General features: G+C 37.5%; 1 protein-coding gene across 1 annotated transcript; it reads right to left on the reverse strand.

Moving 5' to 3' along the window:
- Window positions 1-34061: 34061 nt before the first annotated feature.
- On the reverse strand, window positions 34062-121513 carry GNAI1 (G protein subunit alpha i1). The gene is made up of 8 exons (XM_055283420.2): window positions 121061-121513; window positions 65739-65781; window positions 65496-65637; window positions 55371-55528; window positions 50893-51021; window positions 43339-43468; window positions 40877-41030; window positions 34062-36171 (listed from the first exon to the last, which is right to left on the reverse strand). Exons 1-8 carry the CDS (start codon window positions 121176-121178, stop codon window positions 35981-35983), a joined length of 1065 nt encoding a protein of 354 aa, XP_055139395.1. The 5' UTR covers window positions 121179-121513; the 3' UTR covers window positions 34062-35980.
- Between the last annotated feature and the right edge of the window lie 12906 nt (window positions 121514-134419).

Raw genomic sequence — 134419 nt, forward strand, 5'->3', positions numbered from 1 at the left:
AACACTGCTTTGGCGGCATCCCAGAGAGATTAAGTTCTATCCATATTTTCATTAATTTCAAAGTCTTTTTTATTTCCGCCTTAATGCTAATATTCACCCAAGAGTTATTCAGGTGTAAGTTGTTTCATTTTCATGTATCGTGTTGACATTGTTTAGTGCATTATTTGTCAAATAGGATATTCTAAATATGTTACATGTGCTGTCTTGTATCATTCTCACTACAAATCTGTGAGAAAGAAACTCAGGCTCAAAGAGATTTAGTAGGTTGTCAAAGGGCTTACAGCTAATATGCAGTGGAGCCTTTGACCTAAAGGATTCTAATTTCAGAACACATTCTATTAACCAACGTACTATACTATTTTAGCTATGCTTAATAGCATTTCTTCAAAGGTGAGCAACAAATAAGATCTCAGAGTTAAAAATAGATTGCCCAATCAAAGGTCAGAGATAAATAGAAACAGTAGAAATTGAGAAGTGGTGAGAAATATGCTGTAGGGAATAAGGAGTGGCAAGAAAATAAAGAGACTGAAAATTCCGCAAGAAGTTTGAATTTCAGAATAATAGCAATGGGCGCCAATTAGAAGGCTGTTGACGTAGTCTGATCAAAGATGGGGCAAATGAAGTAAAGGAAGGTAAATAGACTTGAGGCAAAATCAGCTGTACTTGATGAAATAGAATACTGAATGTGAGAATGAGAGTGAGCAAAGAAGTCTCCCAGGTTTCTAGTTAAAGTCATTGTTGGAAGGTGATGACTTTCACCAAGATAGAAAACCTGAGAAGATGAGCCCATCTTTAATAAAGAAGATAGTTTCCATTGTCAACGTGTTGAGCCTAAATGTGGCTTTTCCAAATATCAAGAAAGCAAGATGCCTATTTAAGATACAGTCAGTATAAAGGTATAATCTACATTCAGGAGTCATCATTACATGGAGTGAAATTGATTCTACACAACTGGCTGCGATACTGGCTGGGAATGAAGAGGGCTTTGTACAGAATCCTGAGAAAAACAACATCTAAGAAATATGCAGAGAAAGAGAACTAACAGCAGAGACAAAGCAGTGACTAGACAGAAAAACCAAGAGGTTATTGAGGCAAGGAAATGGTCTCAAGGAAGCCAGAAAAAGAGTGTTTCAAGACGAGAGTAATGACCACAAAATCTAATGTTGGGATAAAGACAAGTAAGATAAAAATCTAAAAAGTGTTCATTGTGCAACAAGACAGGCATAGATTCAGTGGATCAGTGAAGTAGTGGAGGAGAGTGGCATGCTCCATCCAGATCTCCATAGGGCCCAAACATCCATCTGCAGCTGCACTGAGTATCTGTTAGTCCTCAGCTGTGTCCCTTAGTGAGAACTGCCTTCAGCCAACAGAGGACTTCCTTGCCCAGAGTTATGCCCTCCCCTGAGGACGGCCTGTGACCAAATACTTGCTGACGTGAGAATACAAAGAACCTCTTCTCTCAATTTGAGATAACTCTGAAAAGCATCTCAGTTTCGTAGCTCTTATAGCTTTAGCTGAGTTTGCAATTGTACTTGCAGTATGAGTCAGTTTCTCCCTTTGCCCAATTCTACCTTCATCACTTTCTTACAAGTGAATATTCCAAGGATAATTTCCAATAAACTTTCTGCTCACAATTTCTCATATCAGAGTCAATTTCAGGAAATTTAATCTAAACTAGCTGGTACAGGAAGTAGTCCTACAAAGTAGACTCTAAATTGGGTTTTGGAGGTGGATCTCTCACTGGCAAGCTGGCAATGAGGACCCCATTACTGGTAGTAGTTGTAGTAAGGATAGCTCCTGCCATGCTATGATAGTACAATTGTTAAAACTTTCACTGATGGTGAGCTCGGATAGGATACCAGTAGAAAAGGATATGCTGACTAATGGAATATCTCTGACACTTGACAGGAATGAGTTAAAATACATTCTGAAATTGGGTGGCTATGGCTGATTATCATTGAAGAAAGATAAAGATGGGCTTGAGGTGAGAAATCACCAATTAAAGACAAAATATGAGAGTCAGAGGGACTCCTTGGCAAGTTTTATGAAAATCCTAATCTCCTAAAGCCAGAGAGAGGAGACGATCAGGCTCATGATTTATTTATAAGAGTAAAGGAACTTCAAAGAGGTTAAATTTTCAGCTCTGAATTTTTTTCTGTGTACTGATAGAGCCCTAATAGGAAAAGCAGAGACCCTGGAAGAGATAAATGGTATTGAATATCTTGAACTCCCAGAGTTCCATGAAACCATTGTGCCTGAAGATGTGGCCCATTCCCTCTTATTAAAAGATAGTGGCTGTCCCGCTTGCTTGACGATCATGCAGAGGCCTCAAATGCATCAGCAGCTCAAAAAGCAATGTTTGCCCTCTTTAAACTCTATTCCTACTTCCCTGGCAGCCGATCGCATTAAGGGTTAAATCCAAGCAATGAACAAAGGAGAAGCCAGGTCCTGATGGGGAAGGAACCTAGAAAACTGCAGTTCAATTCAGTATCACTTACAACTTCCCTAGGGGATCATAGCCATTTGCTCAGGTAACTGTATTGTGGAAAGATTTTCCAGATTTTCTGAAGTGTTGTCGGGGTAAGAACGATTTTTGAAACTGGAGACACAAAGCACCAGGATTCTCTTGCTCTCCCCGTTAGTATGGGTGCCTATAGGAGGAAAGGTAATAAATAAAGTCTTGGCCAGGTCTGGCTCACAGTTGGTCCACTGGGTCCACAGACTCACCTGATGGTTATTTCTCTGCTCCCTGTATTTGTATTTGAAATGGACATACTTGAAGATGGGCTCAACCCCTTATTTTGTTTGCTTGACCTGTGAGGTGAAAGTTATCTTGATGGACTAGTGTGAATTGCCTTCAGCCCCTACATCAGCCCTGATAATAACTTTATTTAATTAAAAACAATTGTCTCAGGAGGAATACCACCCCCAGAGATTTAAACAAGGCAGAGGTGATTATCCATATAATATACCCATTTAATTTGCAAAAATCAGATAAATCATTGTGGTTGCTAGTGGGTTGTCATAAACTTAATCAAATAGTAGTCTCAATTGCAGCTGTCAGCAAGGTATTTGCTATGGCAGATTAACACAGCCTCTGGCACATACTATGTAGCCATTAACCTGGAAAATGCCTTCTTTCCCACTCATAGGAGAAGTAGGATGAGGAGCAGTTTGAATTCGTGTGTAATGGACAACACACAATGGTCTTGCCTCAGGACACTGTTAGCTCTCCTGCTTGTCTATCAGAGTCTGAAGGAACTTTAATTATCTGGACATGTCAGAGAGGCATTATTTTAATCTCATGGGATGAGCGAGCAGTAAACAGTATGTCGGAAACTTTAAATAGACTCATGCACACCATAGGGTGGTAGATACACACTACAATGTATTAGCAAACTGTCAAATCAGTAAAGTTTTTTAGGGACCCAGTAATCTTGGATGTGTGAGGACAAATAAAGGGCAATAGATTGCATCTTCCATCTCCCACAACTAAAAACAAAACAAAATCACCACACTGAGTAGGTATTTTAGAGCTCTACTACTGGAAATACTGATTAACCTATTTACCACAGATAGTGACATGAAAAATTGCCATATTTGAGTGGAGACAAGAACAGGAAAGAGCTTTGCAGGAAAGAACAAGTTTAGGCTACAGTGCAAACAACCCTGTCACTCAGGCCATACAACCTGGGGCTCTAGTGCTAGAGTTATCTGCAGTGGGATCAAACACTGTATGGATTTTACGGCAAGCCTAATAGATGAGGGCGTCTGATGCTGGACCATCAAGTAACCACATGGCTAGAGTTTTCCTCATGAGCATTATTCTGTCTAAATCACCAAGTCATAAAGAGCTCAAAAAAGCCCAGCAGCAATCCATTGCCAGATGGAATTGGTACATCTGGAGTTGAGCATGACAGATCCAGAAAGCTGGAATGTACAAGTAAACTGCATGACATGGGGCCGAGCTCCCCAGTCATCTGCCAGGGTTGTACAGCTTGTTTCCCTCTGCTCATGCCTGCTGCCTCACAGGAAACCCCTATGGCAACTACTGAGAAGGTAAAAGGACAAACAGGATTAACAGATGGGTAAATTATTATGGTGGGTTCAAGCTAGAAGTGGAGGCTTCTACACTATAATCTATCTCAAGCCTGGCCCTGCAAGTCATCGGTGCTGTAAACCAAAAATATAAAATTCTAAACCCCAAAACCATGTGAATGGACCCCTCCTCTCTGCAAGGGCATTCCAAAGTTAACCTGAAAAACTAGTTTGGTCCATGATGGGAAGGAGGAGCCAGACATGCCTCATACCCACTTCCCTTTTGGAATTACTGATAGAAGAGACTCTTTAGGTCTGATAAGAAACATTTACAATCTATTGTCTCTGAAACCTGCTGCCTGGAGGCTTCATCTGCATGATAAAGCCTTGGTCTCCACAAGCCCTTATCATAACCCAGACATTCCTTTCTATTGATAATAACTCTTTTAACCAATTCCCAGTCAGGAAATCTTTGACTCCACCTATGACCTGGAAGCCTCCACTTCCAGTTTTCCTACCCTTTGGGACTAAACCAATGTACATCTCACATGTATTGATTGATGCATTATGCCTCCCTAAGATGGATAAAACCAAGCAGTGGCCCAGCCACCTTTGGCACATGTTCTTAACCTCCTGAGGGCTGTGTCACAGGCCAGTGGTCATTCATATTTGACTCAGAATAAATCTCTTCAACTATTTAGAGAGTTTGACCTTTTTCATCAACAGTGAGAGGAAAACTTCTGGATGGGCAGAGCTCCCAGTAATGGACTTGGTCAGCCATTTTGTATGGAACAAGAAACAGCCTGAGGTAAGTGGCACAATCCTGAGATTGAGTGGCTCCTTAAATGTTGCATTCTAGGGGCCCCTCTTGCCTCACACTACTCCTGGTCCTGTCTGAGATGAAGGGATCCATTGTTCCTGTGATATCCTGCCCAACTTAGAAGCAATCAGCTTGGTAGAGATAAATTGGCCTCTTTGAAAAAAAAAAAAAAAAAGAGAGAGAGACAGAAAGGGGTCTTTCTGTGTTGCCCAGGCTGTAGTGCACTGACTGTTCACACATGTGATCTCACCACTGGTCAGCACAGGAGTTTTGACCTGCTCCATTTCCAACATGAGCTGGTTCACCCCTTCTTAGGCAACCTGGTGGTCACCTGTTCCTGGGAGGTCTCCATACTGACAATGAACTTAATGTGGACACCCAATTGGCATATCACACTACAGCCCAGAACTCAGGAGCTCAAGTTATGCTCCTGGCCTCAGCCTCCCAAGCAGCTGGGACTCCAGGTGTGGACTACCACACCTGGCAGATTGGCTTCTTAAAAGCATAGCTGAGGTGCCAGCTTAGAAAGGATACCCTATGAGAATGAGCATCACCCTCCAGGGTGTCACATACAGCCTAAATCAACAATCATCATATGGAGCTTTGTTCCCCAAAGGTAGAATTCAAGGGCTTGGGAACTGAAAGATTAAAGTTGGAGTGGCCCTGATAACCACTACTCCCAATGATCCACTTGGAGGGAATTGGTGTTTTCCCCTATATGTTTTAGATTCTACATGTCTAGAAATTTTGGTTCCTATAACAGTACCATTGAATTTTAGACTACTACTGCTACTCAGTCTTCCAGAATCCTTGTGCCAAGAAACCAGCAGGAAAGGAAAGGAGGCACCACCCTGGAAGAGGTAATTGATATGGTCTTCAGGAGGAGGAAGGGCAGCTGCTACCCAATGAGGGCAGGATGGTATATGTTTGGGCCTCTTTGGTGCTGCCATGCCCAGTTTTAATTGTATATAGGAAAATATATCTGCCATGGCCTGAGAATAGCAACCAGGAGCTCAAACTGCTCAAGAATGATGGTGTGCATCACCTAATGAGGCAAACTTCCTAGATCAATGGAAGTGTGAGCTGAGGGAGAGGAGAACCTCGAATGGATAGTACAGGAATATGGTATCAGTTATCGTTTTGAAATCAGTTGCAGAATGGATGGTACAGGAAGATGGTATCAGTTATAGTTTTGAAATCGGCTGCAGCAACAGGGGCTGTAGTTCATCCAACTGACACTTCTTTTCATAATTTCCCAGGAAACAAGACTAATCAGGATCCCAGACAGCTTTGCCCTGGTAGGAAGATAGAATTTAGGAAGGAAGTAGCTGTGAACCTCTCAAAGTTTAGGTGTAGTGCACACTATGTTGCTCACACAGACCCTCTCTGTAGAGCCAATTACCTCATTCCTTCTCTGGGAATTGCCATCCATCAGAGGCAGGTGCCCCCATTTGCAGAACTGCCATGCAAGAGGCAGCCCAGGTCAACGACTGTATGGTGAGGAGATTTGTCTTAATTGGAAGAATTCCAGTCCTTCCCCACAGGATCAACTGAGGCCTCAGGAGGAAACACGCTGGGCTCCTTCCCCCGGTTTAATCCTGCCTGCCTCGTGTCCTTACTAGAGCATCTCCTGAGAGCATGTACAACAAACCCTTTGGCCCAAATTCTCTGTCTCAGAATCTGTCTCTAGGTACTGAGTCTAAGACATGGGGCCAAACAACAAACTGCTATAAGCAGAAGTGACTGCAGGAGAAGCAGCCAAGACAGTAACAATAGGAAGCTGTTTCAGTCAAGAAGAGGAAAGAAATATGGTGGAAGCTCCAAGAGCTAGAGGGGTTGAGAGAGGTTTTATTTCCTTATTGTTGGTTCTTTGTTTAAGACAGAAAAGGCTTAAGGATGCTTACATGTTGACAGAATGGAGGGGGAGCAACAGGAGATACAGAAAAATATATGAGAAAAATAAATGGTATGAGGTTACAGAGGGGACAGGAAGAGTGGGAATCAAAGGCTCAAGTGGAAAGTTAAGGCTTAACCTTATTTAGACGGGATGACTTAAAAATCTGACAATGTTTTGCAAATGGTTAGTCACTCATTTCAACACTATTCTTGACCAGTTTCTTCTTTCCCCACTTATATAAATTGCTACTTTTATTGCAAACTAAATTATATATGCCTGAGTTTATTTTTAGGCTCATCTACTTCATAACCTCTTTATTCCTCATCCAATAATACATTGATAAAATTACCATAGGTTTATATGACATTTTGATCAATGGTAGGGTAAGACATTCCTCCTCATTATCCTCTTCTTTTAAAATTTTAAATTTATTTTCTATATATCACATACTATTCTTTTTAAGTTTATTATCATGATGTTTTACTTTTACTTGCTATTCAAAATTATTCTATTACATTTTCAAGGTTCTGATTGTTGAGATAGGGGGATTAAAGGTTTTATTATTAATTGACCTTTTATTGATCCCCTTACGGAATTCAATGAGTTTTTACATTTGTTCATTTTCTGCATTTTTTTAAAAAAATAGTACTTTTTTACTTTTCAATAATTTGTATTGAATTCATTTCTCATTAATCTTATTATAAGAGTCAGAACCTAACATAATATTTTTTGGGATGGAGATTTGAGTGCAGGAAGATTTGGGGGAATTTCTCTTGAAATCAACACCTGTGAGAAGGAATAGGGGAAAACAGGACTGGGCAGCAGAAAAAAATGGGTTGTTATGCAATCTCAATAGAGTCCTTAGCAACTCACAAGGAGCTCTGAAGCTTAGACAATCAATCCTTCAGCGTTTTGGCGAGGGGACCCAGATGACCAGTCACTGCATACTGCCTTGTCCCTAGAAGGGGCTGTGACCTTGGGCCAGGTGTCACTTCAAATGAGGCATTGCCTGAAGACAGCTGAAGACAGAGAGTTGTTGACCAGGCAGCACACCCGGCAACTTTCCAGGCAGCTGAGGAAATGTGTGTCACTCCTGAAGAGGGATCCAGGTAGCACATCACAGAACTCACTGCACGTCACGCATTAAAAAACAGGACACTTTTGCAATTATGCTGCTTCCGTCTCAATTTTGCCACTTTAGGGAGACACTGCATAATTTTTGTTTTGGTCTTTTATAGAGAAATTATTATTTTTGTTATGTAGATTTATTTCACGAATTGTAATTTCTATGTTATTTTCTGTAATGACAGTCCATATTATTTTAGCGTTATTTCCATGTTCTAATGATTGCATTCACCACTGGTCTTCAGCACAGTGATTTCTAATTAGTGAATTAGATATATGTATGTATGCATGGATGGAGGTCTTATTTAGTACATGCTTAATATGTTTCTTGAGTCCTTGCTCATTGGAAAATGTCTTTCTGATGTCTTAAATTATTGCGACATTTCTGAGAAATAATTTTTTTCTCATCATTCAGCAGATATCACTCCATTGCTTTTTGTTACAAAATGCTACTGAGAAGATCCTAAATCCAGGGGAGTCAAGAAAATATACAAATAACCAACATTCCACAATCCAATATTTTAATATTGAATTCTTAAGTGATCAATCATTTATATAAACAAAAGGCTCATTATAAAATATTTGAATGGAACTAAACTGTATAAAGTAAAATGTTTAAGCCCCCTTCCTCCCTTTCCTGCCTCACTCCCAGATATACCCACTTCACAGTTTAAGGTCTGTCTCTCTATATTCATTTTTTAATCTTACAAGATGTGAGAAAACCATACATATTATGCTGCAATTTGCTTTGTTCACACAATGTAGCTATCCTAGGCACCCTTCCCTTCTAATACATATTATTTTTTGTTTTTTGTTTTAGCATTAAAATGTTTTAATTTTTAATGTGGTCACATCTATGTTTATTATTTTGTGATTTCTTCTACCTAAGCAATTCTAAATGCTTAAATGAAAGCTAAAATGTGTTTAGATATTGCAGCAATGTAGGGTATTTATTTAATTTACTGAGAGCAAAGAATATTGCTTTTTTATCTCCCTAAACTATAACTAAGATAGGGATTCAAGAGAAAATTGAAAAGAACCTAGTGATTGAAAATCTTGTTCTGTGCTAATGTGATCATCTGGTTACCTTGGGCTACCCAAATCAATGACAGCTTCAATATCCCTGTTTAGTTTCATTCGTAAAACTGAATCTTTTATCTCAGGACTATTCTCTGTTTTGACATCTGATTTTAAAAATGGTGTCTGTACAAATGAAGGCCTGGCAGAAGTCAGTCAAGCTAAGCAGAATCTTAATAATTTACTTCTTTCCACTCACTGGACGCTAATTGTGAACACTATGCTTCTTGCCTTAGCTGCTGTTTTCCTCTATAGTTATACCTTTAACATTCATTTCTTTCTGTGTCCTAAAATATTTTTTCCTATTTTCATTTTTGTCATTGCATATGAATGCATTCATTTACCTGGTGAATGTGAGACCTCTGTATATTCAGATCAGATTTCAGTTTTCTTTTCTCTCTTGTATTCTCACTTGAAGTATGCCTTATTCTGTGCATACTTTTTCCCTAACATAGATTTTCGGCCCTTCTTGCAATCTATTTTTGCTTCCAATTCCTGTTCTGTCTACTGATCACTTACACATATAATAATAGTTTTCAGATGTCCAGGTCTTTTGCAGGATTCTACATTTGGGTGCATTGTCAAAAGTGTAATGCCTTTCTTCATTGGTCAGATTTCTTTTTGGCCTTAATAAATCTCTTGACTGAGTCTATATTACTAGTCATATTGGCCAGTCAGGTCTCATCCTGATCACCTAACTCTAAAATTGTTTTCTTTCTTTTAAGTGTCTTATATTTTTTTCCATTTTCCAGACCCTCAGATCCTACTGGCCCTTTCACATTTGGAGTACGGTCAGGAATTAACTGACTTCCTTAGCTTGGGACCAGCTACTACGAAAACCTACCTGCACGTTTGTGCTACGTTATGTATTGGTGACTGGGCACCATTTTCCCTCTTCTAGCCTCCAGTCTAGCTCTAGCTGCACCCAAACATTGTAACAGCTAGAAGCCTGGGAACTACAGGTACCAGAATCTCTACCAGGAGGTTCCAGTTCGGGTTCCACTAATCAGAAACACCTGCTTGAGATTTGGAAGAAAGGAAAGAAGTAGAGGGCATAATATTGTTCTTAGGCAACAGGAGGCAGATTGTGGGTTTTGGCAGAGGTATTGCAGCAACTTTTGGGCACTTTCCTGTTAATTATCTGCTTCAGCACAGCATCATCTAGTCCAATTGTTCTCAAAGTGTCATCCCTGAAACAGCAGCAGCATTGCCTGGGAACTTGGGAGAGATGAAAATTCTTGACCCCAGACCTACACATTCAGAAGCTCTGGAGTTGGAGTCTAACACTCTAGGTTTCACAGAGCCCCTTAGTTAATCCCATATGCCAAAGTAGAGAACCACTGAAACATATTCCAATATAACAGATCATGGCTGGGCTTTCAAATTGGGTGAGTTAACAAAATCACCAGGAGTGATTCTGAAAACTGGAGATTTGTGTATCCTACCATGTATCTTCCCATAAATAAGACTCTCCAAGAAAAGAGCCTATGAATGTGTAATTTTACAAGTGATTCTGATTCTTAGTCAAGTGCGGGAAGTGAGTCAAATGTACCGCTCTAGGGTCTTCCAGGCTTCTTGTTTAAACAACATTCCCTTTTCCTTAGAGTTGACAAAGGAAAAGATAAAGCAACATATTTGAATAAGAAAAAAAACTGTGAGTTGTTTGGAAAAGTGTGCTTACTCAACATAAAAATCCCTTTTTAGAACTTTAAGATCTATAGTTCTGTATTTCATTAGTACTAACCAAAGATGACTTGCATCACAATCACTATGAGTGTCCATTAAAATTGCAGATACCTGGGTTCCATTCAGACTTATTGTATGGGATCTCTGGGCATTAACAAACACAGCAGCACACAAAAGCTTGAAAGCCAAGAATAAACTCTTTCCAAGTTTACGCTATACTGTATGAGAATGTGTTATCAGATGTGCTATCTGTACTTCAAGTGTAAATACAACAAAAGTAGACCTACAAGCATTACTGGTATTAGCTCTGCGCTTCATGGGTAAAATAAGGGTGTGGAAGTAGATTATCTCTAATTTCTCTTCCTGTTCTAAAGTGCTATGATTAATTACTTATTTATCAACCTAGAGCCACTTCCAAAAACCATAAATAATATTATACAGCCTTTCTTGGGACTCCAGCTTCACCATGCATTTATTGCATTGGCTAGAGACAAATATTTCAAGTTTATCACCATTGTTGGCATAAATACCTAAAACATCAAAAAGTAATATACAATAACATCCTATTTTGTCTCAATGTCTAATTCGAGTCATAGATTTTCTTTATTTTTTATTGTAAAAATGCAATCTTTACATTCTATTAATGGTTAATTTGGAATATATGTTTAACCATTGAGGCTTTCTATTATTGTTGTGAGTTAAAATTTATCTTCTTAAGCTATGAATAAGTAATGATAGATAATATATGTACTCAGAATGAAATTAAATCTATGTTGAAAAGTATCTAGTGCAATGTCTTGTACTGATACTGGTAGTAAATGTTTCTTTACTTGGCTGGCAATTAAATACTCCACAAATTCTGACACAAATGATAATTTAAATAATCAACAGTAAAGTTTTCGAGGAGCTTACAGAGGCTACAGGGTTTTTGTCTGCAATTTTAACATATTTTCAAATAATTTCCCATTACCCTGACATTTTGAAATTGCTCTGGATAAATTATGAGTTCTTAAGTGCATGTTTTCGCAATAGCGAGATTGTGGAAACAGTATTGTTTCTTTCATAATGGAATTTTGGAGGTTACAGGGACCATCTTATTAAAGAAGCGACTATTAAGAAAAATTGGGGTAAAGATGAAATTCAGCAAGCATCCAAAATTGATGAAAACTTCTCATGTTGTTTGGTGACAATCTGGAATGTTTAGTAATAAAAAGTATTGGTTTGTTGGTTTTCCTGCCAGTTTTTATGATGCTCCCAAAAACTAATATAACAGTTACCTTATTTTTAGAATATTCCAGTTTGGTAAAGTAATATGAGTTAATGACAAGAAAAGGGCAAAGCTATGGCTAATGGTCATGGTCCAATAAAGCCAAGTCTGTTGGCCTTGGGGCTCTCAGTACAGGATCCATCTGCTTAGCCAGATTTTTTTTCTAATTGAGAAGAAGTCAGTTGACTCTTTAACTTCAAAACTGCAACATTTCATTTTATTTTGAGAGTTTTGCTTTTATATCCATACTTCCTGTGATATTTCATATTGGTATATTTTTAGAAGTAAAATCTATAGTGATCATTATGTTTTGGGGGCATTGAGTAGATTTCATTTTGTTACTGCTAAAAATGATACTGGTAGAAAAAAATGTATGGTATGTAAAAAACATGCCAAACTTATTCTGAAAAAATGTATTTTTGGTAAATTATTCAGTATGAAAATTTCTTCTTATCCATAAGGCTTCATTCACCAATAGTCAAAAGAAATGTTACATGCTAAGCAGAAAGGGTAATGCTAAGACCTTTGACAATGTGGCTCTTATATTCCTTAAGAATTAATTTCATGAAAAATTTTAAATTTCTAATAATTCATATTATAATTTAATATAGTCGTGTGCCAGATAATGACATTTTGGTCAATGAGGGACCACATCCACAACAGTGGTCCCATAAAATTATAATGGAGTTGAAAAATTCTGTCTAGTGACGCCTTGATGATCCTGACCCTGTGTGTAGGCCTAGGATAATGTGTATGTTTATGTCTTAGTTTTTAACAAAAAAGTTTAAAAAGCAAAAAAAAAAACCAATAAATTTAAAAATGGGAAAAGCCTTTCAAAAATATAAAGAAAGAAGACATTGTTTCTACAGCTGTAAAATGTTTGTGTTTTAAGATGTGTTATTACAAAAGAGTAAAAAAGTTTAAAATCAAAATGTTTACAAAGTTAAAAGTTACTTTATAAGCTAAGGTTAAATTATTGTAGAAATAAAAATATTTTTATAAATTTAGTGTAGTCTAAGTATAAAGTTTATAAAATATACAGTAATGTATAATAATGTCCTAGGCCTTCACATTTACTCACCACTCACTCATTAACTTTGTTTTTAGATGGAATTTCACTCTTGTCGCCCAGGCTGTAGTGCAATGGTGCAATCTCTGCTCACTGCAACCTCTGCTGCCCGGGTTCAAGTGATTCTGCTGCCTCAGCCTCCCAAGTAGCTGGGATTACAGGTGCCAGCCACCGGTGACCGGCTAATTTTTGTATATTTAGTATAAGAGACAGGGTTTCACCATGTTGGCCTGGCTGGTCTTAAACTTCTGACCTCAGGTCATCCTCCTGCCTTGGCCTCCCAAAGTGCTGGGATTACTGGTGTGAGTCACTGTGCCAGGCCTCACTCGTTAATGTACCCAGAGCAATTTCCAGTCCTGTAGGCTCTATTTATGATGAGTATCTTATATAGATTGTAATGGTTTGGCTCTGTGACCCACCCAAATTTCATGTTGGATTGTAATTCCCAGTGTTAGGGGAGGAATCTGGTGAGAGGTGATTGGACCATAGGGTGATAGATTTCCCCTTTGCTGTCCTTGTGATAGTGAGTGAATTCGTACGAGATCCGGTTATTTAAAAGTATGTAGCCCTTCCCCCTTCATGCTCTTTCTCCTGCTCCAGCATGGTAAGACATACTTTCTTCCCCTTTGCCTTCTTCCATGATTCTAAGTTTCCTGAGGCCTCTCAGCCATCCTTCCTGTACAGCCTGCAGAACTGTGAGTCAATTAAACCTCTTTTTTTCATAAATTACCCAGTCTCAGGTAGTTCTTTATAGCAGTGTGAGAACAGATCAATACACAATAACATTCTTTATCTTTTATAATATATTTATACTATACCTTTTCTATGTTTAGACACAAAAATAGTTGCCATTGTGTTAACATTGCAGTATTCACTACAATATTCACTATAGTATTCACTGCAGTAACATGCTGTACAGGTTTGTAGTCTAGAAGCAATAGGCTGTACCATATAACCTAAGTGTGTAGTAGGCTATCTAGGTTTATGGAAGTACAGTGTATAATATTTGTACAACAAAACTGCTTAACAGTATATCTCTCAGAACTTTTCCCAATTTAGCAACACATGTCTGTATATAATTTCTAAATTATAATTGATGTGATTAATCCATGTGCAGTTTTTTTAACATAGATTTTACTTTTAATTAAAACTTTGAAATGATTTGTGTGCATTTGAGAAACATGTCAGACTTGACTATGAAATCAAGTTTTTCTTGATAATATTTTGCTGTTAAAAAACAGTCTTTTATAAACTAACCAAGGTTCCTAAAAAATCAGAACAACAATAATGTCACATAAAAATAACTCATTAGCACAGACTACGAGGTAGTTGATTCTGACTGTGAGTTGTGAGCCAGCCAGCCAGCCCCAGGTACTGGGTGTTGGTATAAGCTGTAGACTCACTTCAGAGAGAAATGTAAGGCAGACATGCCACTCTAGTAAGTATGGTGGGCAAGCTTTTGCTAAATCATGAACAGTATTGAATCATCAGATTATTTTATATTTTCTCCCACTGCATATGCATCATGTTTAAAATGTGGGTTTCCTTCCTTATTTGAATCAGAATAAATTTTTTAAAAGACATTTCAGCATAGAAAATATTTTGAGGAAATTCTTGTAAGCCCTGTATTTACTTCTCATGTCTATAATAAAATAAAAGCATATCATAGTTTCTCAATTTTGTTTCCATTTTGGTGTGCAGTGCACAGGTGTGAAACTGAAACAATTCCAAATATCTAAATAAATAAAAGAATAAAATAAGAAAATATTGTTCCACTAGCAAAAAAGAAATTATGAAGTTCTTATTTCCAAAATGACTAGTGGTTCTTAGACTTGTGGTTCTGAAATCTTGGTTTCTGGAACAATAGCAGCACCACCTGAGTACTTGTTATAAATGTATATTCTCAGGTCCCACCCAGGCCTACTGAATCATAAACTCTCAGAGTAGGGCCCATCGATCTGAGTTTCACAAGCCTCCCGTGTAATTCTAATGCCTGCTAAAGTTTGAGGAAAACTACCTTCGACTATGGAATGTAAATTAAAAAGCTAAAATAGATAGTTCTGAATTTATCTGTAGACTCATTGGTTCTCATTGTATCTCACTCACACCCTCTAATCCTACCTAGGGATGTTTGTAAGACCCCAAACCAGATAATCAGAATTGAATTGAATCAGAATCTCTGCCCTAGTATCAGAATTTTCAAAAGCTCTCTGGCTGTTAAGCAGGCAGGATAGAGAGACACTGGTATAGGCTACGCATATTTGTTCCATAGATCAGCTACTTACCATGTCTTAAGCATATACTAATCTGTGGTGTTAACTGTTGGCCCTTTTTGTTGACCCTGCTTTCTTGCTGTTCCTCACTAATTCAATAGCTGAAGCTACAAGAGCCAGAAAGAGGATGAACATTAAGAAGATATTTTCTTTTTTTTTTTTTTTTGAGACGGAGTCTTGCTCTTTCGCCCAGGCTGGAGTGCAGTGGCGCAATCTCGGCTCACTGCAATTTCCGCGTCCCGGGTTCACGCCATTCTCCTGCCTCAGCCTCTCCGAGTAGCTGGGACTACAGGCGCCCGCCACCACGCCCGGCTAATTTTTTTTTTGTATTTTTTAGTAGAGACGGGGTTTCACCGTGGTCTCGATCTCCTGACCTTGTGATCCGCCTGCCTCGGCCTCCCAAAGTGCTGGGATTACAAGCGTGAGCCACCGCGCCCGGCCAAGAAGATATTTTCATATATCAGTTGTTACTTTTTCATTCCCACACCTAGCTACTAGAGTGGCATTCATCTGAGTTGCTCCATTTTAGAAACTTGGATATTCGATTTAAAAATCAGCCTACTATTCCTTGGATTATTAAACACACCCCTACTACCGATCTGCTTGCTCTGTTTTATCCCTTTTCAACCCATTCTTCACATTGTAGTCAATGTTATCTTTCTAAAATGCAAATTTCATCATGTCCAAACTTTTTAAAATGACTTGCAAAGCACTGCATAAGCTCTGTGTAATAGCCCTGCTTCATTTATCTTTTATCAACTATTCCCCTCCCTGAATCCCTTCAATGATGTAGCCGTACTAAATGTTAGGTTTCTTGAACCCAGCATGTTTTTTCTCTCTTCTTATCAGCAGAACACATGTTGTTCTCTTTACTTGGAATGTGGCCTCTGACAGATGGTCACCTCATCATCACTCATTCATCCTTCAAGTCTTTGATATGATTTCTTCCAAGAAAACTTACCTGATTATTTGGACTTGAGATAGCACTCTCTGGAAAGTCCTAGAATTTTTATAGCTTGCAGTAATTACTTACTGAAATCTCCAGTGGGCTGGAAAATTAGGGAAAGTATTTTCACGTATCTATTGTTAATTTTTCATTACCACAGCTAGCAGAGAGGTTACATATTTTCAAAAAACTTTTATGGAGTAAATGAGAGGACGAATTTAAAACAACCTAAACACAGGTAATACAACCAAATAACAAATTAAAAATCATCAAGAAGTGAACCAAAGAATAAAATCAATAAGGTAATATAGGGTCAGGAGTGAAATTGCACATTAAATGTGCTATGATAGACACAGGGCCCAGACAAACTGATCTCCCAGGTAAATGTCCTTTTTCTTACACCATCCTAACACTTTAATCCCTTTCTTTCCATCTTATATGAAGTAACTGTTTACTGGCAAAACATTTGAGATGCAATTGACGTATTAAAAAAAGTCTACATCTCTTAATTTATTAGCACTTCTCATACTGTGTTCCTCAAGCACTAAATGTACAAGAGGTTAATACAAGTTTCATATAAATTCATTTCTCTGGTGGAATAAGTTTGTGAGGTGCTGTGTTAAATTAAGTAGCTTTCTCTAATGCAGTCATACTCAGAATCTTTATTGTGGTAATGTGCTTTGTAAATCTCCCAAAGGGAGAAATAGTAAACATTTCTTTGGAAATATTTTGAGAGACATCTTGCAGAATTAATAGTCAGTGAAACAGTTTGAAAAGCATTAGTTTAAATGCATCAGTACATATCTCACTCCAAGAAAGTTGAGGAAAATCATGGGGAGTGTTGCTGGGAGCTTTCCTCTATCTCTCAGGAAATTGATTGGTCAGAATTATTTTCTGAACTATGTGAACTTTGTGAGCTTAAAAAATGTATATATAAAATGAGTGACTGATGTGTACATCTTCAAGACTATTTAAAAGTATGTATTAAACACATACAATATGCAATATTGTATGTATAAGGTATGGCTCTTTCGATAACTACACATTCTTGTTGAACATACAATGACTGTGCTGGATGGGTGTTCTGAATTGTAAGGACTACAAATGCCTAACAGTTCAGGGAGACTGTAGAGCAATGTTAGCTGACATAAACAATGGAAAAGTTAAAGATACAGGAGGGATCTAAATGGGCCCTGGGAAAATAATATGGGACCTTATTGGAGTTTTAAAACATGGGGCTCAGATTGTGTTGAACAGTGCAGTGAGGCACCATCTATTTCCAAAGCTAGAACGTGGGTGCTAGTGGGTGGATTTATGAGCAACTCTACCCAACGTATTCATTTATATTTAGGAGCCTCCAGGGGGAAAAGGCACCGACACCTTGATCACTGAGATTTAAATGCATAAAAGCCTAATTGACCAAGTGGAGCCTATTAAATGAAGCTTGTTTCCTCAAGCTTCTCTTCCTCAAAAAGAAATTTACCTCAGAAAGGGAAGCTGGGCCAGTGAACCATACTTAGTGCCAAGGTCTAAGTTATTTGAAGAAAGCGACTTTTCAGGCACATTACACACTTAATTCCAGAACTTTCTAAGCAGTCCTTCTAGCATTGAGGGAAAACTTAGAGACTGACAGTTTGACAAGTTCTACTGTAAGAAAGAAAGAGCTTAAACCATTAGAAAGCTCTTATACATAGGGCCATGGAAGTGTGTAGAACTCCTAACTGGGCTTAGTCAAGAAGACTCCAGGGGATATTGTGTGTATATGTGTCTGCATGCACACACACGCATGCATGCCTCATTCATCATATTTCCTTGGGAAATGTTCCTCTTCCATCTGGTGTGTTTCTGAGGATGCCTGTCAATTACATAGTTCCACCAGCTCTAGCCACAGGGCTCTGCTCCAGACCTGGCCTAGCTTATCACAGTAACTTACCTTCCTGATTAGCAAGGGGGATAATCCAAGGGCTAGACATACGACCCCAGAAATACGTGTCTTAGTCCCCCATGAGATTAGCTAGACACTGGGAAAGAGAGAGACTCTCTTTCTTTTGGTTAGTAAGTTATAGAGAATAATGACTTGAGGCTGACAGGAACCATTTTTCTTACCGTGTGGAAAAAAAGCTTGCATAAGAATGAAACCATCGCACAGAGGAAAGCAGAGCCCAGAGTCACAGAAAAGCTGAGTATGAATGACAGCTTTGTTAGAAACCCTAGATCACAATGTGCTCGAAGACTACCCCATGCTCAGACTTGCCAGTTACAGGAGTTAATACTTACTTATTAAACTGTCTTGAATTTATGTTTGGTTTCTTTTACAAAGAGGGTGTTGACTAAATGGATAATCACCCCATTTTCACAAAAAGTAGCCAGGAAATGGATGGAGCCATTGACAGAAGTTTTCTTCAGGATCCTGGAGAGCATGTGGGACAGCAGTAGTACTAGAAATTCAGAGAGAGATGATTGGTGTTCAGGTGAGTCATAGGCTTGCAGAATTATTAGGACTTATAGCAAAGTTATCAGTGATAGTGTATGTCCAGTTGCACCACTGAGAAGAACGGCAATAAATCATTGGCAATGCCACATGGATCATGGTCAACTGTTGGACAAAAGGGATTTGGAAATGAAGTTTGACCTCTAGGAGCTTTGAGGTACTGTTTCCTTGGAATAATGAAATGTAAGACCAGTGGGAAACATTTCATAATTCACCACAAGAAGATAGTGGGAATATCTAGAAAACGGAGGTCCTTAGATCTATTAGAATTTCTATAAGCAAGGTTGGTGAAGGCTTGCAGCTATTGTGATTTAAGGAGGAGTTGTTAAGTATAACCTCAGACTACTTACATCAGAGAAGGAAGTGAGAAGGTCATGCCAGAAAAAGGAAAATATTGACAATGAACCTTGGCATATTCACAAGGCTTTGAGACCAAACTGATGAGACAAGATGAAATTTTGGAGGGAGTTGTGAGAAATAAAGCTGGCTGGTTATGAGAGGGTTGGGTTAGGGTACAGTTTATCAGAGAATTTTAAATTGGATTTAGTATGAATGAAATAGGAAGCAAAAGGAGGGTTTCCTACATCACCTGTTGTGGACTTGGCAACAACTGTTTAACTTGTTTGCAGCATAAATACAATTACACTTCTTATTTTTCAGATAGTCGCTTAAGCTTTCAAGTTTTCTTCCTTATACCTCGTGAGATTCTCTGTTTCCCTTTTTGAGATAGACCCCTATACTCACACCCCACACTGAAATGTCCAAAAACCAAGGCACTAACTCAATATATATATAAACGGAGATTAGTTCTGTTTCCAAATACCAAACAGGAAAAGGGAACTGTAAAGTTAGATGAGTCCCCATATACCATTGATTTGATCATGTGCATCTCACACAGTCAGAGGTTTCTCCCCCTCTTGCAGAGACGCCCTTGCTAGTCCAGATACCTGCACAGGATGGAGTGGTGGCCATCTTTCAGTTTCAAAGAAAGATCTTAAGCAAATCTTTCTGTTCTCAAACATTGTTTCCTAAGACAGGACACCATACAGACTGGCTGGGGCTGAACTCATGCTGACTCACAGAGACAGAGTGCAGATGTGTTTTTAGAGAGTACGCTTAAAATTTCACAAGCTGTCTCCCTAGCAGCTGATCATGGTGCAAATTTTGCTGCCTTGCTGCATATTGGATATGACTTTAACAATACCAAGTGCTCTTGAGTATAACAATAAACAGCAAGTTTTATAAAATGTGCATAGGAGTATAAATTGCTATGTTCACCTTGAAAAGTAATTTCACATCTAGCCAAGTTCAAGATATAAGTATGTTTGTATCAAATAATTCCATTCCCCAAGTATCAGCTCCAGATGAGTGGATTCACAGCAGTATTGACCAAAGAAGGGGAAATGATCAAAATGTCCAACAATAGAGAATTACCAAATAAATTATGACATGCTCATACAATCAATTAAAATTTACCAGTGAAAGTATATGAAAAGCAAGACATGCCAACATGGATAAATCTCACAAACAATGTTGAACAACAAAAGCAAGTTGTAGAAGGACACCTACAGTTGGAGGTCATATATCTAAAGTTCAAAAATGAAAAATAGGGCTGGGCACAGTGGCCCACAGCTGTAATCCCAGCACTTTGGGAGGCCATGGCCGGTGGATCACCTGGGATCGGGAGTTCAAGACCAGCCTGGCCAACATGGTGAAACCTTGTCTCTACAAAAATACAAAAATTAGCCAGGCATGGCGGTGCATGCCAGTAGTCTCAGAGGCACTCAGCTACTCAGGAGGCTGAGGCAAGAGAATCACTTGAACTCAGGAGGCAGAGTTTGCCGTGAGCTGAGATCACACCACTGCACTCCAGCCTGGGTGACAGAGCAAGACTCCATCTCAAAGAAGCAAAAAAAAAGAAAAAAAAAAGAAAAATAGATAAAGAGTATGTACATATGTGATAAATTTAAAGAAACCACAAGGGAACAATGAACACAAACTTCAGGATCCTGTTTAGCTTTGTATGGAATAGAGAGAGCTGTGATCAGGAACTGATCAGGGACAGACACATGGTAGGCTCCAGATATTGTAACTTCATATATCATAGAGAACACAAGTGTTTGCTTTATTCTTCTGTAAGACATACATGCATATATTACATATATTCCATATGCACACACGCATGCGTATCTTATATATTATGTGTTGTGCATACCCATTCACAAACACATATACAATTTCATAAACAATTTTTATAAAGACTCACTTAGGTGGGGTTAGTTACATAAGTGAAAGTCCGTAAATCTCCATGGCTATCCCTTAACTCTCTGGCTCACAAAACTCCAGGCGGGTGACGACTCATTTGGATAAGAATCCAAGAGGCTTTCTGAGAGGAAGGACCAAAATACCAACTCTTTCTTAGCTGTTCTCTGCAAACAGCCACAGACATTTATTACCATATCCTTAAACACTGGATAGCTTCCTCCTGAAAAAGCCTTCCTGTGGATGAAAACCACCCACCTCTTCCAGCAGTTTTACTAAGTCTCTCCTCTCCCTGAAACCCTGGCTCCAGAGTACAGCCTCTTGTTCACCCATCTGTATTTATTGAACATTTCCACTCTTCTATCTGTTTTTCTCTCTTCTTTTCTTCACCTACTTTTCTATTTTTTCCCTCCATTCTCTACTTGCCAAGTTCTTAAAGCTCAAAATAATAGAGATGGTGTGGGAAGAGGAGAAAAATTCAGGAAGTACTTAAAAACTATTCTAAGTATACTCATTGTGTCCTTGTTGGTATTTGGGGGGCAGGGGCAGTTGACTTCTCCTTATCAAATAAACATGGCCAATGAAACATTTTTCTTTTTTTGCAGCAAGACTTAGAGAACTTTAAGAGGAGAGTATGGTATGTTGTCTATTTACAAATTTGTTTGATGAAACAATTTCCCTTTTCTCCAAATACCTATCTTGGATAATACTATGTTCAGTGGAAAAATACAGGAAATGTTGAGTTTGAATTACCACCAAGAATGTTCTTCAAAGTATAGGGAGAAGAAATTATACTTCTTTCTACATTAAGTCTTAGTGACAAAATATTTTTATTGAATTCTCCCACTTTCTACAATGAATTCTAGGTTCACATGGATATAACAAGTTCTCTATATAAATATTATAGCTATAAGTGAGTACTTCTTACCATCTTTTAGAACATTTTACATCTTGCTTCCTGCTTGAAAATTGAACGATTGCCTACTCTGTAACGGTATCTTAGTGTTTGGGACAAAATAGTGAACATTATAGACATAATTACTGCCCTCATGGAGCTTATAGGTAAGGAAAAAGTTGTCAGAAATTGATCACCACACTATTGAATATAATTATTATAATAGTAACATAAAAAACATAATTTTGACAAATTAAATGGAGTTTTTAGTCCCAACTTTTTTCCCCCAAATTATTACATCTCTATTCAAGTAAAAGGCTAGATTGATTACCTGGGTATTTATTATTTGATTTACCCATTATAAAAAAAGATCACGTGGGGAGGAAAAAGGCATCATATAATGAAAACTTCATTCGGAACTTCTGATTTAGTCCCTGCTCAAGCACTCCTCTTCTATTAATAGGAGTACACAGCGGTACCAATGACAGTAACATCTTTGCCCATCCAAGTTTTATTATTCTATTTGCATTGTGTGGTTTGATGTTCAGTGCAAATATGATTCAAATAAACTGTTAGTGAAATTGGAAATATTGTGAATATATTAATGTAATTGATGAAAGTAATACTGGAGAAATTCTTTAATCGAAGCCCATAAAAAATGAAGACACAGAATGAGAATTGTTTAAAAATAAAGAATATAAGAATGATAACAAAATTATTCAGAAGTGAATTATTAAGAGAGGTCTTTGAAAAACCTGGAAAGTCCTCAAATGTATTTTCAGAAATAACTCTTTATGATCATTCTATGAAAGCCAAATAGGAAGGCAGTTGTGCTCTGCCATTTTTGGAAAATACCATACTAAAAGAATCAACTTACTTTACTCTTTGTTCAACAGATCAGAGCACAACTGAAATTGTAATTTAAATTTTCACAGAAAGCATATTTTTAGAATGTTACACTTCATTTGTCAAAAAATGAACCAGTCAATCTTGTTTATGATTATTTATTGTGAATTTCTCTTCCTATTTTAAAAGGTCTAACTTTAAAATCCTTTCCATTACCAATTGCTCTCAGATAATGAGGGTTTCTTGCACTTGATACTCTCCTAAACATATAGCTAAAACGTCACATTACAGTTTGGAGCCCTGTTTTCTCAGAGAATTCCTGATTCTGGTTTTGGAAACTGCAGTTAGCTGACAGCTCTGTGCCTGAGATTGTTAAAACATTGAACCTTTCATCTTTAATAGGATGATATTTGACTTTAAATACTGTACTGTTGATACCAGAAAAATGAGTCTCGGTTGTAGGCTGAATAACACACTGCCCCCACCAAAAGATGTCCATGTTCTAATTCCTGAAAGCTGTGGACATGTTACTTTATAGGGTGAAAGGGATTTTACAGATGTGATTAAATTAAGGCTCTTAAATTGCAGAGGTTATTCTGGATTACCCAGATGAGCTCAGTGTAATCAAAAGGGTCCTTATAGGAAAGAGGCAGGAGTCAGAACATATATAGAAAAAATGTAAGGACAGATGCAGAGATTGGAGGGAAGAGGATAGGCTTTGGGTTTTGAAGACAGTGGAAGGGCTTATGAGCCAGGGAATGTGAACAGCCTCTAAAAAGAGGAAAAGGCAAAGAAACAGATTCTCCCCTAGAGCTTCTAGATGATGTGCTGTCCCATGGACCCATTTTAGACTTTTGACTTCCAGAATTTAAGTGTATAAATTTACATTGCTTTATACCAGTAATTTTGTGGTAAATTGTTACAGTGGCAATAGAATGCTAATATAGTCTTGTTTGGAATTCTTTTCTGCTCTGCTGAAAACTAAAGGAAAATGTAGCTTCTTCTAGCTCACCTTCAAGAAGAGCTGGGCAATGGACAGAGAAATGACTTTCCCTCTCTGCCCCTGTTCCTTTTATGGGTCAGTTCAAAAGTCTTTTCCTTCTTAAGGCCTTAAGTCTGTCCTGTGACCTCTCATATCAGGTTGCTCTTATGTACAGGACTATAGATCCATTCTGAGACTGCACTGGGATGAAGTTAATAATCATGCTGTGACAATTGGAGGTTAAACTGGAACTGTGCTGGAACAGACGGTCACCAAACCCATTTTGTTTTGCCTTGAATTACAATTAGTTACTTAAATGTCTATCTCCCTTTTCTTTTCCTCTCTAGTCTTCATAATATATTCATCATCATCACCAACATCACTATGATGAAAATTAATTTAAAAGTTCCATCACACTTACCACGTGTCTGGCACACATCATGCACCTTACATTAATAACTCATGAATCCCTGCAACAACTACAGGAGGACAGCACTAATGTTATCCTCATTTTATATGGAAATCACTGAGGCATAGAAAGGCCAGGTAACTTAGTCAAAGTCATACAGTTGGAGGCAGCAGGGCCAGGATTCAGTTTCAAACAGTCTGGCCTCTTCATTACTATTCCTGTTTTGTGTCCTTAAATGGGACTTTTCACAGCAAAGGTGCTAAGTTGTCATTTGAAAAGTAAATGACACCCGAGTTCACACACTTACACTCCTATTCCTAAATACTAGTGGAAAAACAGGGTTTGGAATAAAAATAATAATGTCAATATAATAGTTTTTGTTCTGTCTAAATCTCTGTGGCAAAATTTTTAAAAACCTATCCACACCAAATGTTGTCCTTAGTCTTTTCAGACCTAAATTAAAAGTATTAAATTGATTTGGTGAAATGAGTTATTAGAAGAAACATATACATTTTTAAAGTTGCTTTTTCATTAGAGCTTTCCCACAATGTCTATAAGTGGAGCTAGCAGCTGTATTTTCCTTAACAGGTCAAATGCTTCCAAACTGTCCTTGACAGTAGCTAAACACAAAGGCATTTTTGCCAAGGATTCATGGAAAAAAGAGATAACACTTAATTAGAAAAGATGAAGAATTTATATGACTTAAGTGAACTCTTTTGCTAAATTTGAGATAAGTTGTGTTTAAAACAGCCCTGGCCTGAGATTGCCAGTCAAATATGTGTTGGTAAACAGAATAATCATTGATTTTGATTATCCACATACTTATGCCAAGAAAAATCACAGTCCTAAAAAATAAACTTGGATTCCAAGAAATTAGGTAGGACTGATGCTGCTTTTCTTCCATGTAAAGCTCTGCTTTCCATGTGAACCATAATGTATTTAAATAAATATAAGTGCATTCGACCAACTTAATACAAGAGGTAAAAACAGAATTACCTTAATGATGTGTATAAATATGAACATGATGTGATTAAAAAATGTTTTTTGTTTTTTTTTTTTTGAGATGGAGTCTTGTTCTGTCGTCCAGGCTGGAGTGCAGTGATGCAATCTTGGCTTACTGCAAGCTCAGCCTCCTGGGTTCATGCCATTCTCCTGCCTCAGCCTCCCGAGTAGCTGGGACTACAGGCACCCATCACCACGCCCAGCTAATTTTTTTTGTATTTTTAGTAGAGATGGGGTTTCACTGTGTTAGCCAGGATGGTCTCAATCTCCTGACCTTGTGATCCGCCCGCCTCGGCCTCCCAAAGTGCTGGGATTACAGGCTTGAGCCACTGTGCCCGGCCAACGATTTTTTTCAAAGGTTGGATTATTAAAAATAATATGGACATAAATTTACTTTTTAAATGTCTTTACTGGATACATAATTTTTAACCAAAGGACAATTAAGTTGATATAAAATCTAGTCTTTTTCTTCTTCATAATTGTCAGGGGGCCTTAAATCAGGTTTAATCATTCAGGTTGTTCCAAACTTAAAACAAAAATAACATAGTTTTCTAAGTCTGTGTCTGGACAATTTCAACTAATTATAAATGAATTTATTCCCATATTCCAATATAGTAAACTTTGATGCACACTGTACCAAGTAGAAAATAATCATTCTCACAGATGTGTGTGTGTGTGTGTGTGCATACACATTCCAAAGACAAGGATAGCTAAAATCTGCACATAAATCTAATTTTCCTCAGATTGATCCCATTAAACTAATGAACTCAAATCTTGTGGAAAGTTTGAGAATCTAGTAAACTTCAAATATATAGATTAGTAGATATGATTTTATTGACTGTAAAAGAGCAAACCATTTGCAATCTTGTCTTTATCAAAAAACAAAATATGCATGTAAGGCCTTGGAATATTTGATACTCTATCCTGATTTAAGTCCTGCAGATAGCAAATTCTTATCCTCCTCCACACTCCAGGGAGCTACTCTTTCCAAAATAAGTTCAGAAGCTTTTTTAATGCATGACTGTGCTCAGCCCAGTCCTGTGGGAGGTGTGGAGAAAGAAAGGAATTTGGCTGGGGGAATTGAAACATATTAAAAAAACAAAACACAACACAATAACAACATTAAAAAACAAAAACACTAATCTTTTGATGTGGCTGCAGAACACCAAAGAGATGAGTCTGTAAACCGGGATTTAATAATTTTCCAGTATCTTGAAGGGTCGACTCCCCCTCCATGTATTGAAACTAAAAATAAAGAGAGCTGCTAATTTCAAAACCCTGTTTTGGAGTATATATCTTAAAATGTGTATGTCTCTCTTTTATTATAGCTGACATATTTAAAGTGAAAATGAGATGGGTTTTCCCCCCACAGGAAAGGCTATATTACACCAAACCAAACCATAGCATTTAAAACTGGAATAGTCCAAGTCTTTACTAAGGCCCACCATTTCCCAAGAAAGTCACTGAAGGTGTGATTTATTCAAGACACCAAGACCCAGATCTTCCACATTCAAATTTTAGCATTCTATCCTTTTTATTTTTTTTATTTTTTGTATGTGCTTCTCTAAAACTTGGGAACATTTCCATGCAATGCAAATAGAGTTGCTGTGGAAGGAAAAAAAAAGCATTTCACTTCCCAAATACAAATATAATGCAAAGACACCTGAGTACCTATCTTCCAAAACCACATTAAAAATGTAAAAAAAGGTAGAATTTTAAAATTATATAACCCAATATATCAAAAATCAGTTCAACATGTAATTTTTTTATTCTGTATATCTGAACTCTTGTATTTTACACTAATATGGCAACTCACTTTGGATTAGCTATGTTTCAAGTGCTCTACATTCACACGTGGGTAGTGGCTGCTGTGTCTGTGCAGTTCCTATGTTTGTGAAATGGAGGGTTAACATATAGAGAGCTCTTTACTTCTTTACTGCACTGGCTTTTCATAGCCATTGACATGCTAAGGTGCATCATGCATACTTATTAACATCTGTTCAGGCAATGCTGGTGGACATGCTGCACTACACCATGTGGCACCCTTGGGAAACACTTCTTTATGCCATTGGATTTTGAAGATATGGCTAACAAATGACACTGGATTTTGAAGATATGGCTAACAAAGGTCTTAACTCTAGATTTTACACCCAGCTCTGCCACTTCCTAGGTAGCCAACATTGCACCAAATACTAACCTCTCTTAAATGTGTTTCCTTATATAGAAGATGGAAATTTTACCAATATTGCAGGACTGCTCTGACGACTAAATGAGAGCATTAGTAAAGTACCCAGAAAAGTACCTAGCACACAGTAGGCACTCAATAAATTATGTATGCATTTTCTCTATATATTTATGTATCTCTAACATATTTTAAATAATGGAGGAGTTCGTGGTTTTGAGTAAATCTTACTACATGAGTACATTTTTCAAGGTCTTGATTTAGCACTATTGTATAAATCTGCATCTAGAAGCCTTAAGTGTAGGAGGATCAGAGGTGGGGCTCTCAGAAGAAAGGGCACTTTTTACTGGCTTTCCTTATGCCAGCTTCATACTGACGCTTTCCATTGCAGCTTCAGCCAAAAAAATGCTTTATTAGATTTAGACAAGATTCCTTTTGAAGAAAAAGATTCATAGTTAAAATTTGTAACTTACTATGTTAAGAAATTCGAGAATGGTGTAAATGGTTTAAATGTATGCTCAAGTCTGCAGAAAAGTTATATTTATTACAGGTAAATTGCCTTGTGAAGTAGATTGCTAGGACAATTGGTCACTTAAAATAGAAAGGTAATTACTTATATTTGTAAACAGGAAAACATGTTATACTAAAATGGAATGCTGCAAAGTAAGTCCTATACATACAAATCATATTAATGAATTTGCTGCTGGGATAGTCCACATTCCACAAGCTACAAAATTGATACCTCAGTACTATTTAATAGAAATTAAAGATAGAGCTGTTTAGAAGTAGCTTTGACTTACTTCACTCTTGATTTTCAAAAGTGAAGGATCAAAGCTAAAACTCTGTGAAGTTTCCACAGAACATAATTAAAATTCAAGAGTGCATAACAGAAAATCCAAGGTAATATCCAATCTTCACAGTGGTTTATTTTGAAGACTAGCTTTACACTGAAATTGTACAAACATTTGTCAATTTAGTAAAAAATAACTGCAAAATTGTATGTCTAATTTAGCAAAAACAAAAAATCCTGGTAAAATAGAGAATACACAGATAGTGTTTGCACAGGAATAAAATTAATTATAAGAATCCCTCCATAGACACTGCAGTTGGAAAAGGAATTTCTGTGGTCCTTAGGTTCTCAAGAGTCCTACTCTATGTACAGGTGGTCCCCAACGTATGATGGTCCAACTTAACAATTTTTCAACTTTACTTTGGTGCGAAACTGGTATGCATTCAGTTAGAAACCATACTTTAAATACCCATGCAATCAATCTGTTTTTCACCTTCAGTACAGTATCCAAGAAAATTACACAAGACATCCTTTATAGTAAAATAGGCTTCATGCTATTTTGTCCAACTGTATGCTAATCTAAGTGTTCTGAGCACCTTTAAGGTAGGCTAGGCTAAGCTACATTTGGTAGGTTAGGTGTATTAAATGCATTTTCACAGTAAGGTATTATCAACTTACAGTGGGTTTTTCAGGACTTAACCCACGGTAAGTCAAGGAGCACCTGTACTTTCTTCTAGGTAACACCTTCCTTTACTAAAAGTGGCACTCTTATCTGCTAAAATAGTTTCTGCCTAGTATTCTATGCATGTTTCCTCAAATTATCTCATTTTTAATCAATTAAAAATATTTTGGCCAGGTGCAGTGGCTCACACCTGTAATCCCAGCACTTTGGGCAGCCGAGGCAGGCAGATTACCTGAGGTCAGGAGTTCGAGGCCAGCCCAACATGGAGAAACGCCACCTCTACTAAAAATACAAAATTAGTTGGGTGTGGTGTCGCATGCCTGTAATCCCAGCTACTCGGGAGCCTGAGGCAGGAGAATTGCTTGAACCCGGGAGGCGGAGGTTGCGGTGAGCTGAGATCGCACCATTGCACTCCAGCCTGGGAAACAAGAACGAAACTCTGTCTCAAAAAAAAAAAAAAAAAAAAAAAATTGAATTTGAAGAACTAGCTCCTTCAATGACAGTGTTTCCATCCACTTTATGGATGGAGACCTAGGAAGATGGGCAGTAAAATCAAAGAAGCTGGAAATATTTGACCTTACACACAGTACTCAGGAAGATTTATTACATGGTGGGACTATTCCAGTTGAGGCCTAATCAGCTCTGGCTTGGACGATTGCAGCTGATTCCTGTTTGTGCATATTTGGGTGTCTCTGTCCTCTGGACTTGATGAAATGTGAAATTTCATAACTTTTAAAGTAACTACAAAATCCAACTAAATAAGAGAAATCACAACAAGACACCAAAGCAAACAGTTATTGGTTAAAAAAAAAAAAAATGCCTGGGAAACAGGCCAGTGGGATTGTGAAACGTAAACTTCTTTATATAAATGCATTTCAACTGTTAAGAAAGGGTTTTGAAAAGAACTAAAAAAGAAAACTGGCTGGGCGTAGTGGCTCACGTCTGTAATCCCAGCACTTTGGGAGGCCGAGGCAGGTGGATCACAAGGTCAGGAGATCGAGACCATCCTGGCCAACATGGTGAAACTCCATCTTTACTAAAAATACAAAAATTAGCTGGGCGTAGTGGCGCATGCCTGTAATCCCAGCTACTCAGGAGGCTGAGGCAGGAGAATTGCTTGAACCACGGAGTCGGAGGTTGCAGAGAGTGGAGATTACACGACTGCACTCCAGCCTGGTGAAAGAGCAAGACTCTGTCTCAAAAAAAAAAAAAAAAAAAAGAAAAGAAAAATTTCCAACCTAACATTAAAATATCAACTCTGTCATATTATTGGTTACATTAAAATGACGAAGTGTCCTCAAGCTGATTAGAGATTGCATTTTCTCATTTTCCAGTATCAATATGTGAGACATTTAGTTTTCATCATGAAAATGAATTATGACAGTTTTGTTTTTGAGGCATTTCATTCAAAGCTCATATCAACAACCATTGGTTAAGCACTGATTATGATTTTAAAGGCACCTTAAAACTATTATTTATAATCAAATAACAGCAAATTTTATTGACAGCTTATACATTCCACACTCTCTTCTAGGTACTTAACATGTACTGTGAACTTATTTAATGCTGACAACAACCATTAAAATTAATGGATTATTTAATCCTTATTTTTTTCAGATGATATAAATGGAGGCAGAGCAAAACTAAATTATTTGCCCAGATTTTCCCAGTTAATAAGAAATTGAGCCAGGATTTGAAGCCAGACGGGGTGCCAGAGCCTAGGATTTTCACCATCACTTTCTACTTCCAACATAACACACTAAGCAATGATGATGCTACCATCTGTAATAATGATTACAGTATCAACTAAATTCATTTATATAAGGTGGTTCTGCAAACAACAAATGATGTAAAAAATGGTAACTGTGCTCTTAAGTAGCTTCAAATCTAAGGAGTAAAAAATAGCTCTGATGAAAGACATTAATAAGTATCTCTTTTTTTAAATCTGAAAAACTATTATGGCTCAGAGGAACTCAGAAGGGCAGAGTGGGGATAGGCGAAACACTACTTACACATTTTCTGGAAATAAGGTAGCATCTTTGGGGTCCTCTGACAGACATGGAGTCAGAAGCCCTGGGTTTAAAACCTTGATCTGGTCTTGCTCAAGTTAATTAACCTCTTTGAGCCTTTTTTGATCTCTAGTTTACTGTCAGTATTCAATGAGAACATACGGATTTTAATCAGTACTTTTTGAGTAACAAACTGAATTCGATTAAACTAGATTAGGCATTAAAAAAGTAGACTTCTAGAAGGATACTGAAATGAACGAAGGGAATTTTAGAAACCACAAGCACCTTAGGGACTTTAAGAATGGCAACTGGGACGATGATTGGCTCACTTGTCCAATGCTGGAGGACTCGGATTGGTCAGGTCTAAGCCTATAGACTGAGAAGTAAGAAATGCAATTGGCAGCTCTATCAGAATCATGTAGTCCCCAGAAGGGCACCCTGAAGAACAGATGCCAGAGGAGTCTAAAAGAGGTATCACAAACTTAAAAGTGCCAAATTTAAAAGTGCCAATAAATTTTACACACCATTTTAAAAGTGCTAATAGAAATAACATTGACAGACACAAATGAACACTTCCCACACTGTAGGCACTGCTCTAAGCATATCACATGTAGTAACAAACACAGTACTTGGAGGAAAGCCCAGGTTATGCACAGGACACTATTTGGATACAGTGCAGAAAGGAATGACGAAGCAGTGAAGAGGCCTCAGGTGATGAAGAGCATTAAATGGGAGGCTAACTTATACTTAATTTTATTGACAAATCAGAGCCAACGCAGATCAAGGCAAAGAAGGTGACAGGGCCACAGTTCTATATTAGGATAACTAACCTGGATTTTTCGAGAAGAGAGAAATGGGAGGTGGGGAATTTAACTAATAAGCCATTTCAAGAGGAAGTTTAGCAAAGATTTGAATAGGTAGTAGTAGCAGGAATAGAAAGGAAAACAAACAAAAAACATATGTAAGGCTTTGTAGAACTGTCAGTAAACTGAAATGGAGATGAGGAATCAGAAGAGTTCCACCTAATGCATGCAGGGCTTAAAACTTAGACGACGGGTTGATATGTGCAGCAAACCACCATGGCACATGTATACCTATGTAACAAACCTGCATGTTCTGCACACGTATACCAGAACTAAAAAGTTCCCCATTGAAGGTATAAATGATGATGGTATTTATAAGGAAAAATGGCAAAGTCAGGGTGAGAACTGGTTTAAGGAGAGAAAGATGATGAATTTAGTTTTGAATATAATGAGTTAAAGCAGGCAATAGATTCTTGTACACCAATCACAAACAGAGAGCCAAATCATGAGTGAACTCCCATTCACAATTGCTTCAAAGAGAATAAAATACCTAGGAATCCAACTTACAAGGGATGTGAAGGACCTCTTCAAGGAGAACTACAAACCACTGCTCAATGAAATAAAAGAGGATACAAACAAATGGAAGAACATTCCATGCTCATGGGTTGGAAGAACCAATATTGTGAAAATGGCCATACTGCCCAAGGTAATTTATAGATTCAATGTCATCCCCATCAAGCTACCAATGACTTTCTTCACAGAATTGGAAAAAACTACTTTAAAGTTCATATGGAACCAAAAAAGAGCCCGCATCGCCAAGTCAATCCTAAGCCAAAAGAACAAAGCTGGAGGCATCAGGCTACCTGACTTCAAACTATACTACAAGGCTACAGTAACCAAAACAGCATGGTACTGGTACCACAACAGAGACATAGATCAATGGAACAGAACAGAGCCCTCAGAAATGATGCCACATATCTACAACTATCTGATCTTTGACAAACCTGACAAAAACAAGAAATGGGGAAAGGATTCCCTATTTAATAAATGGTGCTGGGAAAACTGGCTAGCCATATGTAGAAAGCTGAAACTGGATCCCTTCCTTATACCTTATACAAAAATTAATTCAAGATGGATTAAAGACTTAAATGTTAGACCTAAAACCATTAAAATCCTACAAGAAAACCTAGGCAATACCATTCAGGACATAGGCGTGGGCAAGGACTTCATGTCTAAAACACCAAAAGCAATGGCAACAAAAGCCAAAATTGACAAATGGGATCTAATTAAACTAAAGAGCTTCTGCACAGCAAAAGAAACTACCATCAGAGTGAACAGGCAACCTACAGAATGGGAGAAAATTTTTGCAACCTACTCATCTGCCAAAGGGCTAATATCCAGAATCTACAATGAACTCAAACAAATTTACAAGAAAAAAACAAACAGCCCCATCAAAAAGTGGGCAAAGGACATGAACAGACACTTCTCAAAAGAAGACATTTATGCAGACAAAAAACACATGAAAAAATGCTCATCATCACTGGCCATCAGAGAAATGCAAATCAAAACCACAGTGAGATACCATCTCACACCAGTTAGAATGGCCATCATTAAAAAATCAGGAAACAACAGGTGCTGGAAAGGATGTGGAGAAATAGGAACACTTTTACACTGTTGGTGGGACTGTAAACTAGTTCAACCATTGTGGAAGTCAGTGTGGCGATTCCTCAGGGATCTCGAACTAGAAATACCATTTGACCCAGCCATCCCATTACTGGGTATATACCCAAAGGACTATAAATCATGCTGCTATAAAGACACATGCACACGTATGTTTATTGCGGCACTATTCACAATAGCAAAGAGTTGGAACCAACCCAAATGTCCAACAACGATAGACTGGATTAAGAAAATGTGGCACATATACACCATGGAATACTATGCAGCCATAAAAACTGATGAGTTCATGTCCTTTGTAGGGACATGGATGAAACTGGAAAACATCATTCTCAGTAAACTATTGCAAGGACAAAAAACCAAACACCGCATGTTCTCACTCATAGGTGGGAATTGAACAATGAGAACTCATGGACACAGGAAGGGGAACATCACACTCCGGGGACTGTTGTGGGGTTGGGGGAGGGGCGAGGGACAGCATTAGGAGATATACCTAATGCTAAATGACGAGTTAATGGGTGCAGGAAATCAACATGGCACATGGATACATATGTAACAAACCTGCACATTGTGCACATGTACCCTAAAACCTAAAGTATAATAAAAAAAAATCAATTTATTCCAAAAAAAAAAAAAATAAAGCAGGAAATAGATTCTCAAAAGGGGTATCAAGAAGGCAATTCCAAATGTGGCATCACATCTCATAGCTTGGAGCAGGGAAAATTTGAGCTTCTGCAGTAGCTGCAATTGTAAAAAGAGCATAGAAAAAGAAGAAATGAAGATACAACAGACTGATACTTAAATTCTAATCCAAAATGTACTTAGCCAATAGGTTTGTAAAATTTTAAAAATTTAAATTTATTAGGATTAACACAATTACACAGAATAAAGTTCAGGATTTCATTAATGATGGTCACCAATATGTGCTTCTTTGTGGCTTTTTAACCCATAATTCTCATGATTCAAATTTATTCATATTATAGTTGAATTTCATACATAGCTTCACAACGTGGATATTACAGGTCCACCAGTAAAATTAATAAAACGTATCTTTCATGAAAGGCACATAAAGAATCTAAGCTAACACATTTAAGGAACTTTGATAACTTTGAATTTCTTTACATTACAAAGACGAAAATCCTCCAAATGAAACAGATATGAATATAGTTTATGGTTACACTTACACACACACACACACACACACACACACACGCTTCAACAAATATACTTCAAGCCAGTGACAACACATAACTTGGAAACTACTTACCAGCAACGTGTACTGAAAGACTAACTTTTTCCAAGATGAGTAAAAAAAGGAGGGTGGGGTGGGGAGTGCTGTTTACTTTGCTGAAACAAGGTCAGAGATGACACATCATGAATAATCAAAAGAAAATTATTCTATCAAAGCTCAGTATCTAGCTGACACATAACACTTATTTGAGCATACATATAATCACTGACTTATTAAATACTATTACTCATTTTCTAAGTGTAATTGTCCATTTCATTCTCAGAAATAATAGTATAATTGAAAAAGAAATGATATAAACTCAAGCAAGTGGAGAAATTTGAATTATCTAAGGGAAAAAAGTAATTTTAACATAGTGTGATAATTACATTTGAAACTAGTTACATGTATAAATTTAAATCTTGCATTGTATCATCTATAGAGTATTCAAAGATCCTTCTTGTTATCTTCCCAACAAGGAGCCATCATGTATGCTAGGTACGAGACTCCTCAAGAGAAGTAAAAGCCTCACCAATGAATGTCTCAAAATTCATTATGCCCACAGGTTTTTTTTTACCCACAGAAATGCTCTTAGGATCCCTCCAAACTTAGTTATAAACAAAATGTAGTTATTTAAAGTGTATAAAAATTAATATGACATCACCTTTGAGGCAATGCATTAATATCAGCCAAATATTAAAATTCAGAGTGACAACAAGTGAATAAAAACTAAGTGTTTATATTAAGTCTAAGGCAGTATATCCTCAAAAATCTGAAATTTTAGTTTTTCAAACCAAATCTAATGTGGAATCTAATGTAAAATTAAATTATTTTATTTTCTTAAAGTAGGAAAAATCAAAATGCATACAATGTTTAAATAGTTGATCCAAAGGCAGGTGTATTCATCTTAAGAACATTTCAATAAAACACATAAAATTTAAAGAACAAATCATGTTATTAAAATAGTCTGTGCAATGTTTGTACAAATAACATTTTTATTAATACAAGTATACATATAATCAAGATAAGGGCTGTAATGTTTCCTAATATTAATCACTGTACTTAAAAATTTACAGGACATGAACATAAATAAAGCTGTTTAAAACTGGCAAACGTAGTAATAGTCTGTCATTCAGTACAAGGTATATTTATGTTCATAATTTCCAAAGCCATCACCCTAAAATCCTAAGTTGCCACTCTTAAAACCTAAAAATGTCGAAAACCAAAGTCATAAATACATGTATACATACATTTGCGTATTTACACTTATGCAGAAATCATCAATATACTAGAGCCCAGCTTTAACACTGTCCTTCAGTTTCACACTGCAGGACCATCTGTCACATTTAAGAAAGGTCCTTCTGTTACTTTCAGTTAAAAAAACAAAACAGAACAACTTTGGTCAGGTCCCAGATGCATTTGCCTTATATTACATTCTGTGTTGCTGCAAGACTCTAGTCTACAGAGATCCATATATAAGTACTCATTTGGTTTGAAAATGCATTTTACCATTAACTGCAAAACTTAAAAGAGACCACAATCTTTTAGATTATTTTTTATGATGACATCTGTTACAGCATCAAAAACAAACTGCACATTCTTAGTATCTGTGGCACATGTGAAGTGGGTGTATATTTCCTTTGTGTCCTTTCTTTTATTGAGGTCTTCAAACTGACATTGAATATATGCAGCTGCCTCTTCATATGTGTTTGATCCTGAGATGGAAAAAGGAAAGAAACATAATGCAAAAAGTTAAAATAACTGCTTAAAATACTGAATTCAGTTTCATACATACAAAACTGAGGTCAGTTTCATACAGTTTCATTCATGGACTCCTTAACTGTGCCTTCCCTTCTAGAATGGAAGACACTATTTCTTCTAAATGAAAAACACTCCATGTTAATTACCTTTAATGACTGTAAGTTATCCCTTAAACAAAAAATTTCCTTTACATGGCATTCCGCGTTCATCATGATCTTTGTTCCTGCCTTAACCCCCAAATGCCAGATCTTTTATCCTCTTATCCTCTGTCCTCTACACCCCAACTCAGATGCTTGATGATGGCATGCTATTTTAGTTCTGGCCCAATGGTGGATCAAAAAATGTTGGCTGAATGCTGATCAGTATTTTTTCCTCCCTTTTCTATATATACATTAATTAGCATTCTTCACTCATTTTTCTTTATTCAAAAATTGTACCAAGGTCGACAATGATGTTTAAGAGTATGAAGTCACAAAAAAAGTGAATGACACACTCCAGCTTTCAGGTTATTGACTATAAAAGACTTCCTCTGAGTACAAACACTCCAGAAATTGTTTGGCAGTATCTAATCACACACATACTCTGACCCCGCAATTCAGTTTCTAGATATACACTTGACAGAAATGTGTATCACTGAAGACATAGAAGAAGTGAGAATGAAAGTACTCAATAACATGAATTAATCTCCTAAGTGTACTGTTGAGCAAAAGAAGCTAGATGCAAAAAGATCACATACTGTATGATCCAACAATGTTTGAAAAATGAACTGGTGAGGATAAAAACCTCACCAATTAATAGTGTCTGTGGAACACGTGAAGTGGGTGTATATTTCCTTTGTGTTCTTTCTTCTATTAAGGTCTTCAGTGATTATCAGTGAGTAATCAGTGATTACTCTGTGTATGGGGTGTGAGCGTGTATGTGTGTGTTGGGGGGAGGGTTTGATTGGTTAAGACTGAGAGGAAGCATGATGGGGCTTTCTGGGGTCCTGAAGCCGTTTGGTTTCTTGACCTGAGTGGTGGATACTGGTATGTTCACCTTTAAAAACGCACTTATGCTGAGGGTGTGTGTGTACGTATGTATGTATGTACATAATATTATAATATACATTAATGTATATAATGTAATGCTCTATGTAATGCTTCAATAAAAAAACTGAAAAACATTCAAATTCATTTGGAAAAAAACTGTTTAAACACCTCTTTTGTAGTAATAATCAACAATTATCTGCTAGGCTTTCAAGGTCCTCTACTACCCAGCCTGCTCTGCAGTGCCATCATTCTGAGATCCTCTCCTCCACAATGGCGCTCACCCCAGGTCCATGTCGTGAGGACCCAGCATGCAAACTGCCACCTGTGGTACTGCAGTACTTCCTCTTCATTCTACTTCACTGGCTGAGATCTCTGCCTGCCTTCACATTTGCTCAAAATTGGCACTCCATCTAAGTTTTCCTAATTAATCAAATCTAGCTGGGTTCTCTATCACTTAAAAACTTTTTCCTCCTTCTAGAAATAACTATTTCAGTTTTTGTTATACTGCTTTATAGAGTCTTAAATTCTTTTTCAGTGCTGAGTCTCCTAAACTAGAATGTGAACTCTTCAAGAGTGAACATCATACCCCACCAGCCTCAAACTCCTTTTATATCTTACAGAATCCAGTGTAATACAATGTGACAACTACCTATACGAATGTTGTGTAATGTGCTATGACAGCATAGATTATGAGATTTTTATTAGGGATAAAAAGGTACTAAAGCTATCGTCTTTAAGTTTACATTTTAACTCTTTTATATCACTAGAAATCACATACTTTTAAAAATCAAATTTTATTAAATCGTAAGTTTCATTCTCCAAAATTTTAAAGCAATCAACAGCATCTTGTTGGCCCACAGAAGTAATGCAACTGTTAAATTAAACTATGTTTCAGCCAAACAGCTTACATTGAGTGCCTAGCTCAATTTGCTCTATATATCCTAGGCAGCTAGCTAGATTACCCTAAAAGCTACAACACATATGAATGAACATTCTTCATTCTGATTTTAAGTCTTAAGAAACGAATGGCAAAGCAGGGACAGGACAGCAAATATGATAGACTGTTTTTTTTTTTTTTTTTTTGAGACAGAGTCTTGCTCTGTCACCCAGGCTGGAGTGCAGTGGCGCGATCTCGGCTCACTGCAAGCTCCGCCTCCCGGGTTCACGCCATTCTCCTGCCTCAGCCTCCCAAGTAGCTGGGACTACAGGCACCCGCCAACACGCCCGGCTAATTTTTTGTATTTTTAGTAGAGACGGGGTTTCACCGTGTTAGCCAGGATGGTCTCGATCTCCTGACCTCGTGATCCGCCCGCCTCGGCCTCCCAAAGTGCTGGGATTACAGGCTTGAGCCACCGTGCCCGGCCTTGATAGACTGTTTTTTAATGTGTGATAGAATTGTCCTGAACAAAGGTAAGTAGAGGTGATAACCAGGTTCAAAAATCAAGAACTGGGAGGCTGATGACACAATCAAAAGGGAAAGAGAAGAGATCTGAGTGTAAACAAGAGAAAGAGTTCTGTTTGAGCTTCAGGTGCCAACCAACCAACCAACCAACAACAAAACATGTATGTTCAAGCAGTTGCTAATGTAAATCTAAGGCTCCAGAGAGAAATTAGGGCTGACCACAAAATTTAACCTATTGAGAATAGATATGACTATGAAAGGATAGAGAGCTAAGACGACATGACTGCAGATGAAATTGGTGAAGTGGCAACATACAGTAAAAAGAAGAGGAGGAGAAGTTAGATAACACAGGAGCAGACAGACAGGAGATAAATCAAGTGAGTTGTTTACGGGCTACACAGGGTTCTTCCACAGCCATAGGAAATTGAGAGTTGCGGCTGAAGCAAGAAGCAACTGAATCAATACTTAGGGCATGCCATGGAGATCTTAAACAATAATCTTAACTCTGGGGATGTGAAAGAATTATGTAATATTCTTTTTGTGCAAAGATTCTGAAGTCAGGTATTCTTATTAACTTAAGCGAAACACAAGCAAAAATTCCTAAACACACTGTCTACTTGGCAAGGAAAGAGCTAACAAGCATATCCTTAGCTGCTCTAAAATCCCCGTAGGTATACAATATTTATGGATTCACTTGGGGAATCTGGTACTATGAATTAGTACAAAATGGCTACATCATAGAATATGATAAAAATAAACTGAAAAATACATTCAAATAAGGGAAAAATTAAGCCATCTTGACTCTGGATAACTTATTTCTAATAAGCACAAAAAAATGTTTCTGAATACAGTAATTTAGGACTATGACTTTCAAAAAGAAAGCGAAGTTTTAAAGCAACCGTGTGAAATCAGTTTGAACGGAAGTTCACAGTATACAAAAAGAGCTGTAAGTAACATGATTATATTTACCAAAGAACCCTCCCCTTTTGGTTCCACTGAATGTTTAATTAAATGTAGCCTAGTCGTTAATGGTCTAGGAGCAGGACAATGGACTTGGGTCTGGAACTGGACTCTGGCTTCATGAAGCCCCGGTATTCTCATTTGTATGGGTAGGGATACCTGAGCACTGACATCACAGGGTTGTCTTAACATTTCCTGTAAAATGGCAGTGAATACTCATCGTACAATTTACTCAACACAAGACTGAGGAAAATTCTGTTTATAAAAAGCAAGTTCTTGAGACTTAAAAAAAAAAAAAACAGGAAGAGTGGGGTGAGGGTAAATAACTAAACTCTTCAAACTATCTAGATTTGGAGATTACATAAACCAGTGGTAATCAAACTCCCTGTTTTTTTAAGGCATATTGAATGCTCTTCACTAAAATAAAACTTTACTCAATACGTAAACCAGATGAAAGCTGAGTTACTCTGCTTTAATGAAAAAGTTATAAGGTGGTGGGTGCAGGGGGCAGTAATTAGCTCTGTTCCCTCTCCCATCTCCACCTTCAACAGCAACCCAGGAGGTGCCCCAAGGAACTAAACTGAACTAAAACTAATGTTTTAGCCCAACTCCTGACTTCGCAGATGGAATACTGAGACCTAGGTGAACTAACTGCCTTGTTCAAGATCAAAGAGCTAATTATGGAAAAGTCAGGACTGTACTTCAGGTCTACTTTCCTCACTCCAGGGAATTTTCCATCAGAGTAAAATTAAAGCACTATTAACAGTCTCATTACCAAAGTTTAGGCTTCTTGTGAAACCTTCCCTGCCCTTCTGGAAGAGTTAGCTGCCTCAACGATCCTGTCTTCATTTCCCCTTACTATAATGTTCATGTTCCTTTTTAGCAGTAGGTTGCACTGCTATTGCTTGTTGTTTAAGTATGTCTGTCTTTGAGATTAGATGGTGGGCAGAGACATGTCTTATTTATTGTACATCACACAGTACCTGATATGAAATCTGTTAACTGGATTTAAAAAATAGTATTTTAACTTGGAGTCATCACTAAAAATTATCTAACAGCTTTTCCATAAAATGAATACATTATTTTCAGTAATTTCATCCACATCTTAAGAAATGTTTGTGCTCAACCGCAGTTTGATAAATAATACCCCTTAAAGGTCTAAGAATCACTAAGCCAAGAGATTTAAATTAACAACTGAATTCTTGCCTTAGGGGAAGTTTCACTTAGAAATATGTAACTTGACAAGTTATTCCCAGAAAAGTAAAATACCTGCATATTCTGGATAGCATATAGTGAGAGGGCTCTTTTTGATTTTTTCTTCAAAGAGATCCTTCTTGTTTAGAAAAAGTATAATGGATGTATCTGTAAACCACTTGTTGTTACATATGCTGTCAAACAATTTCATGCTTTCATGCATTCGATTCTGTAATAGAAAAAAACAAAACCAATTGTCACTAACAGCAAGAATCTTTGAGGACTATTTTAAAAAATAATAGGTGTTGTAATAAAAGAGTTTAGTCACTGAAAAATACATAACATATCACAAAAATACATTTCTGCCATTTCAGAACACACTTTCACTTTAAGTGAGAGAAGTGTCTAATCATCTTTCATCACTTTTTGCATTCAACTTTTACTTGCTAAGTGCCCACTATATGTCATGCTCTGTGCCAGGGAACATCCTGCTACAGGACATTATAATCTAGGGATGTGAAGTGTGAACATGTGAAAAGAAATGACATTGTCATAGAGTTCATTTCATCTAAGTTTCCATTAAAAGATAGAGGTTTTTAAAGATTAATAAATTAAATTGAACAAGCTAAGACCCAATTAGCCCAATACTCTAAATATTATAATAAATATAAATACTGGAAGGACAATTTCAATTCCTGTTTCTTGACCTTCCAGGATCTGTGCTCATCAGAGAGGGCACTGATACATTTTATAGTGATGAAATGAGAGAAATGAACATGTGGTGTTGCATTGCACCTACTGCACTATAATTTCATATACTTGATTTTAAAAATACAATCGTCTCTCGGTATACTCAGGGGGATTAGTACAAAGACCCCCAAGGGTACCAAAATCTGCATACACTCAAGTCCAGCAGGTGGTTCTGTGGAACCCACATAGAGGAAAAGCTGGCTTTCTGTATACTAAGGTTTTGCATCCCACGAATGTGCTTGGTTGAAAAAAATTTTCATATGTGTGGACCCATGCAGCTTAAACCCCTGTTGTTTAAGGGTCAACTGAACAAAACCGACTTTTCTACTCTTTTTTTCCCCCACTTTGTAATAAAGTTAACTTAAAATGACAAAGTTTTACATTTCTATTTAAAAACATTTCCCCCATATTAATGGTACATTGAAACCTATCTGAAAATTACAGGGCAGCAACAAAGCATAACATATATTAAAGATTTACTGGCTGGGTGCAGTGGCTCAGGCCTGTAATCCCAGCACTTTAGGAAGCCGAGGTGGGTGGCTCACCTGAGGTCAGGAGTTTGCAAACTGCCTGGCCAACATGGTGAAACCCCATTTCTACTAAAAATACAAAAAAACAGCCTGGACAACACGGTGAAACCCCATTTCTACTAAAAATTCAAAAATCAGCTGGGTGTGGTGGCACGTGCCTGTAATCCCAGCTACTTGGGAGGCTGAGGCAGGAGAACTGGCTTGAACCTGGGAGGTGGAGGTTGCAGTGAGCAGAGATGGTGTCACTGCACTCCAGCCTGGCAACAGGGCAAGACTCTGTCTCAAAAAAAAAAAAAAAAAAAAAAAAGATTTACTAAACTAACAGAAGTAACAAAGTAAGAAAAGGGAATCTTGGACTACTATGTAACTATATTTCCATGTGCTATGTTGATATTAGATATAGAAATGCATAGTTAAGCTTACAGGCTTGAGGTGAGATTGACTCTCCATGTTTTCCTTTTCCTCAAGATCCACCTGTGCTTCTCTAGTATATCTCTCTTTTATTAGACAAATTGAAAAGTTAGAGGAAAGACCCTGTACTTTCAAATTGTTATAGACATTAGAAAGAATTTCTTTTTTTATTATTATACTTTAGGTTTTAGGGTACATGTGCACAATGTGCAGGTTTGTTACATATGTATCCATGTGCCATGCTGTTTTGCTGCACTCATTAACTCGTCATTTAGCATTAGGTATATCTCCTAATGCTGTCCCTCCCCCCTCCCCCAACCCCACAACAGTCCCCGGAGTCTGATGTTCCCCTTCCTGTGTCCACGAGTTCTCGTTGTTCAATTCCCACCTATGAGTGAGAACATGCAGTGTTTGGTTTTTTGTCCTTGCGATAGTTTACTGAGAATGATGTTTTCCAGTTTCATCCATGTCCCTACAAAGGACATGAACTCATCATTTTTTATGGCTGCATAGTATTCCATGGTGTATATGTGCCACATTTTCTTAATCCAGTCTATCGTTGTTGGACATTTGGGTTGGTTCCAACTCTTTGCTATTGTGAATAGTGCCGCAATAAACATACGTGTGCATGTGTCTTTATAGCAGCATGATTTGTAGTCCTTTGGGTATATACCCAGTAATGGGATGGCTGGGTCAAATGGTATTTCTAGTTCTAGATCCCTGAGGAATCACCATACTGACTTCCACATTAGAAAGAATTTCTCAAGAATTTTTCTGAGAAAAACTCTTGGCAACACCTTCAGCTCTTCAAATTTCAAGCTCAACTCTTAAAGTAGTTCTACTTGCCATTTCTTCATCTTCAGCTAGAACCAGGTCGTAGTCACTCAGTGCTACACAGAAGATGATCGCCGTCACTCCTTCGAAGCAATGAATCCACTTCTTCCGCTCAGATCTCTGACCTCCCACATCAAACATTCTGTTAAGAGGAGAAATGAGTTAACATCACATTAAATGTTCAAAATGCTCTGAGAAGTTCTTTAATGCTAACAAAAAAAGCTCCGAATAATTGTGGAAATGTCTGATGAAAAGGAAGGAAAGAAAGACTTTATGGGAGAAAAAAATGTCACAAACTGGACTTCTCAAAAGCGGAAAAAAATCTGCTAGTTTTTAAAATTTTTGATTGAAGGGAGGGTATCTCTAAAAAAAAAAAAAGCAAAAGCAAAAATACCCTCAAAAAACGAGATATTAACACACATGAGAACACTTAGAACATTAAAGCAAATACAAATGAATGGACTGCACTATGTAAACACTGAGAAGTCACATGAAGCAACTGGGGAACGCAGAGATCAAAGAGTAAATACTCCATTTGCCACAGTCACGGAACATTGAAGGCAGAGAACAGAGATCCCTCCTCCTACTAAAACATGTCGTTTTAACTCAGAAGTAATAAGCAAGGCTTTGATGTAAAGAAGAAACCATTTCAGGTAAGAAAATGTAGGGCAAGCAAATAAAATTCAGATAGGGTAGGTTTGCATAAAAAGTAAAATCATGATACATTACAAAATGAGAGAACTGAAATATGAAATAAATGAGGGATCCTACTGAATGGCCTTAAAATTTAGAATGAAAAAAATTCAACTTTTATACAATATACAATAGTGAATCACTATAGGTTAGTGAACAAAGTAGTAGCAAAACCAAACAATATAAAGACAATAGTCTATTCCTTTTCTCTTATAAGACTTTATAAAGTTAAGCAAAAGTTAAAATTTGCATAGACTACATTATGCAACCTAGAAATAACCACTTATATAATGAAAACACTATGCTAACTGGTACATTTTTAAAGGCTCCATTTATCTAGATGGTGCACTAATTAAAATAGTCCCTATTTAATTCCCAGGCAAAAAGAATTTTCCCTACAGAGCAGTACTGGCCTATAAACCAAATCTGAGGACATCAACTAGTATTGTTACTTTTATGATCACTTAAGTGAAGCCGGCTTCTTCATTCTTTTGGCTTAGCTGGTACCGTTGTTCATTAAATTCAGGTAAGCTATATAACAAAATGTTTCTACCACAAAATAAATCACAGACTTAAGATGTGAAAAGCATAGCTGGTAATAAATATCAAACAAGAACAAAATAAATGACAGTAAATTAAAATGATTTAAATTGGGTTACCATTTGCTAAAATGCCCAGGAACACAATTTGAAAATAACTTTACTGAAAAGATAGCATATCTCAGATAACTCCTCTGATTAGACGTCACACATCCCCTGTCCATCCAATAATAGATGTCAATAACAACCCAAATGACCCTAGCCCACATTTCCTCTCTGTGATGGTATAGTTTTGTGTGTTAACTTGGCTACGCCATCATACATTTATCTAGGTGTTATTTAATGAAACACTTATTTAGATGTTGCTGTAAAGGTATTTTATAGATATGATTAACATCTGTAATCATAAGTTAACTTTAAGTAATGAATACTGTCCTTAATAATATAACAGCCCTCAATCACTCTACAGGCTAAAACCGGCAAAAACTGAGGTTTCCCACAAGAAAATGTAATTCTTCCTCGACAATGTTATGACAATTCACGTCCAAGCTTGCCAGCCTACCCTACAAACTTCGGACTTCTTAGCCTTCATAATCCCATAAACCAAGTCCTTGAAATAAACATAACCTACTGGATCTGCTTTTCTGTTGAATACTGATGACACAACTTAAGTGCAGAGAGCGAGGTGCTACTCTAACAAATACCTAAAAACATGGAAGTGACTTTGGAATTGGGTAATTTGTTGGAGGTAGAAGAATATTTAAGCATTTGACAGAAAAGAAAACTACACTATCTTGAAGAGATTGCTGGTAGAAATAGGGAGATTAAAGACAATTCTGGTAAGAGCTGAGATGGAAATAAAGCTGGAAAAAACCTTCTGTTGTCTTAGAGAACACATGTATCATTATGGACAGAATGTTGGTGGATATACAAATGTTAAAGGAGCTTTTAACGAGGCCTCAGAAGGAAATGAAAACGTTATACACTACAGGAAAGACAGTTCTTGTTATAAAGTGGCAAACAGCTGGCTGAACTGTGTGTTCTAGCGCTGGGTGGAAGGTGCAACTTCTAAGCAATGAACTTGGATATTTAGTTGAGGAAAACTGCAGGCAAAGTGTAGAAGGCTGCAGTTTCCTGCTTGCTCCTTCTAGTAAAATGAGCGTGGAAGAGAGAAACTGAGGAATGAACTATTAAGCCAAACGGAACCAGACACACAGGGAAGGAGGACATGTGATGACAGGTGGAGAATGGTCATGGTCATAAACAAAGAACTCAAGAGTCTAAGCTAGTGGTTCTCAAACTTTGATGTGATTCAGAATGTTAGGAGTCAGATGTTACTAGTTTGGGGGACCATCCTTTTGAGGATCAATTAATCCCCAAGCCAATTAATTAATCCAGAAGCAACAATGACAGAGAAATGATATTACAAATGATCAAACTGCTGAAGTTTGTTGGAAATCAGAGAGAGCTAGATGAAGATAACAACTAGAAGAAACGAGAATTTTTTTTTTTTTTTTTTTTTTTTTTTTTTTTTTTTTTTTTTTTTTTTTTTTTGAGGCAGAGTCTTGCTCTGTCGCCCAGGCTGGAGTACAGTGGCCCAATCTCGGCTCACTGCAAGCTCCGCCTCCCAGGTTCACGCCATTCTCCTGCCTCAGCCTCTCCGAGTAGCTGGGACTACAGGCGCCCGCCACCACGCCCGGCTAATTTTTTTTGTATTTTTAGTAGAGACGGGGTTTCACCGTGGTCTCGATCTCCTGACCTCGTGATCCACCCGCCTCGGCCTCCCAAAGTGCTGGGATTACAAGCGTGAGCCACCGCGCCCAGCCAAGAATTTTTATCACTGCTTTCATTTTCCATATAATGGTAGCTAAAAATGTACAAGCATTATTCATTGCTCTACACTTATATTAAAAGTATCTTCATTATTTTATATATTGTTAAGTTCTGAACTTCTATTTAAAAAGAGCAAAAATATAGTATGTTCTCCTTCATAGGAAAAGATGAGTTTAAACCAATATCACATAGGAAATGAATGTGAGTTTTCTTAGGGATTCTGAAGGGTGGGGTGGAAGGAGATGTTGGACATGCTGAGAAGTGATGATTTATGCCTTAGACTAGCATCTAATACCACTGTCACCAAAACTAACTGGTACAAAGCTAGCTAACCATATATGGACATCAAACTCATAAACTGGATGTTGCATTCCCAAATGCATAACACATTTATACTACTACAGAAATGAAATAGAAATTTATCTCATATTATGATAATTTTAGGAAAGAATGCTTTATATCTGGCAAAAAAAAGTAAAATAAAATTGCTGATTCTGTAATTAAAGCAAAATGATCCACATAGACACTGGCCATAAATGCCTAATCACAGGGATAATATGAATTCTTAAATTATGATGCCCTATTGCCTCATTTTGAATTTGTTAATACCAATTTTTTTAATGTGAAACTGAAATTTTACTCAGCAGTTAAAATTAAACAAAGAATTACAACATGAAGAGCACAAAAAAACCATAAAATGATGACCACACTCAAGAGTTCCCAGTAGAATTATTCTAAACGCATTTCTGCTCTCATTCATCTGAGGCTCACTTAACCCATAAAAAGCAAAGTTGAAACTATATGCTAGTAATGATAGTAATTTAACAGAATTCAAAATCCAAAATAAGACAAAGTTTATCTGAGGTTCCTGACAAACCTGTGTTTATCTTTAAGTCACCGAATAAAAACAGCAACTAAATACATCAACCTCAACCAAGAAGCCTAAATAGAGTATGATAAATGAACCTCCTGCAAGGATAATGTTGAAAGTCAACTTTACTGAATCCCAGTATTTGCTGGATGTTGAAATGACAAGTTTGAAAAACCTAGGCTGGAAGTGAAAACTATGGTCCTGAAATAAATGTTTAAGAGTGCACCTGACCAAGATGAAAAGTGAATTTTATATAGTCAGACTGAACATTTTTCATAGGCAATAACTCATTTTATTTTTAAGCCTCTAACACAGAGCAAAACTGTAATAGCCCGTTAAGAAACTTAACCAAGTTTACCCAACTACTTATTAGGGGAACCTAGGTCTAGAATCTTTACTTGTTAACTCCAACTCCACACATTTTCTCCTCAGACAATATTGGTTAGAAATACAGTAGTTCTCCCTTATTCCTGGTTTCACTCTCTGCAGTTTCAGTTACCTGTGGTCAACCAAGGTCCAAAAATATTACAGTATTTTGAGAAAGTGAGACCACATTCACATACCTTTTAATTATAGTATGTTGCTATGATTGTTCTATGTTATTATTAGTTGTTAGTCTCTTACTGTGCTGAATTTATAAACTTTATCATACATACGCATGCCTACGAAGAAACATGGTGTATATAGGGTTCGGTACTATCAGCAGTTTCAAGCATATATGGGGGTCTTGGAACGTATCCCCCTTGAATAAGGGAGGCCTACTGTAAGGCATTACCTGAACATAATTTAAGTTTGCTTTAGAACATAATTTTTAAAACAAGGTGAACAAAACCAAAATCAGAATCTAAGGTATACTAGGTTAAAAAAAAAATTCTAACTCCCAATCTAATAGTGAACTTCCTTGTCATTAAAATCACTTCTTAGTTTTAAGATAAAATGACAATATTCTCCAGGTCAGATATATCTGATTATTTGAAATCAGAGTATTGAGTTTGTTTGTTTAATATTATGGAAATAGTAATGAGCAGATTAAAAGAAGTTAAATGATTTCAGTAAGAGATAACCACAGCAGCATAAAATGTCCACTGAGGGCTTTTTTTTTTTTAGAAAAGAATGAAAATGAAAAAAAAAAAGCATATGCAAAACCATAGCATATTAAAGCACAAAGCTAATGTTGCCAGATAAATTAATTATTACCTATATCTTTGTTTAAGAAAGTAGGTCAATGTTTGTTTTTTGGGGAGAAGTAGCCATGAAAAATTGAAATAAAGCTTTAGTTTTCTGGAAATTTAAATTACATGAACCACATGCAAATCAGTGACAAGTGATAGTAACAAATGTATTAAATTTAAAATACTTATGGAAGCAATCAGAAGTATCGTTGCATATAATTTAACAGTGTTCACTACTTGTAACAATGAGATTTCTTTATGAGATGAACTGATAATTATTTTTTCTCTCACTAGGAACCTTTTTTCCAAGATGATTTTAGAAATTCTGCTTTATCATCACGACCATTTCAGAGCAATAGAGATAGCTGAAGCAAAGCCTAATCCATAATTCACAGTAAAGATTTATTTAGAATGATTATGTTGAATCATATAATTTTTAATGAAAATAAAAAAGACAAAATAATTTCAATAAAGATATGGGACACTCCATTTGCAAACCAAATGCAGATAAATTACTTTTTTGCAAACAGAATTAATATAACAGTTTATTCTTCTTTTTGCTTTTGTAATCTTCTAAAAATTCTTTTTGGTATTGTGGGGATGGAGTTGGGTAAAAGGGAGATATATACACAGTCTTGTAAAGTTTGAATTTCTACAAAGAAACCAAAAACCTCCACTAAACATAATCTTAAAAAAAAATCACAAACTGGTAACAAATGATTTATCTAATCCTTCATTGTATTTAAAAGTTGAAATTTAGAAAAACATGAAATATTAAAATTTTCCTTAAAAAACAGATCATGAACACCTTTTCTAATCCAATTTCCTGCAGTGACAACTGGAGTGTGCTCAATTTGGGTCAACGTATCTATAAAGCTCTGCAGCTGTGAGATGATACCTAATTGATGCCCATGACTGCAGTGGCAATCTTCCTTAAAATCAATCTTAACCTTGTTGGGTTAAAAACAAAGATATCCCTATCTGTTAAACTTAAAAGAACAACAACAAAATCTCTGTAAGTCTATAACTCATTTAATTCTAGCATTTTTATTATTTTCATTTCCAGGAATACTTACTAGTGAATATGTGGTGTAGGACATGCATAGGTTTTAATACTGTGTGAATAATGTGACCCTATTATATTCATATAAATTAGTCATTGACTTCAGACAGGCCTCCCAAAGCTGTTCAAGGGCTTTGTGTTTGGTGTTCCTTCAGCTGAACACTCAACTGGCACTTGGGACATGTGACATTTTAAATGAACGTGAATTACAAGAAACCAGTAGATTTAAAAAAAAGAACTTCTACCTCTTTATTTAGCTTCAATGTACTGAAGTAACACTAAGAAGCAAAAAAGGAACATCTGTATTTTTTAACATCAAGTAACACTACAGGGGTCTTAGATGTCTATGAAAATACGGAAGTTTTGTTTCAGTAGAATATCCTGTGATGTTACCTTATTAATGTTCATATCTTTACATAGGCTACATAATTTTTTTCATGATTTTACTATTACTTTAATAGAAATGATGAATAACAGTACAGACTTAAAGGCAATTTTGTTTGAGCGAACAATGAAATGAGTAAGTGGAGCATTTTAGAAGAAGAAAGTCATGGTAATGACTAGCGGATGACCTGGAAGGGAAACAGATTAAAGTAACTGAACAGGAAGGCTGTATAAGATAAAACAAGACTCTGCAAATGAAAACATTGTATTTCTTTTTGTTTAGTCCAACGGTTTTCCTCATACCTTGGAAAATGTTATTTACTGGAGAAAGAGAAAAGTAGTTTTGTAAATTTGAATATGATGTTTTACTAAACTTTCCTGAACCTCGTTCATCATAAAATGAGGGAACTGGAAAAACATGCACTCCAAGACCCCTTGCATTTCTAAAGACTACAATTTGGTGCTTTTCTGCTCTGACCTCAGTAAATGGATATTCAGCACACCTTAAATGAATACTTCTTATCATGAAATAGTGCATAAGGACTACCTTCATAGGGAAGGTAAGTTCCCTATGAAGAAAACTGCTCACAAAAAAATTGTTAAAGGTGCTCTTCTTAATATTTCCATAAATAAGCACTTATACTATCAGTAAAACTTGCTCTCTTTTTACCTAAAAATAGATGGCAACACTTTCTGAAAACACAGTATATTACAGCAGAATTTTCTGTTTAGAAATAAAAGCCAAAAACTATTTTGTTTGAATCACTGTAAAAACTACAGGCAAAACAGAATTTGTCTGGATAGATTTTCTTAAATAAAAATATTCCTCTTAGGAATGTTTTTTTTGACATCTTTCACCCAAAAATTCTTTTGTCCAATTATCTGAAGAAAGTTTTTTTCCAACTGTAATTTCCAACTGTAAAAATGTTATAAACTTTTATTATACCTTTTATTTCTAAAGCAATGTGTTTTTATCTAAATTTAGAAATCATATATTTCAAAGCTACTCACTTAAAATGAAGATCTTTGAAAGTAAAATGGGTTTCAACAATTCCTGTAGTTTTCACTCTAGTTCTGAGAACATCTTGTTGAGTCGGGATGTAATTTGGTTGAGCTATTCTGTCCAAGTCATTCAAATAGCTGAAAAAAATTAAACAAAACAACATGTTAATGGTAAATACAGCCAATAAAGATCATCCAAAACAAAAATTAAAACACATTTCAATACAAGCGATAATCTGAAATCACTAAAAGTTTTTAAATTTGTGTGTAAAGATATAAACCAGTTTAAGCTTGTATCTTATATTCTTATATAACTCCCACGGAAATAAAAATGTTTACACCTCTGCAACCACAAAGCTCTTTTGGTGTTTTTTAAATGTGTACTTTATTTCTTAGGGACAGTTTATCAGTGATTCAAAGGAAAAAGAATAACTTAAAAAAAAAAAGCTAATACACACCACGTGTTTGTTTCTTAGAATTCTTTATCACACCTTTTGGATACAGCACTGTGTTTATGATCCAGACATCACTCTTTTTTATTGAAGATTTTTAAAGTCTTAATTTTGGAGCAAGTCGTGATGAAAGCTCTGCCCAAAGGCTGAATGAGATGTTTCTTTTCAAAAAGTCTTATGTCACATACAGGAAAACAGCACATATTCCTTTACGCTGCACTTTACTGCTCTCTAAATCAATACGTTTTAGTCACTCATGTAATACTCTCTGCCACTGGTGCTACATATGTTGTGATATAAAAATGTAGTGGTATCATACCATGCAATGTAAGAGAGTAAGTTATCTTGTATCAAATTATATGATATAGTCAGCAATTCACAGAAAGTACAGGTATGGAGAGATTAATGTGGACCTAGGTGATTAAAGAAGGATTCATGGATAGTGAGGGGTCTAAACAGAAACATGAATAACGGGGATGGAAGAAAAGGAAGGACACTGCCCCAGGAGAAGCTGTAAATCAGTATGGAGATGGGAATAGTTGCATGTTCTTTCTTGGAGAGTAAAGCCACTAGTAAGCTATATAAAGCCTTAAATGAGGAGTTTGGAATGAGTCCTAAGGTCAGCTGAATGTAGAGACCATCACCGCAGTGTTTTTATTACGAGAACTATAAGGTGACTGATAACTTAGAAATAAAAAAATGTTTTAGACAGTCAAGTGTATGTATGTGGTAATTATACTAGAATACATACAGAGATGACAGCCTGAGTTACCTGTATTGTATTTACGGAATTTAAGAGAATCTTATTATCACATTGGTGATAATCCTCCAGTACTTTCTCTGTGCTTTTAATTCCAAATGTTCTACTTTACTGTAAGCAAATCTGACTTAACAAATCAAACAAGCCATGGCAAGATTTTACTGCCTCTTTAAAATAACGAGCTACTCTTATTTAAAATGTTCTTTGATTACTCACAGATTTCTTTGCTTAAAACTGTTATAGTTCGCCAGGCGCAGTAGCTCGCGCCTGTAATCCCAGCACTTTGTGAGGCTGAGGTGGGCGGATCACGAGGTCAGGAGATCAAGACCATCCTGGCTAACATGGTGAAACCCCGTCTCTATTAAAAATGCAAAAATCAGCTGGGCGTGGTGAGGCGTGCCTGTAATCCCAACTATTTGGGAGGCTGAGGCAGGAGAATCACTTGCACTTGGGAGGCCGAGGTTGCAGTGAGCCAAGATCACGTCACTGCACTCCAACCTGGCAACAGAGCCAGACTCCATCTCAAAAAACAAAAAAACAAAAACAAAAAAACCAGAAACAAAACAAAACAAAAAAACTGCTATAGTTCAAAAAAATCTCCAAAAATAATATTTCAATAAGACAAAGAAGAAAAGGAGGCACTGTGAAAAATTCTGATTGTTTTAAATGATTACAAATTTAAAGTGTGAATTGGTGGCTAGTGAATGGGCAACTTGACAGCATCTTAGCATCCCCAGTCAAGAATTCATAGATCAAGATGCCCTCTAATCACTACGGAGAAAAATGTTTCTAAGACTTTCTTCATTCCCAAAAAGCAGCCGCATTAGTGCCATCTTAAGGTCACAACTACTAGAAATAAAATAATGTAAAACTAAAGCAACATATTTTTCATTTTATAATTTTAATTCTTTTTTCTTTGAGACATGGTCTTGCTCTGTCACCCAGGCTGGAGTACAGCTGCACAGTCATAGCTCACTATAGCCTCAACCTTCTGGGCTTGGGTGATTCTCCTGACTCAGCCTCTCAAGTAGCTAGGACTACAGGGATGGGCCACCATGCTGGCTAACTTTTTTATTTTTACTTTTTGTACAGACAAGGTCTCAGTATGTTGCCCAGGCTGGTCTGGAATTCCTGGGCTCAATCCTCTCACCTCAGCCTCCCAAAATGCTGGGATTACAAAGCATGAGCCACCAATGCCTGGCCTATGTTTCTGTTAACTCACGTCCAAGTAGAGTGCACAGGAGAGAGGGTCTTGGACAAGAGACTGAGGGGGTGTGGAAGTTCCCCCATATAGTGAGAAAGAGAACTTCAATCTGTCATTCCCAAGTAGTACCCCTTAATTATTGAAGTAGCTCCTTTTGCTGGGCTTAACTCAAAGCAATCTTCTCATAATAGTGACTCGCACTTAAATCTCTACAGATGCTGGTGGTGTCAAAGCAAATATGGTTTAAGAGTTGTGTTCTTCCTGTAAGTATTTTTTCTAATTTGTCTTCTAGCCTCTGTGATGTCTGGTTTATGAATTCATTCATTATTAAACAAGATCATATTGAGTGATGACTGTGTCAGGCTATGGGAATATAATATTAGGTAAAAACACATTACTGAATTTACAATGTAATGGCAGAGACAGAAAATAATCAAATATTCACAAAGTAAATAGAAACAAAATAACCTCAAAATAAATGTAAAGCTGAAGAAAAAGTACATTAGGAGTACCTAAAACTGGAGAGCAAGCACCAACTCAGTGGGTCAAGGAATATTTCTTTGTATAGGATATGATACCAGTTGGAGAGATGGGCTACATATTCAATATGTTTATGTTATATATTCAGGTATAAACCATGTAATAATACATATGGTTAATACAAGTGTAAAATGTTAAAAATATGGATTAAGAAATACAGGGTTATAAAGATTGATGTGGGTGATACAATATTCATTATTTCTTAAACACACTAAATCACACAACATATAGTACCTAGTCTGATGCTGAACAAATAATATCATTCGCTCTTCAGGAGCCACATCTCATTTATTTATTCATTGTGGCAAAGTGCATGCATTCACCTAGACCTTTCAAAATTTGTCATCTATCTAATCCTTACTTGTGTCCCTAACAGCCAACAGCTGTGTCAAGAAAATGGAACAATCCTGGAAAGTAAAACAAATGCAGAACATAGGTTTTAAGAGCAATTAATGCCTAATACATATCATATAGGAATTTTGAGTGTGGCAAATTATAAATTTATTTTTTTGTTTTTGGTGTTGTTCTATGGAGATCACCAAACAGAAAGCTCCCTGATTAGGTTTTTTTTTTTGTTTCTTTTTTTTGAGACAGGGCCTCACTCCATCTCCAGGCTGGAGTGCAGTGGTACAATCATGGCTCACTGCAAACTCAAACTCCTGGGTTCAAGCAATCATCCTCTCTCAGCCCTGCTGAGTAACTGGGTCCACAGGTGTGCACCATCACGACTGGCTAATTTTTGTATTTTTTGTAGAGATGGTGGGGGGAGGTCTCGCTAAGTTACCCAGACTGGTCTCAAACACCTGGGCTCAAGTGATCTGCCCACCTTAGCCTCCCAAAGTGCTGGGATTATAAGCAATGAGCCACCTCACCCAGCCTCCCTGATTAGGTTTCATCACAACTTGCTTTGCAAACTTTCTGGGGCCACCACCTGAAAATTCAGGGCAGATTTTTCTTCCAAAAAACTGTACTTAAATATCTGGAAACAGTGTCAAATACAGCAGGGCACACACACAACTGACAATTTTCAAATACAGAGCTATTTTACTTAGTCAAAAAATACCTTGCAGTCATCTTGCACTCCTTCAAAAAATCCCTACTTATATTACCTGTCATTGGACAAGTAACTCTTCTCAGGCACTGCTAATATAATGAAAAGAACTCAAATCGGTTACACTCTCATTAAGATAGCTCCAAGTAAACTAGAAATACACCCCAATTCAGAGTGGATTTTGGAAAGTTCCAGTTACTTTCTTGAAAAGAGAATGGAAAAGGTACCATTCTCCATGTTTCAATTAGAGTTACATAGCATGAGTCTCTTGAGACACTATTGAACATATAGGAAATAACGTTGCTATCTACACACACACAACACACATAAGACAGATAAAGTTTAAAATATTGTCATCCTGAATATCCTAAGCTGTACAAGAATGTGTCAGCCAATTCTGCAATAAAATTGACTTGGAAGTATATTTGACTTGCAAGTAATTATTCATGATAGTTTAGTTCTGAAGTTATGATTACTTACTATGCTGCAGAATCATTAAGCTGGTACTCTCGGGATCTGTTGAAACAGGCTTGTACACCACTATCTTTCCACAATCTCTTTATAACTCCAGCAAGTTCTGCAGTCATAAAGCCTTCTTCGGCAGCTCCAGCTAGCACAAAGAGTTGGCGTGCATCATCCTGAACATTCAAAGGACATTTTTTAAGTAAAAAGGGATACGTTACAGATAAAAAGTACAAAGGAGACAATTTTAGAGTTAAAAAAAAAGGCAATAGTGAATTTCCTTTGTTTTTATTAACGTGTCATTACTTTTCTCTAAGGCACCACTTAAAAATTGGCTTGACCAAAAGACAATAATCATACATCATATGTCTATGTTTTGTGGTGTTAGTAGTATCTGTCAAGGCACTAGGAAGCTGGAAGAATAATTAAGGTTCCGGCTAATAAAGGGGACATTAGCCAATTATCCACTAACAGTTTGTTGTGGATTGAAGATGATCATTTTTGAGAAAACAGAAGAAGAATCTATGTCTTCTTCCTCTCTCCTCAAAATGTTTTCTAAACTAAGAAACACAACTTTCTATCTTAAAGATTAGAGATAGAATTAAGTGTTAGCTTTCTGATATACCTTACAGTTGCAAAGTAAGTTCAGAGAAGGGAGAAATCAGTGTGGAGTGGGCAAGACCAGAAGACTAATTTCATATAATGGTCTGAGATTTTCAGGAGATTTTAAGTATGGACACATTAAAATCAATGGGGCAGCAGTTGGGAGCAGGTGTTTTGCTAATCCAGGCATAGAAAACAAAATAAGCACAGCTTTGGAGTAGAAATACTCATGATATATATAGAGGACTGTATGTAAAAATTTCTAAATGAAAAGATACTTTATATAAAGTTAATTAAACTTTGCTTAAAATTTGAGGCTACTCATATTTGGCTATTCTGATCCACAAGTAATCAACCACTCTAAATCACTGTGTGGTCCAAGAGAAATATAATGTGCACCACTAATACCATCTAAATATTTTAATAGCTACATTTTTAAAAGCTTTTTTTAAAGCTAGGTGAAATGATTTTTAACAGTATACTTAACCTATGTATAAAAATATCAATTCATTTATATGTAATAAATATACAATTATATTTCATATTTTTTCATACATATTACAAAATCTGGTGTGTATTTTATGCATACAGCCCATTTCAATTCAAAGTAGACATATTTTAAGGATTCAGTAGCCACATGTGGATAGTAGCTACCATACTGGATAACACAACTCTAGTTTCCAAATAATAACACAATTAAAAAAAAACAAAACAATAAACAAACAAAAAACCCAGATGTGAAGTTTCTTTCTTCACAGCGATTCTTCTTGAGATACGTAGCTTTAAGTTAATTGGGTGGGCAATTCCTAATTTCTTTCAAGAGGCATTCTTCCAAAGTATTGTAGCAGATGCTTATAAAGTGATGGCACACATTATTATAAGGGGTATAGAAGAGAAGCAGCATTTGGTGACACATGCTAGCAGAGTGTACTAGCTGACAATATAAATTCATGCTGTTGCCAATTTGTGAAACATTTTATTTTCAGCTGGAACCCATCATGAAAAATAATTAAGTCTCTCAGCATGAGAACATATTATTCAAGCATATGCTTCCCTTTTTAGCAAATCACAAGAGAAATGCAAGCAACCAAGTGACACGTGCATGATATCCTTAATAAACCTCACATAACATGGTTTCAAGTCATTCTTAGCACCACTAGTCTTAATTCCAGTAAACAATTATTCAATTATCCAAATTATTACCTATACATGAGAAATTTCTGAATCTGACCATTTATTAAATTACATCAAATACAACATTTCTATTTTAGAAAAGTACTTTTCGCTTAAGTAGGTTTTTAAATGAGCTTTCATTATGACGTCTTCATTCAATTTCAATAGCGTTTTTTGACAAAAAAAGACTAATGCCCTCCAGTATGGGTCACAAGATCACATTCTTCTCAAACTTTCCAGGAACAGGCCTGAAGTAAAGACTTAAGAAACACTGGAAGCTGTATTTATAAATTGCATTCTCTCTGTGGCATTAAAAAAATGTTTCTTTTTCATAATTCTACATATAAGTGAGATGATGTAATATTTTTCTCTCTATGTCTGGCTTATTTCACTAAGCATAATGTCCTCCAGGTCTCCAAAAACAAAACAAAAAATCCACAGAAACAAAAATAGGTCAAGGTCAAATATACAAAGCTAGAGAACAAACCAGTAGTTATGGTTATGGGGTGGGGGAGGAGAGGAGGGAGAGCAAAGAGAAAATAGAGAGACATATTGAAAGAATACAAAGTAGCAGATACACGGGATGACCAAGTCTAGAGAAGTAGAGACTGAAGTACAATATGAGCACTGTAGCTAATTAAAATGTACTGTATTTGAGATTTTTGCTAAATAGGTTTCAACTGCTCTTATAGCCAAAAAAATTAACTATGTGAGATAATGGATATGTTAACTTGCTCCATTGTAGTAACCATTTTACTATCTATATGTATCTCATAACATCAAGTTGTAAAGCTCAGATAATTTTTTCAAGCCTCTTTTCTTTAACGAAAACTTACTGGGATTATTCACTTCCACATCATTACCAGGACATTCAGGTGTGTCTGTAGATGAGCTTTCAGGCAATAATCTGAGCAGGAAAACACTGCTGAAATTATTCTACCTAATCTTCTGTATAAAACGAACCCAAGGCACAAAGAGGTTAAGCAACTTACTTAAAGTTCCATGGCTAGTCACCCAATCATACAAATTAGGGAGTCAACGGTTCATTATCTAAAACAGGATAAATTTTAAAAACACAGAATGATGACAATGATTTTATCTTTCCATGGAATGAGGTCTTTGCAAAATCTGTGAGAAAGAAAATTACTTAACATTTATAAATATAAATGTGAGTGTACCAAAATAGTGTGATACAGAGTAGAAAAAGAAGAGAAGACTGGAGTTTGGTAAGGATACAGGTTAATAAAGCAGTTTACAAGAAGTCTTTGTGGTGGTGAAAAGAAAGAAACATTATTCGCCAGGCAATTATTTGACAGAAAAATTCCTTGGATGTAGCAAAGCTAAAATATTTTCAAATTACTAAAAGCAAATAAAAATAAGATGATTTAGAGAAAGTAAATTCCAGTTCATATAACCATGTGCTCTGAGAACTCAGAAAGGAGCTATGAAGCATTATTTTGTCAAGAGACAAATAATAAGTCCTCATTCCAAGCGGTGGTCAGGGGATATCTGGCATGCTGTACTTATTTAGTGATTATATGTTTTATTTAAAGCTGTCACCCACTTGATGAAAATTCAGAAGGGTCTGCCTAGGATGGGAGGAGAAGACTTTAAGGGAGCATGATGGCTGTCATCTGACATAATTAAAAGGTAAGAAAGAACAGAGTTCATGTTTAGGCACAGAGCAGAAAAAGGAGCATTCTTAAGAGCAAAAGATATCAGAACTCATCTCAACTAGAGGAATTTTTTTTTAAATAATCAAATCCACCTGAAAAACAAACAAAGGGAAGGGGAATGAGAGACAGAGGTTTTAAAGCAAAGGTCGGATGACTATTTATTGTAATACAGCAGATAGAATTTATGTATGAGATTAAGAGTTTAAATTTAAAAAGATCTGCAAGCCTTTCTAAAATAGAAGCTAAATAATATGGTAATTGAGTGTTATTGAGAGTTTTTAGCATGAAGGGCTGTTTAATTTTATTGAAAGCCTTTCTTTCATCTATTGAGATAATCATGTGTTTTTTGTCATTGGTTCTGTTTATGTGATGGATTACATTTATTGATTTGCATATGTTGAACCAGCCTTGCATCCCAGGGATGAAGCCGACTTGATCAGATGTTAAAGAGTTGCTTTAAGGAATACATACATGTAAAATACATTTTTTTTTTCTAAAAGCACAAATATAATCAAAGTAAAAATGTCTTGAGGAAGTGAAATAGGAAGTCATTTTTCTTTTTTCCCATAAGAATACTTAAAAGGGGGAAAAAGCCTAAAATAAAAAGTTAATTTTAACTAAATTGCAGAGATAAATTTTCAACTAAATTGCAGTGAATTTCGCATGAAGTACGAGTTTCATTAAGTCAAGAAGGGAAATTATCAATAAACATATTATATAAATATACAAATTTATAAATCTTATACATGTATAGATATACTTTTTCAAATTGGTAAAATGGAGAAATACTGACATTTAAGTGTTCTTTGTATTGACAAGAGAACTTGTCAATACAGAAACATGAGATAAGTGAAATGAGGATAGAAATATACTGTATTAGAAGCACACATTCATTTCAAATGGTGGCTAGTATCATTTTGCCACATATATATCAATATTTTTCAGAATCAAAACAAAAACCATAAGTTTCTTCATCTTAGTTCTCAAACATAAACCAGAATACTACTATACATGATTCAAACATTCATGTGGAAAAAGCAAGTAAAAGTAACAAGGAGCATTTTGAAAAAGACTGGGAGCACAGGGATGTTATTATCAGATATTAAAAGCCTACAACATGTAGAAACAGTCTACTATGAAGGCAGATCCATAGGGGAAAAAAATCCCAAATCTGAACTTAGTACATGATAAATGTGGCAAGATAAATCAGTCAGAAAAGATACAATTAATCCAGTAACACTGGTGATAATTAGATAGCCACCTGAAAAGAAATAAAATGTGCATCCTTACTCCATGCATGTAACAAAACATGCTTCACACAGATTAAAAAATAAACACAGAAACAAATGTTAAAATCCACTCCCTAGAAATTCCCCTTGCTTTAAAAAAAGCATCAATATTTGGTAAATCTTTTGTTGAGAGAGGATGTTCTACATTTAAACACAATGGAAGAAATAACGGGAAGATTTAAACATTTTTTAAAATACAGTATTACCATAACATTAATGGCAGTTAAGTAAAATGTGACTTACTAAACATTTGTATTAATGGACAAAGGGTTAATACATATGTACATATAGACAAGCAAACAGATCATCAAAACACCAAGATTTCAAGTGATAAATGAATAAAGTGCACAAGCCACATAGAAAAATAAAAATATAATCAATAGACACAGAAAACTGTTCAGCTACATTAAAAATGGAAAATTCAAATTAAACTGATACATGATTTACGAACAACAAATTAGCAAAGATTTTTTAAATACAAGACTCCTAAATTTTGGCTGCCCAGAGCGCTAAGAAAAGGCATTCCAAAAACTGCTGCAAGGAAGGTAAACTGATAGAACCTTTCTAAAAAAAAATCTAGCAAATCTACAGACAGACGCAGACAAACTAACTAATGAAAAGTAAATAACAAAGTTATTGGAACAGAAAAATGGCCATTATGCAGGAGCATGTATGAGGCTTGGGGAGAAACCTTATTTAAGTCAATTCAAGGTGAGGTTGCCTACTCCTCACAGCCTATAAAGTATTCTAAATAAGTGCTTCTCAAGCTCTCTGTGATGAAGAACCGGTGTGGTGTTGTATTTCATTTGCATTTGTTTCCAGTCTATTCCAGAATAATAGTAGAAAAAATTAAATGACACACAAAACATAAATTAATATTTAAAAAACTCTCAGACCGAACAATAAATTACTTTGTCAATTGCTGTAAACCCAATTGCTTACATTTAATTTCTATATCCATTTTGTGCACACTCTTGTGGACAGGCACTAGTCCATGAATCACATTTTGAACAGCTCTCCTCAAAGTGCTCAGTGCCTGAACAGGTGAATAGTCCCCTTTGTAAAGCTTCTGAAATTTTACTTCATTAGAAACATAATCACCTAAATTATCAATATATTATCACTCACAGATGGACTATCCTCATTCTACAAAAGTTGTGAAATGATATTACGCATAAAATGTGATTGCTCTATGCAAGCCTTGAAAACAATTTTGTTTCTTCTCATTTTAAATAACCAGTGTGTAATCTGTTTTGGAAATCTGGTAACTGCCAAATATGAAGCAAACCACAGAAAATTAGTCACCACTTATTAAGATTTTACATCTTCTTACTCAATTCTTACTAAATCAACCTATCTACTAAGTAAGATGTAATCCCAACCAAATCAACAAGCTGTTTTGGTTTGTTGTGTTTCAACAGGGTTGTGGGGGAATTAAGCCGGCTCTCAAGTTCATCTGGCAGAGAAAATCATGATGGCCTTGATATCCGGCAAAAGAACAACGGAATGAAATGGGGTGCGTTTACTCTACTAGGTGCCAACTAATCCATAAAACCACAGAAATTAAAATGATGTGACTCTCAGTAGAGTAACAGTAATGTAATAATAATTATTTAAAAAAACAAAAACAAAAACAAACAAAAAAAAAACAAGGCCGGGTGCGGTGGCTCATGCCTGTAATCCCAGCACTTTGGGAGGCTGAGGCAGGTGGATCACTTGAGGTCAGGAGATCAAGACCAGCCTGGCCAACATGGTGAAACCCCATCTCTACTAAAAACACAAAAAATCAGCCAGGTGTGGTGGCGGACACCTGCAATCCTAGCTACTCTGGAGGCTGAGGCAGGAGAATCGCTGAACCAGGAAGGCGGAGGTTGCAGTGAGCTGAGATCGTGCCCCTGCACTCAAGCCTGGCAACAAGAGTGAAACTCCATTTCAAAAAAACAAACAGAAAAAAAAGCAAAAGATAAGAATAGCAGCAACAGACATTTATTGAGCACGTATTACGACCAAGGCATGTGGGGAGTGCGTAATATTCAAAATGTCATTATTCCTCACAACCCTACAACACAGATGTTATTATTTCCCTTGTATTATAAGGAAACAAGCTTAGGGAGGTTGAATAGCTTAGTAAGTGACAGATGTGGGGAAAAAGAATACATCAATAGAAAGAAAACGTGGAGTCCAGAAACACACCCAATTTAATGCTAAGGGCAGCAATTTCAAGTCACTGAGGAATAGACGGAATAGGCTGATTATTTAATATTTAATAAATGACTGTTAGGCAAAAGATATTATAAAATATACTTAGATCCTAACTAGCAACAAACACAACATTTAAAGGTGTGTGAAGAGGTACAGATAAATATAAAAAATAAAACTACAAACATTCTAAAAAAATAAGAGAATTAAAAAAATTATAAAGTGAAGAATGCCATTCTAATAAGAAACAAAACACAGAAGTGAGAATCGACTGCAAAAATCTTAACAGTTCTGTAACGTACTATTTCAAAAACTAAAAGAAATATGCTAGGCAAAAGTGTTTGCAATATGCAAGGAAGGGTTAATATGCTTAATACTTAAACAGAATCAATGTGAAAAGATAAGTAATTGAACAGAAATGAGTGAAAACTAAGAGGAGTTCACAGAAGAAATACAAATGAACAAAATGTTTTAAAATAATTCTCAAATTCATTAAAAATCAGGAAAAAACTAGAAAAAGACAACACTTCTGATTTATCAGATGTTAAAAATTGAAACGTTGATAACACCTAAGTTGTTGAGACTATGGTAAAACAGACACTGATGAACAGTTACTACAACAGATTATTCATGTTGCTTTTCTTCAGAAAGCAAACCTGTGGTACCTATCAAAATTCAGTATCTGGTTATCCTTCAACTCAGGGTTAATACTTACAGAAACAGAAATATATTCAGACTTCTTCTGAATACATTGTTTGTGGCTGGGCATGGTGGCTCATACTTGTAATCCTAGTACCTTGGGAGGCCGAGGTGGGCGGATTACTTGAGGCCAGGAGCTCGAGACCAGCCTAGCTAACACAGTGAAACCCCATCTTTACTAAAAATACAAAAATTAGCCAGGTGTGCTGGCACACATCCGTGGTCCTAGCTACTTGGGAGGCTGAGGTATGAGAATTGCTTGAACCTGGGAAGCAGAGGTTGCAGTGAGCTGAGATTGTATCACTGTACTCCAGCCTGGGCTACAGGGCGAGACTCTGTCTCAAAATAATAATAACAATAAATATAATAATAATAATAATAATACACTGTTTCTTATTCATAGAATGCTTTTTCCATTTTTGTCCAGAAAACTCTTATTCATGTTTCAACAGTTTCAATGCCCCTTCCTCGTGTCCAGGCCACGTTTAATTCATCTTTGTATTCCTTAGCACAACTGCAAAAGCCCAGTGGTTTTGAAAGCTTACGTAAAGATAGGCAACACAAAACATGGGGTAGACCAATGAGAAGCAATGGGAGGACATGAGGCATTTGTGTGAATGAGTTAATGATGATGGAGAAAGCAAACAGAAGTAATAGTCTAAAGGCAGGAAGAAGACAGTTACTGAAGTATCGCTAAAGAGAGTTTAAAAAGAATGGGTCAAACCAGCAATAGTGAAACAAAGATGAGCAAAGCAGGCCCACATGAGATTCCAAAGCATCAGAAAACTGGTTTAAAAAAAAAATAGAGCTTGAGAGTAGTTATTTCCAGTCTTGAAACTACGCCCAAGTTATGTTTAAAAAAAGAAAGAGAAAACGACAACATTCCTTGAGAGAAAAACTTGAAAATAAAAAGAACTCATGAAAAGCTGTTTGTATTGACCCTTCATGATCTCCTAAAATGGAGGCTACAACGATTTTTCTTTCATAAGCACATAAAAGATTCAAATGCAGAATGTCATATATGTGAATTTGGTACAAGGTTTAAATTAAAAGTTTATAACTGGAATTGGTGTAAGGTACAATTTTTATTAATTCTTTTTTCTTAATCTAAGCATGGTTCCCTACTGTACAGTCTTTTAAACAAAGATTAAAAAGGCTTAGTTTAATTAGCATTTCCAAGTAGATTTCAACATTATTTTCAATAATAATTTATAATGTTCTTTTAAAATGTCTTTTCTGAAATAAGATTTGATCATCTCAAGAATATTTATTGGTTGGAAATCACTCTAATTTATGCATTTATCATTTATTCATTCAACAAATGCTTTTTGAGCTCAAAAAGTTTGCTGAATAAATGATAAATGTATAAATTATTTAAAATGATATTGAAATCTACTTGAAAATTTTAATTAATGACACTAAGCTTTTTAAAAAAGTTTAAAAAACAGTAGTAACTTGTAAGAGAATTCTTAAAGTAACATTTTAAAAACTAGATTTTACAGATTTTTCCAATGTCTATTCCCTAATGTTGCTTTCATTCATTTTTCTTCCCTAGTAAGCATGAATTGAGCCTACCTTTAAAAAATAAAATCTAGCCGATACTAAGACAAAAAGAAAAATTTATAGTCTCTATACACAGAATCTTCATAGTATTAGTAGGGAGACAGTATGTATACTGAATACACAGAATTATAAAGGAATCATAAAAATAAATACTAGTAAAAATAATACAATAATATATTTGCTAGAAATAAATACATTAAGCAACCAAACAGAAGATGAGAGAAAAAAAAGAAAACAAAGGTGCCTTATGGATTGGATTGGGCTGCTTCCAATCCAACTGAAACAAGTTATTGGGCCAAATGAGGAGGCACAGGCATAGTGCCTTGGTTACCACGAGCTGTATGGCAGTCTCTGTACCATGTAATTTCCTGGGTGCTAGTTTCTTTCTTGGCAAAATAAAGAACTGGAACTAGCTTGTCTCCAAAAATCTCTTTTAGCTCTCAAATTTTGATACATGGTTTTTAATAGCCGATATTTTCCTATTCCAAAGATAAGCAAACTTTTATACTGTTTTCATTATTCGAGATTAGATTGCTTTTCAGTCTAGGCAGGAATACAAATAACTAGATCACTTCAGTATTCCAAATTGCAGAAACAGATTGTGAAGAGCGCCAGGGTAAGCAGTTTACTCAGTACTAAAAATTATTATGGGAATACAGGGGTACCCAACACAGCATGCTATACAGAAAGCACTGTGGTGATTATTCAGTTGTCCAAATCATCTAACGGATAAGGAAAACATAAAGGAGAGATTACGCAATCCTACATATTCTAACATTTCACTCACTTCTAACGCTCCTCATTTCACTCACTTCTATGCTTTTGATTCCTTTTATGAAATGGTCCTGATAGTTGACAAGCCTATGTTACATGGTACGGGATTAGCATACAGGTTATTCTTTTTACTCATCAGGTCAGCGCCAACAAATTTAATAACTTACCGCCCGGGCTGAGTCACCAAAGTCTATCTTCAACCTCCCCATAGCCCTAATGATAGCAATAATTGACTGGATGGTGTTACTGTAGACCACTGCTTTGTATTGTTTACACTCCTCTTCTGAATAACCAGCTTCATGGATAATTCTAATGAGACAAAAGGGAAAAAAAAGAATATTTACTTCCTTTGGTAGAACGGTACACTAACTTAAACATAAACAGCAAATTTAGTGTTTAAATCTACTTACTTCATCTGCTTCACAATTGTACTTTTACCAGATTCACCAGCACCTAAAAATATAAAACATAAAAGGTTTCTAACTTCATCATAATCACTTAAGTATATTCAACTCCCAACACACACACAGACACCCCAGTCTCTCTCTGGGTGTCTACCTCTTAGAGCTGAATTTTGTTTTATACTAAAATGAGATACAAGGCAGCAAATATGTAGGATGAATAAATATAAAGATCTAACATACAACATGAGAACTGTAGTTGTACAGTAATAATACTGTATGGAGTCAGGATTTTGCTAAATGAGTAGATGACAGTTGTTCTAGCCACAGGGGACAAACAGGTAATTACATGAAATGATGTATATGTTCATTTGTCCCAATATAGCAACCATTTTGATGCATATATTTTGTAACATCATGTTGTATGCATTTAAAATTTTAAAACAAATAAATAAAATGAGCTTCATCGGTTTCCAAACACACAGAAAAGTTCTGGGAAATAAATCTGCTCTATTATTTCATATAAAGTCAATAAACTCAAATAAAAAAAACATGCTTCTACTGTTGTTTGTGTGTATTCTCCAAAGCATTAAAAAATTCAGTCTTCTCTAAGTTAAATTAAATCTGTATAAATTAGTTTTATTTAAGACTCTGCTCCCCACTGGAAGATGTTTTAACTGCTTGACCAATTATCTTAATTTTAACCTGTGGCTCTTGTGAAATAGGCAGCAGTGGCACCAAGAAGCCATATGAAAAACTATTTTAAAATATCAGATGTTCAAACAGCTACGTCTCATGCAATATGTGTTCAATCACCATTATTAAAAACCTAATACAGAACTAACATGATTTGCTAGCACTGAGGATTCAGTATTGTGCTGGACAAAAAAATAAAATAGAAAGTGTTTTTTCATCTTCATTGTCATGCAAGCCAAAAGGCCAGGAGCCATTCTCAAAGCTCTCCTTCACTCTGTATACATGCAGGGTCTCCTCAAGATTTGAGTTCCTAGTGCTATGCTACCCTAAAATGAAAATACTACTAAGGAAATGACGGTTTACAAAATCAGGCCCTTCTTAAATACCCTTTCCACTTAACAATAGCTGCTATCTTTATACCAAATTAGAGCAATTATTTGTCAGGCTCCCCTCCCTTGATTGCTGGGTATTGAGAACATTTGAGCAAAGGACACAAGACATGGAAGATATGACAAGTCTATCATTCGGCTTCACATACTCTTTGGCCAATACTACAATATCCTGGAGGAATTTATGACTGTTCGAGAGACCGGGCCCAGGATTTTCACTATATTTTCATTTCATTTTAGGCTCCGTATTCCCATTTTCCCTGGGCCATTCCTACAGAGTTTTATGTTCAGCATTACTGAACAACTTACAGTTCCAGGAACACCCACTGCTGCTCATGCCACACATCTTCAAACACTGTTTCCCCTGCCAAAATGCAATTTGCTCTGGTCTTGCCATCCTGGTGATTTTTTATTAACCATCAAACTTACCTCCTTTGTCAACCTCTCCTTACCCACACTGCATGTGACTCCTGCTGCCTCTCACTTTGCACATGTTTGTATTTGAATTCTCAGAAGCTAGCTTGTGCTATACACAAAATCAACCAACCAGAAATGTAATTGAATTTATTTAAGCTATTTCTGACTGATACAACTGATGCTCAACTTCTGGGCCTCATCTCTCCCTTTACCTCTTTCCAGACACACAAAGACACACACACACACACACACACACACACACACACACACACATCCAAATCATCACAGGCATCTGAAAAGAGGTCATAGTTGAATGGCCTATTTGAAAATCTGAGGATAAAACTCCCTAAATTTTACTTGTGGTTTGATATTTAAGAAATTTTCCCAAAATACCCTCACACTGAATAGAAAAGCAGGCACTGAATAAACAATAAAGGCATTCTCCATTTACAGACAGCCTTTGAATCTTTCAGGGCATCTGCCAATAAAAACAATTCCAAGATAAACAACCCATTATTTATTAATCAACAACAGTGTGCTTGGCTCCATGAAAAGCACAATGGCAGGCATTCTGGCTCACACATTTCTCTAATCCAGGGGGTCCACCCAAGCAGTGCAACCTAGGCAGTTTCCAGTGGGGCTGTCTTTAATAAACCACTCTGGGTTTCTAGAGTACTGTGAGTTGAGGCAGTGGCTGCCATGCTGTGATGATGGGACACTCGAGATCCCAGGATTTGTACACAGGGATGGTGATTCCACCGATATAGTGAACTTTGATGAATAGCCACTATGGTCCATTTTGTTAGTGAAACAACTCAAAAGCCCAGAGAAAGGTTCAAGTGATGTAAACTCGTGAGTTTAGAGATCCACGAAAGGAAAGAAAATCAGAAATAGTAAAGAATAAGATTGTTTCCAGTTGAACTATGTATGTACAAATGAGAATGTTTAAACCTTAAGAAAAAAGAAAAACAAATTTTCCTGCTATTAGACATTATCTCTACATTCTAATTAACTTTTTATCTCTTCAAATAAATGGGAACATGGGATACTGAGCTTACTTTGCATTGCACATCCAGTCAATGGCTTGTGGTTCAAAAAGCCCTGAAATCTGTTTAACATTAAAGAGTGGGGGGCCGGTCGCGGTGGCTCATGCCTGTAATCCCAGCACTTTGGGAGGCTGAGGCGGGCAGATCACAAGGACAGGAGTTCTAGACTTGCCTGGCCAATATGGTGAAACCCTGTCTCTACTAAAAATACAAAAATTAACTGGGCGTGGTGGTAGGCGCCTATAGACCCAGCTACTCAGGAGGCTGAGGCAGAAGAGTTGCTTGAACCCGGGAGGCAGAGGTTGCAGTGAACAGAGATCGTGCCACTGCACTCCAGCCTGGGCAACAGAGTGAGACTCTGTCTCAAAAAAAAAAAAAAAAAAAAAAAAAAAAGAGTGGGGATGGCAGTCTTATTAACTGGATTTGTACTTTCTTTACTAGTCACAAAATACTCTGTGGAATAGATATCTACAGGCAGAAATTTTGCAAAAACGTTTCAAAGCTTAGCAATTTACATAATTAGTTTTCAACTCTCACTTCCATACAGAGTCTCCTAACAGGAAAATTACAAATGCCACGTGGTTAGGGTTTCAACATTCTGAACACTGGTATTTTCTCCATATAGTATACAAGAAAGAGTAAATAGTTGTTCTCTACAAATCCCAGGCAGCATATTCACTTCTGGGAGGCTGGGAGTGTAACGCTGCACATCGTTGCCTGATGTGCATGCCAAGTCAATATGCTGAGACCCTGGGCTGCAGCAGAGAAAGAGGTTTAATCGTAGTAGGGCCACCGAACAGAGGTAGAGGAAACCGCAAATCCACCTGCCTGAGGAGTTTGGGGATAGCGTTTTTAAGGGTTTTGGAGTGGGCTGAAGTGTACAGATTGAATGGTCGACAAATGCAGGGTAAAGCCATGCAGGGAGATGAAGAAACTATTCTTAGGCTGATTCGGTTCTTCTGTGAGGGTCTTTAAACTGGATGGCCTCCGCTGTTAAACTGGAATTCAGGATCTACTTAAATAATTCTTAAACGAAAGCCTCATGATTCTAACACCAGAGATCCAATCTAAGGCCAGAAATACTATCTATAGGAACAACGGGGATGCAAATGGTCAGTATCCAGTGTTATGTGACTTTCAGTTACAAGGAAGTAGGTCGAAGCACAGACTGATTAATGCTTAATTAAAACTATATTTCTGTCCAGAAATCTTGTTAACCCTGTGAACATGGCTTCAGCAGGAAGCAATATTGAAAAGAAAAAAATGGGGTTGGGGGGTAAATTTTTTCCAGTAGTACTCAGCCAAGTTGCTGTTACTTTTCACTTAAATCCAGGATGGGATGAAAAGTGCTCCCATCTACCAAGAGCAACTTCAAGAAGAGAAATATGTAACATGTGTCAGTCAAGAAAGATCAAAGTGCACGACCATTTGCAGTCACGAAACCTGGCTGGTCAAGGTGACTAAGTGGCCCGCCCGCACAGGAACTATCAATAAGCTAATCACTGTGGAGTGAATGCGAGTTTAGAAGGGAGAATGTGACTCCTAGAGGGCTGAGAATGTGTGTGCTATGATTATGGTTGGCCAGTGGTGACAAAGCCAAAGTTGTGATGTTACAGTAGGTAGCTAGTCAGGCATGAGCAGGGCAGGAGAGGGCTCCACTTGACCAGGAATGTCAGGTGACCATCAGGTGATGGACAGAAGGTTGTTAAATGTTTCTCTAAAATAGTAATTGATCACAGTCAGTGAAAGGGAAAGGCAGTCTCCATATAGATAGAAAAAAACCTGCAACTGGTGATCAGCAGCTTCCCAATAAGATCTGAAGACATGGGTGAGTGAGCTCAAGCATGCACATTAAGAGGCAAAATGGTGGAGTTTAACTGGTATATGACCTTCCTCTAGGAATGCTAGACTGGTAAGGGAAGAACGCCTCAAGTGAGTATGGGCACAACTCCAGTAAACACACTGCACAGGCTCTTCTCCCCAGCGCTAGCAGGCCACTGTGCATGTGAACAGTCCACCCCAAGGGAAGAATCAGGGGACAAGGGACACAAGACCCCGGACGTACCAATGTATAAAACCGCAAGTCAAAAGGCCAAACTGCACACCAACCATTCGAGTCACCAGCTTGGCCCTCGTCCAGGTGCACATTCCTTCCTTTTGTTCCTGCTCTAAAACTTTTTAATAAATTTTCACTCCTCTAAAACTTGTCTCCGTCTCCCTACCTTATGCCCCTTGGCCGAATTCTTTCTTCTGAGGAGGCAAGAATTGAGGTTGCTGCAGATGCATTGGATTCGCTACTGGTAACAGGCACACAGAAGAGTCCTCCCCCTCCGCCCACTGGTCTCCTTTAAGGAGGAAGTGGCTAACGAAAAACTGCATCTCTGAGAGCAAATATGGAGCCCAGCAAATAAGACTGTGCTGAGGACAAAGGAGCACCATCACATTAACACCAGGGAGAGAACTCACGGGCACTCTGGGGTCTCAAACATACAGCAGCCTACAGGTAGGATCCAGGAAAGGGAAATGCATCAAGTCAAGATGGTGGCAGGAAGGGAGAAAAAATAAAAACAAATCAAGATATAAGGTAACCCTTTGCTAGATTCTAATTCCTTTAAGAGAGTTATGTAATTTATTGCTATCCATATGATAGTCAAACAGTGTCTGCCTCTGATTTGGTTGGGGGTAGCATAGGAAATTTTAGTCTTATCTGCTGGTAAAGTTTAAAACAAAACGAACAAAAAAACACTTCTGACCTCAGAAAACAAGTATCTTTTTTTTTCTTTCAAAGAAAAAATCTTTTGGTCAACTTTCTGCTTAGGGTCACATTTATATCATTTATTTCCTGGCTTCAAGGATGGAGGGTGTCCAACGTCACAGGCTGTTCAGCTACAACATGGGGATTTAGCCAAGTTATCTTATGCTGAAGTCCTCATACCACTACTCTCCTATTAAGAAATCTTAATTTTTATGTTGAACTTACCGATTTAAAATGTTAACACTGAATAAAACTAAACTACAGTTTAGTTGACAATGAACTAAAACTAAATTATAAATGCATTTAAAATCCTTTCTCTTTATTATAATGCTACTGTAAGATTAATAAGATCAAGGTCCTTATATTTAAGACAGAAGCAGATAAAGTAGGGTGCAAGGGCAAATATAAATTAAAAATAAAACATTCAATTCTCCCTGTTGAAAGGAAAAACATTTCCCCTCCCTTTTTTCTTAGAGCATTTACTTTAGAAAAATTATAATTGGAAATACTTTTCTCTCTCTTTGAAATGTATATAATATATTCTTTTGAAAACAAAATAGGCCTTCTGCCAGCTTTATGACTCAGGAATGTCCTTCTCAAGGACCTGGGAGCCATCTCTTTGAAATGTAAATATCAAGGGAGATAGCATCCTATCTCCCAGTTTCAGTGGCAGGGTAGGAACTTGACTTCATGGGCACCTTGCTCCAAGATGCAAAACTAACTTCTGTCCTAAAGATAGAATTTTCTTTTTCTCTTATGAATAAGGCCAATTAGCTAACATGATGGTCATCCCAATTACCATAGTAAAGGTAGGGTAAGCTATGTGTGACAAAGGTGCTTTGAAGTCCTCTTACTTGCGGACTTACTGTTTATCATGTGAACATGCATGTAATAGGTTGAACAGGCTGTAATGTATAAAGGGGTGAGGGTCTTTTGTCTTTCCAATATCTTAGCAGATGTACATCACAGTCTGGTTTAATGCTTATTTAATAATGAAAATATTTTCTTTCTGTGCTATTTTTGTAAAGAGGATTTCTGGGTTGGGAGAAGATTTTGTTTTTAATTATCATTCCCCAACAAAGGTAATTATCTAAAATCTTTTCCATTTAGTTCTAAGAAGCTCTGAACTTATCTTTAAATAAATATTTACACATATATGGGAGATATCTGACATTCTGGGATATAAGAAGAATTTAATAATGACTGTAAACATTAAAATCCAAAATCCAGAGCTTCAAAATGACCCACTTTCCCCAATCTTAACTCCATATAAAACTATCCCCTGAGCCATTCACTTCTGAGATAGGTATCATACTATTATGAGCAAGAATGTATGCACACAAAGGAAATGAAATCAGTATATTGATGAGATATGTTCACTGCAGCATTATTCACAATAGCCAACTTATGCAATCAATCTGAATTATCTGTCAACGGATGAATGGATAAAGAAAATGTTGTATATATATACACAATGAAATATTATTCAGCCTTAAAAAGGAAATCCTGTCGTTTGTGATAGTATGGATAAACCTGGGCAAATACCACATAATCTAACTTATATAGTACATGTAGAATCTAAAAAAGTCAGACTCATAGAAACAGCATAGAACTGTGATTACCAGGAGGATTAGCTGGGGGAACTGAAGGGGAGGGAGGGAGATGTGGGTCAAAGGGTACAAAGTTTTAGTTAGGATGAATAAGTTGTAGAGATCCACTGTACATCATGGTGACAACAGTTAATAATAACATATTGTATACTTGAAAACTACTAACAGAGTAGATCTTAAATGTTTTCACCACAAAACATGGTATGTACGCAAGATGATGGATACGTTAATTAGCCTAACTTAATTATTAACGTACCCATTTAGTAAAACATCACCTTGTATACTGTAAATATATATAATTTTTATATATCAAAGGAGTCAACCCCGCTGACACTTTGAACATTTAGCTGCAGAACCACGAAAGAATACCTTTATGTGGTTTTAAAAAAATGAATGAATGCACACACAAAGCTACCCTAGAAAGGCTGGACAAAAGAAAGAATTGTGTGCAGCACTGAAAGCTCTTTTCTGAGATGCCCATCAAATAGACCATTTGGATAACTGAACTGACAGACAAAATGTTTTTAAAATTTGAATCTACACACCCACTCGATGAGGAAGGGTGGAAGACCAGAGGCCATAGGCATATTTTCAGGTGTCTGTAAGTTTTCTGCAAAAAATTTTAATAGTGTTTTTATTTGTATAGTGATAAAATAAACTCTGAGTCACTCTAATCACACCGTATGTTTGAAGGGTGTCATACAGTTTCAAGGTCTATATTTGAGTTTGTGTTTATAAGTCCCTAAGATACTTAAGCAAATGTCAAATGTTGTGCTGGAGGGACCTTTCCATCTACCATTCTATCTGGTTTGACCGTCAATCACCCAACTGGTCAAAGAAGAAGTGTCATGTGTTTCCAAGTGGCCCATGAGAGTGGTGTCATTGGGAATAAAATTCCTTATGCTTATAGATCTTATACCAACCAGCAAACAAAAATTTTACAAGATATATATATATATATAAACTTACAAAACAATCACTTAAGATACAGTGATTTTTTTTCCTCCCACAAGGGAATGAGCCAGTCTTTCCCTTCCCTTTTATATGAAAGCTATCAAGAAAGATCACAGCACTGAAAAGATGTGTGAAATCTGGCCCACAAAAAAGCCATTTTCAATGATCACATAATGGAGGATGCCATTAAAGGATGGGCCAAAACCTAGGGGAGCAGCACTGAATGAAAACCAAGACATGAGAGGCCTGACAATACCGTTTGAACCTTTACATGAAGCCACAGTCAGGAGAACATAGAATTTATCTTCCAAGTAGGGACTTTAGAGAGTTAAAGTGGACACAAGCTCAACTGGACTGACCTGGGCCAAGCAGGAAATATATCACTCTAGTTGTAACTGCAGACAAATCCACCTTGATTTCCCAGCTATGAGAGCCAGGTATGAGGTTGCTTTCTGTCACATCGACCCAAAGAGTCTTGACTACCCCTGTGCCAAGCAGTAATACTTTAATTATCTTGAGCTAATGAGGGAAAAACAAAGGAGGTTAATGAGGCATCTGTGCCAAGTGAAGGCCAAATAAACACTGCATGCTGCACAAAAGAAAGCTACAGAATTTTAGGTAGAAAAAGATGTGGGAAAATTTGACATTATACAGCCCTTTGCAAAAGAGGTATGCCAAATCAAAAGAATCATATCGCAAGTGCAATTTATTGTGGCTAACATACCATTACTTCTCATACTAATTTCACATTTACACTTTATATATATACACACACACACACACACACACATACACACACTTCATAAGAATGTTTTGTTTTATAGTTCATGTAAGACCTATAAGGGTAAGAAATTTTACTTCCTATGACAATTATACACATACCTTTATGAAAATAATTTAGAACCACACAAGAGGAGGATGTTTTTCTTCATCAGGAAATCATACACTGCTTTGTCTAAAGCTCAAGTCTAATTGCTCTCATGTTTTTGCTAAGCTGTTTTCTATTAAGGACTGGCAAATAATTAACATATACAAACTTTTTCAACATTTCCTATGCCAAGCTACAATTCTTCATGGGCCTCTCTCACATTTGTGAACATTTGTGAACATTTGTGAGCAGAGTCACAGACTACCTATTCCTATCTTTTCAAGGATATTTGCAGAGACAACAAGATACAGATAGTCTCCTTCTACGGCAAAAAATAGGTTTACTGTCCAGTATAATAAAGGTAATATATCCTCTGGGACAAAGGTCAGACAGACTGACTTATTTTTTAAAAATTGTGATCCCTAAGGTCAGGGTTCCTCTACTATAATGTAACCCACTTCTTGTGCACCTATCACCTGGCACTGTTCAGGCTGCCCTTATGGACTGGGTAAATCACCACCAATGCTGATTCTCTGGCATAACTGCTGTATTAAAGTCACTTTTTGTCTCTAAACCAGGAATTTCATGTCTTTTCATAGCACTTATGAAATGGTGGTACAGTAAATTGTTAGCTTGTATGTAGGGGAAAGTCTCAGACACTGAATAAGTCCTGACAAACTGTTCTGCTTAATTTTTAATTAATTCCCAAATTTCTGGCAACTAAGGATACTACACTTCCAGCATCTTTATACCTGAACTACATGTCTTTTTAAATTCTAGTATTTTTCCTTCCCAAATGGCAGGTAAAACAAGTTTGCCTAATAAACCAAAGAAATACGTAGAACAGTGGTTCTGAAGCTATGATGGCAGTATCTGCATGACCTGGGGATTTGGTTAGAAATGGACATCTCAGGCCCCATCCAGCGTTTACTGAATCAGAAAGAAACTCTGGAGGTGAGGGGTCCAGTAATCTGTGTTTTAACAATTCCTCCAAGTGATTCTGATGCATACTAAAGATTGAGAGCCACTAAGGAAGAAAAAGAAGAAAAAGGTCACCTCCTTTTTTCTTGATTAGTTATCATAACAGTCATTAAGTTGCTAACTAGTTATTAAAAAGGAATACACTATTTTAATGAAATAATTATATTTTCCCTTCCCTCCCCAAAATAGTAAGACAAGTAGCACTGTTTTGCATTTCTACAAATAGCACAGTAAAAGGCAGCTGGATTCTCATATCTATTTCTGCATTTAATATACTGTAATACATCACACTTTGGTTGAAATATAAGAAGAAAATCCATTTTCACATAATTTAGTTAGAAAAGGGTGGATCATTCAATAACATTTAAGTATAATTATGGATAGTCTTATTCTACATCGTAATTTGAGAAGCGGTAACTTCTTAAAGTTTGATTACAGTTTAGAATCTGAAACGACTTCTATGAAGTTTTCTTATTGTTGTACAGGCATACCTCAGAGATATTACGGGTTCTATTCAAAACCACTGCAGTAAAGAGAATATTGCAATAAAGCAATTCATATGAATTTTTTGGCTTCCCAGTGCATATAAAAATTATGTTCACACTCTACCGTAGTCTATATTAACTGTGCAATAACAGGATGTCTAAAAAATGTACATACCTTAATAAAAAATACTTTATTACCAAAAAATGTTAACAATCATCTGAGCCTTCAGCAAGTCATCATCTTCTGCTGGAGAAGGGTCCTGCCTCCATGGTGATGGCTGCCAACTCATCAGGGTAGTGTTGGTGAAAGTTGAGGTGGCTGTGGCAATTTCTTAAAATACAATAATGAAGTCTGCTGCATTGACTGACTCTACCTTTCAAGAAAGATTTTTCTGCAGCATGTGATGCTCTTTGAGTAACATTTTGCCCACAGCAGCAGAACTTCTTTCAAAATTGGATCCAATCCTCTAAAACCCTGCCACTGCTTTATCAACTAAGTTTATGTAGGATTCTAAATCCTTTGTTGTCATTTCGACAATGTTCACAGCATCTTCACCAGGAAAAGACTCTATCTCAAGAAACCATTTTCTTTGTTCATCTATGAGAAGCAATTCCTCTTTCCCTAGTTTTATCATGATATTGCAGCAAATCATTCACATCTTCAGACTGTACTTCTAATTCTAGTTCTCTTGTTATTTCCACCACATCTGCAGCTCCTTCCTCTACTGAAGTCCCAATCCCCTCAAAGTCATCCATGAGGGTTAGAATCAACCCAGGCATTCTTTCAAATGCCTGTTAATGTTAATATTCTGATCTCTTCCCATGAATCACAGATGTTTTTCATGGCATCTAGAATGATTAGTCCTTTTCAGAAGGTTTTCAATTTACTTTACTCAGATCTATTAAAGGAATCACTATCTAATGGCAGCTATAGCCTCACAAAATGTGTTTCTTACATAATAACACATGAAAGTTCAAATTACTTCCTGATCATAAGCTGCAGAACAAATACTGTGTTAGAAGGCATAAAAACAACGTTAGGCTGGGCACAGTGGCTCACATCTATAATCCCCTTGGGAGGCCAAGGCAGGAGAATAGCTTGAGGCCATGAGTTCAAGACCAACCTGGGCAACATAACAAGACCCCCATCTCTACAAAAAATAAGAATAAAAAACACTGGCCAGGCATTTGTAGTCCTAGCTACATGGGAGGCTATGGAGGGAGAATCACCTGAGCTCAGGAGTTAAAGGCTGCAGTAAACTATGACCATGCCACAGCACTCCATCCTGGTAACAGAGCAAGATCTTGTCTCTAAAAACAGCAACAACAACAACAACAATTTCCTTGTACATCCCCATCAGTGCTCTTAGATAATGTGGTGCATTGTGAAAGAGCAGAGATATACTGAAAAGAATCTTCATATACGTGCAGTAAGGTCTTAACACTGGGCTTAAGATATTAGGAAAACCATGCTCTAAAAAGATATGCTGGCCAGGCGTGGTGGCTCACGCCTGTAATCCCAGCACTTTGGGAGGCTGAGGCGGGCGGATCACAAGGTCAGGAGATCGAGACCACCCTGGCTAACACGGTGAAACCCCGTCTCTACTAAAAATACAAAAAATTAACCAGGCGTGGTGGCGGGCGCCTGTAGTCCCAGCTATTTGGGAGGCTGAGGCAGGAGAATGGCGTGAACCCGGGAGGCAGAGCTCGCAGTGAGCTGAGACTGTGCCACTGCACTCCAGCCTGGGTGACAGAGCAAAACTCTACCTCAAAAAAAAAAAAAAAAAAAAAAGATACGCTGTCATCCATGCTTTTGTTCTTCCATTTACAGAGCACAGGCACAGTAGACTTAGTATTTTTATTTTTTTTTTTTTTTGAGACAGAGTCTCCCCTTGTCACCCAGGCTGGAGTGCGGTGGCGTGATCTCAGCTCACTGCAGCCTCAGCCTCCTGGGTTCAAGAGATTCTCCTGCCTCAGCCTCCCGAGTACCTGGGATTACAGTGCCTGTCACCACCCCTGGATAATTTTTATATTTTTAGTAGAGATGGGGTTTCACCACGTTGGCCAGGCTGGTCTCGAACTCCTGACCTCAGGTGATCTGCCCACCTTGGCCTCTCAAAAGTGCTGGCATTACAGGTGTGAGCCACCACACCTGGCCAAGATTTAGTATAATTCTTAAGGACTCTAGGATATTTAGAATGCTAAATGAGCACTGACTTCAACAGTCACCAGCTGCATTAGCCCCTAACAAGAGAGTAAGCCTGTCCTTTGTAGCTCTGAAGCCAGGCACCGACTTTTCCTCTCTAGCTATGAATGTCCTAGATGAGACTTTCTTCAAATAGAAGGCTGTTTTGCCTACATTGAAAATCTGTTGTTTAGTGTAGTCATCTTCATCAATAATCTTAGCTAGATCTTCGGGATAACCTGCTGCTGCTTCTACATCAGCACTTGCTGCTTTACCTTGCACTTTTATGGAGATGGCTACTTTCCTTCAAGCTCCTGAACCAACTTTTCTTCTGCAGCTTCCTCACTTCTCTCAACCTTCACAGAACGGAAGAGGTAGGGCCTAGATATGGCTTAGGCTTTGGCTTAAGGGAATGTTGTGGCTAGTCTGATCTTCTATCCAGACCACTAAAACTTTCTCCATGTCAGCAATAAGCCCGTTTCACTTTCTTATCATTCGTGTGTTCATTGCAGTAGCACTTTTAATTTCCTTCAAGAACTTTTCCTTTACATTCACAACTTGGCTAAATGTTTGGTGCAAGAGGACTAGCATTCAGCCTATCTCATGTGCAACAGCACTAGCATTCAGCCTATCTTTGGACATGCCTTCCTAAGCTTAATCACTTGTAGCTTTTGACTTAAACTGAGAGACTTGTGACTCTTCCTTTCCTTTGAACACTTAGAGGCCACTCTGTAGGGTTATTAATAAGCCTAATTTCAATATTCCTGTGTCTCAGGAAATAGGGAGGTTTGAGGAGAAGTAGAGATATGAGGGAACAGCCAGTCCAGTGGAGCAATGAGAACATATATACTTATTAACTAAGTTCATTGTCTTATGGGGGCAGAGTTTATGGCACTCTAAAACAGTCAGAATAGTAACATCAAAGATCATTGATCTCAGATCACATTTGAAATATTGTGAGAACGACCAAAATGTGACACAGAGATACAAAATGAGCACACATATTAGAAAAATGGTGTTGACAAACTTGCTGGATGCAGGGTGGCCACAAACCTTCAATTTGTTAAAAAAAAAAAAAAAAAAAAAAAAAAAAAAGGCAGTATCTGCAAAGTACAATCAAGTGAAGAACAATAAAACAAGGTATGCCTATACATTAAATCCATCGATCTATCTTGTACTTGGAATGAGTCTTTTAACCCACGTTTGATTTGGAAATTGGTTAAGTTTTGCAGGACCAAATGTTGACGTATTTCATTATTTTTATACACACACACACACACACACACATAAATATACACATATATATATTTTTAATTTCCTTTTCAAAATAACTCATAATCTCCTCAGAAAAGGATTTCAGTCTTGTGAAGATGCCGAGATCCCAGTAGCAGGAACAAGTTTTTAAATATTTTTATTTTAAAAATTTTATTTGGCTCGAAAGTTCAAATTTTATTGCTGACAACAAATACTTTTAGCTATTTTCCTTGAAGTGAATGGCTAACTCTGCCAATCCCAAGGGGTACTAAACATAGTTTGTCTATCAATTAAAAATGGTTTTCCAAGAAAAGAACTAGTTCAGTTCACAACTCAAACACTCATACAACTGCTTTCCCTCACGATAACCAACCATCATGCTTTGGTATACAGGAGTACTGTAAGTGTATTTCCCATTTGGTCACATGGAATATTAAAGAGATATATATTTATGGCTCAAGGTTTAATGAAAATAATAATACTTTTTGCTTCTTTAGCTTTTTCTTTTATTACAGGTGCACAGTAGTGAAGAATCACTGACTGACTACTAGTATTTGGATCCCTGAATGACCACATGGGGTAGAGCGCATCAGGACTATTTAAACTTATATTTGTGACATGGGAGAAATAAACATCTGCCTTCCTTAAGCCATGGTCAGGTTCGGTTTATGTGATCCAAGAGCCTGGCTTTTACGCTGACAAATGTTTTAAAAGCAAGTTAGACTTAAATATATAAACAAATATATAAACATGTAAACATAATACATAAAATAAAATAAAAAGCCCCAAAACTTACTTGAAGAAAAAAATGTAAAACCATAAATAAAATGTAAAGGCAAGCTACAGAATAGGAAAAAATATTCATAATCGATGAGTATCAAACTGTAGTTTTCTTTAATACATAATGAACACTTACAAGAAAAATATCAATATTCTAAAAAAACAACAGCAAAAGATACAAAAACAATTCATAGAGGGAAAATAAGCACCTATGGTGTATTTCAGAGCTATATATACACATGTTTATTCATACAAGACAAGTACACGGGAAAAATTACATTGAAGAAATATTTTTTTCATGTTTTAAGAAAGTTTACGAATTTGTTTTTTTTTCATGTTTTAAGAAAGTTTACGAATTTGTTTTTTTTATTTTTTTTTTATTATAATTTAGGTTTTAGGGTACATGCGCACAATGTGCAGGTTTGTTACATATGTATCCATGTGCCATGTTGATTTCCTGTACCCATTAACTTGTCATTTAGCATTAGGTATATCTCCTAATGCTGTCCCTCCCCCCTCCCCCCACCCCACAACAGTCCCCGGAGTGTGATGTTCCCCTTCCTGTGTCCATGAGTTCTCATTGTTCAATTCCCACCTATGAGTGAGAACATGCGGTGTTTGGTTTTTTGTCCTTGCAATAGTTTACTGAGAATGATGTTTTCCAGTTTCATCCATGTCCCTACAAAGGACACGAACTCATCATTTTTTATGGCTGCATTATGCAGCCAAAAAACACATGAAGAAATGCTCATCATCACTGGCCATCAGAGAAATGCAAATCAAAACCACAGTGAGATACCATCTCACACCAGTTAGAATGGCCATCATTAAAAAAGCAGGAAACAACAGGTGCTGGAGAGGATGTGGAGAAATAGGAAGACTTTTACACTGTTGGTGGGACTGTAAACTAGTTCAACCATTGTGGAAGTCAGTGTGGCGATTCCTCAGGGATCTCGAACTAGAAATACCATTTGACCCAGCCATCCCATTACTGGGTATATACCCAAAGGACTATAAATCATGCTGCTATAAAGACACATGCACACGTATGTTTATTGCGGCACTATTCACAATAGCAAAGAGTTGGAACCAACCCAAATGTCCAACAACGATAGACTGGATTAAGAAAATGTGGCACATATACATCATGGAATACTATGCAGCCATAAAAAATGAAGAAATATTTTTTAAAAAATAAATTTAAAAAAATTAAAACTGAGAACAATGATCTCTGAGTGAAAAAAGTGTTTATACTGGAGTAATGTGATTTTACTTCTTGAATATTTCTGTAATTTCCAAATTTTTACACTAAATCAAAATTATATGATTTATTTAGAAAAAAATGGTTATCTCTATGATTAAAGTTGAATAAAATCATCTTCCTTAATTTCCTTTGCATCTACCCATCTTCCCATCTCATCACTCATATACATAATTCTCACTCCTAGTCGAAGCAAATTACTTTTAACTCTCAAAAGTTTCCTGATAACCCCTACCTCCAATCCTTCCCCACACTTTCTCCCAAGTTGGGCCCCTTATCAACATGGGCCCTAAAAATGACTACACCACATTTGAGCAGGAGAGCCTCTGGGGCTGATATTTCCCAACCAAGGCACCTCCAGTTTTCAGACAGTGTGGTAACTGAGTTGACAGACACTGGGATGCTACATGGACAAATACAGAAGTAGGAGAGATGACCAAGACTTCGTAAAAGACTGAGGACTGCACTTAGAGGGAACTCAAGCAGGTAAGCTCCAAGCAAGCTATGAGTTACAGCACCAGATATTTCATTTGTGATGCCAGGAATACCAGGAAGCCATCATCTCTGAGACTAGGGAGGCACAGAACATCACATCTATGGGATCAGACAATTCCTGCTACAATGAGTTTAAGCCACTCTTCCCTCCCTTCCCACCCACCTGCTGCCCCCCACACCAATTGGGGAGAACAGCAGGAGGGGAGCATGGCAAGTGATGAAACATTTTTATCTGAACACTATATAAATGGGCTTTTTAAATTATCAGACAGGCCTAAGGCTTAAGCATTTTGCAGTTTTCGGACATTCTGTAGTTTTCCCCTGCTTATCAGAACGTAGGGGCTCAGCAGGAGGTAGGCTGTGTACAGGATAAATTAAAATAATTTTTTTTACTTGACATCTAAGCTATAGTCCAAATTAATTACTGTAATCCTACTAAAACATACACAACAGGTTTCTAAGCATATTTTAAAAGTATATTTAGACAAGATATAAAAGACATGTATTTTTGTGCTGCCATCTTCATGAGATGGCTTCCATCTCAGATGTAAGATATCTGTCCATGATCCCACCTGGACGTGAACCCTGCAGTCAGCAGGAGGAAGAAAACAAGTACGGGAAGTGGAGGGGGTGCCCTTTCACTTTAAGGGCACAATCCAGAAGTGGTACCAGTACCCATCACTTCCATTCACATCCTCATAGGCAGAAGCTTGTCTTCTGGCCTCATTTTGCTTCAAGAAAGGCTAGGAAATACAGTCACTGACTGTGTGTCCATGTGCCCAGAAAACAGATGCTGAAGGACACTGGGTATTGGGGGATAACTGGCAGTCTCTGTCACACTCCATAAACCTACTCTTTCCTTTACCCTCGGTTCCATCTCTACGTTTTAAAAAACTTCTAATATGCAAATAAACATGCAAGATGAAAGTTTTTTAAAAAGAATTTGTTTTGGTTTTCCTCGTGAAAACTAAGGTGAATGCCATGGAAAGAAAATAAGTAAGGCAAGCTGCTAAAAAATGCCGCTGAACAGGTGAAGGTGAGATAATTCTTAAGTAGGGAGGAAAAAGGATGTTACAATCTGGAAGGATTCTTCATTCAAGTTGCTTTGCAAGTATCTTTAAATTCTCACTTGAAAGAAACAGAAACTGGAAATAAGGAGTCCATTTTGGTTATGTGAAAAAGACAACTCTGAACAATACTTCAAGGAAAAAAAAGTCATGACTACAAAATATTGCTGAATCGAAGCATATGTTTTTGATTAAAATAAATACTCAAGGTATGCTGGCAATTTTTATTTTGTTTTTAGAAGTTCCCTTAAGACAGGTTGGTTTGACAGACAAAATCAGATCCCATGAGACAAAGAAAACTTCCCTCTGCATATTAACATATTCAAAACTTAACTACCTTCAGCTCCCAAATTGCATATTCCTTACAGAACTCTTTTTCTAAAATGTTTAAATCTGTAACAACTTTTTAATGCAAACTTCTTAGCATGGAATTCCAGGCATTTCTAGAACTGGACCCAAAGGCCTTTCAGCCTCACCTCTTTTTACGAACCTCCAACTATTCACTAGCCATAGAAATCTTTCAAAATGAACTATTTCATCGACATAGCCAGGACAATGTTAAGAAATCTAGTCAAAGTTAGGTAACACGTAGGTCCTAATTCCAAAAAGCTCAGATTACAAGAAAATGACAGTAAAAGATTACAGAAAGGCTGATACAAATAAAATGTGTACAAGTTCATATAATCCTAAAAGTACAAGTACTATTATACTTTTCAATGGACCACTATTCTTTCAAATATCATTTTTAAAGACATTTTTCCAGGAAGGACACACGAATAGGATTATATACAGAGATGTGGTGTAAAAAACAAACTATTTCATTTGAAGAAAAGCTGAGGGAGGAAGGAATGTTTAGAAGGAAAAAAGACTAGTGGAAATAAGATGTCTGATAAATAACTGAAAAGCCCTCCTATGAAAGAGAAGTCATACTGTGTAACTAAAAGACTGAAATTTAAAATCAAAAACAGAAGTTATACAGAAGCAAATTTGGTTCCGGAAAAGATATAATCTAATAATCTGATGCCAGAATCTATCAAAGTGCATCATCTGTCAATAGGATTGCTTCCCCCTGCACCCTAGTTTTCTATAATACTATGGGAAGCATACAGTTTCGCTAGATGCCATTTTACACCAAGATGTAAATTAAAATAAACATCAATAATAAAAGATGACGTTGACTTCACACATTCTGGCCATAGCCAGTTTCTGCAAGGGTCAAAGTCCAGTGGAGATCAATAAAAGACAAGCTTTCAATATTTTTCTTTCTCAGCTGTCTTTGCCAGACAAGAGTGAGTCTAACAATGATAAATGATGGTGTAGCTTTCACTAAATCCCTGCACTATTTCACGTGCATAGAGACCTAAAGTTTACAAAGAAGAACATAGAAAAAAATCTTGAGGAAATACCCAATAAATTAATAGATTTTTTACAAGGATTTTTTAATGAGGATAAATATATCAAGTTTATCATTGCCTATAAATTGGCAAGTAAACACTCATCAGAAAAGGCTTATGTAGGTAAAGAGGCATCACACCATAATTTTAATCTGATGAGCTGTAAGAGAAGGAACTATTTGGTCCTAATTTAACAATATACTTTAGTTTCTAGTTCAATCAGTTGCTCTAGGACTAAGAGAACCAGAAGTAATAAACCTCAACTGTCAACTGAATTTTCTTTTCCAAACTGTCTTTACTAAAGCCATAATATATTTACTGTAAAATGCATTGATTTTAGTGATGTCAAATGTGAAAAATGTCTATCTCAGAATTAATGAAATACGCTACGTCCCTTTGATCCATCATCACTAATGGAGCTAACTGCCAGGTTAGAGCTTCTAATATGGCTTGGGCCTGTGTCCCCACCCAAATCTCATGACAAATTGTAATCCCTAAAGTTGGAAGTGGAGCTGGTGGAAGGTGACTGCATCATGGGGGTAGACTTCCCCTTTGGTGCTGTTCTAGTGATAATGAGTGAGTTATCTGAGATCTGGTTGCTTATAAGTATATATCGCCTCCCCGCCTCTCTCTTCCTCCTACTCCAGTCATGCAAGACATACCTGCTTCCCCTTCATGTTCTACCATAACTGAAGTTCCCTGATGCCTCCCAGCCATGCTTCTTGTGCTGCCTGCAGAACTGTGAGCCAATTAAAACTCTTTTCTTTATAAACTACCCAGTATCAGGTATTTCTTGACAGCAGTTTAAGAATGGACTAATAAGGCCTCCATTAGGGATTTTGTACACTTAAGTTTTCAGAGTTAATAGAGGTTAATAAACATGAAAAGATGCTCAACAATATTAGTCATCAGGGAAATGGAAATCAAAACCACAATAAAGGTACTACTTCACACCCACTAGGATGGCCATAATAAAAAGGTAGACAATCCAAGTATTGCTGAAATGTAGAAGAATTATGTAATCTTCATACACTGCTTGATAGGAATGTAAATGGTACAACCACTTTGGAAAACACTCAGGCATTTATTCAAAAGGTTAAACACTCGATCCTGCATACATACACAATAAAAATCAAATATACTCACAGGCAAAAAGTTGTACATGAATGTTTATAGCAGCATCATAATAGCAAAATGGTGGAAACAAGACAAATGTCCATCAACGGATGAAGAGGTAAACAATGTAGCCTGTCTGTACAATGGAATTACTCAGCTATGAAAAAGAAGAAAGTACTGACACATGTGACAATGTAGAGGAACCTTATGAACATTATTATGCTCAGTGAAAGAAGCCAAAGATCATAATATATGATTCCATTTATATGAAATGTCCAGAAATGTCAAATCTATAGAGACAGAACGTAGACCAGTGGTTGAGTAAGGGTGTGGGTTTTGTGGGAAATGAGAAGTGACTGGTAAAGGTCATGAAATTTTTGGTGGTAATATAAATATTCCAAAATTGATTATGGTAATGGCTGCACAACATTATGCCTAAACTTAAAAATTATGGAAATATATATTATACTTTAAATGACTTTTGGTGAATTATATCTCAATAAAACTGTCTTTAAAAGTTAATAAAATTTGGTAATCAATAATCAACAAGATAATTTGGGAATGATATTTAAAAACCTGATTATAGACATTTCAGTGACTTCCCTTCCATGAAGTCATCCTGAAATACTAACACCTGGTTACTTGCTAAGAGCAAACTGTTCCTAAATGGAACCTTCATTCCACCTCCTCTTCTATTGTATGGCATTTCTGAATACACAATTTGCTGAAAGACTACTGATTTTATATAAAACAGAAGTCCAAAGATTTTACCTAATAGATAGGGGTGGTGTTTGATATGAGAAAACGATACATGTCTATTACTTTAAAATGATACTAGAAATACAAAAGGATTCCCTCAGGAGGAAATTTTAGCCTGTAAGTCTCCAACTTGCAAACGTTAAAAGGTTTTAGGCCTTTTAACAGTCACGACAGAACTTTATTAAAGAGAGCAGGGGCAAGTGGATGGAAAACCAACGCAAAAGCCATGTGTAGACTACGGAATCTCACTACAATTGTCATCTGTCAAGACACGGTTCTTACTCCCTATTTTAAATCTAAGAACATTTTAAAGGGGAAAATCATAGTTTATGACAAAATCAAAAGAATCAGGGACATAAGTACAGAAAGAAGAGTAATTAGAATATTATTAGTTATATTTAAGGGACAGAACAAGCAACATTAAAGAAACAAAATGAAGCATAAGTTTCTGGCAACAGAGGCAATATATAGGTCCTGTAACATAAAAAGATAGTCAATCTAACATCATCAAAAAGGAAACACCTGTAATAAAATATTTTTAGTCAAATCAGTAGGGTATATTTTTAGAAAGGTAGGATAGTGGTTGTCAGGAGCTGGGAATGAAGCAGCAATGGGGATTTATTATTTAATTGGTAAAGGGTTTTAATTTGGGATGATGTAGAAGTCCCAGAGATGGACACTTGTTGATGATGAACAACAATGTGACTGTACTTAATGCCACTGAATTGTACACTTAAAAATAATTGGCCAGGCGCGGTGGCTCATGCCTGTAATCCCAGCACTTTGGGAGGCCAAGGCAGGCAGATCACAAGGTCAGATCGAGACAATCCTGGCTAACACGGTGAAACCCTGTCTCTACTAAAAATACAAAAATTAGCCGGGCGTGGTGGCGGGCGCCTACAGTCCCAGCTACTCGGGAGGCTGAGGCAGGAGAATGGCGTGAACCCAGGAGGCGGAGCTTGCAGTGAGCCGAGATCGTGCCACTGCACTCCAGCCTAGGTGACAGAGTGAGACTTTGTCTCAAAAAAATAAAATAAAATAATTAAAATGGTGAATATTATGTATATTTTGTCAGAATTTTTAAGTGAATCAGATGTTCTAGTTATGGCCTTTGTATGCATGCGGGGGGCTTGTTTCTAACACATTTCACGGTAATCTTTTAAAAACCGAGTAAATTAGTAAAAAGAGCATTAAGTACATGACTAGAGATTTCTAGAGCACCTGTCAAAAGCCATTTCTTGTATATTCTCTAGTCTGAGGCAGCACCTAGGGCTTCAAGTTGCAAGTTGAAGTTCTCATGGAGTCAGCTAAGGGCAATGATTCTCAAAAAGGATAGCGCTACCCCAGGAACAGTTTAATGGGAATTTGTGGGAACATTTTTGGTCATTGGTGTGGTTGGGTATACAGAAGAATCCCATCAATAGAGTACTTTCCATGTCCTGCACAATTTTCTAATGACTTATATTCTGTTGGTGGAAAATCATAACTTTATAATATCTGAATCTACAATCTAACTCAATTTTCCACATAAACACAAAGACTTTTTTGCATGATTTTGATATGTGTTGACTTTTTCCAGCAATGCAACTACTTCATAAAAGAAAGAAGACTGTAATCCTTGTCATTTGGAAATTTCAGTAAAGTTGAACACCATTTCTGCATGTCATATTCTCAATGGCACATCTATTGCAGTTTGCACGTATAGTAAACTATAAATGATTCTATATAAGGAAACAAGTTTCCAACTTTTACAAAGACACAGTTGTGGCTGACCATTTACATACTGAAAAACATGGGATAAATTACTTTTATTTCCCTAATACATTGCAGTTGGGCATATTATAGTGGTTTTTAGTAAATATATAAAAATAAGTTACTATTATCTACAAATTTTGTTTTGGAATATTATAGGGGGCATTAAAATTATATTACAAAAGTGAGCATCGGGTCTGGCAGGATGGGAGCTACTACTCCAGGTGAGGCAAAATACGAAAATCTTTTCCTTTGCCAGACATCTGACTCCATCTTCACTTTTGTGACACTGACCACCATCTTAAGCACAAAAAGTGAATCTAACTGCATACGCCTCCTGCTATACACTACAGACGCTACAAATGTCTACATTCCACATAATGCTGAGCATTGCAAGGAAAAACTTTCTTGTCTTTCTTCCATGCATCCATGTGCAGTGTTCGAGTCTGGATGTCCATTAGTCAGAGATGTAGAAAAAGGTCATTCTTAGCTGTGAGGCTGAAGGGGTAACTCCAAGTTTCTTTCCAACTCTAAGAAGTCTATGAAACCACCAATGGTTCTCAGGTGACCTTAGCTTCTAAAACACTACCAGGAAATGGCAATCCATTAACCCACTCACTCTCATTGGCTATTATTTATAATGATGACAGTCACCTCATCAGCTCTCACAGGCTGTTTGACCTGTCGGGTAATATACTCTAACATGACAAATAAGCCTCAAATGACAAAAGTGCTTTATACATCTTGTCAACTTATAAATCTAAAGACTAAAAGGGAAGAGCACCTGGAACCTGCTTGGGAAGCTGCAGCAAATCGTTTTTAAGAACCACAGGTATACACATGTATTATATGTAGAAGATTCATTTGTAACATTTCATCCCCAATCTATGACAGCAGTATTAGTGAGAGGTGGGAGATATCAAACTGAAAATAACTTTATAAATATAGATATTATTGCCAAAGCACTCATGTCATTTTAAGGGACTAAAAGTAAATTATCACACGTAGAGTTAAATAAATAACATTAGAATATAAATTGAATGAGTAATCCTAAAATCAACTTAGAATATTAATATCAGTATGTAAATGGAACTAAGAGGCTCTCCACTTCCTCCAACTCTCTTCTAAACACATTTATATTCAAGCAAAGGAAAACTGTTTATGTCTACTTTAAGATTATTTGTAAGAACAATGTATCAATCTATTTTGCTAAAATGAGAACAATCTAAAGAAATAGTAACCCCCTCTGTTTTTTTAAACAATTTCGAAATTCTGTTTTCTCCAACGATCAAATTATTATCCAACTCCACTTTCTGGAGGATTGCATGTCTATGAGCACTCGTATCACAATTACATGTTTCTACCTATGTTTCCAATACAAGGATGAAAGATTGCCCAGTGCAAAGAATGGAATATTTTTGTCCTTACATGCTCACTGCTTAGCATAATGCCCAGTGAATGGTAGTAAGCAAACTGTAATTTGTTGTTAATGCATAAAAATAATAATCTTTATAGCTCTTACTATGTGATAAACACTATGCTAAGGATTCTGTATTTATTTTTCCAGCAATCTAAACAAGCACTGTGCCATTACCATGCTAGATTATAAATGGTAAAACTGAGGTTTAATAAACAAAGATTAGGCCGGGCGCGGTGGCTCACGCTTGTAATCCCAGCACTTTGGGAGGCCGAGGCGGGCGGATCACGAGGTCAGGAGATCGAGACCACGGTGAAACCCCGTCTCTAGTAAAAATACAAAAAATTAGCCAGGCGTGGTGGTGGGCACCTGTAGTCCCAGCTACTCGGAGAGGCTGAGGCAGGAGAATGGCGTGAACCCAGGAGGCAGAGCTTGCAGTGAGCCGAGATCGCGCCACCGCACTCCAGCCTGGGTGACAGAGCGAGACTACGTCTCAAAAAAAAAAAACAAAAAACAAAAAACAAAAAAACAAAAAAAAATAAACAAAGATTAAGCAAATTGCCCAAAATCCCTATTTCTAAGCTGAGATCTAGGAGTCCAAGATTGTATACTAATTTACCCTCTCTGTATTTAGTTCTCAGCGAAGTAAAAGTAACAAAGATCAAATGAGATAATATTATCCAAATGGTACAGTAACTGCTATGACAATATTTTACATATTTACCTTGATTTTTTATCTATGATTTATTTCCAAAACAGAAATTTTGAGAGATGATATTCTCAAATAGCATTTGTTCTTTTGGTAATCTAGTTTTTAAAAACTATTATACTAAAAACTACTTCTAGTTGCAGAATATGTTAACTAAAAGAACTACAAATAAAGTGCTTGAATGAAAAAATAAAAATAAATGCATAGTATGTTCAATTTCACAACAGAAAGAGAAAATGTTCTGCCAAAACTCTGAAGGTAAACTGAAAATAAAGACTGTCTTTAAAAATAATTTATCAAATATCTCATGTTTTTTAAATATCTGAAATACCACATAAAGTATCTGTATTTTACATAAACATACAAAGTGGAGTTTTATTTTTACACTAGAACAGTATATTAAACTGCAGGGTCACCCTTCCATTAGCAGATTCATGATGGAATGTTAACAGCCCTTTAAATGACAAAGAAAGAACAAAACTGAATCTAATGCAACAGAGCTGTGGAGTGAGATCTGTGAAAAGACAAAGTCACTGAGCAAGAAAGGACTTGAAAGGTCACCTAATATCTCTTTTAGCCTTTGGGAGCACTGTACAACACTACTGAGAGATGAAAATTGATGTTATTTTTAGAGATTTAAGAGGAGAGAGAAATCACAACTTCTACCAAAAAGTCCCTCCATAGATGAACAATATTCAGAATCATAAAACTCCTATTAATACTCAATATACATCCCTTAATAATGCAGCCTAAATCAATTCCCTTCAGTTGGGTCTTGGTGGAACATGCAAAAGAGCTGGCTACTACAATACATCCTCACATATAAAGTCTGAGCTTTCTCTTTTTTGGAGACAAATAATGCCATCTTTACCTTTTTCTCATAGGCCTATTTTCTAACTTTTCATATATCCTTTTTTCCAATGCCTCTCCACTGCTATTAAAAAGGTCGAGTAAAGAAGTAAGTGGTATATTAATGTTCTGAAATGTCAATCAGCTATTATTAAATCATCATTTTTGCTTCTCCAATTACTGGTATCTTTGTAAACTCATCAAAGAAAAATTGAGAAATCACGGAGGATGTTAGAGAAGAGCAGAGATGGACAAATGCCCCAAATTAAAAGAGGCAGTGATAAAATGAGGTAAAGTCTAGAGTCAACTTCTGCCAATTCTGAAGACAACTCATTAAAAGGTAAAATGTGAGTACTCAAAAAGAAAGTGAGGAGGCCGAGGCAGGCAGATCATGGGGTCAGGAGATCAAGACCATCCTGGCTAACACGGTGAAACCCCATCTCTGCTAAAAATACAAAAAAATTAGCCGGGTGTGGTGGTGGGCACCTGTAGTCCCAGCTACTAGGGAGGCTATGGCAGGAGAATGGCATAACCTGGGAGGCGGAGCTTGCAGTGAGCCCAGATTGCACCACTGCACTCCAGCCTGCGCGACAAAGCAAGACGCCGTCTCAAAAAAAAAAAAAAGAAAGCAAGAAAAAAAGAAAGCAGCCAGCCGCAGTGGCTTACACCTGTAATCCCAGCACTTTGGGAGGCTGAGGTGGGCAGATCATGAAGTCAAGAGATGAGACCATCCTGGCCAACATGGTGAAACTCCATCTCTACTAAAAATACAAAAATTAGCTGGATGTGGTGGCGCGCATCTGTAGTCCCAGCTACTTGGGAGGCTGAGGCAGAAGAATTGCTTGAACCCAGGAGGTGGAGGTTGCAGTGAGCCGAGATCGCGCCACTGCACTCCAGCCTGGTGACAGAGAGAGACTCAGTCTCCACAAAAAAAAAAAAAAAGAGAGAGAGAGAGAAAGCACCAGTTTGACAAAGTAGCATAGATTCACTAAAAAAGGTCAGTTCTGTTTTGATAAGACTATTAGACACAAGAAAAAAGGCATGGACCATATCTGAGGCCTAGAGTAGTGTAATCTCAGTGATGCTTTTACAACATGCCGCATGATATTCTTATGTTCAGTACAAGAATACAAGGCTGGCCTCTAGTTTAGGTAGGTTTGCACCTGGTGGGGCAACTCTAAAGAACACTGATCAATGAATTAGTATCAACATGTGGATTATATGCAACAGAATTCATACTCTGACTATGAGGTAGGCAAAAAGACAAAAGGAAAACTACTGTCTCTAAATATCTCAAAATTCAACAATAATGGGCTAAAACTATCTTCACATACGTTTAAATTAATGTAAAATACAGAACTTGGACTCAAAATGCTCAGTTTCTCAAATATGTGTTACTGGTTTGAGCTAAGTAGTTATGTAAGTGAATTTCAGTTGAATATAATTAACGTGCCAACAGTGAAGAGTTCGCTAAACACACAATGGAGTGATGGAGAATCTACTACAAACAGACCATCTTATTAAGAGGACATGTAGAGATCAAGCAAGGTGTAAGAACTCACTACTGTTCAGAACACACCTGCATTTGGTAAACAGGTATGAGCCTACCCACAGAAGGGCTAGTACTATGGATGCTGAGGTGCAGGATAAAGATGATTACAAAATTAAAATTGTGTAGCTTAAATAAAATACTGAGGGGTTCTGGGGGATAGGGACTATTCTGTATTTCAAACATGTAAAACCTTCAGATGCTATATAAAAGAGAACTGACACATATACTGCCAGAGGAAATCAACACAAGTCCCAGATAGACAGATAGACAACCCAGGGTTGTCAGCCTTCCTTGGGTGTCTCAGCAAGCCCTCTAAGTCTTCCTTGAATCTATCGTCAGTACTTAGCCACATTCCCTAAAACAAATCCAGTTTTACAAATTATTTTTTAAAGCAAACACTTTAAAGATTTTGTGGGAAGACAAGAATAAGATTAACATCAAACAATACAGAGCAGAAACCTATCAATATTACCCACACACTTCCATTCTTCCTTGCTGTTTCTCTTCACTGAAGGCCACCTCAACTCTCTTAAATCTCTTCCCACAGGATGTCTCAAAACCCATCCATCGTGCTCAGCCACACCAAATCCTAGTGTGTGGCTGAATAAGGACCCTTTTATTACTTATCCCAGGTATGTATCTTAACCATCTATTACCCAACCTCAAGGAGCTGTTCAAAGTATGCCTTCAACCCAAGGAGGGTTTCTTTGTAGGTGGAGAGATTTTCCATTGGTACTGAAATGGTAAGCTCCAAGAACAACTTTCTCTTCAGAAACACAAAGCTGAGAAGAATTCAGCTGATTTTGCTTGTGCAGCAACAAAGCCAAATCCTAAAGATGTAGGATAGTTCTTTTCCTGTTGCTTGTATTAACCTTGCCATACAGCTGTGTACCTTCAGTTTGAGAAGCAGATTTCTAGAAGAGTGTCTGTTTCCTCATCTATAAAATGAGTAAAATAATACAAACTTCTTCAGTGAGGTGCTGTAGAATTTCATAAAATGCCTTAAAGACCAGGCTAACTACCTGGCACAGGAGCAGACTATCTTAGTCTGGGTTGCTATAACAGAGTATCACAGATTGGGTGGCCTAAACAACAAGCATTTATTTCTCATAGTTCTGGAAGCTAGAAGTCTCAGATCAAATTGCCAACATGGTCAGGTTCTCAGTGAGGGCCTTCTTCCTGGTTTACAGCCAGTCACTTACTTGCTGAATCCTCACATGGTAAAGAGAACTCAAGGTCCCTTCACGCCCATCATGAGGACTCCATTCATGACCTCATTCCAACCCAATTACCTCCCAAATGCCCCACCTCCAAATGCCATCACACTGTGGGTTAGGGCTTCAACATAGAATTTTGGATGGACATATTCAGTCCACAGCACAGACACTCAATAACTATTAAATAACTTGGTATTTATAGATCCTTTAGGACACAGGGTAGCAAATGGTAAGCACTGTATAAGTATCTACCAGTAAATAAAAACTTGAGCATCTTTCCAGTGACTTTCAATCATACTGTATAATTCCATGATCCAGTAGTTTCAGGGGTAATTTCAGCTTTTTGAAGAGGAGGATAAACCAAGGGATGCTAAAAAAAATCGCTTTGGACTCAACTTCCTATCAGTCTATGATTCAGAGTATTTTGAGTTGTGGAGCTCCCACTTTAGAAACAAGCACAGCATTAATGATAACATTATAGGCTAACACACATTTAAATTTAATAAAAACTAAGAGAGTTTATATTGCACAGCCATAATGCATAATGCACTGCTAAAAATATATGACATTTAAAGAAATTCTTTGTTGTTGACACAAACATAATTGAGTGGAAAATTTCACTAGCATGCCCAGTGGTAAAATAGTTGACATTTTTAAACTCATTCTTTGTGTCAACAACTTCTAACAGATTTCTCTGTAATCACCAGAGCTGTACTCAATTAACTCCTAAAATGCTTATCAAAACAACATACTGTTGCTGATTTAAGATTCTAACTTCCTTCTTAACACAAATTAATCTCCAAGTAAATAAGTATGTGCCTTCAATATGTAGCAACAATTTCTCAGATGCTCAAGTACCTGACCAGTAAAACAACACCTAAAAGGGTTGTGAGAAACAAATACGGTAATAATGCAACAGTACTTTATGAACTACAAGGTACTATATAATAAGCTTCTCACAAACCGTATCCTTGGAACACTAATATCATGAAGAATCTCAACATGTGTTCTTTGAATACCAGACTATGTAGTTTAGTAGGTGTATACTCTACCTTCTTTTTGAGGATTCACAATTCACTTAGTATATCAAAGATTAAAAAGCGTACTATATTTTAAAAGTCTGTTAACTTACTTTCATTCGGCACTTCTTAGATGTGATTAACTAGGGAGCCACTTGGTTTGTGGAAATTTGGTGTTCTGGAGAAGACTGCAAGATACCGTACTACACAATGCCAACTATTACATTAATTACCAGAACATTTTTTTTTTCTAAAAATTAGAACTAGTACCAAATAATGGAATTAAATGGAAAGAATATAAAAAATACACTTTTTGCCTTCCTTAGGAAATACTCAAATTGTTTTACCAAAATATTCTCCTTAATAAAACAGATTTCATAATGGTCTGAAGAACATAATGGGCTACATAACAATTCAAAGTAATATTCTTCTAAAAAGTTACAACTGACAAAATCACAACAGATAATACATTGGCAAATAGCTTAAAATGAAGAATTTGATTTGCAAATGGATATCACAAATATTAATTTTTAAAATGTAATGAAAATCTTTGCAGACCAAAACCAAAAGGGGCTGACAGCTGCTTGGTCAATTCCCAAACTTTGACCTATACTGAATTTCTCCTGGATGCTTATTTAATTCCACACCAGAAATACCAGAATACATCCTAGATATATGGAAGCCACCTGCCTAAAATACAAAATTGAGCCTAACAGATCTTCTCTTATAGAATAATGAATTTTTTAAACACAAATGAGTTATTAAAAGATCACCTGGCTGATTACTTCCATTTTTCTTAGTAACCAAAATGAGGTCCAGAAAATTTACAGAGAAGCTGGGCTCCATGGGATGTTTTGTTTTGTTTTTTTTTTTTTAATCTACACTCTCCTGACTGCTGCATTAAAAAAAAAAAAAAAAAACACTCTAAAATAACCTAACTTAGAAGACAGGCTACCTAGAGTATGCAAGTCACTTGTAGAGTGTTGATGTGATAATTTACAGAAGAAGCAGGCATCTTCCCAGAGAGGCTTTAAGGAAATTGATCTGCAATAGAGTTGCCTCTGAGCACAGATCTTTGAAGCCAAGTAACAGGAGGGATTCCTTTATTTACTGATAGTTAGTAAGTGATACAACCAACTCAGAGAGGTCAACGTTACTGCCACATAACGAGTATCTAGCATGTGCCCAATACACTTAACATATAGCTCTAATCCTCATACAATCCCTATGAAATGTGTCTTCTGTCAATTTCACAGATAAGGAGATTGAGTTCCCCAGAAATCTAGAAATGTGCCACAAATCACACCACCAGCGAGGAAGCTGAGTTTCAAACTAAATTCAGCCTACTTGAACACTAGACTCTTAATACAAAAAAGTGAAATCAAGAATATCTACCTGGAGAGAACCACCACTAAAGATTCTCTACCATCCAAACGGGAAACAACAAATATTTTTAAATGCTAGTATTGTGCTGAATGTCCTCAGCACAAAGAAATAATAAATGTTTAAAGTCATGGATATGCTAATTACCCTGATTTGATCGTGTACACAATGTATACATGTATTGAAACATCATGTTGTACCCCACAATTACATTCAATTATTATGTGTCAATCATACTTTTTTTAAAAAAAAAAAAGACAGTAAATTGAAATATCTAAAGCGTCTGCTATGGGCCAACAAGAGTATTGACTGAACTTTAGATGTGCTCACCTAGAAATTAGGCTTTTCTAGACACCTCTCAAGATGAGGGTAGAGGGTATCAATGTACATAGCTTGGATTAAAAACAAAGTACAAGCCTCAGAACTATGTTTCTGAGTATGGTGTCACTTAGCCCAGCCCATCTGGACTGGGACTGAAATAGGGCACAGGGGCACTAATAAACAAGCCCCCAAAAAAATTGTTTCACAAAAGTCTCTGTGGGATTGCGAAAGCACAAGCCACCAGAACTTGAGCCAGCAGCACAAGATATATTTATTTATTATGTGGCTCAGGATGGCACCCTCAGCTTGACATGGAGAACATCACAAGGAACTCTCCAAGGACACAAGATAGACACAGCAAATTCAAGCCTGGGCATCAGCAGTATCAGCATGTCTGTGGTGGGCGGTGGGCAGTGACAGGAGCTATGCCACCTCTAACCTCAACAGCTTTAGAAGACATCGCCACTGTGAGCCATAGTGAGAAAAGAGGAAAATGATAAGAGTTCCTGTGGAATCCAGGAGCCATAGGTCAAAGATTGTAGCTGAAAGGTCCTCCCTACAAATCCCAGGATGAACTGGGAGCAATTTGAAAGGGACAGATTGCCTGAGGCTGGCATGAATAGCGTGGTGCAAACTGAGAAAATGGTATTTTGCCATTTATACTGTGACTATTTATTTAAAGATCATCGTATTAGTTTGTTCTCATGCTGTTAATTAAAGACATACCTGAGACTGGGTAATTTATAAAGGAAAGAGGTTTAATTGATTCACAGTTCAGCATGCTGGGGAGGCCTCAGGAAACTTACAATCATGGCAGAAGGAGAGGCAAACACATCCTTCACACAGCAGCAGGAAGAGAAGCGAGTGAGTAAAAGGGGTAAAGGCCCCTTAAAAAACCACCAGATTTCATGTGAAATCACGATCATAAGAACAGCATGAGGGTAACAACCCCTATGATTAAATTACCTCCCACCAGGTCCCTCCCACGTGAAGATTATGGGAACTACAATTTGAGATGAGATTTGGGTAGGGACTCAGCCAAACCTTATCAGTCACCCTTTAGAAAACAAGAATTTCCTAAGTACGTGGAAACACTGCTAAATATTAGAATACTGATTAAGCAAACAAACACCTCATTAAGAGTTATGGAATTAGCCAGCAAATTATTTTGTAGATATCAAGAAAATGATTCTAAACTTTATATGAGAAAAAATCCAGAGTAGCCAACACGATACTGAAGGAGAAGAACAAAGTTGGAGTACTGACACTACTTGTTCTACAGGCTTATTTTAAGCCTATCATAATCAACACAGTGTAGCATCGGTGAAAGAAAAGACAGATTAATCAATGGATGAGAACAAAGAACCCAGAAACAGATCCACACAGATAAAAGTCAACTGATCTTTGACAAAGAAGCAAAGGCAATACAACAGAGAAAAGGCAGTCTTTTCAACCAATGGTGATGGAACTGGATATTCACATGCAAAAAAAATTAACCTAGGCACAGACCTTATATCCTTCACAAAAATTAAATCAAATGGATCACAGATCTAAATGTAAAATGCAAAACTATAAAACTCCAAGAAGATAAGAAGAGAAACTCTCAATCACCTTGGGTTTGGGGATGACTTAGATACAACACCAAAGGCACGCTACCCATGAAAGAATGAACTAATAAGCTCGACTTCATTAAAATAAAAAACTTATACTCTGTGAAAAACACTGTCAATAGAATGAACAGACAAGACTGGGATAAAACATGCAAAAGACATAGTGATACAGGACTATTATCCAAAATATACAAAGGTTATATTTCTCAATTCAAAAAATAATGTATATTGTAAAAAATATAAAATACACAAAGAACTCTTAAAACTCAACAATAAGAAAATAACTTAGTTTAAAAATGGGCTAAAAACTTTGACACCTCACCAAAGAAGATATGCAGATGGAAAATAAGTGTATAAAAAGATTCTTCAGGGCCGGGTGCGGTGGCTCACGCCTGTAATCCCAGCACTTTGGGAGGCCAAAGTGGGTGAATCACTTGAGGTCAGGAGTTCGAGACTAGCCTGGCCAATATGGTGAAACCCCATCTCTAACAAAAATACAAAAAAATTGGCCAGGTGTTTTGGTGAGTGTCTGTAATCCCAGCTACCTGGGAGCCTGAGGCAGAAGAATTGTTTGAATCCGGGAGACAGAGGTTGCAGTGAGCTGAGATCATGCCACTGCACTGCAGCTTGGGCGACAGAGTGAGACTCTGTCTCAAAAAAAAAAAAAGGTGCTTCACATCATATGTCATCAAAAAAATGCAAACTGAAGTACCAATGAGATACCACTACACATTTATTAGAATGGCCAAAATCCAGAACACTGACACAACCAAATGCTGGTGAGAGTATGGAGCAACAGGAACTCTCACTCACTGGCAAATGCAAAATAGTACAGCCTCTGTGGAACACAGTTTGGTAGTTTCTTACAAAATTAAACTTACTCTTACCATATTATCCAAAAATTGTGTCCCTTAGTATTTGCAAAAAGGAAATTAAAACATGTCCAGACAAAAATCTACACATGGATGCTTACAATAGCTTTATTCATAATTACCGTAATTTGAGCAAACTAAGATGTCATTCAGTAGGTGAACAGATAAAACTGTGGTGCATTTAAACAATGGAATATTATTCAGCTCTAAAAATAATCAAACTATGGCACAGAGGAAACTTAAGTGCATATTGTTAAGTGAAAAGGCCAATGTGAAAAGGCTACATACTACATGATTTCAACTATATGACATTCTGGAAAAAAAAAAAAACTATGGAGACAGTAAAAAAGATCAGTGGTTGCTTAGCGTAAGGTAGGAGGGAGAATAAATACGAGGAGCACAGAGGATTTTCAGGGCAGTAAAACTACTCTGTGTGATTCTATAATGCTGGATAAATGTAATTACTAATTTTTCCAAACCCAGAGAATGTACACTACCAAGGGTAACCCCTAATGTAAAACTATGGTCTTTGAATGATGATGTGTCACCGTAGGTTCATCCATTGTAACAAATGTACTATTCTGGTAGGAGATTTTGATAACGGAGGAGTCTATGCATGTGTGGGGCTGGGATATATGGGAAAGCTCTGTACCCTCTCTGATCAATAGTACTGTGAACCTAAAACTGCTCTAAAAAATAAAGTCTGTTATAAAATTATAGAATTAGAAAGCAATCATTCATTTCAGTACTCAAAAGCCCTCCTTTAGCTGGGCACAGTAGCTCACTCCCGTAATTCCATCACCTTGGAAGGCTGCAATAAGAGGGTCACTTGAGGCCAGGAGTTTAAGACCAGCCTGGGAAACAGAGCAAGACACCACCTCTACAAAATAAAAAATTAAAAAATTGGCTGGGAATGGTGGCATGTACCTGCAGTCCCAGCTACTTGTGAGGCTGAGACAAGGAAGATCACTTGAGTCAGGAGTTTGAGGTTAGAGTGAGCTACGGTTGCACCGCTGCACTCCAGCCTAGGCAACACAGCAAGACACCATCTCAAAAAAAAAGTTTTCCTTTATAAGGGTAGATATGACATGACATAACATAACATAACATTACACTCGGGGTGTTTGATTCACCTTGCAAAAGGAAATCTTAAATCTCTTATTCACTGCTACATTCAGAGTATAAAGAATCTTTTCTTTCCATATTTTCTTTCATTTCTTTTAACAGGATACATGGTACATTGATAAGCATATAATAAATGCCTAATGAGTACAACATATTTTTTAGGACTGGAAAAGTGAGAAGATTATGCAAATGAATACTGCAGCCTCAGAAAACTAATGCCTGCTCCAACAGCTCTTAGTTTTTGAATTTCACGAGGAAGAGAGGCAGACTTGCTTGCTGATATGTATATTAGCTTTCTTTTTTTCTTTCTTTTTTTTTTTTTTTGAGACAGAGTCTTGCTCTATTGCCCAGGCTGGAGTGCAGTGGTGCGATCTCAGCTCACTGCAACCTGGGTTCAAGCGATTCTTCTGCCTCAGTCTCCTGAGTAGCTGGGACTACAGGCATACGCCACCACACCTGGCTAATATTTTTGTGATTTTAGTAGAGACAGGTTTCACCATATTGGCCAGGCTGGTCTCAAACTCCTGACCTCATGATCCACCTGCCTCAGCCTCCCAAAGTGCTGGGATTACAGGTGTGAGCCACCGCGCCCAGCAGCTTTCTAATACTCTGCTCAATAACACACTGTATTTTTTTTTCTTAAACATCTAACTGCATAACTCTGCTATCATTCCTCCTGGAATGCCACTGCTACCTAAAATTTCAAAACTTCAATTATAATCACTTATCTTCAATAATAAAGGCACCAGCCTACTCACTGACTTTGACACCTTAATAACTAAGAGTACAAAGTCTTGAAAACTAGACTACATAAAATATATTTAAGGAAGGTAAGCCCACAGAAGTTTGTTTAATCCTGATGAAATCATTTCAGAATAAACAAAAACATAACCTCTAACTACCTAACTGAAATCACTGAAAACTTTATTTAATATTATAGACCTTACAGAGGCCCAAAGAAATCACTGTTAGGCATTATATATGTACTACTGGATACAAATGCAGAATTTGATATTACTGAAGTTGATAATGTATGTTTATTTTTTATGTAATGAATGTTTATTTTTTATGTAAGAAAAAAACAATTCAATGTTGATTAAAATATCCAAAACCAAATAATTCCTGTGTTTGATTAATATCAACTCAGAATATTGTCTTCCTTCGTGTAAGGAGACTATAAAAAGTATTAAACTTTTTCTTTTACCAAGAAGAGCTCAATACTTCAAAAATTGCATAATCCCACATATTGAGTCAGTAATCTTGAAAAATCACTTCAGTTAGAAATACATTTATAACAAACAATACATTTAAACTTGAATTCAAAAGCAGGCTATAATGGAAAAAACAAGCAATGTATCATTTTATTTTTTTCTGAATAGGTAACAGGTAACTTTCCTCTAGTAATACATATCACTAAAGATCAAACTATATTTTATAGAAAAAGAATCTACTTTAAAAAATATTTTATCTATAACCTAGTAAGTTGTAAATCCAAGTCTTTCACAATTATAGCTCTCAAATAATTCTGGAACACAGCCCAGGAAGCTATTGCTGAGCCCAAAGCTCCAGTGACAATAATCAAAACCAACTTCTTGCGAATGTGAATATTATTTTCAAGAAAAGACCATTTTCAGGAAAACATTATAGTTTTAAATATACAATGTACACATCATTTCCTTTAATATAAAGAAAACCAACTACAAAAGATGATGTAAAAGTTAAACTGTTATTTGTCAACAATGAACCTAAAGTTACTGTAGTAAACGATACAAAGTATGCTAGAGCCTTGTTTATGTAAGAAGCATCCAAATAAAAACTGGAAGCCCCAGATAACTTCAGTCTGGAAATTAATGTATACACAGCGTTCAAAAAATCATGTTGTCACCTCATTCCTACCACTCCTTCCAGAGCAAACCCAAGAACTTGGGGAAGATTACGGCTTTATTTCTAAAATCCCTGCGCACCAAGTTTAATCCTAGTTTTTCATAATACACCAAGTACAAAATTCACCAAATTCACACAGAAGCTTAAAAATACACCGTTAACAAAATGTTTACAAGTGAGAACTCTATTAAACACAAGACATTATAACCATAAAATAACAATTTAAAAGTGCACCTTTTATTTCCTTTCTAAAAAAAAGTTCAGTGGCCATGCACAGTGGCTCATGCCTGTAATCCCAGCACTTTGGAAGGCCAAGGCGGGCAGACTACTTGAGTAGAGGAGTTTGAGGCCAGCCTGGGCAACATCGTGAAACCCCGTCTCTACAAAAAATACAAAATTTAGCTGGGTTTGGTGGTGAGTGCCTGTAGTCCCAGCTACTTGGGGAGCTAAGGCGAGAGGATCGCGTGAGCCTGAGAAGTCGAGGCTGCAGTGAGCGGAGATCATGCCTCTGCACTCCAGCCTGGGTGACAGAATGAGGCTGTCTCAAAAATAAACAAATAATTGATTAATTTAAAAAATAATCAGTTCAGTGACTATATAAGCCTGATTTCCTTAAAAATGTATGTAAATTGCCTGCCTGAAATATTTCTAGGAGTTAGGCTCAAGGAAACAAAGAAGTTACAGAAGATATAAAGATTAACTAGGCGGCCGGGCGCGGTGGCTCACTCTTGTAATCCCAGCACTTTGGGAGGCCGAGGCTGGCAGATCACGAGGTCAGGAGATCGAGACCACGGTGAAACCCCGTCTCTACTAAAAATACAAAAAAAAAAAAATTAGCCGGGCGTGGTGGCAGGCACCTGTAGTCCCAGCTACTGGGAGAGGCTGAGGCAGGAGAATGGCATGAACCCGGGAGGCGGAGCTTGCAGTGAGCCAAGATTGCGCCACTGCACCCCAGCCTGGGCCACAGAGCGAGACTCCGTCTCAAAAAAAAAAAAAAAAAAAAAAAAAGATTAACTAGGCAATCACCAAAGTGCAAGAAAAATAAAATACCACTTTGTGTTACCTAAATTTATTTTCTCCTCCTTGACTATGGCACAATGGATGTAAACCTTCTTGATGACCTCAGGAAAAAAGTATTTTAGGGCCATGTTTCAGAATGTTAAGGCCATTAATACAAGTCCTCAAAACAAACTCACCAGAAACACTCTCTTGTATATTTACACTATTTAAGCATTTCAGATGGAATAAGCATCCTACCTCAGCCACCTGTGTCTTGTTTATTAACCACCTTACTGTTTTTCTCCTACTGTATTAGAGAAAAAATACCTCTGACATTATTCCAAGTTAACTTGTGGAATTGGAAATAGTTTTACTTCCAATTTGATAATCAGACAAATCAGTGCTCAAACATACATTAAAAGTTATTAGAAAAATACAAGCATTAACTACAGCTTACTAATTTTTAAGATGCACATTGTATAATCAAAACCAAGGATGTAAAACTATATTATGGCTATATTAATGGGAAAAAAAGAATATAAAGTTAAAATAAACCCTTTGATCCTTCTTGAAGACTATCTATGACATGACAAGCTTGATTAACTGCCCTCTTGGAATCTCTACCACTATCATGCAGGGGCTGGCCTGTCAATGATAGGAATATTTTTACATTGTGACACATTATCATAAATTTAATATTTTAGTTACTTTGGTTAATGGGAAAGGAATGATGTTAAAAAAAATCCTTCTGAAATATAAAAGTCTACATTCTTCGGTAAATACAGTATATTAGGTATAATTAACTCTCTGTTCAAAGATTCAGGATATTTAATTGCCTCAGGTTTTTTTTTTTTTTAATAAATTTCACTTTTCATTTGAAATCTTTCAGCCATAAATAATGCAGGTGTTTAAGAATTGAGACTGAATCTGGCCCGGCACAGTGGCTCATGCATGTAATCCCAGCACTTTGGGAGGCCGAGGCGGGCAGATCACGAGGTCAGGAGATCGAGACCATCCTGGCTAACACGGTGAAACCCCCATCTCTACTGAAAGAATATAAAAAATTAGCTGGGCGTGGTGGCGGGTGCCTGTAGTCCCAGCTACTCAGGAGGCTGAGGCAGGAGAATGGCGTGAACTCGGAAGTCAGAGGTTGCAGTGAGCCGAGAATGCGCCACTGCACTCCAGCGTGGGCGACAGAGTGAGACTCCGTCTCAAAAAAAAAAAAAAAAAAAAAGAATTGAGACTGAATCTACCCCAGATTATATGCTTAAGTTGATTTCTTTAACCTCTTTTTGTAAAAACAAAACACCGACCTATTTCAATGGATATTTAAGACTTAGTCTCCCCTTTTAAATTATCTAGTTAAAACACCTGTTGGGTATATCAGTTAATAATGGTGTTGTCGTTACTAATTCTTTCAACATAAGATATAATTGTTCACTAATTGATTCAACAGATATTTACTTAGTGTCTACTTTTGACCAGGCCCTGTCTCCCTAATAGAGGGGAAATACCATTTAATTGCATAACTGCAAATGCGCACATGAAATAACATAAGGAAAGAAGCGTAAGAGAGGACTGAGAGACAGTATAGAAGGAGACAACACCCAGCCTGGCCACTTACTAGCAGTATGTCTTGGGCAAATTCCTTATCTATCAAAACCTCAATTTCCTGCTTTGTAACATGAGATTAATACTACCCACCACCTTAGTTCTAGAAAACTGAAGAAAATAGCATATATTAAAAAACTGAAAAGAGGCCGTGAAAGGAGAACAAAGTGAAAAAATTAAAAATAAACATGTCAACTTCATATTCTTGCTTGTGCCCTTTAATAGCTGAAGGGCTATGTACTAACAGCTCTGAACTTGAAATTCAGATGTCTCCCTATACAAGTTCAAATCACACCCTCTAGCATTTATCCCTCCCGTAAATAACGTTTCCTTGGTTTCTTTTGCCACGAAACTCCTCAAGGCAGGATCCATGTATGATACATGTTTGGATCCACACAACCTTTGACACAGCCTGTAGCAAACAATAGCTAGTATTTATTAAATAAATCTGCACTTAGGCAGTTTGAAAGTTAGAGGCAGATGTATTTTTTTCATGTAGAAAGGCAGCCACTTGGTGGGGAACACTACCGAGCCTTTTCATTCACGATGATGCTTCATTGAGGCATTTATTCCACTGGGGGTGGGAGCACCCCAGGAATGAGGACTTTGCAATCAGAGAAAGAGGAAGGAAGAATTGAGACATCTTGTGGCATTTGATAGTAGGCATGCCACATGTGAAAGCAGTTTACAGATGACTGACATCACAACCAGCAGAGAACAAGTCATGTTAATGAGAATTCTATTGGTTTGTGGTTTTGTGTGTAATTTTTTTTTGGCTTTGTGGTTATCTAGAAGTGAGAAACATTTTTATACCTAATTATACGTTTTCATGGTTTTGTATATTGAAGTGATTTTGCAATACATTTAAATCAATATTAGGAATCCATAAGAATTGTTTTATTAGGGAATCCAGATATTATTCAACTTTGAGAAAAGTTCTCCCAAACTCTGCTCATGAACATGCCTGGACAGGACTGGAAACAAGTAAGGGTGGAAGGGCACTCCCTGAAAGAGGAACAACATAAGCAAGGATATCAAGATGGGAAAGCAGGGGAAGTTCTCATACTGTGGCAAGGGAGAATCATGGGAAATATGGAAATGCAGGGTGGAAGCCAAACCACAGAGGCTCCTGAATTCCATGCTAACGAAGAGAACAATATTCTATAAATAACCAGAGCTACTGACGACTTCTGGCCAGTTACTGATACAATCAAAGCTGTCATTTTGGAGGACTGATACAGACTGAAGGGTGGGAAGCATGTAGGGAGAAGACCAGGTAGGAGGACATTACAAAAGACTAACTTGTGTAAAAATGGAAAAACGGAGGATGATGGATGGCCAATGCAATGCAATAAGGAGTAAACAAGGCTTGGGAAATAACCAGATGTGAAATCACAGGAAAACATGCCAAAATTGAGATGAATTAGCCTACAATAACAAAAGTTGTTTATTTGTGAAATATTTCAGTCATATAAAAATATCTAGAAAATAAGATAATAAACATCTGTGTGTCCAGCATCTGGCTTGAGAATAAAAACATTGCAGTACCCTGGATGCATCCTCCTGTTCCACTTCCCTCTCCGCCTCCTCAGAAGTAACCAGCACTCTGAATTTGATGTTTATCCTCTCCCTGCATTTATTTACAGTTTTCCTTTATGTGTCTGTACCTATAAACATATGGCATAGTTCTGAGGATTTAAGGCATATCACTTTACAAAGTGCATATTTAACTTAGCATTGTTATTGAGATTTGTCATACATTCACTATCTCTGTACAGTACTTCATTTGTGTAGTTCTAACATAGTATTTCACTTTCAGTATATACCCTCATTTATTTACTCATTCCTGCTCACATATTTATTCACTCCTGATGATTAAGAATTTAGTTCTTTTGAAATTTTGCTATTACTAACAATGTTGTAGTAAATATTTTTCCTGGTACATATACAACACTTTCTCTGGAATCCATACCTTGGAATGGGATTATCGATTCAAAGGTATGTATACCTTTACTAAGTATTGATAAAGCTTTACCCAAAATTGTTTTACCAATTAATGCTCCCAGCCAACAACAGTACATTAAAGCTGTCAAGTCAACATTTGGTATCGTCCGGTTCTGATGGCATCTCATTGTAATCTGCACTTCTATGAAAACAGGTGGTATACAGATGGTATGCTGTTTGGTCCCACTTTGTTTAGGGTATGTAGGTCTTCAATGCTAACATGAATTAATCTTGTCTATTGTAGTTTCCATTTTTTCTTCTCATTTAACAAATTCTTCTCTACTTTAGTTTGTATATACTGAAGGCATATAAAATTACGTGAATATTAAAATTGCCTTGTTAAAACCACTCAAGGAATAGTTATATGGGCCAACAATTTAAGGCTTTCTAAATCCTCTCATTAACATGAAGCAAAACAATCTAGGTGAAATAGTAACAAAATCAAAAAGTACACAGGGAAGGGGAAATATACAAACATGCAAAGTATTACAAGACAGGTTCTGATGAGTCTCAAAATGGAGCACATTAACTTCAGAGTATATAGTCCTTCTGCTGCCCCTCAGCAAATCCAAAATTGCAGATTAAAGTAACAATGGGAAGCCACTGTTACCCAACAAGTTAGTGCAGATAATTACAAGAACACTCAATGCTCATGAGGGTAAGGTGAAACACAGCAGCTTCACATGCCTCCTGTAGGGATAGAAACTGGACCATTTAGGGGGTGAATATCTATACACATCATAAGCTTTAAAATGGTTCAAAACTTTTAACCCAATAATTTAAGGAAATAATTAGGAATACAGGCAATGATACATGCATAAAATTTGACAGTTCCAGCATAATACATGACTGTAAAAGTGGGAGACATCAAATATCAACATTAGTGTGATTAAACAAATTATGGACTATCTGTAAAACATATTATATAGCCACTAAAGTTGGGATTTACAGAAAATATTTAATAAGTAAATATTTAAGCCAGAAAAAGTGTAAAGTTACATTTGCAATACGACATCAACCATTCAAAATACATCGAGAAAAGCAATTTACTCAAATGTTTGCTTCCCTAAGTGTCCACGGTATAGCTATAATACTTCATACAGAGAGAAGCAGCATTTGAAAATAAATACTAGAACAAAAGAAAGCAATTCCTCTATTTTTTCCTACACTGATACTGCATATAATTAAGACTATTGAGACTACATTAGTATTAGTAATACCACATTATCAGTCTCAAGACTGAACACCTCAAAATATGTGGGAAATATATTACAAGGAAGTTATAACTATATTTTTACCTCAAAAGTTCTATCAAATAAACTGGAAATATTAGTTGTAAACATCCACATAATATTTAGTTATTAAAACTATCATCAATCTAAATAGCTAATCCTAACTTTCAGAAATAAAGACAAACCTTTACATTAAATCATTTCTAGAATACAACCATTCAATTCTAAAACATAAAAGTTTGGTTCTCAACTTACTTCTCCATGGATATGAACACATTCTAGAAATTCTTCAAAATGGTTTTTAGCTTAGATTTTTAAAAGTTAAGTTGCTTATCTAATAAAATCATTCAGATGCTCTAATTTTCTAAGTTTTTTTTTTTTTAATTTTAAAATAACATCTTTTTCACTGATGGACATAAACATCGACATATACCCAAATACAATGCAAAATCTACACAAGTCTATGAATTACAAAGACTAAGTCGTACCGATTCTCCAAAGGGGGCCACTACTAAGATCTTTTTGAGAGTTTCATATTTTTCAGAATTACTCTTTCTGTACTACTTTTTAAATTACAGTTTATTTCAGATGGGACTGCTAAGTCTACAACGGACATTTGTCAGTTGACAACTTTCCAGAGAATCAGTTCTAAAATTCCAAGCATCACCATGTGCACAGTATAAATTACTGTGGAGTCCACTTACTTAGTGCTTAGCTCTGAAAGTCTGAAATAGTTTTTGGCAAAAAGCAGTAAAACTCAACCTGACCTATAAACTGCATTCATCTAAAACATCGTTAAGATGATTTACTACAAAGGCATATTAAGACAAATGAGAGAGAGAATCCACAGCCCAGTTTTTATATTTAAACATAACTAAACAACAACAACAAAAAACATATTGTTTTACCTAATGGTGAAATGTTCCAATAATGTGTTATGTACTTTAATATATCAGCTTCCCAAAGACTTTCATTCCCACATATTTAGAAAATGCAGGCCATAGAACTGGCATTCTATAAATATTTGTTGAATGAATTTACACGTTTCATAAGAACCAGATGTCATAACTGCAACTAAGCTCAACCAGCAAATGATACTATGATGAAAGCAGAAGCTATAGAACACACGCTGTTTAATCACCAAATAGTTCTTATTTTGCAATTACTCACCACTAAACATGAAGGGTAGTTTTCTAAGATCAGAATTCCCTTTTAAACGCAAAGGAAATCATGTTGTATGCACCACCTACAGATCAGAAGAACTGAAGTGATGGGAAAGCAGCATGATTATTTCAAGTCCAATGACTGTAAACTTAATCAGAGTTTGCAACTGTCTCAGTCAGTGAAGCCTGCTATAACAGAAAACTATACTGGGTGGCTTAAACAACAAACATTTATTTCTCATAGGTCAAGAAGCTGGAGATCGCATCAGGGGGCCAGAATGGTCTGGTTCTTGGTGAGGGCCCTCACTGAGTTATGTCTCATATGGCCACTTCTTGGTACAAGCGAGAGAGCTCCTGTGTCTTTTTTTTTTTTAATAAGGATACCAATCTCATCATGAAGGACCAGCCCTCATGACTTAATCTAACCTTAATTACTTACCAAAAGCCCCAACTCCAAACACTATCACTTCGGGGGTTAGGGTTTTGACATGTGAATTCTGGGGGAATACAAATATTCAGTCTGCACCAGCAACTATATTTATTTATGACGAAGGAATTTTGTCACAAACATTACCAGAGGAAAACAGTCAGAAAAACATTATTATTGGGGCTCTTTCAGCCTGACCTGAATAATCGTATCATCAAAAGAACTCCACTTAAAAAACTCTTCCCAAATCATAAAAGATTCATTATCGCTAATTATAGTTTTTGGTCATTCCTAAGGAAGCGGATGTTTCCATGTAAGATGATACCAAATGGTTTCTCTCAAAATGCACTACTAAAACAAGTTACTAGGTTGACATTAGAAGATTGACTATAAAACAGCAATAATAACATTAAGTGTGATAGATATGTGTGTGTGCATGTACATGTGAATATCTAAAACATGATGTTTACTCTGTGCAAGGCATTGTTTTAAATACTTTCCTGATAAAGTGATAGGTTTCATGAATGTGGCAAAGGCCAGATAAGACGTGAGAAATGCTTATGAAATGGATAAATGGAAAAGAACCAGAGAAGATTACCTCCTCTAGGACTCTGAGATGGACTGGACTGTGGCTCAGCAATACAAGCACCCCGGGAGTCTGTGAGAAATGCAGAATCTCAGGCCCCACCTCAGACCTACTCAATGAGAATCTGCATTTTGAAAGATTCAAAATTACTTCTATGTATAGTAAAGTTTAACTGTAAAAACAACAAGCTCTAAAAAAATAAGGTCAGCACATGGTTTGCAGCAAGGACATACAGTAGGAAAAACTGTGGGAAAAAACCACAAAAACCTAACTTCAGACCCAGACACAATAGAGAATGTAGCATGAAAAATTTTTGAAAATTATTAAAGTGCTTTCTTTCTCTTTTGCATTTACATGAATGGGAGAAGAGACAGACACTGGTATCACCCAGACAAAAATGGAAGCGTACAAGTGCCTTACTTTCCCAGGCATCCCATGGCAGAGCCTGCAAGCTTGGGAGCTGCAGGGCATTCAGTTAGGAGCAACTGCAGAAGGCAGATGGGGAAAAGAGAGGCAGAGTCAGACCCATATCTTAATCTCCTCTCTGGGCCAAAGCTGAATTGTATGTCAGAGAAGATGAAGAAACTGCTAAAGGCAGGGGGGCCTGTTTGGGTTAAGAAAGTCTCCTAGGCAGCAACACGTATCCAAGCAGTATGATGAAGTGTGGCTAAGCAGAGGGAATGCCTGAGCTGACCTTTCCCCATCACCATGGGACCTCTGTGGAATGTATGCAACATATAATTTTCCTCATGCTTGAGATAACCAGAGAAGGCAAAGCACTCGAAACAGCTGAGAACCTGGCTACCTCATACTGGCTCTACAGGAAAGGGCTGCCTGGGAAAAACCAAGTAAGAAGGCCACAGCATCCACGAGATTGAAAGGAAAACTGCAGCCAACCCAGGGTGTACAGGATTCACACAGACAATGTACTGCTTAATATATGCTCACAAGTGAAAAATTACAAGAGACACGAGACAGAGTCAAGACACCACAAATAGCTGAAGTTCAAGAACTTCAAAAATCATTTTTCAGACTACGAAAATGGTACAGTATAATGAAAATGGCTTTGAAAAAACCAGAAAATAAAGAAGTAGAATAACAGATACTTTTTCAAGTTAAAGATTAGAAATGGTTTTTAGACATAGAAATTTCACCACTAAAATGTAAAGCTCAATATATTAATAGGCAGATTAGTTATTGCCAACTGGATAAAAATGAACCTAGAAAATGTGTAAGTAGCACAAAAAGATAAAAACCACAAAGAAGTTACAATTAAGTTCGAATGAGAAGCCCAACCTTCATATAAAAGGAACTCCAGAAGGAGAAAAGTACATGGGAATAGACACATTACCTCTTTAAAAAATATATAGATTGATATGGTTACATGACTGTCTATTTCTCAATACTTCTATATCAATCAGAAAGTCAATGATTTAAAGCAGAAAGTAATTTGAAGAGTGACTGGAAAGTGAAAAAGGAAAAATATGAACACTGCCTATTTTTCTGAATATTCTGAAAAGTTTAAATAAAAAAATAGATTAAAAATTACTTAAGGGGTGTATTACTTGGATTTTATCACTTTTAAAGCTAGGCATGACTTGAGACCAGTACACAGGAGTCTTTAAAGCAGTGTGAAGATGCTAGAGAATCAGGTGTATGGAAAAAGGTGCTGGAGGCAAGAGAGGATGAATCGATGGAGGCAAGTGCTCAGTGTTGGTCTTGAATTAGAGGAGCACCATCTTAGAGTCCCAGCAACTTTACTGACCAGCATTATTTTTTACAATAACAAAATATACCTTGCATACATTTCTTGATCTGATTGCTGATTTAATGTGCTCAGTTTGTGAAAACTTAAGTGAGCTAGTATACATGGATCAATTTTAAGCTATACCGAAATAAATATAATTCTTGGAATTAGATTAACTTCAGAACCATATAAGAAGGCAGTTTTCTTTTAACTCCTACTACACTATATTGATTATAACTGTAAGTTTACTTACAAGTTCCATCCCTCTTAAATACCATGAAGAACAAAATTAGTAAGCCTTCAGCATGGCTGTCAAATAAGATGTATGTGCCCAAACAAGAAAAATGAATAATATAGATTAGTTACTAGAAAAAATTCTAGACTGTACTTTAGTGAGGCAAGGGTAACAGGAGGAGTTTCATACAATTCAAGATCTAAGTCTTAAGGAACTCATTTTACAATTTATTAAAAGGCACAAATACTATCATAGATTCAATGATTCACTGGTTCTCTATCAAAGTTACCACCACTTTTCAAGACATTCTTCTCCTAAAAGTAAATCCATTATAATCCTGGAGTTCTATCAGGAATCTCTTTGAGTCAACAGTACAGAAAGTTTTAGAAAGATTTTATATTTTGTGGAAAGTTGTCATAAACTCCTCTGAGAAATGGCACCATCTTTTGAATAAACTTAACATTTCATAATTTACACTAACAGCTTTATTTTCCAAAAAAAAAAAGTTTGCAAGAAGCCACTGCACTAATTCTAAAAATAGATAACAAAATGAAGAGAAAATTACTTCTATAACATTTGTAAAGTCTTCTGATTACTTAAAGTGCATTCTCTATAGAATTCTTAACACAGCACAGATATTTACCTGGTCTAGTCCCAGTAAGGAGGCTGTTAAGAGAAATCCAAGTCCCTCAAGGAAGTTATGGTGGGATTAGAAACTAATGTTTAAAACTGAATTTCTACTTCTTGGTCTTCACTACACACACACACACACACGCACACACACACATAGATACATACACACACACACATCCTTGCTAAGAAAAGCCAATAAAAAGAATTTAATGTCTATGATCATAAATGGATGAAACTGCAAGGGAGGGCTGATTCCAGAGAGTCTCTAAAGTATTTATAATAATAGCCTATAATTATTAAGAATGTATGTACCATGTAGTATTCTAAGTACTTCAGATGCATTAGCTTACTTTGTCCGTAGCCCTATGAAGTAGATATATTTATTATCCAGCATTTATAGAACAAAAAAATGAAGCTTATAAAATTTGGTAACGTGCCCAAGGTCTCACGGGAAAACTTATACCACCAGAGTTCTAAGTCAACTCCCCTTTCCTCTCTGGAAAGTCTTTCTACAGAGCTAAACAAACCTTGGAGGGGAAAAAAAAAATTCCTTAGACATGGAAAATGTTAGAAAACTAAACTCATAGATAGCAAAGTCTCTTCTAAATTACAAGTTTCCATACAACACAAAGCTTACACCCAATAAGGGTTAAATAGTAGGTTCAGAAATACATGAAAGCAATTGACAGATTTATAACCAAAGTAATATCCGAGAGGCAGGCTACCTCCACCTCCACCGCCCAAGATCAACAATGAAGTCCCAATATTGACACTCACCTCCCCTTCCTAGTATCTATTTTATTCTTTTTCTTCCCCATTTGACATTATGAGGACTTATCTTTATGTGTATATTGTATTTCCCCAAGTAGACTGTAAATTCTCTTAAGGATCTGGTAAGGCTAAAGCGTAATTTGACAGGAAAAGCATGGAACATATCTTACAAATGTTACCAGTGATCATCCTCACCACATAAGAGCAAGCAAGACATAAAGAACAGTCTGCTGGTGAGCTTCTGAGCAGCCTGCTGGCTCCTGCAAGCTGAAGTTTACCAGAGTCACATCATCCTGTGTGAAATATATAGTTGTGAGTATATATTAAATGTCTCATTGCAATAGTGTATGCATTTTAAGAAAGCAGCAAAATAACATGTGAAACAGCAAGGCAACAATACTGTTAAAAACAAAGTTCCCAGAATATTCAAATATGAAAACACATTTCACTCTACCACTTAATTATTTACCAAGAATCATGATTTTTTTTGGTCATGCAACAAGAATATGGTCCCCTAAATTAGTTTACTTTTTAGAAATGTGTTAGGAATAATGTAGTAGGTTTTCATTACTCTAAACCAGCAAGATATATATTAGGCTAAAATTCACTCAAAATACCCAAGGCACAAAGAATACATACCAATTTTTCCCTTTAAAAGAAAACTAGTCAAAATTAATGTTCAACAATTTATCCATTCATTTAACCAACAATTATGAAACAGCTACTATGCGCCATCCCATCAGGTGATAAGTCTGACAAGATTCATGCTCTGATGGGGCCAATGCCATAGAGAAAGGCAACAGACAATAAAAAATAAAAGTACGAGATGAGTTCAATATGGTACTAGTAGGAAGGGAGAGGAAGGAAGACTAATTTAGACTGGATGGTCAGGAAAAACGTCAATGAAGAACAGGCAAAGAAAAGCTTTATTCTTTCACATTACGACTTGAGTAACACCATGGGTTCAATATGACATGTAACAAACTGGTGCTTTTAGTGTTACCATGATAGTCACATAAATTATGAAGGACTGGAGAATGTAAAAATTACAATTATTTTGCACTCTTAAAAGTGATATACGAGATACCAATGAAGATCATGGGAAATGGGGTACTGCTATAACAAACACCTAAAAACGCAGAAATGGGCAATGAGCAGAGGCTAAAAGAATTTTGAAAAGCGTAAGAGAAAAAGTCTAGGTGGTCCTGACATACTGTTAGTAGAAATACGATGTTAATGTCTCTCCCAGTGTGGGCTCAGAACGAAGTGAGGAGCATGGTAGATGAAACATTATCACCTTAGAAAATATGTGAATTATCATGAACATACTGTTCCTAGATGCATGGACCTTATGCTGCTGAGGACTTGGATGGGAAGAAAGGTGAAATATGTTGTTAGAAACTAGAGGAAGGGGATCCTTGTTATATACAGGCAGAAAGCTTAGCTGAATTAAGTCCAGCAGTTATGTGGAAAGCAGACCTTATAAGCTATAAACCTGGACATTAAGATGAAGAGATTTCCAAGCAAAATATTGAAGATGTGGCCGGTTCTTTGTTTTTGTTTTTTCTTGCTGGTTACAGTAAAACGGGAGAGGAAAAAAGTGAAGCAGAAGAATATGAAATGAAATAATGCTGTCAGACCACCATAATTCCACAGGCAAGAAACAGGCTGATAAAAGTAATCAGTAGCATACAGGTGCTACCACCCTTCATTAGAAAAGAAGGATGACTCCCAAGAGTGGAGAAGTTCAGTACCCAGAGGGTGGAGCAGAGTCACAGAGAACTATCCCCAGGCCTTGAAACCTAAAGAAGTTTTTGAAAGTGCTCAAAACTAGAGACTCCTTTTTTCTTTCCATTTAATGATAACCTATGCCTGACCCACAATATTCTGGGAGCAGATAACTTGTTTGCTAGTTTCACAGGTCCACAAACAGAAAGGAATTTTGTTCCAGTATGGATTACACCCAGAATCTCACCCATTCCTGACAGTTAGATGATGAGCCCTGGTTGAGATTTTGCAGTCAGTTGTGGCTGTATTGGGTTGAGACTTTTGGAGATGTTGGGAGAGGGTGAATGCATTTTGCATGCAGGATGCACATGAGCCTTTGGGAGCCAGAGGGCTGACTGTGGTAGGCAAAATAATGGTCCCCAAAGATAAATATGTCCCAATCCCTGAAACCTGTGAATATGTCACCTCATAGGGCAAAAGGAATTTTGCAGATGTGATCTTGAGATGGGGCTATTAACTTGGATTATGTGGGTGGGCCCAATGTAATTACAAGGGTCCTTCCAAGTGAAAAGGGGAGGCAGGAGAGTGATGCCACATGAGAAAGACTCCGCCAGCTATTGCTGGCTTTGAGATGGAGAAGGCACCATGAGCCAATGAAGCAGGCAGCCTCTGTAGAGTTGAAAAAGGCAAGGGAATGGATTCTCCTCTAGAATCTCCAGAAGAAAAGAAGCCCTATCAACAACCTGACTTTAGCCCAGTGGAAACCCTTCTTGGACTTCTAACCTCCAGAACTGTATGACAATAAATTTTGCATTGGTCACTACGTTTATGGTAATGAACATTCATTTTAAAATTTTTTTTGCCCTATTTCCGTTAAGGTTTTTAATTGGCACTAACAAGTTATGACAGAAACCAGTCTGAGCACTAAAAGATTAGGCAGAGCTCATCTTAGTTCGTAAGACTCAAATGGAGTCTGGGATCTGAACTTCACTGTGTCATACTCTGGGGAGTCATACATTGGTTAACTGCATGCCAGAACATGTGACCAAGAAATCTGCAACAAACACACTCAAATACACTCAGGTCTTCCTGTGTGAATTTGCTGTACATAGAATTTTCCAAGGCAGTTAGAAATGTGCAACAAAATAAAAATTAAGATTGTGGTTGAATACACAATTTTTGTTTAAAAAATTACAGCAGTCTTTTTCAGGTTTAAGTAACACCTATTAAATTCTGTAAGATAGGCATATTTCCTATCACTGAGACATTCAACAAGAGTCATATACTTTTATGCATTAGAAATTGGGGTCAAAAGTAAAAATTAGAAACTGAGATCTACCTTTACAAAAAAAAAAAATTTGCAGGTCAAAGTGCCATAATTGCAACATAGCAGATCCTCCTGCAACGAATATCCATTATCATTTTCTCAACTTTAATATAACAAATACAATGACTATGAAAAGCTCTTATCAATATGAAAAACATCTTAAACCAATTTGATTTTAGATGCCATGTGTTCACTGTGGTCATCACATAATTTACTATTCCTTTTTTGTTTACATAATTTGACTGGGCAGTTATTTGCTCTCATTGATACTGAAAACAGCTGAGCATGAAGTTTACATTCCAGCAAGATAATAATTTTACATAATTAAGAAGTCGCTTTACACATAATAAAATAGAAGGGTTGTTAGTTATTCAAAGAAAACCTACAAAAATTCTGCCTTTAAAGTGCCCACAGCAGTAGGAAAATAGGCTGGGCAGAAGGATAAACAATACCAGAAATCAAGTGCAAATATGCTTTAACATACGCCAACAGTTTCTGTTTGGAGAAGGGTGCCCTAAGGAAAAAGTATAAGGGTAGAGGGAAGCCAAGTCTAAAAGATTTTATTCTGCAGGAAACGGAAAAGTCAACAAAGGTTTTTGAGCAAGGAAGCAGCATGATACCTACAACAGAAAGAACAGGCTAGAGGGAAAGACAAGAAGCAGGAGAGCCTATCGGAATTAGGCTACCAGAGGCAGAGAAGGACTTGAACTATAAATATGAAAATGAAAAACAGAAGGTACAGAAAAAAATCAGCAATTCCAAAATATACTCTTAAACCACCTGTGGCTTCTTATTAAAGTAACTGCTAATACAAGGTACGCCATGAGAGAGAAGCACACAACCCATACTGAAATACCGGATCCGTTTATTCAAGGAAATGGGCTTTCTGACATCTAAGATCCTAAACCAATTCTAAGAAAGTCAAAGCAATGAAAAATCAAAGGCCCTGCAATGCCAAAATTTCTCAACTAGGGGAAGTCACAGGGCAAGTTCAAAAGGAGTGAAGATTAATGATGCAGCATCCCAAAGAGCTGGCTGGTGGCAGCAATAGAAAAATACCCACCAAATAGAAGAAATCCAATCCCTCAGCTCATTTCCCCCCAAACCTGGAATATTTAAACCAAGCTAAAGAAGGAGATCAGGGTGTGGAATTTTGTATATGAGGGTAAGTGCAGTGGAAGGAAGGATAGTGAGGTGGAATAAAGGAGAATACTGCTCAAAGCTTTGGAACGAAAATTAATTCATGATCATTTATTTGTATATCAACTCTTATGTCCTCAAAACACATAATAAAATAATATTCCATAAGTACCAGTAGTATACTACAGCTACCTACCGAAATAAAGCATAAGCTTAATCTTACTGCTCATAAAAGGATGATAAATTAAAACATTCTCAAAGATATAACAATAAAAAATAATTTCCTCAACAACAATTAGACATTATTATATAAAAACTTTCATTATTACTTACTTCTTTAAAATGTTTATTAAGTATTATCATCCTAATAAGCATAAAAACTAAACCTAAAAGACAAAGAACCCAAACTCTGGCCTAATTTCCTTAGTGTCAATGATTAGACTAGCTACTCTTTTTTTAAGGCCTAATTCACTGCTCCGTATAGTGAAATACCTCTGATTTAAATCATATAGACACTCAGTGCCAAAATCTTTACTAATAGTGTGCAAGTCTCATATCTAAATTACTCAGCCCAGCTGTCTAAAATGATAATACATTCCTTAAGAAAAAAATGCAATATATTTAACAGACTGTCTTAAAAGTACTTTAGAGGTTTTATGCCTTAAATTTAAAAAACATCATTTGATGAGAAAAACAGAATAAGTGAAGAGGAACAAGATCGAATGCAAATGGTTGTGACACTGGTTATACGTTACCTAGAAACGATTTTACATTTCCAGTTGATTCTATTGCCGTGTTTTACATGGAATTATTTCACTGAGCTACCTATACATATGCTTTAAGGATTCAAAAAAGAACCAAAAGGTCACAATTCACTACTAAAGTCAAATTAGGAAAACAGTATTTTCAAACATTCCAAGATTAAATTTCCGGAATAAGTAAGCCAGCATTCTGTTTACAGGACTAGGGTGCTGGAACTCTGGGCAAAAGGGTAGAGTAGAACGAGGATAAGGCAGAGGAGAGTGCTGGGCCAGCAGGACAGCCAGGATTTCCAAAGAGGAGAGAGGTAGGGAAAAGCAAAAGACCAAAGCTAGAAAAGACAGCCAAAAGAATTCAGTCACCTAAAGATTTCTAAAAATCATTCCGAAATATTTCTAATGGTATTAGTACTGGTTTAGAGAAATAACAATTCTGGCCGGGCGAGGTGGCTCACGCCTGTAATCCCAGAACTTTGGGAGGCTGAGGCGGGCGGATCACCTGAGGTCAGGAATTCGAGACCAGCCTGGCCAACATGGTGAAACCCGGTCTCTACTAAAAATACAAAATTAGCTGAGCATGGTGGCACGCACCTGTAGTCCCGGCTACTCGGGAGGCTGAGGCAGGAGAATCGCTTGAACCCAGGAGGTGAAGGTTGCAGTGAGAGGAGATCGGGCCACTGCACTCCAGCCTGGGCTACTGCGCAAGACTCTGTCTCAAAAAAAAAAAAGAAAAGAAAAAGAAATACGAATTCCATAATTTCTTCTGAAAATGAGGCCTCTGCTACATCTTTCTCTGAACTCACCTATGATGACTGTCAAGATTCAACTTCTGGTTCTATATTATACATTCAGTTATATTTAAGTCTTAATCTAGAACAGTGGTCCTTAACTAACGCTGTATTTTGCCCCCAGAGGACTTCTAGCAATACGTGGAAACACTTTTGGAGCTCATAGGTTAGGAGGCTGCTACTAGCATCTAATGAGTGGAGGCCAAAGATGCTGCTGAACATTGTACAATGCACAAAAACAACCTGCAGAACAAAGAATTACCCAGCCCCAAATGCCAACCGTGCTAAGATTAAGACACATTGATCTCTTCTGAACATAAGCAAAAGCCTACTCCCGGGACCTTTATTCTAGTCCATCCCTAACAGTCACCTAATTAAAGGACAAAACACCACCACCAGATAATTCATTTTTCAATTGCTTTAAACATGGTGGATGGCTGCTCAAACTAAGAGTCACACAGAGATACACTGAAACAACGTATCACACCAGGAGAGCAAAAACTGCAAGAAAAAAACTTCTTAATCCTCTTATTTCATATCTATCTCACATTCAATTCACAAGAGAAGTACATACACTAACCTCCTCAAAACATAGTATTTCTTATTAATGTAAAAACTTAGGCAAACAGCATTAACTGAGAAAGATTTATGTTGGGGGCGAGAGGGTGAAAAAAGCCACCCAGGTCTTTAAAATGCAAAGTTATTTGACAGTTTACTTGCAAAATGACTCAGATCATTATTACTTTTAGTCATGCCAACTTTGCTGCTCCCAAGCCTACTAGTAATGGAGAAAAAAAACCCACCATTTTTTCTGCAGTCATTAAACCAATGAAACAGAAGCTTACTGAAAACAGGTTTGTGCAACATTTCTTTTTTATTATAACTGGTATAAAAATAAAAGCAGTCCTTGGAAATGCAAATGAGGATTCTGAGAAATTTTTCATCTATCTAAATACCTAGAGTGTGAGAAGAAAACATGCAAACAAAAGAAAACCCTAACTCACAAATTTTAACCTGTAAAGATTTTCCTAATGCTTCCCTCAGTGAAAACCCTGGTTTACTCTTTATTTTCTTCCCCGTCAAATATTTGGAAAAGACCTCCACGTAGCGTTTCACGAACAGAACAGTGCTAAGAACAAATAAAAGCCTTGCGTGTACCTGGCAAATCTCATTCATCAGAAACGGTGGCAGCGGAGAGAGAACCCTGTTGTCTGGCGTGACCCTCTCGCTCTTTCACAGCAGTTTTCACCACTCGAGTATCTGCCTTGCCTACTACTACTAAAGCAAAGCTTCCCAATCCCTCTTGGGTGGCTTCCATGCCCCCACAGCAAGAAAAATCAAGCATCCAGCGCAGCCTCTTCTCAGCGCTAGGGGAATGTAATCAGTGCTCCTTGACCACTTAAGGAGTCGCCATAGGAAGTTAACAGGAAAGACATTTCAGCCCCATCTCAGAGGCCCCACAAAAGGTGCACTGATTTCACCAAACGTGGCACTATGGGCATGAGAAAACCACAGTGAAACACAACCTACACCTCACACGAAGAACGGTTTTCCGGGAAGGGGTTGGGGGGGGGGTGGTGTTTTTATTTTCTAGCCGAGAATGCCCCTTCGTCTTTATAAGGCTGAGCTAAACTTCAAAGCAAAGGGTTTCCACGCGACCCGCCGCCTCGGACTCGCGCCTGGGCTCTTTGCTGGGTCGCACGAAGGCATCCGAGTGAAGTGACGCGCCCGCCCCGCCGCGGGGGGTCCTCGCCCGCCGGGGCGGAGGGAGGCCAGACACCCGGAGATGGGAACCTGCCTCGCCTCCGCACCGCCCGACCCAGCTCCCGCTCGGAAGCCTCCTCGGGCGCTTCCTCCCCCTTCCCTCTGGGTTTCCAAACGCCGAGGGCCGCGCAGCGGTCACCGCGAAGCGCCACACAATCCCCCGCCGACCCCCGGGCCCCGACCCGGCCGCCCTTACCGAGCAGCAGCAGCTTGACCTCGCGCGCCGCCTTCTCGCCGTCCTCGCGGAGGTTGCGGTCGATCATCTTACTCCGCTCCACCGCCGCCTTGTCCTCGGCGCTCAGCGTGCAGCCCATGGTGCCGAGAGCGAGAGCCTGCCGCCGCTCCCTCCGCGCCCGAGTGCTGGCTCCAAGCACAGGGGAATCCTTTCTCTCTCCGAGCGGGCGTTCGAACGCCTCCCGACGGGGGCCACGCCACCCCCACCACTTCCTAAGCGGAGTCGAGGGAGACGCTGTCCGCAAACGGGCAGACAGCAACGGGCGGCTGTTCCTCACGGCCAGGCTCTGCTTCCCGGCCCGGCTCAGCGCCCCCAATTCCCGGGTTTGGGGTTTTGAATCTCTGGGCACAGTCGCCGCTGCACTCCCGCCGCTGGCCGCGCCGCAGCCTCTCCAAGCCCAGCCGAGCTCGGCCTCCGCGCGCCGCCGCGGCCCCGCCCCTGCCCGCCCCTCCCACCACCCCGCGACCACTCCCAGAGCGCGCGCCGGCGCACGTGCCCTCGGACAGCGCCCCCTCGGAGGGGCGCGCGCGCCCCCCGGCCCCCGACCCCAGCGCCGCGCCACCACCGAGGGCCTGGCGCCCCCTGGCAGCGTCCACGGAGCGCGCCACTGCCCCGCGGGGCTGTGGCCTTCTGCCCTGGGCGGGAGTGGGGTAATTTCTTTCCGTTTACTCACAGGGAGGGAGCTGTGCGTACCTGCCCCTTCGGGTGGGGGTGGGAGAGCTGCCAAAGTTGCCGAAAAAAGCCAGTTCTGGGCGTTTGAGCATGCCCAGCGCCGGTAGCCACGCAAGGCTTTTCAAAATGCAAATCCCTGTCGGCTGGTTTCAGGGCCGTGGGAAACAGGGAGCTGGGGAAGGAATGGAGCCTGGTGAAACCAGAGATGGGCACAGTGGAGAACAGGAAAGTCGGGGGAGGGGGCTAGAAAAGGGCACCAAGGTCAACTTTCTTCCTACCTTTTGCTTCTCTTTCCTTCTTCCTATCCCTCCCTCTTTCCTTCCATTCTCACATTTTTCACAAGAACGCATTTTGAAGGATTTCCTCGTAACCTAAAATAAGGGAGACAAATAATCAAAAGTATTTTTAAATGACAAGAGCAATAAAACACACCCACACAAGCCAATCTCCACATCGTAGCAGATCTCTAGAGCAGCACATAAGCTTCCACGCCAAATTTTGAGCCAATATTTATGACCTTGTTTGTAACTCCTGTACCATTGGGCATGCCATTTTTACAGGCCTTAGCTTCTTTGCCCGTAAAATGAGGAGTGGATCTATGGTGCTATCGCCCCATCCTTCCAGCTGTAACCGATCGGCCGAGATAAGTTCCTGTGGCCTGTGGGAGGCATTACTACTCAGCACCCAATGAATGAGCAGGGGCTTAAGATCTCATCTCTCCTTGTCAATTGCACTACACCTTTCCCCTGCAGATATCACAGGAAGCATTAACTGATTAGAAAATGGGGCTGGTAGCAAGGAAAAACATCTTCCTTGATGTATTAAAAATTGGAACATGCTCCCTGGTTTTCATCTGGAAATCTTATTCTCTAAAAATCATTTGGGAAAACTGGGCTTGAGTTTTCCAAGGTGAGGCTGAACTGATGATACAAGCAGAATAGCTTTCGAGTAGGTCACTGAGACCACGCTTGTGAGCTAGCAGAGACTGACTTGCCTCCTTATGGGACATGTCCTTTCCTGTTCTCCTATGGGAGTCACACCACCTGCTGGGCTGATGAGATGCAATTTCAAGATCTGCCTCAACTATAATCTTTTGTAATATAACAACAAAAAGTAACAATCTTTAAATGTACTTAGTCACCTTCTACACTGTAATTCTAGGCACTCTAAATGCTAATTGTATCAGAACTCTGGAATTAAACTTAAGGAAATAAAATTTCAACACACTGTGTATTAGCCATTCTTGATTATCTTTTGTGGTGAGTCTTTCCTATTAAGTTCGGACCAGAGTGTGGAACCAACAGTTTCAGCAAAAGAAGAAGCAGTGCTGGCTGAATACTGGTAGAAATGACCACAAAACTTGTGTTTTGGAGAAATGAAGTACGTGTAACAGAAGTTTGTCAAATAGGTAACATTACTTCTGTCCTTTGAAGTTAGTCAAATAGGTGAGTTAAAATGTGATACATAAATGAATAAGAACAGCGAATTAGATTTATATGTGGCACAATTCCTAAGAGGATGCAGAGTAATGAACTGATCAGTATGGGGGGAAATTCTAAGATAAGAAAGTTTTGAAAAAACGTTTGAAGGAAGTGATAACAGGATATTGGTGGGGAATTTAAAGAAGTATGTATTAGTTCAGGCTGCCCTAAAAATACCATAGCCTGAGTAGCTGAAACAATAGGAATATATTTCTCACCGTTCTGGAAGCTGGCAAACCTAAGATTAAGGTGCCAGTTTATTCAGTTCCTCAGTGAGGGTTCTGCTGCTGCCATGCAGATGGCCTCTTTCTTGCTGCGTCCTCACATGGCAGAGTGAGAGTGAGAGAGAGCTTGAAAGCAGTCTGGTCTCTCCTCTTCTTATAAAGGCCTCATCTTAAAGGCCCCACTCTCAAGACATCATCCAAATCTAATTACCTCCCAAAGGTTCCAACTCCAAATATCATAGTATTGTGGGTTAGGGCTTTGGAGACATTCAGGCCATAATACGGTCTATTTTGTTTGAGGGGAATAACCAGCTAAACAGTTAGTATGCAAGATACGTGAAAGAGAAAACAATGGTTTTATAATTGAAAGTTGTTTGGTTGTGAAGAATGATAGGATGTGTGGGACAAAGTTGGTGTAAAGAATGATGGGATGTATGGGACAAAGTTGGAAGACAGCTTTAAATGCTAAGGTGAAGGGTTGGACTTGATACAGTGGGTACTAAGTGCGCCTTACATTCTTTCCTGAGTTGGGTAATAGATGTTAAAAAGCAAAAAAATAAAAAAACCCTCTTACCACTACATACATGTAAAACAAATGGGTTACCAGCAAGTGAATTGTGTTAGTAATCCAAATGTGAGGTGGTGAGAGTCACTCAAGCTAATAACTTACGTAATTATGATGTTGCAAAATATGATTCAACAACCTTGTCAAGGAGGTGGAGCAGATATTATTTATCTCTTTTATACAGAGTGAAATTGAAATTATAGAGGTTAAAGCACTCTACTTCAGAGTACTGTTTTTTCTTTTCAACATCATGTTTGTTTTTTCACAGCTTTTTTTTTTTTTTTTTTTTTTTTTGAGACAGAGTTTCACTCTTGTTGCCCAGGCTAGAGTGCAGTGGCACAATCTCAGCTCACTGCAACCTCATCTCCCGGGTTCAAGCTTTTTTGAGATATGTCATATGCCATAGAATTTGCCTATTTAAAGTGTACGCTTCAGTGGCTTTCAGTATATTCACAGAGTTGTGCAACCATGATTACAATCAATTGTAGAATATTTTCATCACCACAAAAAGAAGCTCTGCATTCCTTAGCCATCATCTCCAATCCTTTATCTTTCCCCAGTTCTAGACAACCACTAATCTAATTTCTGTCTCTTTAGATTTGCCTACTCTGACATTTTATATAAAAGGAATCATATAGTATATAGTATTTTGTGACTGGCTGCCTTCAGTTAGCATAAAGTTTTCAGGGTTCATCCATGTAGCATCCACTAGTACTTCATTTCTTCTTATTTCTGAATAATACAGAACATTATATGTTAAGAGAGTTAGAGACATATGTTAAGAGACAAATTAGAACACATTCAGCTGAAAGCCTCAGGTTTCAAAGTAGCTACAAACTATGTCATAAGGAATAATTGAAGAAATTGGGGATATTTAATGTAGGAATGAGAAGATACAAATGACTAAAGAGATGTCATAAATCAAAAGGAATAGACTTTTTTAGCTGGCTTCAAGGTGGTGTTGAAAGCTGTAGCAAACAAAATTTTACCTTGCTATGTTTTGAATGGAAGCCTTACCATGTGGAATTAAGAAGTAAACATGGGCTGGGCGCGGTGGCTCACGCTTGTAATCCCAGCACTTTGGGAGGCCGAGGTGGGCGGATCACGAGGTCAGGAGATCGAGATCACGGTGAAACCCCGTCTCTACCAAAAATACAAAAAAAATTAGCCGGGCGTGGTGGCGGGCGCCTGTAGTCCCAGCTACTCGGAGAGGCTGAGGCAGGAGAATGGCGTGAACCCGGGAGGCGGAGCTTGCAGTGAGCCAAGATCGCGCCACTGCACTCCAGCCTGGGTGACAGAGCAAGACTCCGTCCAAAAAAAAAAAAAAAAAAAAGAAGTAAACATGGAGAATGCAGAAGCTGAATAAGGAGACTTTTTCAAGAATCTTAACCATGGAGAGGGGTTGACACATGGGATGGTAGTTGGAGAGGTAGGTATGGAATTTGTTTCATTTCACTTGTAACTCTTCTCAAATACTATTCAACTGAGAAAAAAGGATTGCTATTGATATGGTTGCTATTGATATGGTTTAGTTAGGTGATCCCAGCTAAATCTCAGGTTGAATTGTAATAATCCCCACATGTCAAGTGTGGGACCAGGTGGAGATAATTGAATCATGAGGTCAAATTCCCCCACACTGTTCTCCTGGTAGTGAATAAGTCTCATGAGAGCTGCTGGTTTTATAAGTAGGAGTTTTCCTGCACAAGCTTTCTTGCCTGCTGACGTGTAAGACGTGACTTTGCTCCTCCTTTGCCTTCCGCCATGATTGTGAGGCCTCCCTAGCCATTCTGAACTGTGAGTCAATTAAACCTCTTTCCTTTATAAATTGCCCAGCCTTGGGTATGTCTTTATTAGCAGCATAAGAATAGACTAATACAGTTATGGAACAAAAGAAAAAATATGGCCACCCTACTTTCTGACCAGCACTTCAGACCTTTTCATCTCACCCTCTGTTACATTATTACCATCAATTCTCCAGTCCCACAGAGACCTTCCACCTACCGACCATATGCCTTTTCTCTTTCTGTCATGCGCTGCATGTGCTAATGTCTCTCCTTATGCAACTTATATCCCATCTTCCATCAGGATAATTATTCCTTTGCAATATCCTCAAAACACTCCCACCATTGCATTCAACAGGAAAAACTTCAAATCTGGTTAAATCTACTCTCCCTATGTATGACTACACCTGTTCAGCTGAGCTTGACCAGAGGAAAACATGGTAATCAACAACTCCACCTTTCTGTTTGCTCAGGCCAAATACTTGGAGTCATCCTAGATTCTTTCCTTTCCCCCAAGCCTTAGTTATTCAATCTGTTAGGAAATCCTACTAACTTTGTCTTCAAATATAACCAGAACTTGGCCAAATATCGCCATCTTTACTGAAAGACACTAGAGATATTTATGAAATATTAAATAACCTGCTTTCTGCTCCCTCTACTTTTACCTTAATCTCTTACTGTTTCCAACCTAGCAGCCAGATGCATCCTTTTAAAATGTCGGGGAGAACTATCCATTCACTTTCCATCTCACTTAGAGGAATATCTCATCTAAAATCCTTATGATGGCATACAAGGACTTACCCTTTTTTTAACCATGTGCCTCCCCGTAGTAGTTTCTGCCATTCTCCTTGTTGTCTGGTTCAGCCTCACTGACCTCCAGACTGTTCTTTGAACTTGCCAAACACAGTCCATGATTTGCCTTGGCATTTATGCTCCCCCTGCCTGGAACACTCTTGAGCCAAGTATCTGCTTGACTCACTCCCTTATTTCATCCAAATCTCTGTTCAAATGTCAGCTTATCAGAGAGATATCTTTCCTAACTACTCAACAACCACTCTTTATTCCCTTATTACACACTATAATTTCTTTATATCTCTTATCACATAGCATATATATGTTTGTGATTATGTGTTTATTACCTGTCTTCCCTCCCTTGAATATACATTCAAAAGGGCAGAGACTTTGTCTTTCTTGCTTACTGTTTTATGTCCAAAACCTAGAACAGTAAAACCTACAGTAATTGAATAAAGAGGAGCCGCTGGAACTAAAGTATAAATCTAACCTTCTAAATCCATTAATTCATTTATTCAACAATATTAACTGAAGACCTATTATAAGCCAGGTGCTGTTCTTAGCACTGGGAATAAGGTGATGAATAAGACAGATTACATTGACGAGGAGATGGTGGCAGTGGTAGGAGGGAGATATTAAATAAATACATAAGTGGATCAATTTAATTGGATAAAATAAAAACAGTTATAAATGCTATGAAAGTAATGAAACAGTGTTTTACAAGAGAGTGCACCAGTTCAGGTCTTCTGAGAAGCAGACGTCAAGACAGAATTAGACAAAAAAGAGATTGGGAGAAGATTCTGTGAAGGATAAGAGAGTAGGAGCAGAAGTAGCTGGTGAGCACTTCGAATGCGATGCAGCTCTGACACCTGGACAAGGAGAGAAGGAAAGAGGGAGTTTGGGACAGGTTATGGTGCAGCTTGAAGAAAGTCTTGGCCAATCTCATGAGATCTCTGTCCCACAACCCAGTCCTGAGTAGATATTGTTCATTAGAGAAGTCCTGTACTGGGCAGAAGTGGCGAAGTGGGCTGGGTCTAGTACCCCTACCTGACTCAGTCACAGGCTCAGGGCAGCCTTGGAAGAGAGAGCCTCAGGCCCAAGTGTGAACACTGCAATGGATCTAAAGATGGGGCAGTTGGAGGCTATCAGCCAACTGTGCTCTCTTAAAGGGTCATCTAAATGGTGCACCTTCGGGTCCACAACAAGGAGTTACTCTGAGGGAAAGATTAGGTACTTTCAACTGAACATTCATGAAGATTACTCTAATGAGGTGACAACATTTGAGCAGAAAACCAGATGACTAGAAGGAACCATGTTTGGAGGAAGCAGATTCCAGTGCCTTTCAATGTTGAATACAAGGGCAACAGCCCTAGGGTAGAATGGAAGTTGACTTGATCAAGGAACTCAAAGGTTAGTTTGACTGAAGTGGAGATGAGGGGGGTAGGAGATCAGGGAGGTGAGGGCTGCAAGGTGGGCAGAAACCAGATCCTGTAGAGCTGTGCAGGCCATTCAGGTGGAGGGAATTTATTCTACATTGGAATTTGTAAACCTCAGTTTCTTCTTCAACACTGGAGATATTAGAAGTGTTGATTAAGTAAGATAACTCATAACACAGTTCCAGGCACATCATGTGCTCACAATTATAGTGCATTTTTCTTTCTGTTTTGTCAGATCCAAGAGTAAGAACAAAATAGGAAAGAGAAAGAGACTAAGGTGACAGGGACAACTGAGGGCTTTGAGGGCCCGAAGGAAGGATGTAGATAAGATGCGAAGAGGAGAAATTGTCATCAAATTCACGATGTATCCATTTGTATCTTGATGGGCAACAATAACATTTTGTACATATTTTGTGATTCCTATGTGCCTTGTGTTTTCATGGTTCTCAAGCTTCCTATTTTTCTTTTTAAGAATAAACCTAAGAATGAGGACATGTCTTCCCCTGCCGCAGTGTTGTTTGCCCTTACCAAAATTTCAAATATGCTGTCCTAATAGAGGATCAAGCAAACCTTGGGCCAAGCTTGAAGCATAGGCTAGCTTCTCAAGAAAAGAGCTACCTGGCTTTATTAAAGCCTACGAGTTTATTCACTACATTGGCTTTAAAAATGGAAGTCAGTGTGGCGATTCCTCAGGGATCTAGAACTAGAAATACCATTTGACCCAGCCATCCCATTACTGGGTATATACCCAAAGGACTATAAATCATGCTGCTATAAAGACACATGCACACGTATGTTTATTGCGGCACTATTCACAATAGCAAAGAGTTGGAACCAACCCAAATGTCCAACAACGATAGACTGGATTAAGAAAATGTGGCACATATACACCATGGAATACTATGCAGCCATAAAAAATGATGAGTTCGTGTCCTTTGTAGGGACATGGATGAAACTGGGAAACATCATTCTCAGTAAACTATCGCAAGGACAAAAAACCAAACACCGCATGTTCTCACTCATAGGTGGGAATTGAACAATGAGAACTCATGGACACAGGAAGGGGAACATCACGCTCCGGGGACTGTTGTGGGGTGGGGGGAGGGGGGAGGGACAGCATTAGGAGATACACCTAATGCTAAATGACGAGTTAATGGGTGCAGGAAATCAACATGGCACATGGATACATATGTAACAAACCTGCACATTGTGCACATGTACCCTAAAACCCTAAAGTATAATAAAAAAAAAAAAAAAAAATAGCTATCTTGACACCTCCCCCTCTGTTTATGCTTCCTGCTGGCTCAGCTGTTTTTCTTTCACTGTAGCTCTTTGTTTAAGCTGTGAGGCTGACATACGTGTCTCTTGTTCCGCTCAGCAGGAACTGCCACAGAAGGGTTGATAGAGGACTGGGAGTAGGAGGCAGGCCAAAGGGATTCAGGGAAGCACTGAGTGCTTTTCTGTTCTAATTACTGTCAGTGGCAATATTATTCCAAATAATTGTATTAAAGGGTTTAGCAAACATTTGTTGAATATCAGTGGTTTATTAGACCACATATGGAGTAGGCGCTAAAAGGAATAAAATATGTTTTAAGTTTTTAAGAAATTATCTCTTTGTAAGAGTTCAGGGTCCAGGTGCATTGGCTCATACCTGTAGTCCCAGCACTTTGTGAGGCCAAGGCAGGAGGATCCCTTTAGCCCAGGAGTTCAAGACCAGCCTGGGCAACATAGTGAGACCCTGACTCTACAAAACAGTTAAAAATTAGCCAGGGATGGTGACATGCACCTGTGGTCCCAGCTACTTGGGAGGCTGAGGTGGGAGGATTGCTTGAGCCTGGGAGGTCGAGGCTGCAGTGAGCTGTAATTGCACCACTGCACTCCAGCCTTGCAGCAGTGCACTCCACTTTGGTCTACAGAGTGAGACCATGTCTCAGACAAAAACAAAACAAAACAAAACAAAAAGAATTAAGGGCCATTGAATGGGGAAAAATATTACACAGGAGGAGCTTTAAGACATGAAATTATCCAGATCTTCCATATACTGATCTATAACATTATGCAAAGTGGAGAGTCAGTCAGCCAAGTGCTCAAGATCAGATCCTAAATCTCTGAGAAAAGTGACTGGGGAAAAATGTATGTATTGAAAAAAAATCTTTGGTCACCTCTCCTATGCCTGGCTTATCCTTACCCCTTTTATTCCCAGCTCACTGTCACTAACACTGAAGAAGATACATTAAAAATTCAGTAGGCAGAAGTTTCAGACATAGAGTGAGCCTCAGAACATTGAGTTTATCTTAAAAGCAATGTTCTGCTCTCCATGCTTTGCTTGCATATCTGTTTCCAATCTCCGTGTTATAGGCAGAACCTCTGCAGGAGCTTCTCTTTTCCACTCAGTGCACTTGGTTGGGTCAATGGGTTCAGGACCAGCCTGAGTTAAACGTTGTTTTTCACAAGCAAGCCTGAGCACACGGGCTCACCCATTTTTCATTTGTGTTAACTGGAAAGTGCTGCTCAGCTCTCAAGCTTCAGCTGTAAATTCAACCTCATTCTTTTACCAAGGCACTTCTTTGGATATCTGGGGCTGCACAGCTATTGATAGAGTGGTGCTTTAATTCACAAAGTGCTCCTGTCCCCTCTCTACACAGTTCTGTGTTAGTCCACTCTGGCTGCTATAACAAATACCTTAGACTGAGAAACTTACATGCAACAGAAATGTTTTGCTCATAGTTCTGGAGGCTTGAAAGTATAAGATCAAGATGTCAGCAGATTCCCCATCTGGCAACGGCTCATTCCTCATAGATGATGGCTTCTATGTGTCCTCTCATGGTGGAAGGGGCAACCGGGTTTCCCGAGGTCTCTTTTATGAGGAACTACTCCATGCATGAGGCTCTGCGTTCATCACTTAATCACCTCCCAAAGGCTCCCCCTCATAATGCTATTGAATTGGGGATTAGGTTTCAACATGAATTTTTCAGGGACACAGACATTCAGAATATAGCCTTCTCCTTGGGAACTTTTGGATACGGGAGAGTATTTAGGCTGACAGAGCACTTTCCAGGTATTTCTTGATCTTAGAAAGGAAAATTTAAAATGATTTTCCTGGGTTATATGGTAATTCTGTATTTAACTTTTTGAGGAATTGCCAAGCTGTTTTCTAAAGTGCTATATACCATTCAATTCCCACCATCAGTGTATGAAGATTAATATGGTCAGTTGTAGATTCATAATTAGTTACTCCTGGTGCTGAATCTAGGTCAGACTTTGTGTCACTGCAATTTCAAAAAGTACCAAAAAAACAAAACAAAACAAAAAAAACAGGATGCTCTGGATTTCATGGTCCTCTTATTCCTTTTGTTCTTCTTATAGTTTTAAGATTCACTTTGGTCAAGTCCGGGTGTGGTGGCTCACGCCTGTAATCCCAGCACTTTGGGAGGCCAAGGCGGGTGGATTACCTGAGGTCGGGAGTTCGAGACCAGCCTGACCAACATGGAGAAACCCCGTCTCTACTAAAAATACAAAAAATTTAGCTGGCCGTGGTGGTGCATGCCTGTAATCCCAGCTACTCAGGAGGCTGAGGCAGGAGGATCACTTGAACCTGGGAGGTGGAGGTTGCAGTGAGCCAAGATCGCACCATTGTACTCCAGTCTGGGCAACAAGAGTGAAATTCCATCTCAAAAAATAAAATAAACAAATAAATAAAATTAAAATTAAATAAAAAATTTAAAAAAAGATTCACTTTGGTCAAATGATTCTTAGTCATAAGCAAAAGGCTATCACCTATCATAATGCTAATTACAGAGCATGAATTCAACACATATATATTAAATGAATGGAAGAATGACTAAAAGGTAATCTTAGTGGTTTCACTAAAAGCATTAAGAGCATTTCATTTAAAGAAATGTCTTCTTGATTCTTGCCACTAAGGTATGCTACCATTGTCCTGTCCCTGTCATAACATTTGAAGGAAGTTCAATGCAATAACCTGAGTTCGGTGAAAAGACATATAGATTTTAGTTCGGCTCCAAGACTAATTTGTTGTAAGACATTCCATAAATGATTGTCTTCGGTTTCCTTATCTGTCAAACGGTAATGATATCTGTTTTAATTACTTGGCAAGTTATTGCAGGGAGCATAGGAGATAATGCATTTATAACCCAGAGTCAGCTGCTGCCTCCCTGCCCTTGACACCTTGGGTGGTGTATGCTCTGCCTCCACTTCTGCTTTAACACACTTTCCCTCTGTTCCACACCACTTCAGGCCAGACGTACTTAATTTAGACACACACACACACACACACACACACACACTTAATTCCGCAGAATGAACAAATAATTCAAATTGCACAAAAACAACTGAAAATCACATCTTGAATATTTTTCTTCTTAAAGAGTTCGTGTAGGGTGGAGGTGGTAAATGTGAAGGGGTGGGGGCCACAGTACCAATCGGGAGATTTTTACAAGTTCCTTGCCTCATGCCGCTTTGATGCGCCACATTTCTTGGACTCTTTGCCTCACAGTCTCCTCCTTCTTTCTTTTTTCTCCCCAATCCTCTTAGGAGCAAAATCCAATGGCTTTCATTTTCTAAAGCAGAGCACCCCAAGCTGCTCTTTTGTTCTTGGGACTCAGCTGGCACCTATGCCCTCCAGATCTCTCTTCTCTTTCAAATGGCTTACTGAAGTATCATTTTTCCCCCTTTCAACAAAAATAGTTCCATCCCTCAGAGAAATTCTGTTTCTATCTGTTAAGATAATACAGTATCTCATTTCATTCACATGTGAAAGTGCTTTGGAAAGTTAAAGAGAAGAGTGGATACCTAAGGGATTTTATATTCAACAACTTTTTTTTCTGGAGGAAAAAGAAATAAAAAGTCTCTAATATATTGGAGAATAGCAGTATTCACCCAACAGCCATTTTTAAAATCTTGATCATTCATCACAATTTGTAGAAATGAAGGTGGGCACATAATCAAAGCATAACCAGATTCCCAGTGAATTTGTAATTGGAAATTAAATAGAGATTGGTGTCTCAAAGTGGGTGGATCTGGAAAATACATGCTCTGCATATGCAAGCAGCCAAAATTTTATTCAAGGATAGGCAGAGGAAATATATCTTTAGATATTAGAAATAATATTTCAGATAAACCAAGAACAAATACAAGAGAAGAGAGGAAAGGTAACTGGTTCCAGTTCTTTCCTGAGATCTTGATGTGCTCCTAGTTTCAGATACCAGAATGACATTGAATCCTTGTAATGCAGTCCTCTCTCCACTTTTTGCCCCCTCTTAAGCTAGTTGGAGTTGATTTCTATTGATTGCAATCATAAAATTCCTAATACAAGAAATAGTTACAAAATGAGGACTTGTTATTGTTATTGCTATTAAAATTGTTCTGGGTTTCCAGAAATGGTATCTCTCTCTCTTTTTTTTTTTTTCAAAATGTATTTATATGTTTTACCCCATTTGATTATCATTGCAATCTTGTGAGGTTGGTAGCACAGGATTTATTTTCCCCATATTATAGATGAGGAAATTGACTTCCAGAAAGATTAATTGGCAGATCCTTGGTTACACAATCAATACATGGCAGGGCTGGAAGAAGAAGGCAGATCTTCTGGATGCTTCTGTGACACTACAAAGATTATGTAGAGAGGAGTGCCTTCTAACTGAATTTCCAACCTAGTTATATGAAAGTGTAACTGTGAGAAAGTGAACAATGTTTAGATCTCACTTATTCTCTATATAAATTGAATGAAATTATAGTAAATTCCAATGTAGGACATAGAAGGCAAAGCCCTTACTGATGAAACAAGCAAATGAAAAAGACTAAACTGTAACACTCTTACCCAGGAAAGTCATATGACTTTATGAATAAGGTAAGTAGCATAACTGGTTCAAACTCTAAAACACTTTCTAGAATTATTAAATATGATAGTTTTTCATATATTATAAAATAATCTTTCTGTATCTCTAATTTTCTCTATATTAAACTTGAATCTTTGGCTGTCTAGGAACCTAATGGTGGCCTGGGGACACTGGGAGTATGTAATTCATATAATACTGAAATATTGAGCAAATGGTCAATATTCAGGTCAAGTACTCAAAATGCTTGGAAAATCAAGACAGTCCTACTTTGTTTATTTCCTCTAATGTGAAGTGTATTATGATTCTCTGGAGACAGTATTGTTATAGATTCTGGCCACTTGGAGTGGGTCTAACAGGTTGGCTCTCAGAAAGTAAACACCTCTCTGAACTGGACTGAGAACAATTCCATTTCTGTTTGCAAACCCTTCACTAGAGCTTAGATGGGTGACATTAGCACAGAGAGGACACACTTTCCCAGGGGGGCTGCTGGGGTACCAGTCTTTTGGCTTTT

This window comes from Symphalangus syndactylus, chromosome 6, assembly GCF_028878055.3.
Source record: "Symphalangus syndactylus isolate Jambi chromosome 6, NHGRI_mSymSyn1-v2.1_pri, whole genome shotgun sequence".
NCBI classification, from domain to species: Eukaryota; Metazoa; Chordata; class Mammalia; order Primates; family Hylobatidae; genus Symphalangus; species Symphalangus syndactylus.

What these genes read in the sequence shown, in the direction of transcription:
- GNAI1 (XM_055283420.2), bottom strand. Translation starts at nt 121,178, where the DNA reads ATGGGCTGCACGCTGAGCGCCGAGGACAAGGCGGCGGTGGAGCGGAGT. An exon ending in GGTCAAGCTGCTGCTGCTCG is followed by an intron (nt 65,782 to 121,060) that starts GTAAGGGCGGCC and finishes TTATATTTTTAG; the next exon opens with GTGCTGGTGAATCTGGTAAA. An exon ending in CTTAATGATTCTGCAGCATA is followed by an intron (nt 51,022 to 55,370) that starts GTAAGTAATCAT and finishes AATTTTTTTCAG; the next exon opens with CTATTTGAATGACTTGGACA.